Source organism: Thalassophryne amazonica, chromosome 6 (genome assembly GCF_902500255.1).
Source record: "Thalassophryne amazonica chromosome 6, fThaAma1.1, whole genome shotgun sequence".
NCBI classification, from domain to species: domain Eukaryota; kingdom Metazoa; phylum Chordata; class Actinopteri; order Batrachoidiformes; family Batrachoididae; genus Thalassophryne; species Thalassophryne amazonica.
The window spans coordinates 52,048,390-52,181,726 of NC_047108.1; the positions used below are offsets into that span (position 1 = coordinate 52,048,390).

At 41.3% G+C, this 133,337-nt stretch overlaps 4 protein-coding genes and 1 long non-coding RNA gene across 6 annotated transcripts; 4 read left to right on the plus strand and 1 right to left on the minus strand.

The window, feature by feature from the left end:
- Nucleotides 1-346: 346 nt before the first annotated feature.
- fam50a (family with sequence similarity 50 member A) lies at nt 347-29,089 on the plus strand. Its single transcript, XM_034172175.1, has 13 exons — nt 347-585; nt 4,297-4,381; nt 9,297-9,396; nt 10,018-10,142; nt 14,818-14,894; nt 21,371-21,437; nt 21,565-21,626; nt 21,752-21,828; nt 22,170-22,224; nt 24,964-25,012; nt 25,152-25,222; nt 27,220-27,330; nt 28,889-29,089. Exons 1-13 carry the CDS (start codon nt 475-477, stop codon nt 28,895-28,897), a joined length of 999 nt encoding a protein of 332 aa, XP_034028066.1. The 5' UTR covers nt 347-474; the 3' UTR covers nt 28,898-29,089.
- A 127-nt stretch (nt 29,090-29,216) lies between these two features.
- si:ch211-207e14.4 (interleukin-17 receptor D) lies at nt 29,217-82,070 on the plus strand. Of its 2 annotated transcripts, XM_034172173.1 has the most exons (12): nt 29,217-29,578; nt 39,118-39,202; nt 44,828-44,986; nt 51,707-51,825; nt 57,545-57,668; nt 63,711-63,749; nt 63,952-64,097; nt 64,185-64,259; nt 67,233-67,299; nt 68,183-68,329; nt 68,430-68,602; nt 81,225-82,070. In XM_034172173.1, the coding sequence occupies exons 1-12, from the start codon at nt 29,459-29,461 to the stop codon at nt 81,765-81,767; spliced, it is 1,797 nt and encodes a 598-aa protein (XP_034028064.1). In that variant the 5' UTR covers nt 29,217-29,458; the 3' UTR covers nt 81,768-82,070. The 2 variants fall into 2 exon arrangements, with proteins under 2 accessions (XP_034028064.1, XP_034028065.1); XM_034172174.1 differs by lacking the exon at nt 44,828-44,986.
- LOC117512188 lies at nt 32,133-44,638 on the minus strand. Its single transcript, XR_004561235.1, has 4 exons — nt 44,558-44,638; nt 40,904-40,906; nt 37,302-37,306; nt 32,133-32,144 (listed from the first exon to the last, which is right to left on the minus strand). It is a non-coding gene; the product is annotated as an uncharacterized LOC117512188 (long non-coding RNA).
- Nucleotides 82,071-94,738: 12,668 nt separating the features above from the next.
- Nucleotides 94,739-119,332, plus strand: sars1 (seryl-tRNA synthetase 1). The gene is made up of 11 exons (XM_034172176.1): nt 94,739-94,874; nt 96,481-96,551; nt 99,158-99,235; nt 101,541-101,699; nt 102,853-102,996; nt 103,214-103,369; nt 105,341-105,562; nt 111,130-111,259; nt 114,615-114,772; nt 117,000-117,129; nt 118,705-119,332. Exons 1-11 carry the CDS (start codon nt 94,739-94,741, stop codon nt 118,866-118,868), a joined length of 1,548 nt encoding a protein of 515 aa, XP_034028067.1. The 3' UTR covers nt 118,869-119,332.
- A 6,151-nt stretch (nt 119,333-125,483) lies between these two features.
- LOC117511623 (PTB domain-containing engulfment adapter protein 1-like) lies at nt 125,484-133,124 on the plus strand. The gene is made up of 7 exons (XM_034171580.1): nt 125,484-125,570; nt 125,640-125,720; nt 129,918-129,989; nt 131,199-131,297; nt 131,957-132,094; nt 132,734-132,838; nt 132,994-133,124. Exons 2-7 carry the CDS (start codon nt 125,673-125,675, stop codon nt 133,054-133,056), a joined length of 525 nt encoding a protein of 174 aa, XP_034027471.1. The 5' UTR covers nt 125,484-125,570; nt 125,640-125,672; the 3' UTR covers nt 133,057-133,124.
- The last annotated feature ends 213 nt before the right edge of the window (nt 133,125-133,337 follow it).

Genomic DNA, 133,337 nt, shown 5'->3' on the forward strand with positions numbered 1-133,337 from the left:
GTAGGCTTGGTAATGTGGAGTTGCATCACGAAGGGCATCCGGCATAAAACCTGTGCCAAAATCACCATGCAGATCCACCCTGAGTCAAAACAAGGTAGCAGTCAAAGGGTCTTACTTTACTCAAGATTTTACTATATATCAATTAATTTTCTAAATTCAAATTTAATTCGCTTTACACAGCACAATAACATAAACATGTCAAGTTTCGTATTAAAACTTATTTTTATTTGCGCAAATACTGGGCCAAAGTTTAATTTTCAATGGCAATACTCACAGCTCATAATTCCGACGTTTTCTCTAGGCACTGAAGGCATCATGTATATATTTCCACTACCCAGGATGCACTTCGGCTTCGCCATTTTTCTTGTTGTGATGTGCTGAGAGGTCTTCTGAACCTCAGAGTTTATTTTTCGTCTCTTTTGGTTATTTATTTCTTTTCCTTAAGCTTTTAGTGAGCGTCGGAAGCAAAGCAACATGGCGCAATATAAAGGAGCAGCCAGTGAGGCAGGAAGAGCCATGCAGCTCATGAAAAAACGAGAAAAGGAAAGAGAGCAGCTTGAACAGCTCAAACAGAAGATCGCAGAGGTACAAAGTTTGTGTCTTACAACATGTTAGTAACTTGTTAGGCCTAATTTAACAGTCTGGCGGGTCTTTGGCGCTCTGTGTGCTAAAAATTCTGTTTACTCGGTCTATGCAGTGATAAGTAGTTTTGTGACGTTGCACTGGTGTTGAAAAGCTTCGGAGCGATCAATAGTGCCATCTGGTGGTTTTGCGAAAGTGGCAGCCACAGTCTCCCACCGAGATGAAGGGAAATGACACTTAGAAATTATGATAAAATGATGAGTGCATTAATTATAGTTATATGGGTATATAATTATATGGGTTTAGGGTATATCTACAAAAAGTTAAATTTCAGCTCCAGTTTTCCATTAAGCACATGGGCGATTTTTGAGCCCAGTTTGGGGGGTTTCTATATGAAAATCCTTCTTTGTTCCATTCCATCGTGAAGCTGTGGTTGGTGACGCAACAGACAAAAGTTGTACTATCCAGTTTCTCCAGTCACAACCACAGATGCTTATATCTCCTTCAGTTGGTGTTACTGGTGCTGTTATTGCGTGGTCATTCAGTTTTGAAAACCATCTACTCAGGTGCATATTTATTGTACATTAGCGTACAGTTTGTATTTATTAATGATTGATGTAAATGAAGACTGATACGGGGGAAAAAGTCAACCTGTAAGGTTAAAAAAGATCCTGAAGTTTGCAACTCAGTTGGATGATTTTCCAGTTTTTGATAGAGGTTTAAATTTTTTGCCAATTTTCAAATTTTTGTGCCCTTCTTTGTTGAGACCTAACAACGCACAACAACTGGACTAACCAGAGAATACACAGTAAATAGTAATCAGGCTTAAATGGCATGTTTTGTTGTTAGAATCTCCTTGCAAACATGGATCGTGTTGAATGACAAACTTATTTTAGGCATCACGGCTTCTTTAATACACTTTTTACACTTATTCTGATTGTAAACGTGAAACCTGCATACTCAAATTCATCTGTATAGTAAGCTTCAAAGGTGTACTGTCAATAATAATGTTTTTATGGGGTTCTGAACATGGCATTTCATCTCACATGCACAAAAAAAAAAACAATGGCAACAATTTAAACCTCAAGTAAAAAGTGAAAAATTGTCCGACTGAGCTAAAATTTTCAGGATACAGTGGTCCCTCGCTATAACACGGTTCACTTTTTGCGGCCTCGCTGTTTCGCGGATTTTATTTAGTCCAATTTTGCATGCTTTTTTTTACCTTGCATTGTGTTCCGTGGCCTCATCAAGCAGCCGGTCGCGACACCGCGAAGGGAGAGCACGCGCGTTGTGTTCTGCGTGTCTGTTTATAAGAATCTTCTCGCCCAGAAGAAAAAAAGAGCACCAACAACTACCCATAACTGTGTTCTACACTCGGAAAAAGACACCTGCAGCGAGGTGTGAGTCAGTGGAAAAAGACATGACAGCGCAGCAGCGTCAGGACGAAGAGGCGCGATCAGAGGAACTGTGAAATACTGGTCAGTCACTATTAATAATTTCTTATGTGTCCACCCTCGTACGTTGATCGTTAAAATTAAATTCGTTAGTTCTAAAAGCCATCATAATTATTTATAGGAAAACGTTCTATTTTTATTTCTCAAACAAATGTTTTGGCCTGAAAACAGGTTGGTCTTATTTTTCTACTCAGGTTTGAACTTTGAGAGTGTTTACACACGAGAGAAAAGTGAGAAAATGTTCATGCCTGATTGAGAAAAGTGTATAAAGTGTGTAGTGAGGGGTTTTACAGGTTTAAAATGTTATAATTTAAAAAATAACGCTGGCCACTTTGCGGATTTCGCATATCGCGGGCTATTTTTAGAACGTAACTCCCGCGATAAATGAGGGACCACTGTATACTTTTTTAACCTGATAGATTGACTTATATTTTCTTCAAAGTAATCTGAGACGGAGTTGTGGAAAGTTGCCAGAAAATTTGATGATTTGACTTGGAAAGACCCAAGATAGGTAGATAGATAGATAAATGGACTGCATTTATATAGCGCTTTTCCATCTGCATCAGACACTCAAACCGCTTTACAAGTAATGCCTCACATTCACCCCGATGTGAGGGTGCTGCCATACAAGGTACTCACTACACACCAAGGGCCCTTAGTGATTTTCCGGTCAGGCTGAGATTTGAACCGAGGATCCTCTGGTCTCATGCCCAATGCTTTAACCACTAGACCATCACCTCCTGAATTAAAAAAGAATGTCTACATTGCAAGCACATCTTGTTTCATTTCAAGGCAACTCTCTTACCTGCTCAGTCCTGCCCCCACTCTACATCTGCACGCAGGAACACAGGTCTCTTCCTCACGCAGCTTTCCAGCAACATGGAGGAGGACATATTGTGGAAGAAGGGGGGGTTGGGGGTTCTCTAATTTGGCGATATTTCACATGTAGGAATTCAGATAAGGAGCAAAGTGATGTTATCTGCCAAAAATGCCAGAACTAATTTGTATCAAAAGGCAGAAGAATTTTCAATCTAATCTGTAATCTACAGCAGCATCAGAATCTATTTTACAAAGAGAGTGTGAAGCTTTGTGCTTCTGCAATGTCCAAGTCTTTGCAGGTGGTAAGGTCCACCATGAAATGAAGTTTGTTTCAAGCTTCATTTAGTAGTGCTGTGGCTTATATGACCAAAAAAGCCTCAATTTGTGCATTATAATGAAGGCAGTGACCTTCCACATTGATAACAATATGGTCCCAAAGGCTTCAAAAAGCTCCTTAAGACAATCGACCACCTCTTTGGTGTTTTACAATTTTGTTGTTTGCACTGCTGTGCTTTTTTAAGCAGGAAAGGAAAACCTGGAAGTTTTTTTTTTTTTTTTTTATCATTTTGATTATTATCCAAACAAAAGTGCTTCTTGTGACATCATACATGCGGCACTGTGCTAATACTGAACATTTCGCCCATTATGTATGTCCGGTTGTTAAGCTCTGACATAACGCATCATGTGATAAATCTGTTTCCGGGTCCAAAGACCTGCAAGTTTACAATTAAAGTTACGTCTGTATGAGCCTTTTAAGGATCTACAGTTTAAGTTGAGTTTGTGTTTACAGTGTACGCAAACCTCCATCCCTCACTTCTCCGCCTCCACCTCCGTTAACCGCATTCGTCTGTTTCTAAGGTAAGAATACTTGATAAAACTTTTTTCTTTTACTTTATATATTTTATTATGCACAGGTAAAATATGCATGTCTGTTTGTTAATAAAAAAAAAGATTTATTACAATAAACAGAACGTTAAAACTTTACTTTCCCCCAGAACGACATGAATAGGAAGTGATCGCAGTTCACAGCAACTCCCATTGAAAATAACGGAGAAACGACCTGAGCTTCTGGCATTTTTACATAAAACAAACTCAATAACAACGTCTAAAAACCCAGTTAATATATCCAGGAGAGTTTTAGGCACAATATACAAAGAGTTTTATGCTGCAGTGTTAATGCTGTTGTCTGTGTGCAGTGGTTTAAGTGCAGCCTGATGAGAGCGTCTCAGTGCAGTTCTCAATGTTAATGACAGTGCGCCTTTTTTTGTTTGGACCCAGAAGTTGAAAATCGCATGATGCGTTACATCACACTTAACAACTGGATTATATGTTTCAGCCTCCCTCTTCTGTCAGTACTAATCACTGTCTCTAATTTGATTGCAGACCAGCCAAACTGACTTGTGCTCTTGCTCAATGTTGTCATATTCAATGTTTCCTGCAGGACAACATGGTCAAGTCCAACATTGATAAGAAATTCTCAGCTCACTATGATGCTGTCGAGGCAGAGCTCAAGTCCAGTACAGTTGGTAAGTATCAGATGTTGCACAGCATTTTTTTCTACCTTCGACCAGTCAGTCAGTGAGTCATTCCATACCAATACATGCTTATTCAGCTATGAAAATTGGGGTTCTGGTAAACAGAGTTCAGGCCCAGTGCAACTCTGATTTTGGGCCGTGTTGCCATCTTTGAACACAATATTTAGCAATTGTTCTGTTAAGCAGTGTTGCCAAAGTAACTTTGTTACTTTATACAGTTATATTTTACAGTTACTTTATAAAGTTACTTCATTAGCAGCTGTGGATAAGTTGTCGGCAGCTGCTGAATGTAACTAATAAAGTAACTAGTAATCTAACTTGGTTATTTTTATGATTGAGTACTCAGAAAAGTAACGTTTAGTTACTTTGCTGATTACTCAATCGTAAGAGTAACCAAGTTAGATTACTAGTTGCCTAGTTGCAAGTTTTTGGCAGCTTCTAATAAAGTAATTGCATAAAGCTACTAATGAAGTAACTGTATAAAGCAACTAAAAAAGTAACTAATAAAGTAACTTTTCAAAGTTACTTTGGCAACACTGCTATTAAGTTATGTCAAAGTGCTCACATCACACCTAACTTTAGCATGAGCTCACTGCCCCCATTATGAGCAACAGGATTTATAATGTGCTTGAAAAAAATAGCTACTTCTGTTGGCTGAAGGCCTGAGTGAGGGGAGCATCTTGAGGCAGTGATTCACTATGGATTTAATTGTTCACGTGCCTTATAAACTCACTAGCATCACATAACACAATGTTAATGGGTGTTATGCTATGCAATGCTAACATTATAGCAACTTGCTAGTGCTGCACACACTGAACTATACACTATGTGGAATGGGCCCGATCGATCACTGTACCTTGATTTGCCGCTGAGGCGTGAAGCCGGCAGAAGTACAGAAAATGCCATCTTGTGTCCCCCAGAACTTCGAACGCCGATATAAAAAAGATGCTCGTCGCACACGCACAATTTAGATTAATAAATTTAGCTTTGTTTGATTTGATTTAGCTTTGTTTGCACCGCAAAATGCCGTCTTGTGCTGCAATTAGTTGCACAAATCGTGATACTCGTGAAAATCGTGGGAGAGGACTTTCAGGATTTTCAGTTTTGCTTTATTATTATGAGTTTTCCATGAAGTTGACAGGCCAGATTCAGTAATATACATATAATACATATTTTATACAGTAAAACATATATATAATAATGTAATAATAATAACATAATATATAATATTGTACATTGACGTGTGAATGGTTTGACTGCTTACATCAACTGCGATTGTGATTTGTTGCAATGTTCCTACTTCTGCAAAACTAAAATACATTCTAATATTTACTTTAACTGATTGACGAATTACTTGTGTGCCTTTCTGTGTGTGTGCACCACATTAAAAAGTATTTGTGCATTTGATTGTGGTTGATGTGCACCATTTGGAGGGTGTTTTGAGTGTGTGTGTGTGTTTGTGTGTTGTGTCAAATGAACATTATGTGTGTGGGGGGGGGCTTTGTGCGTGTTCACAAGCGAATAATATGATAGAAAGTATTCAAATAGTGTTGCATTGCAAGAGCTTATAATGTCCATAGATTTAACAAGTTTTTGTTTCTATTTACTTTAGTATAATCTATCAAAAACTACACTGCATGTACAAGTCTTATAAATGGCCCTAACAGAGCTTAATAATAGCCTTGCCTTTAATTAAGAGGTTAAGGTGTGATTTTAAATTGCCTCACCAGATGGTTGAATGGTTGGCGGACTTTTTAACGAATAGGAGACAGAGAGTTTTGGTAAATGGACGCGTTTCAGACTCCTTAGTTTTGTCCACAGGATCACCACAGGGCTGTGGTCTTTCCCCCTTGCTTTTCATCTTATATACAGATGAATGCAGAAGTGTCAGGCGACGCAGCTATTTAGTTAAGTTCTCTGATGATACTGCTTTGCTGTCCCTTCTTCAGGGAGAGGAGTCAGGACATGGGGAGGCCCTTGCTGATTTTGTTTCATGGTGCAATACAAATCACTTGGAGTTGAATGTATCTAAAACGAAGGAGCTTATAATTGATTTTAGACGTAACAAAGGGTTTGCTATAGACAGCATTATTCATGGGAAAGCTGTAGAAAAAGTTCCTGCATATAAATATCTGGGCACTTTTTTTGATGAGAAGTTGAGATTCGACGTAAATACGGCAGACATTGTGAAGCGAGGGCAACAGAGAGTGTACCTCCTTCGCAAATTGAAGTCCTTCTCTGTCAGTTCTGTTATTATGGGTCGTTTTTATCAGTCCTTTATTGAAAGTCTTTTACGTTTTTCTTTCATCTGCTGGTTTCCTAGCCTGGCACTGAAAGATAAAAGTAGCTTGCATAGTATCACAAAGACATGTTCAAAGATCATTGGAGTGGAAACCAGAGACCTAGCTAGTTTTTGTGAACAGCAAATGGTGAGGAAGGCAAATTGTATTTTGTCTTCTCCCGGACATGTGCTGGCAGGTGAATTTTCTTTGTTGCCTTCGGGCCGTCGTTATGTTTCACCTGTCTGCAGGACGAATCAGTTGTTAAAATCTTTTATTCCTTCTGCTATCCGTCTTTTAAATTCCTTATAAGGTGTGGATGTATGTAGTATGTTGCACATTTTATGTGGATGTAGTATGTTTTTTTTTTGTTGTTTTTTTTGTGATGTGCCGGTATGCAGGCTGCTGAAATTAATTGCCCCTGGTGGGATGAATAAAGTTGTCTAAGTCTAATAATATTACATAACAACTCGATGAAGGGCTTCAGTCTGCAGAAATTGGTGAGTTTGACCCTATACTATCGACCTGATTCCACTGTGCGGCGTTTGTGCCTTTTGGGGTATGCAAGGTGGCCGTCAATGCAGCGGCTTGGCTTCACTCGCTCAGCCGTGACGCCCATTCCACGTAGTGTATGGTTCAGTGGCCGCACAGCAAGATGCTAACATTAGCATGAGAACTCGCTATTGCCACATAACGCAATGGTACCGGGAGTCACATAGTGCAAGATGCTAATGGACTGACATTAGCATGAGTTAAGTGTGGCCGTTGTGAGATTACTGATGTGCTTTAAAAAAACATACACTCAACAAAAATATAAACGCAACGCTTTTGGTTTTGCTCCCATTTTGTATGAGATGAACTCAAAGATCTAAAACTTTTCCACATACACAATATCACCATTTCCCTCAAATATTGTTTACAAACCAGTCTAAATCTGTGATAGTGAGCACTTCTCCTTTGCTGAGATAATCCATCCCACCTCACAGGTGTGCCATACCAAGATGCTGATTAGACACCATGATTAGTGCACAGGTGTGCCTTAGACTGTCCACAATAAAAGGCCACTCTGAAAGGTGCAGTTTTGTTTTATTGGGGGGGGGATACCAGTCAGTATCTGGTGTGACCACCATTTGCCTCATGCAGTGCAACACATCTCCTTCGCATAGAGTTGATCAGGTTGTCAATTGTGGCCTGTGGAATGTTGGTCCACTCCTCTTCAATGGCTGTGTGAAGTTGCTGGATATTGGCAGGAACTGGTACATACTGTCGTATACGCCGGTCCAGAGCATCCCAAACATGCTCAATGGGTGACATGTCCGGTGAGTATGCCGGCCTTGCAAGAACTGGGACATTTTCAGCTTCCAAGAATTGTGTACAGATCCTTGCAACATGGGGCGGTGCATTATCCTGCTGCAACATGGGGTGATGTTCTTGGATGTATGGCACAACAATGGGCCTCAGGATCTCGTCACGGTATCTCTGTGCATTCAAAATGCCATCAATAAAATGCACCTGTGTTCTTCGTCCATAACAGACGCCTGCCCATACCATAACCCCACTGCCACCATGAGCCACTCGATCCACAACATTGACATCAGAAATCCGCTCACCCACACGACGCCACACACGCTGTCTGCCATCTGCCCTGAACAGTGTGAACTGGGATTCATCCGTGAAGAGAACACCTCTCCAACGTGCCAAACGCCAGCGAATGTGAGCATTTGCCCACTCAAGTCGGTTACGACGACGAACTGGAGTCAGGTCGAGACTCCGATGAGGACGACGAGCATGCAGATGAGCTTCCCTGAGACGGTTTCTGACAGTTTGTGCAGAAATTCTTTGGTTATGCAAACCGATTGTTTCAGCAGCTGTCCGAGTGGCTGGTCTCAAACGATCTTGGAGGTGAACATGCTGGATGTGGAGGTCCTGGGCTGGTGTGGTTATACGTGGTCTGCGGTTGTGAGGCTGGTTGAATGTACTGCCAAATTCTCTGAAACGCCTTTGGAGACGGCTTATGGTAGAGAAATGAACATTCAATACACGAGCAACAACTCTGGTTGACATTCCTGCTGTCAGCATGCCAATTGCACGCTCCCTCAAATCTTGCGACATCTGTGGCATTGTGCTGTGTGATAAAACTGCACCTTTCAGAGTGGCCTTTTATTGTGGGCAGTCTAAGGCACACCTGTGCACTAATCATGGTGTCTAATCAGCATCTTGGTATGGCACACCTGTGAGGTGGGATGGATTATCTCAGCAAAGGAGAAGTGCTCACTATCACAGATTTAGACTGGTTTGTGAACAATATTTGAGGGAAATGGTGATATTGTGTATGTGGAAAAAGTTTTAGATCTTTGAGTTCATCTCATACAAAATGGGAGCAAAACCAAAAGTGTTGCGTTTATATTTTTGTTGAGTGTACTTAGTTACAATTTTGTTTAGAACCATCTTACTGCACATTTGGAAGTAATTTTACATGTTGCCTGAAAAAATGACAATCTAGCTATGGTTTTTGAGGACAGACTAACAAGCATACCTTAGAGAATTATGATATAGATTATTATTTTTAAAAGCAGCAAAAAAGAGATTGGTGGGATTTAGTTCTTTGAACTTTTTTCCTTGATCAGGTCTGGTGACTCTGAATGACATGAAAGCCAAACAAGAGGCCCTGGTAAAGGAGCGAGAGAAACAGTTGGCCAAGAAGGAGCAGTCCAAGGAGCTTCAACTGTGAGTCACTGTTGGATGAGTTTTTGAGAACACACACAGCTCCTGGGGTCCAGGTGGCTGGTTTACACCAGTGTACTCAAGACATGTGGCACGCAAGGATCAGAATTAATGAGATACTGTTGTAGCCAATATGATTATCCCTTTAACATTTGTTTTCACTAATAACTTCCTGCCCTTGAGGAATGTTAAACAGTGAAATGAGCTAGTGGAGTCTTCGGTTGCACATCACAGAAGTCATGTGGTCACTGCCATCGGCAGTTAGAATGCTTATTTTTATTGCATTTTGATTTTTTTCCCCCGCAATAGCAACACAAAAAGGGCAGTAACTTCAGCAATTTTAAAAAACAGCAATAGGAAAAAATGAGATCAGTGCATGATGGTTTGTGTCGTTACTGTGTCTGTCTCCCTTATTTGCACCTGAGGGGGTGTGTGTGTGTGTGTGTGTGTGTGTGTGTGTGTGTTGTGTGTGTGTGTGTGTGTGTGTGTGTGTGTGTGTGTGTGTGTGTGTGTGTGTGTGTGTGTGTGTGTTCATTCAGATGTGTACCAGCACCTTGGAGCATTGCTCTGTTCATCCTCTCTTGATGGTTGTTGTTTCTGACATTTTGATTTTGCTTTTTGTAGAAAGCTTGAGAAGCAGAAAGAGAAGAAAAGAAAAGAGGAACAGAAGAGGAAAATTGCCAGTTTATCGTTTAATCCTGAAGATGAAGAAGAAGAAGAGGAAAATGAAGAAGAAGAAGAACAGGATGGTGAGTATTTGTGTCAGAAATGTTGGGGTACGGAGCAGTATGCCCTTAACCGAACTCTTGTGCATTTGTCCCTTTGGTATCATTCACCTGGGAAGATGGAAACTATCATAGACTGTACATATACTGGAAAAGCCTGCATGACATCAGCCATAGGTCTCCTATAGAGACCCGGAACAGCTGATATGAAGCCCATATCTGGGTATTGCCATGTTGCCAACAGCAGCAACACTGATTCTGGCTATGTCACAATGAACTCATGAGTGCATACAGGGGTGGAGCGTGGGTAGCTCAGTGTGTGACCAAAGATACCTGAGCACGCCCCTCTCTTTGAGTCCGAACCAGCTAAGCTAACAGGCTAACCTCGGTTCGGGTGTTTTGGGGTATTGTGCAGTGGTTCTCATAACTGTTTACTTTGGTGTGGACACAAAAAGTTACGAGCCGCTTATTTTCTCAGTTATCGTGCATTAAAGGGAATGAACTGGTTACCGATAGCTGCTAAAAGTGCTAACACCGTTAGGATACAACATTAAATACAACTAGAGCTTCACTCGGGGTGACTATTGCTGACTATTGCAACGGGGATGTCTTAGATGATCCAATACGACATTTTGCCGCACAACAAGCCCTATTACTCCAGGTGTTTGCAGTGCAATACCCCAAACAAACAGACACAGCCCTCCACAACAGCTAGCGGCTGCATCAAGCAGACAATGAATTGCTGACACAATGAGAGTTGGGATTGGCTCAGCCGCTGTCACTCAAAGTGAAAGGAAATTGACAGAAATCTGTCTGGAGATGGAGATCTCCATCTCCAGACAGATATAAATATAAAAACTCATGTGAGAGATTTCCATTCACACATCTTATGTCTTACGAAACAAAATATGTTTTTTCAGATTCAAAATCAGATTTGTTTCTTTGCAAAATCCATTTTTTGTGGAAGAGTTTCGGCATCACATATAGGCCTGGCAGACTACACCATTTTCAGGTGTTGTCAGTGCATTCGCTGGACAGAGATATTTCTGGGAAAAACATCGCAGTGAGCAAAAAAAAAATGCAATGTCAATGTCAGTTTTTTTCCAATATTGTGCAGCCCTAGTACTGTATATACCAAGTCCAAACAAAACTGAAAATATGCTGATACTAGTTTTTCTACTGTCAGTAGTGCCATTGGTACTGAGGATGCAGTTTTACATTACTGTCTTTAAATTCCAAGCTTGGAAAAACAACTGCAGCAGAAACTGATTTGCAACCTGGTTTGACATATGTATTAGCTAAGTCTAACTCTTATGAAGCATTGCTTCATATCACGTCACTTACAGTGGAGTCAGAGAGAGCTGTCCATGATGGAACGTCATTATTGGTGAATAAAAATAAAACACTAGCCAAAGGGAAGGGTCACAGTGGTGTCAGATTGGTTTTGTTTGTTTCTGAGCCGTGAAGTCGTTGAATACTTCAGTAGAAATTGTCTGCTCTGTTTGGTCATGCTACAAATTCTGAGGATCATATTCCTGCTCATGCGGGGGCATCTTTAACGCATCATTTTCATGAAAAGGCTCGTTATATTCCAGTGCTGTCGGGCCTGTTGGTGTAGATGATATTTTAGAACATCGTCATGTCTTATCAGACCAGACTGAGAGCCATGATTTTGGCATTTGTTAGGTTGTTATCAGTGACATGTTTGCTTAGGGGGCAGTGTTCTATTATGTGGACCAGCGCCCGGGACTAAACTCACTTAGTTGACTCATCTTTTGACGTTAGTCATTGCACCACACACTTAGTCCAGTGGTGTATTCCAGAAAGGGTCAAGAGGGTGCAGGTTCTCTTCGCAGCGACTGACTCCTGCACGTGATTTCACTGAAGAACTCATCCCATCTGCTCAAAGTGATGTTAATCAGTGAAATCACCTGGTGGAGTCAGTGGCTGCAAAGAGAACCTGGACCCTCTTGGCCCTTTCTGGAATACTTTGGACACCACTGGCTTAGTCGGTTAAAGTTTCGCATTACCCGACTAAAGTTTTTAGCCTGGTACAGCAGAGGTTAATCTTATTTTAGTCGACAAAACTTTAGTGTCTTACCTCAAAAAAGCAGCTGTCATGTACCACCACTTGATGGAGGAGGAAGGAAGGAGAGACTTGCAGCAGGAGCCAGTGTTCTCGGACTGGAATAATCCAATGGATATTTTTATTACGGACGCCGAGGTTGGGAGCGTTTCTCCTCTGCTGCGACTGAGACAGCCATGTTTGTAGCAGATGGACCAGCCCGGAAGTAAACAAAACTGTCATGCATTGGAGGCATTTCTTGGCAATGGCACACGCGAGGCCGCTATGACCGTGAAAACTGACTTCCGTAAAATGGCTAATCTACAAGTTTAGCCATCAATGTGAAACAAAGATTAGACGGCTATTGTTGGGTGACTAACCTTAGTTGCCTAAATGAGCTTAGTGGACTAAAAGATTAAATTGCTTTATGAAGCTGGGCCCTGGTCTTGTTGGGGATCTCGTCAATTGCAGCTACTGTCCGTTTCCCTGTTTTACATACTCCAGTGCATGCCCTGTTTAGTCCACACCGGGCCCTGCTTAGTTTATTTCCTTTTGCTAGGTTTTCTTTGGGGTCTTGTATTGTAGTGATTGATTCTGATTGAGCTTTCCAGATATTTCTCCTGTGAGCTTTGACTGTGGTCCCTGTTGAGAGTGGATGGACTGTTGCAAAACTATTTTAGAACAAGAAATTAGCAGATAAACAATAAATGCTGCTGCTGCTGCTGATTCTGGGAACAGGGCTGAGACAGGAGGTACCGATAGGCAACCACAGCACGCCTTTATATCATGTGACACGTTTGGACCAATGGGCAACGAGAAATCTCCGGAGTGAAAAACAAGCTGCTGGGCAGCTCTGGGAACAGTTTTCAGAGATAAGAAATTTAAATAGCCCACCTGTGGGACGGAAAGAAACACTTTTTTTCTTATTGTTTTTTCAGATGCCTGTGGTTAGCCTATGTCAGGACATTCTAGAGGAATTGTCTGACACAGTTTAAAATTAAAAGAACAGACTACATGAAAACATTGTATAACTCATAAATTATGTGGCGAACACACCAGAAGAAAGGACCACCTGACAAAGTCTGATATAATGTGATACTTTGTTTAAATGATAAAATTATTAAAGTTGCTGTCGTATGAAAAGAATTGTCAAATTACTGATCAATATAACATCAAAGATTTATTTAAGATGAATTTATCTGTGTAGAATGTTATTAAACCAGATACATTATAGGCAATAGGTTCTTGCAGAGTACACCAGAGACCATTAAAATGAGAAAAAATTCCCATGGGAGGCCCTCCTATTAAACCTTCGCACGATTTTTACTATCACACAATTTTTACTCTCAGGCATTTGATGTGTACTTACGCTTTGCTGGGAAAATGTTCAGGCAAAAACATTTTTTTCTCCTCCACTCATGTTTATGCTGAAGACGGCTTGAACTGAGAAGTTAGAACCCACCCCCACCTTGTCTGTGGAGAGCAAAACATTTTTATTTATTTATTTTTTTTATGGAGTTGAATGGGAACTTGCTTGCTTTTGGAGTCAGCCTCAAATGGCAAATCAAGGAACTACAACAATATGGTATGAAACTGGAAAGAGTTTTTCTCCAGATTATTTTGTTGCATTTTTTTTAGAAGAACAGTGTGTCATTTTGTTTTCTTTTTGTTTGTTTTTGTTTTTTGTGTTTTGTTTTTTTATTGTGTTGTCAGTTTTGTGAGTATTTTTCATGTATTATGCGCTGTGGCTTAGTAGTTAGCACTGATGCCTCATAGCAAGAAGGTCGTGGGATCATTTCCCATCCATTCTGTGTGGAGTTTGTATGTTCTCTCTGTGTCTGCATGGGTTCCCTCCAGGTGCTCTGGCTTGCTCCCACATTGAGTCCAGCACCTCACCAACTACAAACCTGGCATCAGAGCGACTGAGGGTAACTCTTACCCCTTGGTCACATTGGTTATAAGAAAGGGATTCAAAGCAACCAGCTGCCATTCATTTGCAATCAGAGATAAGTCCCGCCTATGCCGCTGGCAAGGCAGCGCCAAAATAGAAGAAAAGTCTACTTTATGCAAGTGCTCAGCAATGAGACATGCTAACTGCCAATTCAAGTGAAGGCAGTGTGATATATGTTGATCAGTTGCTCAAACACAATAATCCAAGATGATGGAATACGCTCCAAGACAGCTGTATTTCTATGTAAGTCTGATATGTTTGGTATTCTTTCTTATATTTTGTGAAAGATAGTAATAAGATAGTAAATAAACACTTAACAACACTATTTTTATAACCAGATAATTCCTCTGGTGATTTGCAAGACATCTTACCGGATGTGAGCAATAAAGGAGAATCACTGTGAAGCATGTTTTATTGAAGCAAATTAACTGAACTTTGGTTCTGTCAAGCTGTCAAGAACAGGCAAAAACGTCATAGTGACGGTGTTGGGTTTCCTCGTCCTTTATAATATATTATTAATCATTGTGCACAGTAATGCCAGGTAACCATGAGGTGGCTGTGCCCTGGGAATGCCCATCCAAGCAACAAATACCAAAATGCTTGTCCCCCTCATTTGTCGCTAATCTGACTGTAGCATTACACAGTTTATCATTTCTAGAGCAAGTGTGTGATTTGTCTTGTAGATGTTCCAGTAAAGAAGAAGAAGCTGGGGAAGAACCCAGATGTGGATACAAGTTTCCTTCCTGATCGAGACAGAGAGGTGAGGTCTTTATATGTTTATCTACAGTGCATCCAGAAAGTATTCACAGTAGTACACTTTTTCAACATTTTATGTTACAGACTTATTCCAAAATGAATTAAATTCATTTTTTCCCTCAAAATTCTAGACACAATACCACATAATGACAATGTGAAAAAAGTTGTTTTTTTTTTGTTTTGTTTTGTTTTTTGCAAATATATATATATATATATATATATATATATATATATATATAGATAGATAGATAGATAGATAAAAAAAACTAACTAAGAAATCATATCTACATAAGAATTCACAGCCTTTGCCGTGAAGCTCAAAATTGAGCTCAGGTGCATCCTGTTTCCATTGATCATCCTTGAGATATTTCTACACCTGGTGTAATTTAAGTTGATTGAACATGATTTGGAAAGGGACACACCTGTCTACATATAAGGTCCCACAGTTGACAGTGCATGTCAGAGCACAAACCAAGCATGAAGTCAAAGGAATTGTCTGTAGACCTCCAAGACAGGAGTGTCTCGAGGCACAAATCTGGGGAAGGGCACAGAAACATTTATGCTGCTTTAAAGGTGCCAATGAGCACAGTGGCCTCCATCATCTGAAGGGGTGTGCCGGGGGGAGGCACTATAATTCCCCCTGGTTTAGACATAGCACCCCCAAGAAAATAATTCTTCATTTATTATTTTAATTTAATTTCATCCCGCGTTTTCAAGGCCTTGTCCACACTGAAACTGAACTTTCCCTTTGTGATCTTTTTTCTTGTGATATTTTCAAAAATTGTTCCATTAAAGAAATATCTCTGTTCTCACAGATCCTGTGAAACTGCTTGAAAATGCTGTAGTACATATTCCAGGCTTATATGTAGCGCTGTAACGCTTCTATAAAGAAATGGAGAAAACATGGAGATAATCAATGTAGCAACGGAAGCTAAAACTTTACAAGGCGGCACACAGATTAAATCAAGACTGTTAATCACTCTTCTTGCCTGGATTCATCATCACAGCTGAAAACTGTTCTCCACGTGACACCTTTGTTTTGAAAGATGACGCCTGGAAATGCATTTTTTTTCAATGGTTTTTTAAAGGGTTTTTAAAGAAGTCCCTCAGTGTTTATTTGTTCTGGGTGCATTTCTCAGCCTGAGCTGAAGGACGCCAGCACTTTGCCCACCACCAACAAGATGAAGAACAAAAAATAATATGCGAAACTATACTGTTAACAACATGATGTCCTTCATTATGAGCCGCTGAGGTTACAGAGGCAGAGCGATGACATCATCCTTTCCGAATAGTTTTCCACAGGAAGACACAAATCTAGTGTTTTCAGATTTATATGATTAGAATAGGGCTGCAGCTATCGATTATTTTAATAATCGAGTATTCTATTGATTATTCTGGCGATTAATCAAGTAATCGGATAAAAAGTACTTTTGTGTTTTTAAACAACATCGATAGTCCAGGGCTCTCCTTAAAGTAGACCTGCATTGAAATAAATGTGGTCATATTTCAGAAATAAATAGCTGATATGTATTTATAAGACCCTTGTGAATGCAGTAAAGTAAATCTGTAAGCCCAAATTTGTAATTCAGCGGAGAAATCTTCGTTTAAAAATGACAAATTTGCAGCTAAAATTTAGCCCTCTGTGAAAACAGTTTGTACAGCCGTATCATTTCCATGACGTCAGGGACAAGACGACGCGCTCCCGCCTTCAGTCTGATCCCGCATTGAAATTGATTTTATCTGTTAGTAATGTTATTTATACACGTCCTGGTTTCAACATCCAAAAGTAAGCTGCAATGAATGTGAGATACAGATCTGTGTGCTCAGATCAGCAACGACATCAACAGCGGGCGCCGTTCTTCCTCTCCCGCTCTCTGCCTCCGCTGCGCTCATTAAGTCTGCGGGCTCGTTAACGAGCTTGTTAACCGCCAACGCGGGCCACTCACACCGCCCGTGTCTGCTTTGCAGCCGGTGTTGTGCCAGATTCAGCGCACAACACTGGCATCACCTCTCTGTCTACTGAATGGAGCTGCAGCACACTTGGCACAAGTCCTGAGATTACGCTCGCTGTTTTAATGCGAAGCGGCCGGTACACCTGTTGCTGCAAGGACAGACTTCTTGTGGCACAATCCACAGCACCACACGTCTCGGCAATCGGAGCCCCAGAGCTCCATGGACGCTGAGAGAGGTTTCTATATTTTTAATGACTGGGATTCTTTGCGGGTCTCGCCTCCATATCCCAAGATGGTACCGGAGGCGAAAGACAGTAGATTTTCATTGCGACACCACTCAATCAAACGGGCGTATGAAAAAGTCCACAAAAATAATTTTCAAGCACAAATAAAAGAAATGTGTACTCACCAAACGTGCCGCAAGACAATATGAAGTTTTTAAAAAAGTAGATCCTTCCGTATAAGACAAGAAAAAGGTGCAGATGCAAACTGACGTAAATCCACAAATTACAGTTGGCGCGCAATGCATGCTGGGAGAGAGGGTCTTCTCTGTGACGTCTCGGCAGCGTCCATGATGAGAGGGTCAGTTTTGCGAAGGGCTAAATGTTAGCTGTAAATTTGTCATTTTTAAATGAAGATTTCTCCGTTGAATGACAGATCTGGGCTTGCAGATTTACTTTACTACATTCAGAAGGATCTTATGTGTAAATGTAAGTCATTTTTTGGTCCAAAGATCTGACTGCATTTATTTCAATGCAGGTCTACTTTAAGCAATGGCACAATGTCACTGTGCCAAAGTGTTGGCATTTTGCTGAAATGGCGATGGGATGTGGCTTTCTGTTTTGTTTTCTCCAACTTGTAAAATGTAACCATTTTTAAGTTTTTTTTTTTTTTTTTTTTAATTAAGGTTGATGGACTGGGTCCCTGTGTGATTCCCCCCCTTTCTCTGCAATTCAGCAGATGCATTTCAGCTGGAGGTTGAACATGCAGCCTCGCAGTCAGTTTTTTTTATTATTATTATTTTATTTAAGTCACCGTGTTTGTGAAGTGTGTGTTGTCCAAAAAATTAAAAAGTCAAACAGTGTGAGTCATCAAAGAGTAGACTTCTGCTATTTGTCAATGTAGCCGTGGCCAGAGCTGTGACTCGCCCGGTCTGAGAGCCCCTCACACCGTGCAGAGAGCAGCCGGCCACCGTCCCTCCCCACGTAGAGCAGACCGAACTGTGTTTTTTAAAAACTAGACAAACACACTGCTTCGCTTTAAATGCACAGTAAGTCTATTTCAGATGATCGGCGTGGACCATCTATCTCTTAAAAGCCTTTATTTTACTCTGTGTCACGCTGGAAAGCTGTACCTATCGTTGCTAATTTCATTAGCTGTTATGCTCCAGTCTTCTTCTGTTTTTTTCCCCTGTGGACGTTGCAGCGCCACACACAGGCCTGGCATATGTACTACAATGTTAAACGAAGCTTCGAGGCACAGAATTTGCCTCGAACATTTTTTGTAATCGAATTATTCGAGTTACTCGACTAATCGTTTCAGCCCTAGATTAGATAAATATTTCACTCATAAAAGAAAATAAACATCAACACGGCCCTGAACACGAACCAAATCATTGATGCATTTGCTCTCAACCACAACATTAGGTGCTTTGTGCTGTTATGAAGACATCAATAATAGGGGAAAGATTTTCTCTCTGTCTGCTGTTGGCATTTTCCCCCTGAGGCTGTAGGCTACATGTGTAGGTCTGTAGATAATTGTATTGAACAGTGGCCTAGGTTTGTGTGTGATTTTGTTCATTCTGCATGTCATTAGTGACTGTCACAGATCATAATGTGGCTACGTGTGTGTGTGCACCCATGAATGTGGCAGAGGTGGAGCAGAACACCGTCGCAACACACAAGCCCTTATTTCATAGCACCCTCATAAAAATACCAAGCTGCAGAAAAAAAAATCCCTGGAGCCACTGATAATCATCCATAAATGGCAGAAATTCACATCCACCAGGACTCCTCCTAGAGCTGGTAAATAAGTAAAATTTATGTACAGTTTCTTTTTTTTCTTTTTTTTATTGGTGGGTCCAGCTAAAATTTAGGTGCGCTCCATAGTCCCGAAATTACGGCACTTCAGATATGTTACCTGGTTTCAAAAACAGCATTTTTTTGTTTGAGAAGTGTTTATATCTTGCTAACCTTTACAAAATATATGAGAACCATATTAGATTTATACAGAAATAAGCAGTTTTGGAGCATTTTCCACCATCTTTATTTTGTTTGAGCGTCCTGCCAGCTGTCATCATGCAGCCTTTCTTTACTCCAATTACTGTCGCCATGAGCTTCCCAGCTTCCTTCACTTATAGTGGTGCCAGAGAAAATTCTTTTTTGTGACTTAAATTTAAAAAAATCAAGAGGCAGTACACCTTTAAGCTTCGCTATCCCTTCACAGAACAAGATTGCATCATTAGCCTCCAGATACTTTTGTTTCCAAGTGAGGCAGAGAACTTTTTGAAGTACCCTTGTATCGTGTATTAGTCTGTACAAACAAAATAAACTTGTTTTTTGGATTGATCTCTTGCATCAGAGTTCACTGAATTTTAATGAGTTTGTGTTCATAATATGTCCTTCCATTTGAAGATGTATGAGATAAGTGACTTCTTGTGTTAACAACTGGAGGGGATAGATCCATTTATCTGTATCTAGCTGACTCGTTAGCTAGCCTATCTATTTTTTTGTTTGTCTTTCCTTTCATTCACTCATGACAATTTGTAGGGTACATGCTGAGGTTGTTCCCAAGTCTAGAAGTGAACTGTTTCATGTCTGTGGACAGATGTTACACACTTAAAAGCAGGAGATGTTCAGAGTTCCAGACTTGTGAAAATGCACCTAAAGCTGCTTTGAATCAAGAATGTCCTCTTCCCCGAGTTAAGACATGCCATTATTGTAATATATGATGGAAAGCTGAAGTTCTTTCCTGATTATTTCAATAACTAGCAAGATGTTTGTGAGCTTGCGACCCCGAGATTTCAGCCACTCAGCCACGAGAGTTGGGGTAATTCACTTCCTGTCATCTGCCAGCAATAACACCAGATGCAATTTTAAAGCACAGTTTCTGCTTTTTTTTTTTTCTTTTTTTTTTGCGTTTTGCGTTTTCTGCCGTGGCATCAGCAAGTTATCCCCTCGAAGTATGTTCAAAGTGTAGCTTGAATGAAGTTCTTGTTGATTTTAAATTCTATTCAGGACAAAACTTGAAAATATTATTGATAAGAGCCTGCAGACTGTCGCCAACTGTGGCAGAAAATCCCGGTCAGTAATCTTTAATTTTTCATAAAACGTGTATAAAAATACGTACAATAAAAGCACACAACATTCATCATTTAAAGAAAGCATCATAGTAAAACTCAAATATAACCACATAAAACTTAAATAGCACAGTAAAAGCCATCAAACACCATAATAAAATCATCAATCAATAAAAATCAAACACCATAAAATAAACATAGTATTCCTTTAAAGTAATAACACTTGGAGTATTTACCACATGATGAGGGGGGGCTGTGCCACAAGTTACCATAAAATCTAAAATATTTTCTTGAGTCACATCTGCATATTTGTACCTCAAAAATGTGAGTGACCTCTCAAACATAAATAAACTCTATTTGGGGAAAAAAAATTACAGCCTGAAAAAAATTATATATATATGCACCTCTGCATCATCAGTGGAACCATGTTCCTTCAAGTGTTTTTTTTTTTTCAGGTTAGATAAAAAAACTGTCACAGGGTGCAAGATTGAGAGTGTATAGCGGTGGTGTAAGATTTGAGCCACTGCAATGCATCCTGCATTTGTCAACTCGTGTGGATGAGCATTGGGCAATTCTATGGTAACGGAATTATGACAGCAGCAGAATCTGGACATATGGCATCTAACCATGAAGGATTAGCTCAGATTGTAATTCCGTTGCCGTATAATTGCCCCATTGTCATGCTGAAGAATTGCACCTTTTCCGGCATGAACCCACTTCAAGCGTGGACGCAACTTTTGCAAAGTGTCCACATATCGGTCAAATCTTGTCCACCGATACTTGATGTTGTGCGCCTGTGACTGTTATGGGGCGCCTGCACAAGCCTGGTCATGCAGACATATCATGGCTGGATTTTTTGCCCTTCAAACTATTCAGTCCACTCCTGACCAGACTGACATCCACACAGAGATTGCCATAGACAACGCGCATTCATCGATGAATGTCCACAGGTGTGCAACGTTCCACCATGACAAATTCAGTCATGGCAGTGTTGTTTCAAACACACCTTCATGTACGTCACAAGTCACCAAGTAAAACATTCTTATACTAGTTGTACTTTGATATCTTGCTTGTTATTGAAATAATTGCGTTGGAAGCAGAACTTTGTAGCCGACCCTCGTAATTTGCCATTTATTTCATTCTTGTTAGCTTATGTTGCCTTGTTTAACTTTAGTGTTCGATGTTCTGTGACTTCTTACTTCATTGATCTCGGTGGCTTTGTGCACACAGGAGGAGGAGAATCGTCTCAGAGAGGAGCTCAGGCAGGAGTGGGAGCTCAAACAGGAGAAAATCAAGAGTGAGAGATGTTTTACACTCTGTGTACACACACACACACACACCTGCAGTAAACTCAACGCTGGCATGTTAAAAATGTGAGACCCCTGTCATTCATTACAGAATAAATAGATTCATCTTTTTCTCAGGTGAGGAGATTGAGATCACATTCAGCTACTGGGATGGATCTGGACATCGTAAAACTGTCAAGGTAAAGCATGATTAGCTTCAACATGGGCTAAAACTCAGGTTGCGTCCTCTTCCTCCATTTGTACCAACATTCAGCTCAGTGGTTGCAAATGTGTTTTGGTATCGCTTTCTGTGTTTCCCCTCCAGATGAAGAAAGGAAATACCATCCAGAACTTTCTACAGAGGGCACTAGAAGTCCTCAGGAAGGACTTCAGTGAACTGAGGTGAGACGTGAGGAAAGACATCAGAAATAAACCTACATCCTAGTCTTTGCACTGATTATGCCACAAGATGACCATGAAGAATGAGTGTTTTCATAATCTTGTCTGACCTTCCAATTAGGACTGCACATTAGTCTGCAGGAATTTTCATCAGCCTCAGGAATACTGATCTGTATGTTTTTCTGCTGAAAGCAGCATGTAAAGTTTTCACGACCACATTAGATCACAACTGAAAACTTAATACATGCTGGAATCAGCGGAAAAGTATTTTGTGTTCTTTGCTTCGCATTCCACAAGGATACAAACTTATGAGTGATCCCCTGAAATCCTTGTTCTGTTTTCAGGTCTGCTGGAGTTGAGCAGCTAATGTACATTAAAGAGGATCTGATCATCCCACATGTAAGTGTTTTGTAGGTTAAAGAAACACTAGCATGGTACACGTGGGGATCTACAGGCTCTAGATTGGGTAGTGTTTATAAAATACAGTGAGGAAAATAAGTATTTGAACACCCTGCGATTTTGCAAGTTCTCCCACTTAGAAATCATGGAGGGGTCTGAAATTTTCATCTTGGGTGCATGTCCACTGTGAGAGACATAATCTAAAAAAAAAAACAAATCCGGAAATCACAATGTGTGATTTTTTTTTTTAAATAATTTATTTGTATGTTACTGCTGCAAATAAATATTTGAACACATACCAGCAAGAATTCTGGCTCACACAGACCTGTTAATTTTTCTTTAAGAAGTTCTCTTATTCTGCACTCCTTACCTGTATTATTTGCACCTGTTTGAACTTGTTACCTGTATAAAAGACACCTGTTCACACACTCAATCAATCACACTCCAACCTGTCCACCATAGCCAAGACCAAAGACCTGTCTAAGGACAACAGGAACAAAACTGTAGACCTGCACAAGGCTGGGATGGACTACAGGACAACAGACAAGCAGCTTGGTAGAAGACAACAACTGTTATGATTATTTATTAGAAAGTGGAAGAAACACAAGATGACTGTCAATCTCCCTCGGTCTGGGATTCCATACAAGATCTCACTTTGTGGGGTAAGGATGATTCTGAGAAAGCTCAGAACTACACAGGAGGACCTGGTCAATGACCTGAAGAGCGCTGGGACCACAGTCACAAAGATTACATTAGTAACACATGATGCTATCATGGTTTAAAATCCTGCAGGGCAGCAAGGTCCCCCTGCTCAAGCCAGCACATGTCCAGGCCTGTTTGAAGTTCTCCAGTGACCATCTGGATGATCCAGAGGAGGCATAGGAGAAGGTCATGTTGTCAGATGAGACCAGAATAGAGCTTTTTGGAATCAACTCCACCTACCATGTTTAGAGGATGAGAACAACCCCATAAAAACCATCCCAACCGTGAAGCATGGGGGTGGAAACATCAAACTCTGGGGGTGCTCTTCTGCAAAGGGGACAGGACGACAGCACCGTATTGAAGGGAGGATGGATGGCATCATGTATTGCTAGATTTTGGCAAATAACCTCCTTCCCTCAGTAAGAGCATTGAAGATGGGTCATGGCTGGGTCTTCCAGCATGACAATAACCCCAAACACACAGCCAGGGCAACTAAGGAGGGGCTCCATAAGAAGCATTTCAAGGTCCTGGAGTGGCCTGGCCAGTCTTCAGACCTGAACTCAATAGAAAATCTTTGGAGGGAGCTGAAACTCCAAACCTGAAAGATCTAGAGAAGAAATGTATGGAGGAGTGGACCAAAATCCCTGCTGCAGTGTGTGCAAACCTGGTGAAGAACTACAGGAAACGTTTGACCTCTGTAATTGCAAACAAAGGCTACTGTACCAAATATTAACATTGATTTTCACAGGTGTTCAAATACTTATTTGCAGCATTAACATACAAATAAATTATTAAAAAATCATGCATTGTGATTTCCGGAATTTTTTTTTTTTTTTTTTTAGATTATATCTCTCACTGTGGACATGCACCTAAGATAAAAATTTCAGACCCCTCCATGATTTCTAAGTGGGAGAACTTGCAAAATCGCAGGGTGTTCAAATACTTATTTTCCTCACTGTAGGTAGCTGACATTTTTCAAGGGTCGTAATAAATTAAGCAAAGTTTCTATAATGAGTTGGAATGGCGTGTGAGTCCAGAATGTTTTTACAACCTTGGACCTCAACAATTTTACAAGAAGAACTCAACCCTTTTATTTCCTGTTAATTACGGATTTTTTAATGTTAATTTCCTGTCTTGTTGTATTTATATATTTAGGTTTTTGTTATCATATGCTCAATAGTGTGCTATGTTTTCACTTTCTTGTGTCATCCATGTATTTTTAACATATTTACAATTGAACTTATTAAATAAAATCCCACACAAACACTTTTAATATGTAGATGATTTTCTGCATTCTGCCGCAAGCAGGTCCTTTTATTTTTACACACACATAAACAGAGCCAGTGGCGGAAGACATCAAACACACTGTACTTTTCATTCACGATAAGAGCAACATGACACTTAACTTCCCCATGGTAACAGCAACATGACATTTAAATAACTGATTAAACCAATTGAACAGCAAAAACACAATAAATCAATAACACTAACAACAGTGTTAAACAAACATGAGCCACAATAATAACATTAAAAAAAAAACCAAACTCCCATGGTGCATTGCAGGACAACTTCCATTGTTCACTGTTGTTTGCTAATTTCCCCAAAAAATATTAGTCCTATTAACTTTACATTTTTGCAGCATTCATCCTTGACCCAAAATATATAAGCATACCAAACAGGGAATGTCAGCTCTTCCCAGTTTCTCCATGATTGAAGCCATACACACGCATACATGCACACAGAGTCCACTTGGCTATTATAATGTATGTAGCTGTGTGGAGCTATTGTTTTCAAATTAATTTTGTTTCATTAAATGTTAATTTTTAACACCATCCAACACCTCCAGTGTACCTTGATGAAACATTTTGAGGCTCACACTGTAGTTGCAATAAATGATCATGATAATTTCTTAATTACTATGTTTGTAAGAGTGTGTGCTGCCATGTGTATGCGTCACTTTGCTTTGTGGTTTTTATTATTTGTTTTCCTATGCTAGTCATTTAAGCTGAGTATGTTTAATCTGTTTGTCTCATTCAGCACCACAGTTTTTATGACTTCATTGTGACCAAAGCGAGAGGAAAATCTGGTAAGTCAATACAGCCAGCTTTCAACCGTATATTGTACTTTTTACTTATTTTTAGTTATAAATGTCATATAAGTATATTTGTTTCTGCACCCTAAGTTGGCTTTCTTGCTGTTCAATTGAGTTGTTTTTATGTCCACAGGACCTCTTTTCAGCTTTGATGTTCACGATGATATTCGACTCGTGAATGATGCCACCATAGAGAAAGATGAGGTCAGGATTTTATTTTACTGCAAAAAAGTTTATTTTTAAAATGTTGAATCAATGACTGTCAGAGTTGAAATCTGTAAAAAAGCAACTCAGTTAACTAACACAAAGAATGATCACGCTGGAGACTGAATTTCATTTCCTGATCAGGAGAGAACGAACGACCCTTCCTCAAACTTCATCCTCGTCCGCTCTGAAGGGCCCGCCCACTCTGCTCCTGAATTTATTTGCACACAGACATATTACAAAACAATATACAAGGCACAGCTGTGTTTCTTCAGTCAATTCATATTTGTATCACTTTGCACCTGGAAGGCGCCTTGTGGTCTTGCTCAGACAGATAGTAATTGTTCTTCAAACTGAAACATTACAGCGCCAGCCTTGAACTAGTGTACAGGCTGTGTTATTCTCTGCTCAAGGCCGAAATATACATCTGTGCTCAGCAAAAACATAGCTGTAGCAAAACAGTCTGCACATTCACTAAAGCCAAAAATCAAATGTTACATTCTCGTGGGAGCAGAATAATGGTGCATGAACTCTCACACATGCATATATGTATATATGGAAAATAGAGAACAGAATCAAAAACAAGAACAAAGGCAGTTCATCAAAGTAAAGGCATTAACAATCAAAGTAAAGACAAAGACATTAATATTTGATAATAATATTGATAATACACTCAACAAAAATATAAATGCAACACTTTTGGTTTTGCTCCCATTTTGTATGAGATGAACTCAAAGATCTAAAACTTTTTCCACATACACAATATCACCATTTCCCTCAAATATTGTTCACAAACCAGTCTAAATCTGTGATAGTGAGCACTTCTCCTTTGCTGAGATAATCCATCCCACCTCACAGGTGTGCCATACCAAGATGCTGATTAGACACCATGATTAGTGCACAGGTGTGCCTTAGACTGCCCACAATAAAAGGCCACTCTGAAAGGTGCAGTTTTATCACACAGCACAATGCCACAGATGTCGCAAGATTTGAGGGAGTGTGCAATTGGCATGCTGACAGCAAGAATGTCAACCAGAGCTGCTGCTCGTGTATTGAATGTTCATGTCTCTACCATAAGCCGTCTCCAAAGGCGTTTCAGAGAATTTGGCAGTACATCCAACCAGCCTCACAACCGCAGACCACGTGTAACCACACCAGCCCAGGACCTCCACATCCAGCATGTTCACCTCCAAGATTGTCTGAGACCAGCCACTCGGACAGCTGCTGGAACAATCGGTTTGCATAACCAAAGAATTTTTGCACAAACTGTCAGAAACCGTCTCAGGGAAGCTCATCTGCATGCTCGTCATCCTCATCGGGGTCTCGACCTGACTCCAGTTCGTCGTCGTAACCGACTTGAGTGGGCAAATGCTCACATTCGCTGGCGTTTGGCACGTTGGAGAGGTGTTCTCTTCACGGATGATGCGAAGGAGATGTGTTGCACTGCATGAGGCAAATGGTGGTCACACCAGATACTGACTGGTATCCCCCCCCAATAAAACAAAACTGCACCTTTCAGAGTGGCCTTTTATTGTGGACAGTCTAAGGCACACCTGTGCACTAATCATGGTGTCTAATCAGCATCTTGATATGGCACACCTGTGAGGTGGGATGGATTATCTCAGCAAAGGAGAAGTGCTCACTATCACAGATTTAGACTGGTTTGTAAACAATATTTGAGGGAAATGGTGATATTGTGTATGTGGAAAAAGTTTTAGATCTTTGAGTTCATCTCATACAAAATGGGAGCAAAACCAAAAGTGTTGCGTTTATATTTTTGTTGAGTATATTTTTAAAGCTAAATATAAAATTGATGTTTAGCTGCGATCAGAGGTTTATCCAGCACCAAAACGTGATTTGGCATGTAGGTTTCAGTACTGTTCAGAGCATTTGTGGGTGGGAGGTCTGTATTATTGTACACTGCATGGAAGTTAGTTTGAAACAAAGTGGAGTAAGTGGATGAGTAAATTACCTCAGCTGTATTCTTCTGCCTTCAGTCTCATGCAGGTAAAGTGGTGCTGAGGAGCTGGTATGAGAAGAACAAACACATCTTCCCCGCTAGTCGCTGGGAGCCATACGATCCTGAGAAGAAATGGGACAAATATACGGTGAGAGTCAGATTAAGTCTGGGCCTGTTTTTCTCTGAGTTGAAATTTATACATAACTGTGTTCTCAAGAGCCAAAATCCTGGAATTGCTCATCGGCACCAAAGGTTGAGTCTACAGGACTGTTTCCACTGCAGGACCTCGACCTATAACCCAGGTCTCGCTATGTTTACAGGAACGGCCCCTTCCTGCCTTCTGCATATATTTCTTACTGACTGACATCAAATTCAACAAAATCCTGTCTACATTATTGTATGAGTTCTGGGGCTGTCCCAAATGTCGTGTTTCTGGCTTTGACTGTTCGCAGGTAATCAGCAGCTGGTCCAGGTCTCAGCCACGCATTTTGTCTAAAAACATCACAGAGCAGTGATCCAACCAAGTTATTAATAACTTGTAGAAATATTGCCTTTATAATTTATTTAATTATTCAGATCTGTTGAAACTATTTTCTAAATAAGTGCATGTTTTATCATGTGTAATGTTACTGTGGGTAACGGCTTCGTCGTGACGACTAGACAACAGATTAGTTTGCTTGGTTACTTTTAAAAATGAAATAAACAGCATTCACCTGTCTTGTGATACTCGAGGTGCTACCATAGTAAGCCAGTTCTAAATCTGGCATGCTGCCTTTGTCTTATCCTCGCTTAATTTGAAGTATGTGAGATGAGATTATAGCTGTTTGTCCACATTTTATTTAGAAATTATCTGTTTGTTTTGTATTTAAGCAGATACCAACTTCTAAAATTTAAAAACCAACTACCAAAATTAACAACCACATTTCCAAGTTGTTGAATATTCAAGCCCAGCCCCAGTGATTTAAACTTTAAAAAATAGTTATTGTTGTTGATCAGTGAAAAGTTCCAGGGATGAACTGAAAACAAGAACTGAAACATAAGCATCATAAACTGATGTAGTGCATTAAACAAGGTTGTTAAATTACTGTATCTACATTATGTCGATTTGCATGTTTGCCTCGCTGCATGTAACTGTGACTCCATAACATTAAAGAATTTTGATGAATGGCTTTTAATGTGGCCGACGATTGCTCTGCTGAAATATCATTCAGAAGCTTTTCTGTGTCAGATTTTTAGGACAGCCTGTTTTTAATTGACTAATGTGCTGTTTGCTTCCAGCTTTGATCCATTAACACTGTGTCTTAATTGTCCAAACCAGCTATCATAGAAGCCATGAATGTGAACTTTCCTGGAACATTTAGAGAAAATCAAACAGTAATTATTTGTGTGGCTGATTGAGACTAAATTATCAGTGTGCCGTGGAGCTGCTGCCAGGCATTTCCTGCATGGGAACGCTCTTGGCGTCAGAATATCACCTCCAGGGGTTTGGAAAATAGACCCTTGTGCTTAGTTTAATAATAATAATAGTGTCACGCATCATTTGGCTTAGAACACTCCTACAGTGGCTTGAAAGAAGACACATGCACACAGTGAAATGCCATTTTTACACAGTTTATGCAGTAAGGTCAAATCTCAGTAATTCATGATTTTGAACTTATGTTTGATCTTTTGGTAAAGTTTTTTTTCTTCTGTTCTTTGTTTTTCAGATCCGGTGAAACAGTGGCTCCTCACCATATTTCAGCAGTACTTTACTGAGACATGATAAACTATTGATTTATGGTTTTACGTTTGTTGTTGTATATTTGATTTGCTGGTTCAGTGTTTCCCAACAGGAAAACCTTTCACATGTATATAGCTCAGAATCCTTGTGGCATTTCTGCTGTGGAAAATAAATACATGTTGGAATTGAGATTAAAAACCTTTGATGTTATTTTGGCACCAACACAGATGTTTCTGTGACTTGTTCAGTCGATGTTCACCGGTGTTCCCTGTATGTGATAAATGTCACTTTGGCTGCTTCAGAGAAGAACCCAAACGTGTTCCAGAGCTGATTTATCTTTATCAGCATATAACAATCCTGTCCAGCAACATAGCTGTTAAAATGTGCAGCAACAGGGCTAAACAAACACCTGTAGCCTCAAGACACCACTCCCCTCCATGCCTACCTCCTGACAGTCTAGCACACTATCTATGGTACTTCCACATCCAGTTTCTTTGTTTACAGCTTTGGTGAACATTTGAAGTCTTGTGCACACAGACATGTGGGCTGCAGCAGCATGTGGAAGGAAGCTGTAGTTTTGTACCAGATCCTGATACTTAGTCGACCACTGTGGGCTGTGGACGACCTCTCGGCTGAGATCACGCCTCAGAACTGCAGTCTGGAATGTGTTCAACAGGTGAGTTCGAGCCGTAAGTCTCTATGGAATTTTCTCACACACTATTAACATGTAAGGAGCACCTTCACCATCTGGAGGTGTACTGTCAGGAAGATAAATGTATGTGAAGACATAAACGCGATTGTTTTGGGATTTAGATCACACACTGTCTTTTCCACCGACTGTATCACGACACAAATTTTTTAACGCATTCGCATCCAGACATCCCTCCAGCATGTTCTGGGTGTTCCTCCACCCAGTTGGACGTGCTTGAAAGACCTTCCCAGGAAGATGACAAGGGGCATCCTCACCAGATACCCGAACCAACTCAGCTGGCTCCTTTTGATGCAAAGAAGCTGCGGCTCTACTCAGAGTCCCTCACAGATGTTTGGGCTTCTCACCCTGTCCCTGAGGCTAATCCCAGATACCCAACAGAGAACTCTAATTTTAATTTTTTCTTTCGGTCATTACCCTAAGCTCATGACCATAGGTGAGAATAGGAGCAGAAATCGTGAGTCTCGCTTTCTGGCTCAGGTCTCTCTTTACCACAGCAGTCCAGTACAGCTGCCACAAAACATCAGACACCGCCCCAGTCAGTATATTGATCTTATGCTCCACACTGGAGGGATTATATTTCCCAGATGGCTTTGGAGTGCCTCGATATAGATATATATATATATATATATATATATACAGTGAGGAAAATAAGTATTTTGCAAGTTCTCCCACGTAGAAATCATGGAGGGGTCTGAAATTTTCATTTTAGGTGCATGTCCACTGTGAGAGGCATAATCTAAAAAAAAAAAAAAAGAAATCGGAAATCACAATGTATGAATTTTTAATAATTTATTTGTATGTTACTGCTGCAAATAAGTATTTGAACACCTGTGAAAATCAATGTTAATATTTGGTACAGTAGCCTTTGTTTGCAATTACAGAGGTCAAATGTTTCCTGTAGTTTTTCACCAGGTTTGCGCACACTGCAGCAGGGATTTTGGTCCACTCCTCCATACAGATCTTCTCTAGATCTTTCAGGTTTGGAGTTTCAGCTCCCTCCAAAGATTGAGTTCAGGTCTGGAGACTGGCCAGGCCACTCCAGGACCTTAAAATGCTTCTTACGGAGCCCCTCCTTAGTTACCCTGGCTGTGTGTTTGGGGTCATTGTCATGCTGGAAGACCCAGCCATGACCCATCTTCAATGTTCTTACTGAAGAAAGGAGGTTGTTTGCCAAAATCTCACAATACATGACCCCATCCATCCTCCCTTCAATACGGTGCAGTCGTCCTGTCCCCTTTGCAGAAGAGCACCCCCAGAGTATGATGTTTCCACCCACATGCTTCACGGTTGGGATGGTTTTCTTGGGGTTGTTCTCGTCCTCTAAACATGTGGAGTTGATTCCAAAAAGCTCTATTCTGGTCTCATCTGACCACATGACCTTCTCCCATGCCTCCTCTGGATCATCCAGATGGTCACTGGTGAACTTCAAACGGGCCTGGACATGTACTGGCTTGAGCAGGGGGACCTTGCTGCCCTGCAGGATTTTAAACCATGACAGCATCATGTGTTACTAATGTAATCTTTGTGACTATGGTCCCAGCTCTCTTCAGGTCATTGACCAGGTCCTCCTGTGTAGTTCTGAGCTTTCTCAGAATCATCCTTACCCCACAAAGTGAGATCTTGCATGGAATCCCAGACCGAGGGAGATTGACAGTCATCTTGTGTTTCTTCCACTTTCTAATCAATAATCATAACATTTGTTGTCTTCTATCAAGCTGCTTGCCTGTTGTCCTGTAGTCCATCCCAGCCTTGTGCAGGTCTACAGTTTTGTCCCTGGTGTCCTTAGACAGCTCTTTGGTCTTGGCTATGGTGGACATGTTGGAGTGTGATTGACTGAGTGTATGAACAGGTGTCTTTTATACAGGTAACAAGTTCAAACAGGTGCAGTTAATACAGGTAAAGAGTGCAGAATAAGAGGGCTTCTTAAAGAAAAATTAACAGGTCTGTGTGAGCCAGAATTCTTGCTGGTTGTTAGGGGATCAAATACTTATTTGCAGCAGTAACATACAAATAAATTATTAAAAAAATCATACATTGTGATTTCCGGATTTTTTTTTTTTTTTTTTTTAGATTATGTCTCTCACAGTGGAGATGCACCTAAGATGAAAATTTCAGACCCCTCCATGATTTCTAAGTGGGAGAACTTGCAAAATCGCAGGGTGTTCAAATACTTATTTTCCTCACTGTATATATAGGGTGTCCCAAAAAAATATACAACATTTAAAACACTCGGTTTGACCCTTAAATGCTACAAACTTTTAATCACTTATGTTTCTTTTTTACTTGCAGAGACCCTGAAGTTTATGTTGATGCCAAGCAAGCCTCAGGAAAATGCCAAGATTAACCATACTACAACGAACAATAATTATTGAGTTTTGGTACCAGACCAAGAGTGTCAAACAGGTGCAGCGACTTTATGCTAGACTGACGAAATGCAGGGCCAATATTGACATTGGTATGAAAAACTTCAACCTTTCAGCTTTCTATCCAGCCATAAATTTTTTTCCTCAACATATGCTTTGACCATTTTCTTTGCTGATAAAATGTTGTATTTTTTTGGGGGGACACCCCTTTATTGACCGAGTTTCATTCATGAAGTCAGTGGTGTGTGTGTCGTCTGTGTCCTCGGAAACAGAAACAACAAGCGTTTCTGTTCCCCTTGAATCCCTTAATTGGGATAAGCGAGTATAGAAAATGGATGGATATTTAAAACACAAAATATCACTCAAATTCACATTAATAGAGACATTTTTTTTCTCCCCGTCTGTATATATATTAATGGTAAATGCCACACTGGCAGAAACATTTATGAACATTAATACACATATATGCAATTTATTCTTGCAAGATAGAACGTGGTGTGCATGTGTGACCCCCATCTGCCCTTCCCCATCAGCCTACAACTTCCTACTCAAAGCCAAACGACAACTTCTTTCAGGAAGGGCAGACCACCAAAACAACACAAAGACAGACAAGAACGAAAGTGGTGAAGGGAACAACTGTGACGTGAGACACTGAGGAGACGGGGCCCCAACCATACAACATACCAGGCCAAACAACCACACATGAACAAACAGTGACAGCAACAGTCTGTTGTCTAGTTAGTGAGCATCCATACCCTAATCTAGGACACCAGAGTCTTGATCCCCTTGAGAGCACCCAAAACCAAATTGTTGACGGCCACAAACACACCATCCACACAGAGACCCAGATCACAGCTAAATATCCGATCACTACTGTGGCTGGTGTTTTGGGCCAAGAGTACAGAACCTTACCGTGACATGGACCACTCCGGCACGTCAGAAGCCATATGGCCAACCACAAGCAATGACAGAAATGGGTCCAGGATGCAGGGCCCCAGGAGAAACCAGGAGAAAAATGGCAGTGGAAGGGCACAGTGACAGGAAGGCCAGCCACCAGAGCCACCAGGGCAGTATGACGAACCAACGGGAGCGGCCTGTAGTCTACATTGTTTGGGGGTCCCCCACAAAGCAACAGCACTATAAGCAATGTAGTAATCCAGTAATTCCAGTAATGTTCTCCTCTGGGTGTCCAATCAACCACCACTTTTTGCGATTAGAAGCATCACATGTACCTGTAAAAGAAAGATGATGGCATCAGAGTCTTCTCCCGTTAGGGTGGCATTGTCTTGCCAGCGAAGTGAGAGGAAAATGTGTCACTCTGGGGGACCTCTAAATCTTATCTGATTGAGTTCAAATTTTGTCTGCACCTATAAAACCCCAAGTGGAACAAAAACAACGTGTGGCCCAAAGTCTCTCACAACTTTTATTTTTTCACTATATAACGTGAACAGCCCTAATATTCAACAATGCCATTTTTGTGTCACATACATTTTGTCTGAATATTGCCCTGGAAGAACGGGTTTGCACTTTGAACACGACGGACATTTATTTACAAGCTTCGACAACCGACAGGTCTCTTCTCTGTATTTCTGCCTATATCTGCGCTCTGCCTACAGCAGTCACATCCTTTTATAGGGGCATTCAGCACCCCTGCAGGTAACCCCAAGTTACTGCACTCTCAGAACTTTCTAGATACCACAGTCCTCCCCTGTAGACTAACTGCATTTGTCTTTTTTCTTCCTTTCATATGCATGTGCAGTTTCCTTTACATAATGCAACTTACACATATTATTATTTCCATTTCTATGGCAACATTCCTTTTCAATTCCAGACGTTGTGAAGGACGCACATTTCTTCTTGGGTGCTCCACACGTTGTGTACCCACATCTTGGTCAGTTTCCACCAAAACCTGAGGAACTTTATTCTGAGGAAAAATGGTTATCTGTTCACCTGCAGTGTCCTTTGACTCATTTTCTGAATCGTTCAGTTCATTGTCAAAATCATAGCCATATAATCATCAACATCAGTGACAATGTTTTCTGGGTTTACATTGTTTTTCTTTTCCTTCAATAATTGATTCACATGTCTTTTGATACAGGTTCCATTTACAGACACCATGTATGTAACCGGACTCAAAACCTGGGTAATTTCACAATTCACCATCTCTCTCCTCCCCTGTAGTTTTGTACAAGCACTGTTTGTCCCACAGAGAAACTCCTGAGTCTGCCCTTCACATTTGACTGTTTCTGAACATGTCGATCCTGGATAGATTGAGAGAAATTTGGTTTTAGCAAAGATTACCTGGTGCAGATGTATCTTTTCAAAAAGAGTTCTGCTGGTGTTTTTCCAGTTGTCATGTATGGCATATTTTGTTAACCAAACAAAAAAATTGCAATACATTGTTGCAAAGACATACCACTAACTGCTCTACTTTTGGCTGAGGACCTTTTAAAGTTTTGTACCAGCCTCTCTGCCAATCCATTTGAAGCTGGGTGGTAGGACAGCGTTTTGATCTGCTTGACAGCATTCGGCTTCAGAAATGTCTCAAATTCACTTGCAGTGAATTGAGGTATTATCAGTTACCACTTCTGGTTTCTCAAGACTTTGATTGTTTTGCACGTGCATATGAATAATTTCAGGCATCTATCTCCACAAGGAACATTTGCTTCTTGGACTCTGCAAGATCAAGGTGTATTCTCTCCCATGGATCTGAAGCCCTTTTCCAAGTGTGTACTGGTGCTGTAGCAGGAATACTACACTGATATTTGCAGATGTCACAGTGATTTACCTCATTTTCCAATGTCAGCCACCACAATATGCTCCTAGTCAAGGACTTCATTTTTACCATGCCCCAGTGGCTGTCATGTAGCTCTGAAAGTAAGGTGTTTTTCTGACTCTCTGGAATGATTACTCTGAATCCCCAAAGAAAGCATTCATCTTCCACACACAGATCAAATTTTCAGCTGAATACTCTCATCAGACATCTGTTTTGGCCAACCTGACTTAACATATTGTTTCTCCTTCACCAGTGTGGGATCTCTCTCTGTTTCATGTGCAAACTACTGACCTGTGATAGTTGAACTGTTTAGGTAAGAAACTCAAAATACTGGATTTGACCATGGAAAAATTTTCATCTGCTATTGACAATCTGGGTAATGCATCTGCATTCCCATGTTGTTGTGACGGTTTGTACCTGATCTCATCGGTGCTAAAATCAAGGACCATCTCTGCATCCGAGCTGCTGCTAATGGTGGTACTCATGTTTTTGGACCTAAGATTCCAAATAAGTACTCAAAGTTCATTACTCAAAAGACTAAGCCTAATGCGGCTTTCTTTATGTGTGAGTACTTTTTCTCCACTTTTGTTGTAGAAGCAAAAGCTGTTGACTTTTGAATTCCATCTTGCATTTGGTGAGATCACTTGGCAACACCTACTGGTCAGGGGCGTAGGCAGAAATCATAAAATGGGTGGGCCCAGAAAAAATCAGACGGGCCCAACCTTTAGGGTTGTAGGTAAGGTGTAGGTATTATAATACACCTTTTGAAGAATATGCCTCGTTTGGACATCGCAAGCAACGTTATCACTTAACCTACAGCACTGGCAAAGTGAGCACACAGACGCAACACGTCAGACACAAGTACTCTTCATGGATAATGTAAGCTGCAGTGCAGCACCCCACACACACACCCACACGCCTAAACCCAAAACGTCAATAGGTATTTAAATAAGGCATTGTTTCAAAAATGAATTACAAGTGTAATGATGAACACGTCTCAGCCAACTGCACAGACGCTGTGTGCACAGTTACACAGACGCAAAGTGTCAGACACAAGCACCCCATGGACAATACAAACAGCAACGCAACGCTTAGTCATGTAAAGTCCTTTAAAAAAAAAATTCAAAATATATCCGCAACATGAAAACAGGTTGGCTCGGCGGCCAAATTATGAAACTGATAAACGATGGAAACCATGGCTCGGCGGCCAAATTAAAAACCATCAGAATGGACACCAACATGATTCGTGACAGTTGCAATATAATATTAACAATTAGGCCTATTTAGAAGAAAAAAGTAATTAATGGTCTCACACTTACATTTGCCGAATCCTTTTAATGCTACAGCAGGAGACGACGGGGTTTTTTGTTGAACTCTCTTATCACGTCATCATAGTCCAACGATTCGGTCAGTTCTCTTTCAAGGGAAAGCACGGAGAGTGTATTCAGTCTGTGAGTCAACATGGATGTTCTGGTGGATGTTTTTATCTGATTAACAGTAGAAAACAGCGAAATCCACGAAGTAGTCAGCGCTATTTTTTTGCAATTATTATAGTTGTTTTAAGGCTGTAAAACTCCACTACACACTTTATACACTTTTCTCAAACAGGCATTAAAATTTTCTCACTTTTCTCTCTTGTGTAAACACACTGTTTTTTCTTCTGGACGAGAAGATTATAAACAGACACACACAGAACACATTGCGCGTGCTCTCCCTTCGCTCACTGCCTCCGGAGGTACGGATGCGGGACCTGCAAAGAATCCAAGTCCTCTCTCGGTGGCCACGGAGCTCTGCGGCTGCGGTCAACATCCGCATCAAAACAGCGAGTGTAGTCTCTGGACCTGTTGCCAGATTTGCCGCAATTCCGCACAGCAGACAGGAGGGCGGTGTGAGTGGCCCACTGCTGCATTTACCGAGCCCGCAGAAAGCGCATCAGAGGCAGTGAGAGCAATCGCGGTGATGCCGACCGGTGCCACGACCGGTCCGCCTGATAAGGACGCAGAACACAATGCGCCGTTAAAAAAAAAAAGCATGCAAAATTGCTCTTAAAAAAAATACACAAAACTGCGAGGCCGCGAAAGGTGAACCGTGTTATAGTGAGGGACCACTATAACACTATATATAATCAGATGATTGGTTCATTTGGGCTGTCTTGCACCTTTCTTTTCCAGTCATGAGGGACCCACCTCTTCTGGTCATGAGCAACACCCTGGCAATGTGCCCTTTCTTCTTGCAGCTCCGGCACTCTGCCTCCTTAAAATGGCAGTCATCTTGCATCTGTCCTTTCCCTTTGCACCTGTAGCACAGTTTTCCACTTTCCTTGGGAACAGCTCTCTTGGAAAAGGCATTGGTTTTCAGGGACTTTTAGGACCACTGCTTTGCACTTTGTTCCGCTACTTCGTGTGCCAGGCCCATTTCATAATCTAAGCATAAGTCTTTTGTGTGGGTAACATTCAACATTCGGTCCCAAAGCTCATTACTGTTAACACCACAAACGAATCTGTCTCTTTATGCCTCATCCAAAAATGCTTTGAATTTGCACATTGACGCCAGCTTTCTGAGACTAGCCATAAATTCACTGATAGACTCATCTTCTCTTTGCGTTCAGGTGTTAAACTTATATCTTTCAGCAATAAAGTTCATTTTTGGCACAAAATGGGCGTGCAGTTATCAAGTCAGTCAACTTACATGTGGAAGATTTTAAGGGCGAGGACAATTCCATTAGCAGGGTGTGGTTCTTTTTTCCATTGACCGTCAAAAACACTGCTTTTGACTTTTCAACACCATACTTCAGTCCGTTTGCCACAAAGAATTGTTCTAGCCATTCTAGGTAGGCTATAAATTCTTCCTCTGTTTTGTCAAAGCGGAGGTCTTCTCCATGTCCTAACTTTGCCACCATTACACATGTGCTCCTCATCTCAACGGAGTGAAAAAAGTTGGCCCCACAGAAATGGTCAAAACCATTTCTGTCAAATAATTTGTGAAAATTAAGTTTGTATAAATATTTTATTATCAAAATATCATTTGGGCTAGTGACCTGGTCATGAAGATCTGTTGATCGGTTCATTAGTTACACTCCATTGTAGGTATTATCTGCTTATTTCAGCAAGACAATGCCAAGCCACATTCTGCATGTGTTACAACAGCGTGACTTCATAGTAAAAGAGTGCGTGTATTAGACTGGCCTGCCTACAGTCCAGACCTGTCGCCCTTTGAAAATGTGTGGCACATTATGAAGCACAAAATACGACAACGGAGACCCCAGACTGGTGAACAACTGAACTGACTGTTGAACAACTGAAGTTGTACATCAAGCAAGAATGGGAAAGAATTCTACCTAAAAAGCTTCAACAATTATTGTCATCAGTTCCCAAACACTTATTGAGTGTTTGTTAGAAGGAAAGGTGATGTAACACAGTGGTAAACATCCCACTGTCCCAGCCTTTTTGAAACGTGTTGCAGGCAACCATTTCAAATGAGCAAATATTTACACAAAAATAATAAGGTTTATAAAGTAAGTATAAGTTTGAACATTAAATATCTTGTCTTTGTGGTGTATTCAATTGAATATAATCAATTCAATCAATCAATTTTTTTATATAGCGCCAAATCACAACAAACAGTTGCCCCAAGGCGCTTTATATTGTAAGGCAAGGCCATACAATAATTATGTAAACCCCAACGGTCAAAACAACCCCCTGTGAGCAAGCACTTGGCTACAGTGGGAAGGAAAAACTCCCTTTTAACAGGAAGAAACCTCCAGCAGAACCAGGCTCAGGGAGGGGCAGTCTTCTGCTGGGACTGGTTGGGGCTGAGGGAGAGAACCAGGAAAAAGACATGCTGTGGAGGTGAGCAGAGATCAATCACTAATGATTAAATGCAGAGTGGTGCATACAGAGCAAAAAGAGAAAGAAACAGTGCATCATGGGAACCCCCCAGCAGTCTACGTCTATAGCAGCATAACTAAGGGATGGTTCAGGGTCACCTGATCCAGCCCTAACTATAAGCTTTAGCAAAAAGGAAAGTTTTAAGCCTAATCTTAAAAGTAGAGAGGGTGTCTGTCTCCCTGATCTGAATTGGGAGCTGGTTCCACAGGAGAGGAGCCTGAAAGCTGAAGGCTGAGAAGAGGTTGAAGAGGATTTGCAAATCATTGTATTCTGTTGTTATTTACATTTTACACGTCTCAACTTCATTGGAATTGGGGTTGTAATTTAACAGCCTTGTACCTGCATTGATCTGAATTGCCAAGGTATATGCACTTGTGAGACATATGCACTGACGTTCATAATCTGCGGAAGTATGAAGGTGCCAACATAGATTTTTTTTTTCTTTAACTAAAAAGAAAGTTGTTCTCTCTTCTGTAGGGAAGACCTGGATGTAAATACTGCAGAATAACCAGAGATGATGTGAAGAAGACTCTGGGTGTACAGTTATTTGAAGCATTTGGAAGTAAGTGTGACAAAACATGTTCCAATCCCTGTAAATGCTTGCACTATGCACACATCAATCTACTGTACACTTGAGTGCAGAGAAACTGGACAGTCATGATATTCAGTATTCTATTAAAAAAAAAATCAGCAAATTTTTGCTAAGTCCCACAGAGTAGTCCCATTCATTTATTTGGAATGCTTTACAAAAATCCACATAGGTTGAAATTCATGTTCGAGTTCGATGAGTACTGGTGGAACGATGATGGTTGATTTGATGGTGAAATTACTCTTCTGGCACTGAATTCTATTCACAAATACCTTACCTAGCAAAACCCCACTGAGATTTGCTGGCTGACAGCAAGCTGGAGGATCAGCCACAAGAACCATTATGTTATGTTCAACATTGTATATCCAAAAGATGTACCTTATAACAAAAGAAGCGTAAGGCTTCAATCTTGGAATAAATTTTGTTTTGCTCAAAGTACCTTGCCCACTCCAGTCATCTGTCAGGGTCAGGACATACTTTGTTTTAATTAGGCTGAGGATCACTAGACCACAGATGGTGTTTTGTCTTTTACATTCATTCATTTTTTGTATTTATTTGGGTCCTGTTCGCAGTGGCAGTTGACTATGCAGCTTATCCCACACTTCCTGATTCTCAGCCAAGTCCTCTAGCTCATCATGGGGCATTCTGAACCATGCTCAAGCTCACTGGGAAATATAATACCGCCAGCGTGTTATGAGTCTTGCCCAGGGCCTCTTCTCAGTTGGACGTGTCTGGAAGACCACCGTTCTGGAGACAACCGGGGGTTACCCTCACCAGATGCCCGAACCACCTCAGCTGACTCCTTTCAATGCAGAGAATTAGTGGCTGTACTCATGGTCTCTCCGGGATATTCAATCTTCTAACGCTGTCCCAGAGTGTAAGCCCAGATTTCCATCAGAGGAATAAGGAATCTGCGACCTTGTTCTTTCAGTCATTACCCAAAGTTCATGACCATAGGTGAGGACAGGAGCGTAAATCAACTGGTAAATCAAGAGTCTCACTTTGTGTCTCACCTCTTTCTTCACCACAATGGTCTGGTATGACATTCGCAAACCATCCGATGCTCCAAACCATCTATCGTTCTCACCCTCTAACTTATCCCCACTCGTGTACAAGACCCTGAGATACTTCATCTCCTTCACTTGGGGAAAAAAAGGCCCTGACCCAGAGGGGCAACTTACCCTTTTCTGACAGCAGACCATGGTCTCAGATTTAGAGGTTGTAATTCTCATGCCAATCACTCATCTCTGTCTCAAACCTGCCCACTGTGCATCAAGGTCACTTGACTCATGAAGCCAACAGAACCACATCATTACATCAAAAGCAGAGATGCAAATCTGAGGTCACCAAACTGTACACCCTCCGGTCCCCCACAGTGCCTTAGCATCACGTCCATCAATGTCATCAACAACAGTATTGGTGACAGCCAGCAGGCCTGGCAGAGTCCAATACCCACCGGGAACAGGTCTGATGTGATGCAGAGAATACGGACACAGCTCCTACTTTGGTCATATTCAGACCAGACCGTGCGTTTCACTGGTTACCGAGACCCCATAGTCCCTCCACAGCCCCCATGGGACACCTTGAGGGACCTGGTTATATGCCTTTTCCAAGTCCACAAAAAACACGTAGACTGGTTATTTTGTCATTGTAACTTTGAAACAACAAAAACACTTCCTTCGTTGAAATGTTAACTTACTTACGTATGTCCATACAGAATCAGAATCAAAGTCTGTTCATTCAGGATTTCAGCTCAGATCAAAGTTCAGGATCAAAGTCTCAGTTCTACACGACACACCCCAAAGGCATCTGTGGCAGACAGATGAAGTCCGATGACTGCTCCTAGTGCCAAGGCTCTGGACGTGCGCAGAGAGCACTGCAAACTGCAATACAGCCAAGTCAGAATTCTCTGGGTGGTTACACCCTGAGAGAGAACCACAGCTACATTCACTGAGAACTTCGGCAGCTACGTGTGGACCCACTCCAGACTGTTGGTAGATCTGATCACCTAAGACACAAAATAACTTAACAGTTCAGCCAGCGGAGATGCTAGAATACTGCGCACATCATTCCTGAACAGTGCAGATGCGTACGAACTCTGATAACTGAAAAACAGTTAATATAGCTGGACATCGCGGAGTAGAACAGACTTTGAAAATGGAATTACAGCTGGAATTGCTGAACAGCGCGGAGGTGAACGGACTCTGAAGATTAACACCAAATAATGCTAAATGCTGCGTGTGAAAGCACACTAGGCGGACAGCAGAATATGTCCATGTTGAAGTAAAAGGCATGAAGACGTGACCGTGGAAAAACATGAATGATCCACTTTAAATAACTGAAGTCATATTCAGAGCTGGAGCTCACACTGCGGAAAAAACATGATTGATAACGTTAACATTTCAAACCTAACAGCTCACTAAGGAATATACAGTTGGTTATGTCTGAACCAGAAAACTCGCAGAGGAAATAAAATACAGCAGATTAAGCCTGGAAGCTTGTAACAGGAAAAAAAAAACACAGCTGCTTACGTTCAGAGCATTGGAGCCCAACTCGACAGGTTACTTTCTAAACCTGGAATATCACTTTAGGAAAAACATGACAAGTTACATTCTGGGCCTGGAAGCTAGAGTGAGAAAAACACAATAAGTTACCGTCATGAGTGTGGTAGCTCACAGCAGAAAAATCACGACGGAATAACATTTGGAGCACGGAGGCTCCCTGCGGGAAGATCACAGTAGGTACGTACTGAGCATGGAGGCTCATTGCACTGTCCAACTCCATGTCATTTAGAAAAACCAAGAAATCACAGCTTTCCCCTGTTACTCTGTAAGTCCTGATTTGAATAAGGACTTGACCTGACAGGACTTGACAGTCTCCCTGAATCAAAGTATTGGCCATAATTTTTCAGGACACTCTGGAAAGCCTTCTCTGGAAACACTTCTCTCATGTCATCAAACGTCCCTGGATTGACTCATTCTAAGAAGCGCAAACTTTCCAAATTTGAAAAACGCAGAGGAATCTGCTCTATGAGACTATCAAAGATGGCCATGTACAGATTTCTGTAGCGCTCCTGGAGATCCTGGAATTGGTAGAGATGGCGCTTTCTCATGGATTCATCTTATGGGTCGATGTGAGACCACTTCACTTTGACAAAAGCAAGAAGAGACACAATTCTTTCTTGCAGTGGAGAACATATATGTCCCTCTGCTGGATGATATCAAATTCCACATCAGTCTCTGAGAAGATTTGTTCATATGTGTACTACAACAACACAAACTCAAAATCCTCCAGTTTCATGACAAAAGCTTTGGCACAATCCAGTGTGTCATCATCTAGTGTCTTATCTGCAGTGATGTTATAAAACATCTGGTCCTATTGTCGGTGGGGGTGGCGGTGGCGGGGGGGAGAGAGTTTGGCGGCCATCGTTTCTTTTCAGTTGGGTCTGTCTGCTCTACCGTTGGTGGGTTGGGGTCCGGTGCCTGGGCGGGGGGTGGTGCCTCTCCCGGGGGCTCGGGTGTGCATGGCCTCCCGTGCCCCAGCCTCTCCCTCCGGGTTTGTGGGGCCCACCTGTCTCCCCTTTGCTCCTCGGCTGCGCCTGCCACTCCGGGGTCTCATCCTGCACCTTCCATGATTTGGGGACCTCCGGGCAGGGTGGTGCATCCATCTGCGGCTCCCTGGCCCCCTGTCCCCCCTGTTGGTTTGCTCCTCCCTGGTCTCCGGTGCTCCTCTGGGGCTGCCCGCCTCCCCCCATCCCGTGGTTTCCCTGGCACCTCCGCCGGATCTGGGGTTGGGCTGGGGGCCCGGTGGGGCCGGTGTGGGTGGCCTCCTCCCCTTGCTGCGCCTCTCCCTCCGCCTGCTGCTTGGGGTTGGGCCTCACGTGTCACACCTTTTTAATGCACCAGGTTAGCACCTGCACGCACATCATATTGGGTTGTAAATAGCACATTGTAGGGTTCACATGATTTGCGGTAGGGTGTTGGGGATGGGTTTGCAGGGCAGTCTGTGGCGCAGCTGTGCACTGCAGCCTTCCACTGCGATCTCCATCCGCCACTCCTGCCTTGCAGTTTTAATGCACACACCTTACTTCTACACGTTTAGTAAATACCTTCACCAATTTAGAGTCGGGGTCACTAGGCGGTGGTGGGTTTGCAGGGCAGGCTGTGGAACAGCGGTGTGCCGTGGACATCCATGGCAGTCTGCCACCTGCCGTCTCTTGTGGTGGTCAGCCCTTCCTGATAGAAGCTGTCGGTTGGCTCTGAGTAGGATGTTGTAGGCTGATCGGAAACGGTGGATGGGGGTCACAGACATACCACATTTACTCATGCACTACATACCTTCTGTCTTGCAAGAATAAATTGCATATATGCATATTAATGTTCATAAATGGTTCTGCAAGTGTGGCACTTACCATTACTATATATGTAGACAGGGGGGAAAAATAAATAAATAAATAAAACATCTGCAGGAGGCCGTCATAGTTGTTAAGTAGGAGCATTTCCGGACAACCTTGAAGAGCCTGCAGACTCAAGAAAAGATGTCCTCTTTGTGGATTTAGAGAAAAATGTGGCAAACCCAGAGAGTGATGCAAAAAAAATTCTGCACTCAGGCAAGCATTTAGTCCCCTGTGACAGATTTGTCTGTGTGCACAGCAATGCACAAACATTGCACTGGGGGCAGTTGCCTTCACTTTGGCCTGTAGACCATTGAGGGCTGAAGCCATGACAGCAGCCCCATTGTTTGTTTATGCCACAAATTTACCCCTAAAATTCCAGCCCTGCATGTTTTCATTTAAAACTTCAAAAACAGAGTGAGCATCTCACTCCTCAGAAACATCAGAAAACCAATAAAGCCCTCTTGAGTTTTACCTGTGCGATCAAGTTGAGCATGACAAGCAATATGCTGACAAATAGGCCGTGTGTTCATCTTGCCACAAATACAATGGAATATCAAAAAGTTTTGAGCCTCAAACAGAAAGAGCAAGATATTTGGATTTATAATGTTTTATTTTTCAACATAGTCCCCTTCCAACTCCATACACTTGTTCCATGTAGTTTGTCAGTCATTGATTCCCAATTGGTAGAACTCAACATCTTTGCTCCCCTAACCAGCCCTCCGTTGCAGCAGTCAGCTCATCGCCATCCTCAAATCTCTGGCCCTGAAGGTATTTTTCAGCCTGGGAAAGAGGTGGAAGGCGCTAGGGGCTAGGTCTGGAGAATAGGCTGGGTGAGGAAGAAGTTCATAGCCGTACACGTGCACAGCATCCATGGCAACCCGGCTGGTGTGGACTGGTGCGTTGTCCTGGTGAAGCAGAATGCCACGACTGACACTGGAGGGTATGTCTCTTCCACACAGTGTTATGACTCAACAATTGAAGTGAGCAATGTGATCCTATATGAAATAAGTAGCTAAGGCATTGATGTAGGTCAGGTGTGATGCATTGTAATATCCGTCTGGGAAAAATGTGCGAGGCTCAAAACTTCTTGACATCCCTTTGTAATATGCTGTAAAATGTTCTGAAAATGTCTGAAACCATTAAACCACGAAGAAGTGTGAACAAATTAAACATTTTGTGAATCTTATGTAATTTCTTATCAGGTTGTATTCCGTGGCCATGCTTTGAGCTTATAGGTGGAGAAGATATTGACATATGTCAACATTATGTCCATGCTCCAAATGATGTGACGATTAAGTTTCTAGAGGATCCAAACCCAAATTCAGACACCATCGTTGTGTCCTGGAAGCCCAGTTACTACGGTATGTTAACAAAGGATGAAGCTCACACTTAAATCATTCAATAAATGCAACATGAATGAGCTGTGGTTTTTTTAAGACATAATGCAGTTTTGGAAGCTGTTGATGGGTTTGAAAGTTACATATTTGTGTCGGGCTGGGGGGTAGCGAGGCAATGGCTGAGGTTGGATGCAACATGCAGACTCACAGGCTGGCATATGATTAAAAGGCTGTATCTTTGATGCAGACAAAGGTATGGTACACAGACAAGCAGTCCACGGTGCGAGAGTACAGATAAGGGCGAGGCGATACGTTGAGATCCAAAACAAGCAGCATTCAGAAAACAAGCAAACAGGGCAATCAGAGCAGTGGCAAAATACAGGTTCCAAAAAACAGAGCTGGGGTCAAATACACAGCTAGGCAAACAACACTGTGACATGAGCACAAAGTTGACAAATGAGTGGGGAGGAAGTGAAGAGAAGCAGTTTAAATAAAGACAGGTGGTATGATGCATGTGGTGGGAGAAGGATCTGGAAAGGGGGTGTGGTCAGGTGAATCCAAGAGGGGAAAAGAGATGCAAGAAAAGACAGTGAGAAGTGGGCAAGGAAATGACAGACAAAATGGGATGTGGCCAACAGAGATGAGGAAGTGCAGGTGCAGGACAAGAGAGTGCGGTGATCAGAGGGAGACAGTGGGGCCCTAGCACTGCATAGTTTACTGACGGCAGGAACACTTTGCGCATGCCACGATCTCGGCACTCATTGGGCATGCCAACTTCATGCATTGTTCTCGCACCAATCAGCGACAACCGCGCACTTGGCAGTGCATATAGTGAGGCCATCACCAGTCCTGATACATTCATTCATTTCAACAATGAGGGAGCGACAACTTCAAGATGCCTGCCAGCAATAAAAAAAAAAGAATAGCAAGACCAGCAGTGGCTGGAACATTTGAAGAAGAAGAAACCAAGACAGAGGGAAGTCAGATGTTGCAGAGATGAAGAGGGCTATTCCTCTCCCCTCATCCTTCTCAAGTGTGGAATTTCCAGCATCTCCAGAAATAAATAGAACAATATGAGCCCTGCTATTTTATATAGCGTGGTATCAAGTAGGACAAAGCGGGATTAAATAATGCCATGACTGCTTAACAAGTGCGCAAAGTGGTTGTGGCAATGGATACCTTTGCACGAACAATGCGCATCATGCGTATCATGTCGTAAACTGTAGGTAAACAATGCGCTAACAATACTTAAATGGGCCATAAATCAGTCGTGCGATAGCGTGCAATAGCGTGCCATTGCATGTTGATGCGCATCATTTTTGGTAACACATTGTATGAAAAGTGCATAATTTATACATAAACATGACGTGAACAGTGCACAAACTAGGCTTCATGGTTTAGCCACCTTGACACTTGCACGAATTTGATCCCTGCACTAGCACACAATGTTGCATGCCAATGAGCAAACTTGTCATAAACTGTGTGAGGCCCTGCATGCAATGACATGCAGTGTTTGCAAATAGGTTGTGCAATGTTTATGATGATTTCACGCAAGTGCCAAGAAATTTGTGTGTGCCAGAAATTTGGAACATTTCAAAATTGTCTTTCACATTGGCATGTTTACAATAGTTTATGAAGAGTTTACTCATTGGCACGCAAGCTTGCATGCCAGTGCAGGAATCAAATTTGTGCAAGTGTCAAGGTGACTTTAGGGGAAGGAAGAGGGTTAGGTTAGGGTTAGGGGAAGAGTAGGGTTAGAAATAGCCAAATTTAAAAAATGCATCACGGAAATGTGACTAATTTCGTGACAGGAACACGAAAAAAAAAAGCATGAGACGGCACACACACAGGTGTGCGTGTGTGTGTGTGTGTGTGTGCACGCACGCAAACTACTTACATTTGCAAGAAGGATTAGTCCTGTGATGGTCTCTGACAAGAGAGCCATCGAGAGCTGACTGACAGAAAATGACAGCTCGACATCTTCACTCAGAGACAGAAGACTATTACTATGATCAGGAGGCCAGCGGAAACATCTGGTACATCTTTAATAACAGAGAAACATGCCAAAATCAGCCTGGATACAAAACAACAGTTTGATTCAAATTAGCCAAAAATGTAGAACACTCAATGGTTAATTAGGGAATAACCCTGTGGTGTCTGAAGATTTGTGGATGGTAATGCTGGATTTTTGCGACCGTAGTCCAGCATTAACATCCACAAATCATCAGACACAAGGGGGTTATTCCCGTTATAATCCAATTCCAACGGTTGCACGTATCCGTGTCCACCACTGAAGGCTATACTTAATCTGCATTCGCTAAAACTGTTACACAGACAAAGGGTGTGGTCGGCTCATTACAGCTTACCATAGCAACAGCGTCTTCATGCCAAACTGAAAATTCTGTGAGCAGAATCCACATCAATACTTTCGTATAGTAGCCTAAATTAATCTATTTTGGCATCGTTGTGGCTACACCACTTTCTGTCACTCTGGACTGGTGGTGCCATTATTGAGATCTGCGAAGCAGCGTACATGGTCAGGGCGCAGAGTAATACATCAAATGTGAAATGGTCGAATATTTTGCCACCTTTCACGTGATATTTTATGGTTTGAAATCTCACACAATTAAACAAACAGATTTGCGGAAAACTGTAATTGGGTTAGAATCTATTATACCCGCAGATTCTGCTCTGTTGCCTTTACTGCACTGACATGTCATCCAGGAGATTCATGTCAATCAGAGAAAAACAACCACATTTACACATATTTGAAGGGGCAGTAAATTACAGCAAAAAGAAAATATTCTCCACCACTTTATTTCTGATCCAGTGATTAGCTTGAAAATAACCTCCCCTTAAATTTTGAATCTGCACTGCTCAATTACCACCCAAAATAGCACACAGTGAAGTCTTAACTTTTAATGTTAACGCTGTCAAGACCATGTCCTTCATCGGCTATTGGCAAAATACATGCCCCCTGTTAACATAATGCTGCGTTTACGACGACAAGTCACGAATGCCACGAAGTACACATTCTTGGCCGCTGATCACGAATGTGATGATTCGGGGCAGAGGTGTCAGGTGTCCTCAGGAAGTGCTGCAACCTGTTACCACACGTTACGATTAATGGCACATGTTGCCGGAGAATTATCAGGAACCATTACGCACAGTCAAGAATAGTGTTCCGCGTTGTTCCGCGCTATCGCGCGCTATTGCGCGTAACAGCGCATCGTTAAGTTCTGTCACATTGTGAACGAGGTGAATTGTCTCCACACACACCCATATTCATCCAACTGAATTCAGATCGCTCCAGTTTTTCAGAAGAACTTTGTGACTGCATGCATAGTTGAGCTCTGTGCCATGGAGTGGTGCAGAGAGGAGGAGGAGGACAGAGCCAGATGTGTGGCTTCATGCGGCTCTCGTCTCGTGCATTTTCCCAAACATCAGGCACATGCAGCAGGTGGAACACCTGCAGGAGCGCGCTGAAGAGCACTGAAATTAGACTTTTAGCCGACTTGGTGTCAGCAATCAAACTGAATGTTGTGCAGCAGGGTTTAATTGTGTGCACGCTTCTTCCTCCGCCGGACTGGAGGAGGTGCAGAGATGTCTCGCTGCACGTGAGTCTCCTCTCGCTCCTCTGGTTCCTCTGGCTCAGATTCGTTCTCCCGCTCCATCGGTTACAACAGCAGGTGGAACACCTGCAGGAGCATCCTGAGGAGCTTCAGCAGGAACTGTGGACCAACATTTGGAGCCAAGTTTAATTGTGCGCACGTGACAGAAAACTGATTTGTCGTGGCGCGCAGTAAAATGTGACGCCACGTTACAAGTCATGTCAAAACTTGGTAGTTTCCGTGTCACTTCGTAATAACGCGTGACAGTTTGGGCTCCAAGAACCATCACAGGAACCACTACGAACGTTGTCACGTTCTATTAAGGATGAATACTCATCAAGATGGATCAGTACGCTCAGTTGCGGCATCCATGACGTGAGACGAAATGAGGATGGTGTGTGACATTCGTGGAAGATTTTTTGACAGGCAAAAACATGCTCCACGAATATCAAGAATATCACGCACCAACACGCACTATTAAGAAACATCTTCAGATGCGTTAAGTCACATTAAGAATGTCAGGAATGTGTCACGAATGACAGAAAAATGACATTCGTAACGTGTCTTTCTTATGTGTAAACGCACCTTAAGTTGCAGAAATGAATATGAGCTCCGTGGTTGTCTAATTAAGAGACATCCATCCATCCATTTTCCTCCGCTTTATCTGGAGTCGGGTCGCGGGGGCAGCAGCTCAAGCAAAGCCACCCAGACCTCCCGATCCACACACACACCTCCCCCAGTTCCTCCGGGGGAACCCGAGGCATTCCCAAGCTAGTCGAGAGACGTAGTCCCTCCAGTGTGTTCTGGGTCTTTCCCGGGGCCTCCTCCCGATGTGACATACCTGGAACACCTCTCCAGCGAGGCGTCCAGGGGGCATCCAGAAAAGATGCCCGAGCCACCTCAGTTGGCTCCTTTCGACGCGGAGCAGCAGAGGCTCAACTCAGAGCTCCTCACCCTATCTCTAAGGAAGTGCCCAGCCACCCTGCGAAGGAAACTCATCTCGGCCACTTGTACTCACAATCTCATTCTTTCGGTCATGAGCCAAATCTCATGAACATAGGTGAGGGTCGGAACGTAGATCGATCGGTAAATCGAAAGCTTTGCCCCCCTACTCAGCTCTCTCTTCACCACGACGGTCCAATACAACGACCGCATCACTGCAGATGCTGCACCGATCCGTCTGTCGATCTCACGCTCCATCCGTCCCTCGCTTGTGAACAAGTCCCTGAGATACTTAAACTCCTCCACTTGAGGCAAGGACATTCCACCGACCTGAAGAGGGCAAGGCACCTTTTTCCGGTTGAGAACCGTGGCCTCGGATTTGGAGGTGCTGATTTTCATCCCAGATGCTTCACACTCAGCTGCAAACCGCCCCAGTGCACGCTGAAGGTCCTGATTTGACGAAGCCAACAGAACCACATCGTCCGCAAACAGCAGAGATGAGATTCTGTGGTTCCCAAACCAGACCCCCTCCACACCCTGGCTGCACCGAGAAATTCTGTCCATAAAGATAATGAACAGAACCGGTGACAAAGGGCAGCCCTGGCGGAGGTCAACGTGCACTGGAAACAGGTTTGACTTACTACCGGCAATGCTAACCAAGCTCCTGCTGTGGTCGTACAGGGACCGGATAGCCCTTAGCAAAGGACCACGGACCCCGTACTCCAGGAGCACCCCCCACAGGGTGCCCCAAGGGACACGGTCGAACGCCTTTTCCCAATCCACAAATCACATGTGGACTGGTTGGGCGAACTCCCATGAACCCTCGAGCATCCAATGGAGTGTGTAGAGCTGGTCCAGTGTGCCACGACCAGGATGAAAACCACACTGCTCCTCCCAAAGCCAAGGTTCGATTATCGGTCGAATTCTCCTCTCCAGTACTCTGGAATAGACCTTACCGGGGAGGCTGAGGAATTTGATCCCCCTGTAGTTGGAACACACCCTCCGGTTCCCCTTCTTAAACAGAGGGACCACCACCCCAGTCTGCCAATCCAGAGGCACTGTCCCCGACCGCCACACGATGTTGCAGAGGCGTGTCAATCAAGACAGTCCCACAACATCCAGAAACTTAAGGTACTCAGGACGGATTTCATCCACCCCAGGAGCCTTGCCACCAAGGAGCTTTCTAACCACCTCGGTGTCTTCAGCCTGGGTGATGGATGAGTCCGCCTCTGAGTCCCCAGTCTCTGCTTCCTCTGCGGAAGATGTGACGATAGGATTGAGGAGATCCTCGAAGTATTCCTTCCACCGCCTGACAACATCCCCAGTCAGGGTCAACAGCTCCCCACCTGCACCATAGACAGTGCCGGTGGAGAGCTGCTTCCACCTCCTGAGGTGTCGGATGGTTTGCCAGAATTTCTTCAAGGCCGACCAATAGTCCTCCTCCATGGCCTCCCCGAACTCCTCCCAGATCTGAGTTTTTGCCTCTGTGACCGCACAGGCTGCAGCACGCTTGGCCTGCCGGTACCTGTCAGCTGCCTCCGGGGTCCCACTTACCAACAAAGATGATCCTCACAAACCTTCTGACTTTTTGGGTTTTAAGCAGGAGGTGTCAGAAAAGTTACCACAGGGATAACTGGCTTGTGGTGGCCAAGCGTTCATAGCAACGTCGCTTTTTGATCCTTCGATGTTGGCTCTTCCTATCATTGTGAATCAGAATTCACCAAGCGTTGGATTGTCCACCCACTAATTAAGAGATATTCGTTGCTAAAATTCTGGCAATAGCTGCTAAATTCTTCAATCATGATATGCATATTTTCAGTAATACAGGCAAACTGGAAACATCACTGATAGAGTTTGCAGTGATTTATGGATGAAATAAAACTGCTACTGACCAACAAATTCGTAAGATGGCAGATGCCCCTGTCCACTACCCTATCCTCGGGCAAGTCCAGGAAGAGTTGGAGGACTTGGCCGAGGATAGGGCCATGTGGAATGAGCTGCTTGGTCTTCTGCCAGACCTGGAAAAAGTGTCAGAAAATGAAAATTCAACAGTTTTTTACTGTTAGAGGTGGTTAGGACAGTGCTTTTCTTTCAAGTTGCACATGGTAAATACTAAACTGTTCTTATGTTGTTGCTGTGTTTTTAACATGATTTATGGGTTGGACTGTAGTATGTTTGTGTTTTCTTGCAGGGATCGCCTTCCTGAAAGGCTTTCAGGTGTCCCTTCAGGCTCTTGGAGGTTTCCTTGTTGGGTGTCAGCTCTTTCTCTTCCACCGTAACCTGTCGCTCTCCCCCTCAGATGCTCAAAAGGTAACCTGTGTTTGCTTCTCAACACTACAAGCTCTTGTTGCCAGTGTTGAGCTTTCATAGTTAGTACTCCCAATTTGTATAGTTTTAAGAAAAGCTAAATTTGCATTAGTATGCATTGCCTATTCTTGCCCACAACCACTCCTCAGGCAAGTATGAAGTAATACCACCACACCACAGGACCCTAAAGCAGACTATGTACACTTCTCATCTCATATTTCCTGCCTACTAAAGGCAGGAAATAAAGTTTTTCCTCCTGTGTTCCACATTGGGACAGTGAGCACCGGTGTCGCAGACCGAACGGTCCACCCCTAAAAATCGGTCTGCCTTTTGCATCTGCGCATGTGTCATTTTGGACCACAGCAGCACGTCTGAGATGGAGTCTCTTCACCCAAAGCGATCAAATGGATTATTTGGATTATTAACCATCAGATGATAAAGGTAAAACCTCTTAAATCATTCTAAAGTCAGTTTTAAGCAGAACCAAGGCCGTTTTAAGCAGAAACTCCACGAAATTCTGTGAAGCTTTGAAATGACCAACGCGCAGTGAACGCATTAGCTAGCAGCTCCTTTAGCCACGGTGCTCTGATTGCTTCTGCCAGTTTTTATGATGAAATGCTGAATTTATATGGAAATGATTGTTGTACAAAAGCTTCAGATATCTGTCACTGAGATAGATGATGACTGGAGTGCAGTTTGAAGCAGAAACAAGGTGATAATACGTGAACCACGTCATCGGGGGGACTGATGTTTAGTGGGACCATTTGGTCGGCAACACCAGGGCTATGAGTCCAGTCATGTCTCAGTGGAACTTAAGTTTGTAGTCTTATGGCGTTGTGTGGTTGTTATGACTAATTAATTTACAAATAATGAATGTTTATGAGTTCAATAGAAGGGATCGCTGTTGTTGTTTTCTTCCGACTTTCTCGTGCATGCGCACACAGACCGGTAGGCAGAAAATGCCAGACTCCAAGCAGATGTAATGAGAAAACGCACAGGAAGATGACTTCAGATTATGTGTCAACTCTTGATCCCGAAGGTTGAAAGCAATATTTATGAAATTAAATCTTGGAGACGATGACCATGAAGGATTTCAAGTTTTTGGAGACATACAATTATTTTATCAGTGGTCACGTGAGGGATTGCTGTTATCAGCCTGTTGCTGCAGACGCTGATGTCTGGCTGAGCTCTTTCTGCTGTCTGGTCCCGTCTCTGTGGGCTGAGTGCAGCAGCAGGATGTGCCTTGAAGTTGAGGAACTTTTTAAACGTGGTCCAAAAAAGACACTCCTGTACAGTCCGGCCGGTGTGCGCATCCGTGCGTCAGGCTGCGGGTCACCTGTGTAACAGAGTCATTTAATGCAGCAGTTCTGTGCATGTGTATAAGTCTGAAAAAATGATGAAGAAAAAAACAACGAGCCAAAGGTTTCAATGTGACTACAAAAAAAAGCCACCACAAGGAGGTGGCTGCTTTAATTATATACACCCGCACGTTGATTATATACACATATGTGGATCACACAACTTCCCAAAAATGAAATAAAAAACCACAAGATCCACAAACACAAAATCAACCCATCCATAATATATAATAATAATAATAATATAGGGAAAACCGGGGCACAGTGGATCAGAAATGTTGTTTTTGTGGCAGCATAAACACATTATGTATAGGTTTAGGTCATTCTATTGTGGATTTAATACAGCAAGTTATTGTTTATAAGGCTGTGTTATTTACTTCTCCCCAAGTGTAATTTACAGGTGTTTAAAATTGATTTTAAAATTTTTGATTCACTGTTCCCCGGACACTAATTCACGGGGCACAGTGAATCAGTGTCTGGGGCACAGTGAGTCAACTTAGAATATAATGAAAAAACACGATTATAAAGATTTCTTCAAAATTATTAAATATATGCTGATGCATATACAAACTATAATCCAGCAAACCAGCTATGTAATGTGTGAGTGTCTTATATAGTGACATAAGTCCTTTAGAAACTATTATAAATACAACTGTCATAATTTCTGTTCAAACGTGAAAACAGTTGTTTATTTACACAAATTATAGAAATAGTTCATGGAAAAATAAATGTATAAGCTTCAACAAGTAATATTTGTCATCCACTTGATACTGGGGCTTAGTAAATCTTTCTAGACTGATTCACTGTGCCCCGATTCACTGTGCCCCAGGTGCATGTGATACACATGAGTCATGTTATCAAATAGCTGATAGCCTGGAGAAGACATAACACATGCTCATCAGTTGGACGGGGCAGTCTTCTAACCAATAACTTTTTTTTGGGCCACCTTTCTTCTGTTGTGAGAAATAAATACAAAGACACTGACATCCACAAAATTTACTTTTGATAGGAAAAAACTGACTTCACTTGCCACTTAGTTTTACCCTTAATGTATCCAAAAACAAAACACTAATTTATAAGGGGGATGTTTTTATGCATAAAAATATGACATAACTGCTGCATATATATATATATATATATATATATATATATATATATATATATATATATATATATATATATATATATATATATATATATGTATGTATGTATGTACACTCAACAAAAATATAAACGCAACACTTTTGGTTTTGCTCCCATTTTGTATGAGATGAACTCAAAGATCTAAAACTTTTTCCACATACACAATATCACCATTTCTCTCAAATATTGTTCACAAACCAGTCTAAATCTGTGATAGTGAGCACTTCTCCTTTGCTGAGATAATCCATCCCACCTCACAGGTGTGCCATACCAAGATGCTGATTAGACACCATGATTAGTACACAGGTGTGCCTTAGACTGCCCACAATAAAAGGCCACTCTGAAAGGTGCAGTTTTATCACACAGCACAATGCCACAGATGTCGCAAGATTTGAGGGAGCGTGCAATTGGCATGCTGACAGCAGGAATGTCAACCAGAGCTATTGCTCGTGTATTGAATGTTCATGTCTCTACCATAAGCCGTCTCCAAAGTCGTTTCAGAGAATTTGGCAGTACATCCAACCAGCCTCACAACCGCAGACCACGTGTAACCACACCAGACCAGGACCTCCACATCCAGCATGTTCACCTCCAAGATTGTCTGAGACCAGCCACTCGGACAGCTGCTGGAACAATCGGTTTGCATAACTAAAGAATTTCTGCACAAACTGTTAGAAACCGTCTCTGGGAAGCTCATCTGCATGCTTGTCGTTCTCATCGGGGTCTTGACCTGACTCCAGTTCGTCGTTGTAACCAACTTGAGTGGGCAAATGCTCACATTCGCTGGCGTTTGGCACGTTGGAGAGGTGTTCTCTTCACGGATGATGCAAAGGAGATGTGTTGCACTGCATGAGGCAAATGGTGGTCACACCAGATACTGACTGGTATCCCCCCCCCAATAAAACAAAACTGCACCTTTCAGAGTGGCCTTTTATTGTGGGCAGTCTAAGGCACACCTGTGCACTAATCATGGTGTCTAATCAGCATCTTGGTATGGCACACCTGTGAGGTGGGATGGATTATCTTAGCAAAGGAGAAGTGCTCACTATCACAGATTTAGACTGGTTTGTGAACAATATTTGAGGGAAATGGTGATATTGTGTATGTGGAAAAAGTTTTAGATCTTTGAGTTCATCTCATACAAAATGGGAGCAAAACCAAAAGTGTTGCGTTTATATTTTTGTTGAGTATATGTATGTATGTATGTATGTAGTTTTGTAGATATAGCTACTGATTCACCGTGCCCCGGTTTTCCTCTACATACAGTAGTGTTCAGAATAATAGTAGTGCTATGTGACTAAAAAGATTAATCCAGGTTTTGAGTATATTTCTCATTGTTACATGGGAAACAAGGTACCAGTAGATTCAGGCACAATATTTTGTGGACTGATGAGAGTAAAATTGATCTTTTTGGGTCCAAGGGCCATAGACAGTTTGTGAGATGACCCAAACTCTGAATTCAAGCCACAGTTCACAGTGAAGACAGTGAAGCATGGTGGTGCAAGCATCATGATATGGGCATGTTTCTCCTACTATGGTGTTGGGCCTATATATCACATACCAGGTATCATGGATCAGTTTGGATATGTCAAAATACTTGAAGAGATCATGTTGCCTTATGCTGAAGAGGACATGCCCTTGAAATGGGTGTTTCAACAAGACAATGACCCCAAGCACACTACTAAACAAGCAAAATATTGGTTCCAAACCAACAAAATTAATTCCTCGCAGATGTGAAGAAATCATGAAAAACTGTGGTTATACAACTAAATACTAGTTTAGTGATTCACAGGATTGCTAAAAAAGCAGTTTGAACATAATAGCAGATGCTACTATTATTGTGAACACCCCATTTTCTACATTTTTTTTACTAATAGCCCAATTTCATAGCCTTAAGAGTGTGCATATCATGAATGCTTGGTCTTGTTGTATTTGTGAGAATCTACTGAATCTACTGGTACATTGTTTCCCATGTAACAATAAGAAATATACTCATAACCTAGATTAATCTTTTTAGTCACATAGCACTACTACAAGTATTATTCTGAACACTACTGTACATACATATATATGTGTGTGTGTGTGTGTGTGTGTGTGTGTGTGTGTGTGTGTGTGTGTGTGTGTGTGTGTGTGTGTGTGTGTGTGTGTGTGTGTGTGTGTGTGTGTGTGTGTATTGATACACTTACACATTTTAACAACCTGAAAGCCACCAGACCAGCTTGAACCAAACCATGGGTTCCTGGACAGTTGCCTCTGTGTTTCTTCTCGCTGGGTTCATTTCTTCCGTGGCTTACAGTCATTTTGACTGTAAGCATCAACAACGACATAACTGCTAACTGTTTGATTTCAAAAGAATGAACCAAAAATTAGATCATTGTTAATGTGCAGCCCTCATACTAACTTTAGTCACAGCTTATCGCCTAAATGTGGAGCTGCACAGAGAAGACCAAAAAAAAAATACTGAAGGGGAGGTTTGTTTTTAATGTTGATGAGTTTGAACACAGGGTGAGCTCATGTGATCCCATCTCCCACCTGTACTGGACACAATTTTGGGCCAAACTGCATATCCGATTCTTGAAACTAAATGCTTGAAAAGTGAAAATCTTTTAAACAGATTCTCATCCATCTGGATGTGATGTGTGTTTTATGCACAGTGCTGATCTACCAGTGTGTGAGGGATCACTGATTGCGCACAGACAGTGGCTGCATACGTTTTCTGCCTACCGGTATGAGTCCCACCCAGCGCGTGACGTCATCACAATTCCTTCTATTGTATCAATATTTCATGAGGTAAAAGATGGAATTATTAATTCAACAGGGAGAAGCCGAGTTGAATGGTACGTTCCAGTTTTCACCGAACTAAATGTTCGTTCCATTGAAAAAATGAAAAACATTCATTATTTGTTTTATATAATGGTAAAAATAGATCCTTGGTAAATGAAACACAGTGGCAAATGGTATGAATTATCCATGTCATGTGACATACAAGCCACCAATCAAATGACAAGGATCCACTCAGCCGTTATAGAATATTGAATAATGAATGTTTTTTTTACATTTACCGTCATATTTAGTGCAGGTTATATATTTTTGCTTTCATGTGATGTCTTTAATAAAGCACATGTCCAAAAACTTTCATCTCACCAGTAACTGTTGCTTCAGATAAACATGTTGACTGAGTTTAGAGAAGCCGGTGTCAACATTAGTGCTGTGTTCTGCAGGTGTACAAGTCGGACCCTTTCCCCGGCCTCCCCCTGGACTCCCAGTACGCTGTTACCGTCATGGCTCTGCCAGTGCCAGAACAGTGGCCAGATTTCTACCACAGCAAGACCTTCTCCACTCGCTGTAAGGATCCAGTGACCCACACCACATGTCCGATCAACAATTTTCATTTATTCCAATCAGGGTTTATGGGGGACCATCAGTCATAAGGCGAGAGGCGGGATACACTCTGGACAGGCTGCCAGTCCATCACAAGGCAACATATAGACAGAAAATCAAAAATGATCCGCACAGTCACGGCACTCTCAATCAGAAAAAAGTTTTATTAAACAGAAAAAAGGTAACGTTTCGGGCAAAAGCCCTTCGTCAGACTGTATATTCGGTGCAACGCACCTGTCTGAATATTGTCAGAAACAATGATTGCTCCCAGCTGAAGACAATCAAACCAATTAAAAACATCTGGTCTAATTATCTTTTTATTATTTTTTTTAATGGATCATTTTTGATTTTCTCATGGTGATGTGCTGTTGATCCTGCATACCTCTTCAGATGCTTGGGGTGTGCGTGTCTTCATTGCATTATCCTAACATATAGACAGAAAACACATTCACGCCTACAGCCAGTTTAGACTCAAAAATGTGCCTAACCTCCATGTCTTTGGAAACCCATTCAAACCCGGGGAGAACATGCAACCTGCACACAGGATCAGGTTTGGAACTGAACCTATGATATTCTTGCTGTGTTGAACAGTGTGAACCATTAAGCACCACACCATGTACTATCCTTAGAAACTACGCTCTCTAATCCTTTCAACCAAATGAACAGTTGCTTCAGAAAATGTCTTACTTTTTCATACTCTCTGTGCTTTAGTAAACATATTTGACTCTGTTTTTGTCTTTAATGTTTGAAACGCTAAATAAAGCAATTGCTTCAAAAATCATTCAATGTTTAGAAATGCTTGTACAACCCCAATAATGGTGGTATGTTTACCACTGTGTTCCATCACCTTTCCTTCTAACAACACTCAATAAGTTTGAACATTAAATATCTTGTCTTTGTGGTGTATTCAATTGAATATAGAAAGTGCTTTGAAATGCTTTAAACATTAAATTAAGCAGTTGTTGTGACATGTTTCAGAATGCTTGCCACATCAAATGCTTTGGGAAGCGATTCACTGATTCAGATTGCTTGAAATACAATAAATAAATAAATAAATCATTTAGAAAAGAACACTTTTTTATGTTTGTGAAAATCAGGTAGGGGTTCCACTTTTTATGTTATAATGGAAACTAATTTTCATTTTTTAAAAAACTAAATGAAACGATTCATTTGGAAAATTATTTACAGGTTCAAAATCTTAAGACAAAGAATATAAGACATATATGCTTCAAAAATGTTTCTGTTTCAAAACACTTGCAACACTAACAGTTGCTGGAAAAAATAATGTGTTTCAAAATATGTATAACATTAAAACAACTTGCTTTGGGGGAAAAAAAGATTATGATTTTGAGATGCTTTATTTTGAATGAATGAACGAGTTTATTCGGCACACAATTCAACAACAAAAATACAAAAACTCATAACAAAGCAACTTTACAAAAGTCCTGCGTGGCCGAAAGGGTGAGGGCAGAAGCAGAGCTTATAAATACCCACCCCATATACTAAAAAATAACAAACATATACACACAAACAAAATTTCATAAATACGAGGTCTATTAAAAAAGTATCCGACCTTATTATTTTTTTCAAAAACCATATGGATTTGAATCACGTGTGATTACATCAGACATGCTTGAACCCTCGTGGGCATGCGAGAGTTTTTTCACGCCTGTCGGTTACGTCATTCGCCTGTGGGCAGTCTTTGAGTGAGGAGTCGCCCACCCTCTCGTCGATTTTTTCATTGTTTAGGAATGGCTCAGAGACTGCTGCTTTGTTTGATTAAAATTTTTTCAAAACTGTAAGGCACAACTGAGTGGACACCATTCGATAAATTCAGCTGGTTTTCAGTAAAAATTTTAACGGCTGATGAGAGATTTTGGTCTGGTAGTGTCGCTGTAACGACGGCCCACGGCGCCTGATGGCGATCTGCGCTTCGAGGCGGCAGCGTCTCGCCGTTTCAAGTTGAAAACTTCCACATTTCAGGCTCTGTTGACCCAGTAAGTCGTCAGAGAACAGAGAACTTTCAGAAGAAGTCGGCATGAGGAGTTTATTCGGACATTCCATTGTTAACGGACATTTTGTAATGAAAGAATGTGCGGGCAGAGTCGCATGTCGGGCCGGACCCGACCGCGGGGGGTCACGACAGGAAAAACACCTCCGTTGGAAACCTTAACGGGCAAGTTGGAACATGCCCAAGCTGTTAAACAATTTCTCAGTTACTCACTTGTTGAAAGCCATCAAAAGCCGCCTGAATTTTACAAATGGTTTTCAACACGGAGGTGTTTTTCCTGTCGCGGCGCACAGAGATTCGCCGAGTCATCACGGAAACGACTCGGCGAATTTGCGCGCACGTCTTTCATTAAAAAATGTCCTTAAACAGTGGAATGTCCGCATAAAGTCCTCATACCAGCCTCTTCTGAATCTTCTCTGTTCTCTCATGAACGTCCTGGGTGAATTAAGCCTTAAATTAGGATGTTTTCAGGTCGAAACAGGCCGACGACGGCGCCTGGAAGCGCTGCAGGATGTCCCGCTCCGTGGGAAGTCCTTACACCGACAGAAACACCCCATAATCTCTCATCAGCCGTTAAACTTTTCACCGAAAACCATCTTAATTTCTCGAATAGTGTCCACTCGGATATTCCTCACAGGTCCAGAAAAAATTTTGATAAAGCAACGCGTGCCGTCTCGAGCAGCGTGTGAAACAAAGGAATTCAGCCGAGAGGGCGGGACCACATCTCACTCAAGGCCTGCCCACAAGGAAATGACGTCACCGACATGCGTGAAAAAACTCACGCATGCGCACGAGGGTTCAAGCATGATTGGTGTAATTGCATGTCATTCAAATCCATATAGTTAAAAAAATAATAAAAGGGTCGGTTTATTATATAATAGACCTCGTACATATCTACACAATCACACACACACACGCACACACACACACATATATATACATACATACATACACATGTATATACACATACGCAGATATATAAAGGTACACATACCTACATGTACATACATACATACGCACACACGATGACAATACCAAAAAGAAAAAGAAAAAACATGCATACTTAGTCAGTGAGCTCAAATTTACAAAATATAACCAGACAATACTGGCACACAACACACAAACCCGAAAGTCATAACAAGACATAAGTTTTCAACTATAGCATGCAATTTTGTTATTCTTGTAATGTCTTTTAAAGCCTACTAACGTACCAAGTACTTTAATGTTGTTGGGACAGTTGTTCCAGATGTTAACACCTTTGACAGATACACAATGACTTTTTGCAGTAGTTCGGATCCTTGATTTTTCAAACATTAAAATTCCTCTCAAATTATAACTGGAGTCCCTCAGTTTAAACAGATCCTGGACATGTTGTTGCAGCAGTTTATTTTTAACTTTATACATAATTTGTATTGTTAAGTAATCAACCAAGTCCCAGAATTTTAGAATATGCAAACAGGCAAACAATGGATTCGTTGGCTCACAATGTGATTTGTTACAAATAATTGTTACAGCTTTCTTTTGCAACAAAAATATTGGATTAGTATTAGTTTTATATGTATTTCCCCACACCTCAATACAGTAGGTCATGTATGGAACAAGCAATGAGTGATACAAAATAGTTAATGAGTTGAGAAATTAAATCTTGTGCTTTATGCAGAATTGCAATGGCTTCTGACATTTTGGATTTAACAAAATTAATATGCATTTTCCAGCTCAATTTATCATCAGTAACAACACCAAGAAATTTTGTATCAGTTACAATTTCAATTTCAATATAATTTAATAATAAATTTCTGCAGGAAATCCTGGACTTGTTTCCAAGTATAATACACTTTGTCTTACCAAAGTGGAGCGATAATTTGTTTGAATCAAACCATTGTTTAAACTTCTGTAGTTCGTTCTCCATCATGTCCAAGGTCTGTCCCAAGTGATCCCCACGACAAAACACAGTTGTATCATCAGCAAACAAAATACATCTGATGGACTTGGAAACCAAACACATGTCATTAATATACAGAAGAAACAACAACGGCCCCAGAAGTGAACCCTGGGGCACCCCACAAGTAATTTTCATGGGTTCAGATTTTGCCCCACCAATATGTACACACTGATATCTATTGTATAAATAGCTAACTATCCAATCATATGCCAATCCCCTGATACCATACCACTGCAGTTTGTCCAATAGCACAGTGTGGTGTATAGTATCAAATGCTTTCTGTAAATAAAAAAAACCCCAACAGTATATTGCTTATTTTCAATTGCATTTGTAATCTGTTCAACAAAATCAATTACAGCCAGTGAAGTAGTGCGATTTTTTTCTAAAACCATATTGCTGTTCACTAAGTATGTGATGTTTAGTTATGAAATCATATAACCTGTTTAAAAATACCTTTTCCAAAATTCTGGAAAATTGTGGCAGGAGTGAGATTGGTATATAATTTGAGAAGACATGTTTGTCTCCGGATTTAAACAGCGGTATCACTTTAGCCAATTTCATTCTGAAAGGAAATTTCCCAGTCATTAGTGACAGGTTACAAATATACGTAAAGGATCTAATAATACAATCAATAATATTTTTAATCAAAGACATATCACAACTATCACTATCAATTGATCTTTTCCTCTTGAAGTTATGAACAATATCAATTATTTCATATTCATCAGTTTCTTTAATGAACATTGAATCCTGAATTTTATTAATTGTTTTACAGTAATCGAAAGAACGCAGTCCAGAAGACACAATCGAATCAGCTAAATTTTTACCCCATTTACAAAGTAATCATTAAAATGATCTGCTATAGCTTTATTTTCCTTAACAACTGTACCAGTACTTGTGTAAAAAATGGCAGGATATTCTTTAACACCTTTTCTCTTACTTATGACTTCATTTAAAATCTTCCAAGTACCCTTAATGTTTGTTTTATTTTTTCCAATAAATCACTATAATACTGCCTTTTACAAGATCGCATAATATTAGTTAGCTTATTTTTATGTCTTATATCTTTTCTCAGCATCAAGTGTTCTTAGTTTTAAGAATTGCTTGTACAGAAATTTTGAAAATGATTCAGTCATTATGAAGGCTGTGGTACTAAATGAAACAATTCATTCAGAAAAGGTTTCACTATTTTGAAATGCTTGAACCAAGTGCTGGAGGAGGAGCCAATATAGCCTAATGAGTGTCAGAATCATAATAATTTGAGCAGTATGTTTCAATGCATTGCAGTTTGAGTGTGTGTTATTCTATAATGCAAAAATGCTATGATAATAAATAAGTAACCTCAGCATAGTGCACTGTGCACCACAGTGGCCTGCATCCAATTCATCACAATCTAAAAATCAATAAATGAATAATAATGTGATTTTCTTGTGAAAGACAGGGCCCACTGAAACAAATAACTATATAGTAACTGTACTGAAACAATCAAAGCGAAAATAAGAAAATACATTACTATTTTGAAATGTTGATACTATAACATCCCACCCACCTGGAACAAACCCTTCCATCTATATCCCCGGTAAGACCAAATATTTGCACAAAACAATAAAGTTTATTAGTTTGAACATTAAATATCTTGTCTTTGTGATGTATTCAATTGAATATAGGTTGAAGAGGATTTGCAAATCAGAGCATTAGATGCTCAAAGTGCTTTAGATATCAATGCCTCACATTCACCTCAATGTTTGGGTGCTGCCATGCAAGGCGCCCACTACACACCGGGAGCAACTAGGGGATTAAGTACCTTGCCCAAGGGCCCTTAGTTCTTTTCCAGTCAGGCTGGGATTTGAACCAAGGATCCTCTGGTCTCAAGCCCAATGCTTAATCACTAGACCTTCACCTCCCCTGATAGTGACGATGCTGCCATTGACATCATGACATGGCTGAAATTAATCTTTTTGTCTTTGATCATATTTTGCTTTTTGCCTTTTCTGATGTACTATGATACAATCAGTGGGGACGTTGTAGTAATGTGCACATTTTGTCATTGCAGCGTGCGCAGAGAAAAATGGTCTCGAGCAATGCAAACGAGGTGAGGAAAGCATTCATATTTTTAAAAAATTCCAAGTCTTTTTCAGCAGCACCTGTTCTAGTATATATAATAACACTCACAAACACAACAACTGCACAATGGTCAGTTTCCGTCATCTGTGATACACTTTGCAGTATATTATGATCAGATTGTATACAGCGTTCATATTTGATAGGTGTTAACCATGTTGGTCTGGCTATAGACTGGTACCCCAAACACATTGAGGTCCAGCAGAAAGGGACAACAGTCACTGTCACTTTTAATTTGGCTCCTCCACACCTCGGCATTACAAGTTACTTCTCACAGTGTTACACCAAAGGCATGAAGAAATACACAGATATCAGACCTGTGAGTCTTTTAATTTCCCTGAAATTTTAATGTTGTTTGAAAATGTCCAACTTAATAACTTTGGAAACATTACTTTATTTTTCTCAGAATTTTGCCAGAAACAAAACCCACTACACGTACCAGCTGCTCGGCCTTCAACAAGGAACCAATTACACCTGTCAGGTAAAATCCAACCAGAAATGCACCCATTACAGTGTACGAGGTCTGTCAATAAAGTAACGGTCCTTTTTATTTTTTTCAAAAACTATATGGATTTCATTCATATGTTTTTACGTCAGACACGCTTGAACCCTCGTGCGCATGCGTGAGTTTTTCCACGCCTGTCGGTGACGTCATTCGCCTGTGAGCACTCCTTGTGGGAGGAGTCGTCCAGCCCCTCGTCGGAATTCCTTTGTCTGAGAAGTTGCTGAGAGACTGGCGCGTTGTTTGATCAAAATTTTTTCTAAACCTGTGAGACACATCGAAGTGGACACGGTTCGAAAAATTAAGCTGGTTTTCAGTGAAAATTTTAACGGCTGATGAGAGATTTTGAGGTGATTCTGTCGCTTTAAGGACTTCCCACGGTGCGAGACGTCGTGCAGCGCTCTCAGCCGTCGTCGTCAGCCTGTTTCAAGCTGAAAACCTCCACATTTCAGGCTCTATTGATCCAGGACGTCGTGAGAGAACAGAGAAGTTTCAGAAGAAGTCGGTTTCAGCATTTTATCCGGATATTCCACTGTTAAAGGAGATTTTTTTAATGAAAGACGTGCGGACGGGTCCGCGCGTCGGGACGCAGCCGACGCGACGCTCCGCCACAGGAAAAACACCTCTGTTGAAAGCCTTAAGGACAAGTTGGAACATGTCCTGCTGTTAAACAATTTCTCATATACTCACTCCACTGAAAGCCATCAAAAGCCGCCTGGATTTTACAAATGGTTATCAACACGGAGGTGTTTTTCCTGTGCCGCCGCACCGCGTCGGCTGCATCCCGACGCGCGGACCCGTCCGCACGTCTTTCATTAAAAAAATCTCCTTTAACAGTGGAATATCCGGATAAAATGCTGAAACCGACTTCTTCTGAAACTTCTCTGTTCTCTCACGACGTCCTGGATCAATAGAGCCTGAAATGTGGAGGTTTTCAGCTTGAACAGGCTGACGACGGCGCCTGAGAGCGCTGAGCGACGTCTCGCACCATGGGAAGTCCTTAAAGCGAAACCTCGTATACCCAAAACTGCACAACACTAAGGGTTTTATTTTACGCCACAATGTAACACAGCATGTCCTTGGCAATGGGCAGTGTAGAGCCAGGGAATCTGTCTGAAAATGGAAATTTATTTTTTATATTTCATGGTCAACAATCATTTGGCCAAAACTTGTTTCTAACTAGAATTACGATGGGTGAAATGTAGATGACAAATTTGATTGTATGTATGCATGTATGTACAGACAATGACAATAAAGGCCTTTCTTCCAAAAGTGTTAATACAGTAGTGTTCAGAATAATAGTAGTACTATATGAATAACCAGAATGGCAAATGTCACCCATTGATCAGCTCCAGGATGATCAAAGACAGTCTGGAGTTACCTGTAAGTGCTGTGACAATTAGAAGACACCTGTGTGAAGCTAATTTATTTGCAAGAATCCCCCACAAACTCCCTCTGTTAAATAAAAGACATGTGCAGAAGAGGTTACAATTTGCCAAAGAACACCTCAACTGGCCTAAAGAAAAATGGAGGAATATTTTGTGGACTGATGAGAGTAAAATTGTTCTTTTTGGGTCCAAGGGCTGCAGACAGTTTGTGAGATGACCCCCAAACTCTGAATTCAAGCCACAGTTCACAGTGAAGACAGTGAAGCATGGTGGTGCAAGCATCATGATATGGGCATGTTTCTCCTACTATGGTGTTGGGCCTATATATCGCATACCAGGTATCATGGATCAGTTTGGATATGTCAAAATACTTGAAGAGGTCATGTTGCCTTATGCTGAAGAGGACATGCCCTTGAAATGGGTGTTTCAACAAGACATGACCCCAAGCACACTAGTAAATGAGCAAAATCTTGGTTCCAAACCAACAAAATTAATGCCTCGCAGATGTGAAGAAATCATGAAAAACTGTGGTTATACAACTAAATACTAGTTTAGTGATTCACAGGATTGCTAAAAAAGCAGTTTGAACATAATACTTTTGAGTTTGTAGCGTCAACAGCAGATGCTACTATTATTGTGAACACCCCCTTTTCTACTTTTTTCCTAATAGCCCAATTTCATAGCCTTAAGAGTGTGTATATCATGAATGCTTGGACTTGGATTTGTGAGAATCTACTGAATCTACTGGTATTAATTAATTAATCTTTTTAGTCAAATAGCACTACTATTATTCTGAACACTACTGTATCTTTACCTGAATCCACCTAAAAAATGTAATCATGGCTGTTAAAGAAGAGGTGTATTATTTTTAGCTGAGCTGTCAATTCTGTCAAGTCAGTTCTGTTAACTTGTCTTATCCTTGCCTTTAAAAAAACAAACAAAAAAAGGTGCAATAGTTGACTGAAAGTACCTTGTTGGCACACTTTGATGCTACCTGTCGGGCCATGTCCTTAGCAAATTGCAGTGTTGAGCGAGATAAATACTTTCATTTTTTCAACTGAACAGTCTTTGGGGATTTCTCTAATTGCATTTGAATAGGAACCAAATTTCTTGACATTTTGATAATCTATTGTATACATGTTTTTTATCTTCATATCACACTCATGCATTCAGCATAAGGAATGCTAAAGGTCATAAATCCTGGGAAAGTATGCCAAGGCCCTTGAGCAAGAAGAAGAGAGGAAAAAAACAGTGATATGGGCGGTGCTATATACGCCTTTAACTGTTTGATGTTTGTCTGACCAAAGTTCATACGTATGTTGGTCATTTTTGGTGTGACCTTTAAGGTCACAAATGGGAATTTTGTCCAAAAAAAAAAAAAAATGCAGTTTCTTTATTTGGTGACAGGTATTTCCAATGACCATCACACACCTGATGCAAACTATCTGATCCTTGAAAAGAAAAAATCTATTAAAATTTGATGATGATCTATGCATAATCTTTGAAGGTAAACACAAGTCAAACGTTCACATTCTTCGGCCTGACATAATTTTTTCTGCCACAGATTGCAGCTAATGAAGTGGATGCAGTGAGGAAGACATTCACTGTTCACGTCCTGCAAAATCCACATGGTACTTACAGTCCATTTTTCACCTGATCTATATATAATCATACTGTAGGTGCTATGAAATGTTGCTTCCTCTCAGAAAACCTACTTAATAGCAGTGGTGGGCACAGCTAACCAAACAGCTAGCTTTGATAACAGTTAATCCGCTAAATGAAAAGTTATCTTTTTTAAAGATAAATTGATAAACCCCTAAAAATTTAGTGGAAGTTACTAATTTTGAAGGATTTAGTGTTTGGACACACATGCTGCAGTGCATTAATGGTAAAGTTTCATGACTGGAGAAATGCATTGAGACGCTCTGATCAGGCTGCACTTTAACCGCTGCACACGGACAACAGCATTAAACTTCTTGTATATTGAGCCTAAAACTCTCGTGAATATATTCTCTGGGTTTAACGACGTTGCTGTTGTGTTTCTTTTATGCCAGAAGCGCAGGTTGTGTGAAATATGATTGCTTCCTGTTCATGTCATTCTGGGGGAAAGTGAAGTTTGCTCTTTAACGTCCTGCTTATTGTCCTTTAAACACTGTTTGTCCTCTTTGTTCCACAGTAATATATATAGGATGTCTGAAATTCGGTTTGCGTATATTGAATGCTTTTAACTGTTAAGCTTTATTCACTATGCCTGCAAAAATATGTTAGCGGTCTAAAAATTATTGGACCTAAATTTATCGGAAGCTAATTGGTCCGCTGGTGGTTTTCAAAGTTATCTGAAAAGGTAACCCGATAATGAAAACATTAGCTTTGATAATTAGCAGTTAGCAGATTAGCAGAACTGTGCCCACCACTGCTTAATAGTCACCATGGAAATTAAATCTGTCATGTACATTTATCATATTTAAAACATGTTTGATGTGTAGATTTGATAAAGGCTTGTCCGTTCCACAGAACCACCTTTGCCTCTCAGTGCCTCGGTCTCCATGTCTGTGATGCTTCCACTTGTCCTGGCTCTGGCTGCCATGTTTGGACTCCTCCTGGTCACTGTGATCAGGAGGAGGCACAAGGTGCAGGTGAAAAAAGTGGACATAAATGAAGGTGCACAGATGAATCGTTTTCATATGGCAAAAATAATCAGATCTGTGTTTGTTTTTATTACCAGCTGTGTGTAAACTGCCAGCTTTTGTCATCCATGCAGATATAATTCAGTACCACGAAGAGAGCAGGATACAGGAGGAGGTGGTGCCACTGCCCGGGAAGACATTTAGCCCTCCTCGTCTTCTGATTTGCTACAGTGGTCATGATGGCCTTGCCCACATCAAGGCTGTGATGCATTTAGGAGCTTTTATACAGCAGCACATGGCCACTCAGGTACAGCAGCCTTCAAGCTTCACGGCTCTGACACACCATTTCCACAGCACACATTTTAGATATGTTCATATTCAATGTGAGTTCTTCTATATCACCCAGAGTTTTCATTGTGATGGTTCACATTCAAGTGAACACATGGTCTCAATGGCAGAAGGACCATAACTGACCATGTATACTGACATTTACCCAAACTTTCATCTGCACACAGTGTGTGAGCAACAAAATTTGTTATCAAGTAATGAAAGGGAATCACAAAGTCAGTAGTGGGCACATTTCCAATAATCCAATAACCGATAATTATTGAAGATAATGTTTTCATTATCAGATTACCTTTTCAGATAATTTTAAAAATGATTATCGGACTAATTATCTTCCGATAAATTTTTGTGGTAAACAAAGCTGAACAGCTACAAACATTTTTAAAATTTAAAATCAGTTGAGCACCTACCTGTTAAATGTTTTGTAGCAGATGTGTAGTTCTACCCTCTGCAAACAGAGAGTCGCTTCTAGGAGAAACCGCTCTATCCTCTGCAGTCAAAGGAGAACTGGTCACACACACAACAAAAAATTAATTTCTTTTAACCCCATACTGATACATGGGCAATATCACCCAAGTCATCCAGAGGCACACATTTTTAACTTATGGTTCAAATTATTTAAAATTACCATCACGTCTGTAGTTTTATAAAGTGAAAATATCAGATATATGTTTTAGTTTTAAAGTAATGCGCTAATTTTTAAGGTTTTAGTGTGGACATGCTGTGCCCAGTGCATTATGGGTATGATAGGGTAATCTCAGTACGTTCACGACATGAGAAATGCATTTCAGACACTCTGATCAGGCTCCATGGACAACAGCATTAAACTCTAGTGCCTAAAACTCTTGTGAATATATTCTCTGAGTTTATAGACGTTGTTATTGTGTTTGCATTTATTAAATTCCACGCATCTTAAATGTAGCAGACACGGCTTATCTGGAATTTGGTTTTGGTAAGTTTTCACAGTCTCTACTGCCAACTACTGGCCAGTAGTGTTCATGGCAGTAATTAAACTGAAGCTGGGCTGATGTTTTCAATCACTGTACTCGGTTCCAGCTCAAACTGTACGACAGAACCGCATGGTGTAAAAGTTCAGAGCGCACGATTTATGTTCTCACACTCGTACGTTCAAAAACCACGTCAGACTCATGTTTTCAGAAGCAAAACGTAAACAGAAGCTTTTTTTCTAATTTAATTTACATTTCTTATTTTTTACAAAAACTCTCGATGGGAAACATCAAAGTTAAAAAAAAAAACATTACAAGACAGGTCTGCGGTGTTTGCACAGGCACAGTGCGGGAGGTTGGATGCTTGTAGCATTTCAGCAGCGGGATACCCTCACGCCGGCTGACCAGAATATCAAAAGGTCTGATTTTCATCTGACCATACGATCGCCGATCAGGAGGTGGTCGTGAGATGTTAAACACAGCTCGTTACTCCATGTATACTAAAAGATGCAGGACGCACGATTAACCTGAAATTCGGCACGATCCAAAAAATTCTCGCACAAATGAAAAATCAGCTGAAAAAGGGCCAAAACTCGCACAGTGTAAACCCAGCTTAAGTACTGAACGTCTGGCACCAGTAGATCATGGCAGTGTTCTATTTATTTTTGACACCGGTTATATCACACAGTTATCTAATTACAACTTGGATTTTTTTTTTTTTTTTTTTTTTTTTTTTACAAATAAAAAAAATTGAATATTTTACAAAAGCACATTTATCTGTAAACACCAACACGTGACACACCTCACATTAACGTGTTGGTTTACATAATGAATGAGTCAACCAATCAGTGTTAGTGGAGGCACATTTTATCCAGAATCCTTTGCAGTCTGTCTGTGTTTGTTACAAAACTTCAGAATTAGTGCATTATTCAACATTAAAAGATATATGTTATATTTTAACTTTGTACAAATGACAGAATTGACATTAATGGAGTTATTCTATCTGTATTAATTTTATTTATACACCAAACGATAACTCAGCATTGCTTTATTTTCCAAGACCTCCGCCTGACGCAGCGTTGTGATTGAGTAGAGAGTTGAGCTCAGTGGCTTCTCTCAACTTGTTTCTGTGCTGAAGCCATGTAGTAAACAGGAGCTTTCAGCAGGGGGCAGGATTCTCAAAAACAAAAGTGCTGACTCATTGTTTGGAACTGTCGTCCTTTTTGATGCTTCCAGAAGTGTGGTATCAAAACTCAAAATCAGCTTGTTAGTAGTTGCAAGTGTACTGGAAACAGTACAGGAATTTATCGGTTATTGGTTATCTGTAACTTCCGATACATTCTTGGGTGGTTTATCGGTTTATCTTTATCAAAGATAACTTTTCAGTTATCTGATTATCTGTTATCGAAGATAATTTTTTTATTATCTGTGCCCACCACTGCACAAAGTTACGGGCGCATACGTGTTGAGGTTTATTTGACACTTCAAATGCTGATAAGAATGAGTTCATTAGGAAATAATCTATACAAGAGGTGATTGGAACTTTTGAGTCTGACCCAGAAAAAGTAGGCCGTGGTTCTCCATCTTTTGTGTTCTGAGAAACTGCTTCAGAATGTGTGACATTTTGACTCACTAGGTGCAATCTTGCAAACACAATACACCAGTGAAGTGCGTAGGGGTGTGTCAGATTGGCAAAATGGACAAAGCTGGTGGACGTGCTATGATTCAGTGTCTCAAGAAGAAGGGAATTACTCTGAAGGAGATCCAGGAGAACACAGGAATGACATTTGGGGAGGATGCCCCATCCTATGCCACAGTTAAACGCGGGTCAGCCAAATTCAAGAGGGGCAGAACAAGCGTTGAAGATGGAGAAAGATCAGGAAGACCCAGAACCGCCACCTTGGCCAATGTTATCCAGAAGATCCATGACATGGTCCTCCCTGACTAGACAAGACCTGGGTCCATCACTTTGAACCGGAGTTCAAAGAACAGTCGAAGTAATGGAAACTTGGGTGGGTTCTTCCATGCTGAAGAAAGTCAAAGCTGTCTCATCTGATGGAAAGATCATGGCAAATGGTAAATGGACTGCATTTATATAGTGCTTTTCCATCTGCATCAGACACTCAAAGCGCTTTACCTGCCTCACATTCACCCATTCACACAAACACACTCGCACACCGATGTCAGGGTCCTGCCATGCGAGGCGCTCACTACACACCGGGAGCAACTTGGGGATTAAGGACCCTTCGTGATTTTCCGGTCTGGCTGGGTCTTGAACCGAGGATCCTCTGGTCTGAAGCCCAACACTTAACCAGTAGACCATCACCTCCCGTGGCCTCTGTTTTCTGGGATGTTGAGGGCATCTTAATGGTGGACTATTTCGAGAAGCGACAGACCATCAATGGGGTCTTTTATTCTTCCCTTTTGGGACAATGTGGGAGAAAATAAAGCAGAAATGGCATAGAATGCTCTGTTTAACTAGGACAATGCTCCAGTACACACATCGGTCATCGCAATGGCTGGCATTTATGTGGCTTGAACTTGTTTGGCACCCACCTTATTCCCCTGATTTGGCTGCTTCTGACTTACATCTTTTTCCAAACATGAAAAGGTATCTTGCTGGATGATTTCCTTGAGCAGTGGATGATTTCCTTGAGCTCCAGGATAAGACCTTCTTTGAGAACGGTATCAAGGCAATGCAGTGACGCTGGGAAAAGTGCATGACTTTACATGGGCATTATGTTGAAAAGTAAAGCATTACATCAAGTTGTGGTTTCTACCTTTTGCCATAATTCTCTTACGTCCAAATCTGTGTGTCTATTATATGTTCATATGTTCAGTGAAAAACTCAAAAACTGCACATAGTTAGATAGTCTTTTTTCAGGCAAGGTGTAAAATTATCTGATAATGTGCAGTTGTTTCTAAGCAATGGAGCATGAGCTTGGCTGGAGAATTGGTGCAGCAGGGGTGGTATTACATTCGCACGGTACTGTTGTGACAAAAAGGGAGCTGAGCCAAAAGGCGGAGCTCTTGCTTCAATCTTCATTCCTACCCTCATCTATGGTCATGAGGGTTGAGTCATGAACGAAACAACTAGATCGCGGGTACAAGCAGCCGAAATGGGCTTCCTTAGGAAGGTGGCTGGTGTCTCCCTTAGAGATAGGGTGAGAAGCTCGGTCATCCTTGGGGAGCTCGGAGTAGAGCCGCTGCTCCTTCGTGTTGAAAGGAGCCAGCTGAGGTGATTTGGGCATCTGGCAAGGATGCTCCCAGGGCGCCTCTCTCGGGAGGTGTTCCTGGCACGTCCATATGGGATAAGACCCCAGGGAAGACCAAGGACTAAGTGGAGAGATTATATCTGCACACTGACATGGGAACGCCTCAGGATCCCCCAGTCAGAGTTGGTCAGTGTGGCCCAGCAAACGGAGGTCTGTCTTAATGTATTTAAAAATTGTTTAGGTTCATGTTATCATATAAACACTATTATTATTACTATCATTATTATTATTATTATTATCAGTATTATTACACTTGTCAAAAAAATTCTTGCATGGAGTTTGAGAACTGATTTAGGGTCATTTTTAGGTGCTGAATCCAAATCTGAGCTCAGATTATCTCCATCACATCACATTTTATTGCAATCTGCATGTTCCTTGCCCATGGGGCCCGGCCGGGCTCAGCCCGAAAGAGTGACGTGGGCCCGCCCTCCTGGGGGTTCACCACCTGTAGAGGGGGCCATGGGGGTCGGGTGCAGAGAGGATTGGGTGGCGGTCGAGGGCAGGTGGCCTGGCGGCCCGGTCCATGCTCACGGCCCCTGGCAGTTGGGACGTGGAATGTCACCTCGCTAGGGAGGAAGGAGCCTGAGCTTGTGCGGGAGGTTGAGAGATACCGACTAGAGATAGTCGGGCTCACCTCCACGCACAGCTTGGGCTCTGGTACCCAACTCCTGGAGAGGGGCTGGACACTTCATTTTTCTGGCGTCGCCCACGGGGAGAGGCGGAGAGCTGGGGTCGCATTGCTTATTGCTCCCCAGCTCAGTCGCCAAGTGTTGGAGTTCACTCCAGTGAATGAGAGGGTCGCGTCCCTACGCCTTCGGGTCGGGGACAGGTCTCTCACCGTTGTCTCGGCCTACGGGCCGAGCAGCAGTGCAGAGTACCCGACCTTCCTGGAGTCCCTGGGAGGGGTACTAGATAGCGCTCCGACTGGGGACTCCATTGTTCTCCTGGGGGATTTCAACGCCCACGTGGGCGGCAACAGTGAGACCTGGAGGGGGGTGATCGGGAAGCACGGCCTCCCTGATATGAACCCGAGTGGTGTTCAGTTGTTGGACTTCTGTGCTAGTCACAGTTTGTCCATCACGAACACCATGTTCGAGCACAAGGGTGTCCATAAGTGCACGTGGCACCAGGACACCCTGAGCCGGAGGTCCATGATCGACTTTGTAGTCGTATCATCTGACCTTCGGCCACGTGTCTCGGACACTCGAGTGAAGAGAGGGCCAGAGCTGTCGACTGATCACCACCTGGTGGTGATTTGGATCCGCTGGGAGGGTAGGAAGCCGGTCAGACCTGGCAGGCCCAAACGTATCATGAGGGTCTGCTGGGAATGACTGGCGGAACCCTCTGTCAGCGAGGTCTTCAACTCCCACCTCCGGGAGAGCTTCTCCCAGATCCCGGGGGAGGTTGGAGACATGGAGTCCGAGTGGACCATGTTCTCCACCTCCATTGTCGATGCGGCTGCTCGTAGCTGTGGTCGCAAGGTCTCTGGTGCCTGTCGTGGCGGCAATCCCCGAACCTGGTGGTGGACACCGGAAGTAAGGGATGCCGTCAAGCTGAAGAAGGAGTCCTACTTATCTTTGTTGGTAGGTGGGACCCCAGAGGCAGCTGACAGGTACTGGCAGGCCAAGCGTGCCACAGCCCGTGCGGTCGCAGAGGCAAAAACTCGGGTCTGGGAGTAGTTCGGGGAGGCTATGGAGGAGGACTATCGGTCGGCCTCAAAGAGATTCTGGCAAACCGTCCGACGCCTCAAGAGGCGGAAGCAGCTCTCCACCAGCACTGTTTACGGTGCGGGTGGGGAGCTGTTGACCCTGACTGGGGATGTTGTCGGGCGGTGGAAGGAGTACTTCGAGGATCTCCTCAATCCCATCGTCACGTCTTCCGAAGAGGAAGCAGAGACTGGGGACTCAGAGGCGGACTCATCCATTACCCAGGCCGAAGTCACTGAGGTGGTTAGAAAGCTCCTCAGTGGCAAGGCTCCTGGGGTGGATGAAATCCGTCCTGAGTACCTTAAGTCTCTGGATGTTGTGGGGCTGTCTTGGCTGACACGCCTCTGCAACATCGCGTGGCGATCGGGGACAGTGCCTCTGGATTGGCAGACCGGGGTGGTGGTCCATCTGTTTAAGAAGGGGGACCGGAGGGTGTGTTCCAACTATAGGGGATCACACTCCTCAGCCTCCCCGGTAAGGTCTATTTCAGAGTACTGGAGAGGAGAATTCGCACGATGGTCGAACCTCGGATTCAGGAGGAGCAGTGTGGTTTTCGTCCTGGTCGCGGCACACTGGACCAGCTCTACACGCTCCATCGGGTGCTCGAGGGTTCATGGGAGTTCGCCCAACCAGTCCACATGTGTTTTGTGGATCTGGAGAAGGCGTTCGACCATGTCCCTCGGGGCACCCTGTGGGGAGTGCTCCGGGAGTACGGGGTCCGGGGTCCTTTGCTAAGGGCTATCCGGTCCCTGTATGACCGCAGCAGGAGCTTGGTTCGCATTGCCGGTAGTAAGTCAAACCTGTTTCCAGTGCACGTTGGCCTCCGCCAGGGCTGCCCTTTGTCACCGGTTCTGTTCATTATTTTTATGGACAGAATTTCTAAGCACAGCCAGGGTGTAGAGGGGGTCTGGTTTGGGAACCACAAAATCTTGTCTCTGCTGTTTGCAGACAATGTGGTTCTGTTGGCTTCGTCAAATCAGGACCTTCAGCGTGCACTGGGGCGGTTTGCAGCCGAGTGTGAAGCGTCCGGGATGAAAATCAACACCTCCAAATCCGAGGCCATGGTTCTCGACCGGAAAAAGGTGCTTTGCCCTCTTCAGGTCAGTGGAGTGTCTTTGCCTCAAGTGGAGGAGTTTAAGTATCTCGGGGTCTTGTTCACGAGTGAGGGACGAATGGAGCGTGAGATCGATAGATGGATCGGTGCAGCATCTGCAGTGATGCGGTCGCTGTATCGGACTGTCTTGGTGAAGAGAGAGCTGAGTAGGGGGGCAAAGCTCTCGATTTACCAATCGATCTACGTTCCGATCCTCACCTATGGTCATGAGATTTGGCTCATGACCAAAAGAACGAGATCGCGAGTACAAGTGGCTGAGTTTCCTCCGCGGGGTGGCTGGGCGCTCCCTTAGAGATAGGTTTGTCAGGGCCTGACATTTTATTTGGTCAGTTGTGGGGTTTTCTGGTTTGTTTTTATTTCCATCTTGCTTTTATTGTTTTTTTTTGTGCTTGTGATTTTGGCGTTGGGGTCTGTCTGTGGTTCTCTCTCTCTCTCTCTCTCTCTCTCTCCCTCTCTCTCTCTCTCTCTAGCCACGCCCCTCTTCTGGATCTCACCGAGCACACCTGTCTGTAATTTGCTGATTGGCACCTGCGGCTTTATTAGCTCACAGGTGGTGTTGTTTGTTTGTCAGTTTGTTGCGCCTTGTGCCATCATCCCAGCTCTTGTTCTCGTGTTTCCTAGATCTGCCTGCTTCAGTGTGTTTTCCACCTCCTGCCCGTTTTTTCCGACCATGACTCGCCTGATGATCTTGGTACTGCTGCTGTGTGTTTTAGACTGCCTTTCCATGTACTGACCATTGCTTGCCTGCACATTAAAACCTTTTTCTAAACAGAGCTGTGACCTTGAGCCTTGCATTTGTCTCCAACCTAATCCTCCTGTCAAGGGTGAGGAGCTCAGTCACTCGGGAGGAGCTCGGAGTCGAGCCGCTGCTCCTCCACGTCAAAAGGAGTCAGTTGAGGTGGCTCGGGCATCTTTTCCGGATGCCCCCTGGACGCCTCGCTGGAGAGGTGTTCCGGGCACGTCCCACTGGGAGGAGGCCCCGGGGAAGACCCAGGACACGCTGGAGGGACTACATCTCTCGGCTGGCTTGGGAACGCCTTGGGGTTCCCCCGGAGGAGCTGGGGGAGGTGTGTGTGGATCGGGAGGTCTGGGCAGCTTTGCTTGAGCTGCTGCCCCCGCGACCCGACTTCGGATAAAGCGGAAGAAAATGGATGGATGGATGGATGCATGTTCCTTGTTGATGGACTATGCAAAAGTTGCTCATTCACTGACAAGTTTGACGCCACTAATCATGCACAAAACCAGCTTCTAAAGTGTAGTTTTTAAACCAGATTCACAAAATGTGAACAAGAGCCATAATATCATTTATGGCGCTGAAGAGGTGTGCGAGACTGCAGCTTTTGCTTCAGTGCTTGATATAAGAAATATGTTTTCATTCTCAAAAACATGATGTGATTGGCAAAAACTAACACCAGATTTGGATTCAGTGCCCCCAAATTACCCAAAATCCACTGGAAAAACTCCATGCAAGAAAAACTGTGTTGACCAGTGTCATAATTATTCTTATTGTTGTTATTTTTATTTTTACTTTTATATCTGGCTGTATCGGCTGTATCCGCTGTATCGACCCCATGACGGGAGCAGCCGAAATGACAACACACACACACACACACACACACACACACACACACACACACACACACACACACACACACACACACACACACACACACACACACTGTCATTTGATTTTTAAATGGACCACAAAGGGAATAAGTGTTTTCACTTTCTTGTGTCATCCATGTATTTTTAATGTATTATATTATGTACTTACATTGAACATCCCTAAGCAGAAGCATTTACACGCACTCACACTTTTAAAGATGATTTACCACCCCCTGCTGGATTGGCGTGTGAGTCCATTATGTAAATATCAGTGTGCATTGTTCAGTGTTGTTAGCTCATACAAGGTCTGTGAGAAAAGTATCGTACCTTTTTTTTTTTTCCAAAAACTATATGGATTTGATTCATATGTTTTTATGTCAGCCAAGCTTGAACCTTTGTGCGCATGCGTGAGTTTTTCCACGCCTGTCACTGGGACATGCCTATCTCAGCTTTCAATGCTTACCAGCCCAGTGAGTATAAGAGAAATTGTGGACAGCTGGGCATGTCCCAACTTGTCCCCTGGCACTCCAAAACGGAGGTGTTCCTTTGTCTCGCTCGATCAGCGAATCGGTCGTGACGCGCGAAGCCTCTGCGCGGCTTTCCATGACAAAATCTCTTGTTAAAAGTGAAATCTGCCGGAAAATGGCTGATGTCCAGCTCTTGTGATAACCAGAGAAATTGCACACGATGGTCCCAGCTCCACACAGCGATCCGTTTAGAAATGATGTGGTGTTTTCTGCCTCTCGATGGTGGCTTGGAGCGCGGCGTGCCGTGCGCCATTGTGGGGCGTCCTTAAAGCTGTAGTAACAGTCCTTATTCTCTGTGAAGCCCGTAAAATTTTCACCGAAAGCCAGATAAATTTTTCGAATGGTTTCCAGCTTCCTGTCTCTAACAGTTTCTGAAAAAATTCTGATGGAAAAAAAGCCCAAATCATTCTGCCATTTCCTCGCAATGAAACGATGACGAGAGGGGTGGACCACTCCTCCCACAAGGCGTGCTCACAGGCGAATGACGCAACTGACAGGTGTGGAAAAACTCACGCATGCTCACGAAGGTTCAAGCTTGGCTGACGTAAAAATATATGAATCAAATCCATATAGTTTTTGAAAAAAATAAAAAGGTACGATACTTTTCTCACAGACCTCGTATATGTAGCTTATCTAAAAATATTAGTCCTAATTGGCACCATTCATCCTTAACCCGAAATACATAAACATACCAAACGGTAAATGTCAGCTCTCCACAGTTTGGCCATGATGAAAATTGCATGCACGCTTGCAAAGCTTTTTGTCTTTTCTGCATTCTGCTATAAGCAGGTGCTTTTAATTTGACACACAAACAGAGATGGTGGTGGAAGACATTAAAGGCACTACACTTTTACTTATGGTACCGGGAGCATGACACTAAGTCACTCATGATCAATCAATCAATCAATCAACTTTTTTTCTTATATAGCGCCAAATCACAACAAACAGTTGCCCCAAGGCGCTCCACATTGCAAGGCAAGGCCATACAATAATTATGAAAAACCCCAACGGTCAAAACGACCCCCTATGAGCAAGCACTTGGCCTAAGATAAGATGGGACCTGATTATTCAAAACCTTATAAGTAAGAAGAAGAATTTTAAATTCTATTCTAGCATTAACAGGAAGCCAATGAAGGGAGGCCAACACGGGTGAGATATGCTCTCTCCTGCTAGTCCCCGTCAGTACTCTAGACTCTAAACTCACTAAACCAATTGAACTACAAAAACACCTAAATCAATAACACTAACAACACTGTTAAACTAACATGAACCACAATAACAACATTTAAAACACTAAAACCCTGAACTCCCATGGTGCATTGCAGCACAATATCCATTGTTTGCTGGTTAGCTAAAATCGCTAATTCCTCAAACAGTATTTGTCCTATCAACTTTCTGTTTTCACAGCATTCATCCTTGACCCAAAATACAAAAGCATACCAAACAGCAAAGCTCTGCTCTCCCATTTGGTGCATTTGGTGGTACAAGCACCAAATTTTGCCTGGTGATTCTCGTGATGTTATTTTGAATACAGCAGGTAAAATAAATATTGAATGCATCACCATTTTTTCATTAAATATATCTCTAAAGGTGCTATTGATATGAAGTTTTCACCAGATGTTGGTAACAACCCAAATTACACACACATATAAAGAAATCAAACCATAAATTAAGTTATGTGTAAAAATGTGAAATGACACAGGGGAAAGTGTTGAACACTTCAAGAAAGGGGGGTGCAAAAAGGCCAACATTGCTTCTAATCAGTAATTAGAAGCAATATTGCCCTTTGTCAGTGCAAATTAATATCAGCTGATTCAGTCCCACTTGGTGGGCTATAAAAAGGTGTCTCATTACCAAGGTGTCACACACAAAACATCTCATGATGGTTTGAAGCAAAGAGCTCTATCAAGATATTCACCTTATTCTTGCAAAGCATAGACAGACAGACAGGCATTGGTTACAGAAGGATTTCTAAACTTCTGAATGTTCCACTAAGCACTGTTGGGGCCATAATCTAGAAGTGGAAACAACATAATTTCACCATAAACCAGTCATGACCAGGTGCTCCTCGTAAAATTTCTGACAGAGGAATGAAAAGAATTGTCAGAAGAATTGTCCAACAGCCAAGGGCCACCTGTGGAGAGCTTCAGAAAGACATGGAATTAGCAAGTACAACGGTTTCAAAGAAAACAACAAGTCATGCACCAACAGCCACGGTGTGTATGCATGTTCACCACACAAGGCTCCATTGCTGAAGAAAAAGCATGTTGAAGCCCCTTTAAAGTTTGCTGCACAACATTTAGACAAGCCTGTGAAGTACTAGGAGAATATAGTCTGGTCAGATGAGACTAAAAATTGAACTCATTGGATGCCATAACACACACCATGTTTGGAGGTTAAGTGGCACAGTACATCTCCCCAAAAACACCATACCAACAGTGAGGTTTGGAGGTGGGAGCATCATGCTGTAGGGCTGTTTTTCAGCATATGTTACCGGCAAACTTCAAGTAATTGAATGAAGGATGACTGGAAAAATGTACAGAGACATTCTTGAAAAAAAAAAACTGCTGCCATCTACCAGGTTAATGAAGATGAAACCAGGGTGGACATTTCAGCAAGACAATGATCCCAAACACATGAAAATAAAGCTGCTAGAATGGCCCAGCCAATCACCTGACTTGAATCCAATAAAAAATCTCCAGAAAGACCTAAAGATCAGAGTTCATAGAAGAGGTCCAAGGAACCTTGAAGATTTGAAGACTGCTTGTGTGAAAGACTGGGCCAAAATCACACCTGAGCAATGCATGTGACTACTTTCTCCATACAGGAGGTGTCTTGAAGCTGTTATTACCAACAAAGGCTTTTGTACGAAGTATAACTTAAGTTCTGTACTTGTTTGTTTTGATTTCTTTGTATATGTGGATTACTTGGATTGTTACTTACTTCTAATGAAAATTTAATGTCAGTAACACCTTTAGAAATGCTTGTATTGGGAAAAATGGTGACATGTTTAATACTTATTTTACCTGCTGTAGCTGGTTGATTGACCACTTGAAAATTCAAGATGATATCTTTTTTTTTTTTTTTTTTTTTTTTTTTTTTTAAATGGGCAAAGCATCGGCTCCAATGGGCCTCAAGACCAGTGTGTGACATGTTTTTTACGTCACATACTGATATGAATCTTGTATTTAAAAAAAAGATGGATCATAGACTATCTCAAAATGGTTTCAAGCATCAAAAGGATTATTTTTGAAGGTCTACCAGAATGTCATGCACCCAAATGGAAGGAAAACATATTTTGAAGTTTCCTGTTCAATTTGCATCAAATCATTAAATCTATGCTGAATGAACTGTGTTAATAGAGAAGTTTGCTGGATTATTTATTTTTGTTATTTATTTTTCCCGCCAAGGTCTTCCTGGATTTGTGGGACTCTCTCGCTGTTTCAGAAGAAGGCAGCATGGCCTGGTACTGCCGGCACATTCAGCAGAGCAATTTTGTCTTGGTCATCTGTTCTCAGGGTCTCACCTGCAGATCTTGTCCTCGACCTCCAGACGATTATGAACAAATACAAGAAGCTGACAGACGACAGGGCTGTGAGTCCGCCATCTGCAGCTCTAATGCTGATGTGGCCATCCACCTGATAAGAGAGGAGGTAGGCCGAGCTAAAGCCAGGGGTCAGGACCTGTCAAAGTACATGACAGCTGTTTTTGAATATTCTGATGCAACTGTCATCCCCACTGAGCTGAGACTGGTGCCTAACTACACACTGATGAGTGATTTACCCCTGCTCTTCTCTCACCTCCATGGAGTGGCTCTGCACAGACCTGGGAGCTACCTGAAGATAAATCAAATCTCAGAGGACGCTTTTAAGAAGTTACCAGCTGGAGAAGCTCTGCAGCTGGCTATCTATGAGGCTGGGATGACCCTGTCCAGAAGAACCATACCACTCTGAGGACAGGGAGGGCTCCACTCACTCATTCACACTGCTAATACAAACACATGGAACAACAATTTGGCCTGAAGGTAGAATTTCAAGATGAGCAGCATATTTGATGGTTTGGTTCCCAGCACACTCACTGTTGCCTGACAAGTAAAAAGTGTTCCGTCTTTGCTGATGTGGCCTTAAACAACTAACTGAAACCACACCCACTGCTACCCCAGTGGCTGAAACAGTGCACTTTGACCTCCGAATTATGTTAACATTCAGTACAGATAAACATCTTTCAAATGTATTTTGTTAACTACATCATGTGTGACCATGTAATACACGAGTCTTCAAAAAAGTTGTTAACCATTTGTCAATAAAGCAGTTTTCACCTCACAATGACTGGGAAGTTATGTTTTTGAGAATGTATTTATCAAAGTACATCTTGAATGTAATGTGTATTCATCATTCTTATGTCATACAAATAAGAGTATGTGACTGGCTCAGGTGTATTTATGCATTCTGTGTTACACATAGTTGGATGCAAAGCTTTGGAATCAATAAAACCAAATTTTTGATTTTTTTAAAGACCTAAAATCTACCACCAAATCTCTCTCTCTCTCTCTCTCTCTCTCTCTCTCTCTCTCTCTCTCTCTCTCTCTCTCTCTATATATATATATACGAGGTCTGTGAGAAAAGTATCCGACCTTTTTATTTTATGCAAAAAATATATGGATTTGATTCATATGTTTTTACGTCAGCCAAGCTTGAACCTTCGTGCGCATGCGTGAGTTTTTCCACGCCTGTCGGTTGTGTCATTCGCACGTGGGCAGGCTTTGAGTGAGCACTGGTCCACCCCTCTCATCGTTGTTTCATTGCAAGGAAATGGCGGAATGATTTGGGCTTTTTTTCCATCAGAATTTTTCCAGAAACTGTTAGAGACAGGCAGCTGGAAACCATTCGAAAAATTTATCTGGCTTTCGGTGAAAATTTTACGGGCTTCACAGAGAATAAGGAGTGTTACTACAGCTTTAAGGACGGCCCATAATGGCGCATGGTGCGCTGCGCTCCGAGCCGCCAGCGAAAGGCAGAAACCACATCATTTCTAAATGGATGGCTGTGTGGAGCCGGGACTGTCGTGTGCAATTTCTCTGGTTATCACAAGAGCTGGACATCAGCCATTTACCGGCAGATTTCACTTTTAACAAGAGATTTTGTCATGGAAAGCCGCGCGGAGGCTTCGCGCGTCACGACCGATTCGCTGATGAAGCGAGACAAAGGAACACCTCCGTTTCGGAGTGTTAAAGGACAAGTTTCGACATGCCCAGCTCTCCACAATTTCTCTTATACTCACTCGACTGGTAAGCACTGAAAGCCGAGATAGGCATGTCCCAAGTACATCCAACCAGCTTAACAACCGCAGACCACATGTAAGTTAACCACAACAGCCCAGGACCTCCACATCAGGCATGTTCACCTCCAAGATCATTTGAAACCAGCCACCCGGACAGCTGCTGCAACAATCGGTTTGCAGAACCAAAGAATTTCTGCACAAACTGACAGAAACCCCCTCAGGGAATCTCATCTGTATGCTCGTCATCCTCATTGGCGTCTTGACCTGACTGCACTTCGTTGTCATAACTGACTTGAGTGGGCAAATGTTCACATTCGATGGCGGCTGGCATGTTGGAGAGGTGTTCTCTTCACCGATGAGTCCCAATTTTCACTGTTCAGGACAGATGGCAGACAGCATGCGTGGCGCCATGTGGATGAGTGGTTTGCTGATGTCAACGTTGTGGGTTGAGTGGCCCATGGTGGCGGTGGGGTAATGGTATGGGCATATGTTATGGACAATGAACACAGGTGCATAATATTGATAGCCTTTTGAATGTACATAGATACCATGATGAGATCCTGAGGCCCATTGTTGTGACATTCATCCACGACCATCATCTCATTTTGCTGCATGATAATGCATGGCTCCATGTTGCACAGATCTGTACACAATCCCTGGAAGCTGAAAACATCCCAGTTCTTGCATGGCCAGCATATTCACCAGACATAGCATGCATTGAGCATGTTTGGGATGCTCTGGATCGGTGTGTACGACAGGGTGTTCCAGTTGCTGCCAACATCCAGCAACTTTGCACAGCCATTGAAGAGGAGTGGTCCAACATTCCACAGGCCACAATCAACAGCCTGATCAACTCTATGCGAAGGAGATGTGTTGTGCTACGTGAGGCAAATGGCAGTTACAGCAGATACTGAGTGGTTTTCAGACCTCCCGAATAAAGCAAAACTGCACAATTCAGAGTGGCCTTGTATTATGTCTGGCCTAAGGCACACCTGTGCAATAATCATGCTGTCTAATCAGCATCTAGATATGCCACACCTGTGAGGTGGGATGTATTATCTTTCAATGAAACTCACAATAGCAGCTACAGAACAAGAGCAATCAGATTTCTTATGTCTGCCAGTCTGGATCTGGATCACCTCCAAAATGCAGTGGAGTCTTCCATGGCCTACTATCTATATGTGGTGCAAATTTGGTGAGAATCCGTGAAGTAGTTTTCACATAACCCTTCAAAGCCTATATAAAGTGAAACTTGATCCAGAACCTGGATCCAGATCACCTCCAAAATCTAATGGATTCTTCCATGGCCTGAAATGTATACAGTAGTGTTCAGAATAATAGTTGTGCTATGTGACTAAAAAAATGAATCCAGGTTTTGAGTATATTTCTTATTGTTACATAGGAAACAAGGTACCAGTAGATTCAGTCAATTCTCACAAATCCAACAAGACCAAGCATTCATGATATGCACACTCTTAAGGCTATGAAATTGGGCTATTAGTAAAAAAAAAGAATAATAGTAGCATCTGCTGTTGATGCTACAAACTCAAAACTATTATGTTTCAAACTGCTTTTTTAGCAATCCTGTGAATCATTAAACTAATATTTAGTTGTATAACAACAGTTTCTCATGATTTCTTCACATCTGCGAGGCATTAATTTTGTTGGTTTGGAACCAAGATTTTGCTCGTTTACTAGTGTGCTTGGGGTCATTGTCTTGTTGAAACACCCATTTCAAGGGCATGTCCTCTTCAGCATAAGGCAACATGACCTCTTCAAGTATTTTGACATATCCAAACTGATCCATGATACCTGGTATGCGATATATAGGCCCAACACCATAGTAGGAGAAACATGCCCATATCATGATGCTTGCACCACCATGCTTCACTGTCTTCACTGTGAACTGTGGCTTGAATTCAGAGTTTGGGGGTCGTCTCACAAACTGTCTGCAGTCCTTGGACCCAAAAAGAACAATTTTACTCTCATCAGTCCACAAAATATTCCTCCATTTCTCTTTAGGCCAGTTGATGTGTTCTTTGGCAAATTGTAACCTCTTCTGCACATGTCTTTTATTTAACAGAGGGACTTTGCGGGGGAATCTTGCAAATAAATTAGCTTCACACAGGTGTCTTCTAACTGTCACAGCACTTACAGGTAACTCCAGACTGTCTTTGATCATCCTGGAGCTGATCAATGGGTGAGCCTTTGCCATTCTGGTTATTCTTCTATCCATTTTGATGGTTGTTTTCTGTTTTCTTCCACGCGTCTCTGGTTTTTTTGTCCATTTTAAAGCATTGGAGATCATTGTAGATGAACACCCTATAATTTTTAGCACCTGCGTATAAGTTTTGCCCTCTCCAATCAACTTTTTAATCAAACTACGCTGTTCTTCTGAACAATGTCTTGAACGTCCCATTTTCCTCAGGCTTTCAAAGAGAAAAGCATGTTCAACAGGTGCTGGCTTCATCCTTAAATAGGGGACACCTGATTCACACCTGTTTGTTCCACAAAACTGACGAACTCACTGACTGAATGCCACACTAACATTATTGTGAACACCCCGTTTTCTACTTTTTTTACTAATAGCCCAATTTCATAGCCTTACGAGTGTGCATATCATGAATGCTTGGTCTTGTTGGATTTGTGAGAATCTACTGAATCTACTGGTACCTTGTTTCCCATTTAACAATAAGAAATATACTCAAAACCTGGATTAATCTTTTTAGTCACATAGCACTACTATTATTCTGAACACTACTGTATGTGTTGAAAATTTATCAAAATCTGTACAGTAGTTTTGACGTAATCCTGCTAACAATAATCCTTCAAAGCCTATATAAAGTGAAACTTGATGCAGAATCCAGATCCAGATCACCTGCAAAATTTAATGGAGTCGTCCTTGGTCTAACATCTATCCATGGTGAAAATTTTGTCAAAATCTGTGCAGTAGTTTTGACATAATCTTGCTAAAAGACAGACAGACAGATAAGTAAATGCCAATGATTTTATTACATCCTTGGCGGACGTAATGATAAATATTCCATATATCAAAAGCCAAATGCTTTCAAACTGGATAATGTGATCTAGTGCAATGTTTTATACTAATAAATGTTGCACTGTTTCACCATTTTCATTTTCAGTGAGAAGTTATAGTTTCCTATAATTTTGTTGTTGTTGTTTCTTGCGGTTTTATCAGATACCTTTTATATGTGTTAAGTATATATTTTTTTCTGTTGTGGATAGAAACACAATTTAAACTTCAAAATCATTCTTAGAATCTCAGCTTTCTATTCATACCAAATGTGGGTGTATTATTGCTCTTGGATTCTATTAGGATTGTGTACATTTGTTAGTTGCAGATTTCAGAAAAATGTATATGTGAAGCACTAAATGGGCAATACTGTTCCGGAACAGCAAATTATTAAGTCCCAGTCACATGTTCATGCACAACGTATACCAAAATTATATCTGTACATTATAGATATAATTTTAAGATCAAAATACACAATATAAGAGTATATAACAATCATGTACCATAGTCTTGAAGAGTCTCAAGTCATGTAACATAACAGTCATTTCTTGAAAAGCCTGCAGAACAACCACATCTGGTGAGTGCAATTAATACAGCAGGTGTAGCTGGGGGTGGTCATTAGGAGGGGGTGAGGATGCCATTTTCTTCTTCCCATCCATTTCCACATACTTCCAGATGTATGTCTGGTAGTTAGCTGTCCTCATATCCTCTTGCTTGCCTCTACTGGTGGTTGGCTCTCACTGCGGTATTGTATCACTTCCTGTTCCGGAGCACAGCAGTGTTTTTCTGTATCTGTTAGCTGTTTAATCTGCGCAGTTAGATTGATCTAGTTATCTAGATTACGATTTGTTTCCCAGTGTAATCTTTACGTGCCTTAACTAAAGCACTCCTTCTGCTGAATCACCTCTAAATTATTTACACATTATTCACTTTGCGTGTTTTTAGGAATCCGCTAGGTTAGCGTAGCTACTAGCTCTTAGCCGATTTAGCATGGCGGCTTCTCCTGTCTCTCCCGCACTTTTCTGCTCTGGGTGTGAAATGTTTAGTTATTCCTCGGCCTCCTTTAGCAGTAACGGTACTTGTAATAAGTGTAGCTTATTCGTAGCTTTGGAGGCCAGGCTGGGCGAATTGGAGACTCGGCTCCGCACCGTAGAAAATTCTACAGCTAGCCAGGCCCCTGTAGTCGGTGCAGACCAAGGTAGCTTAGCCGCCGTTAGTTACCCCCTGGCAGATCCCGAGCAGCCGGGAAAGCAGGCTGACTGGGTGACTGTGAGGAGGAAGCGTAGCCCTAAACAGAAGCCCCGTGTACACCGCCAACCCGTTCACATCTCTAACCGTTTTTCCCCACTCGACGACACACCCGCCGAGGATCAAACTCTGGTTATTGGCGACTCTGTTTTGAGAAATGTGAAGTTAGCGACACCAGCAACCATAGTCAATTGTCTTCCGGGGGCCAGAGCAGGCGACATTGAAGGAAATTTGAAACTGCTGGCTAAGGCTAAGCGTAAATTTGGTAAGATTGTAATTCACGTCGGCAGTAATGACACCCAGTTACGCCAATCGGAGGTCACTAAAATTAACATTAAATCGGTGTGTAACTTTGCAAAAACAATGTCGGACTCTGTAGTTTTCTCTGGGCCCCTCCCCAATCGGACCGGGAGTGACATGTTTAGCCGCATGTTCTTCTTGAATTGCTGGCTGTCTGAGTGGTGTCCAAAAAATGAGGTGGGCTTCATAGATAATTGGCAAAGCTTCTGGGGAAAACCTGGTCTTGTTAGGAGAGACGGCATCCATCCCACTTTGGATGGAGCAGCTCTCATTTCTAGAAATCTGGCCAATTTTCTTAAATCCTCCAAACTGTGACTAGGAAGAAGAGTTGTAGTCTTACACACCTCTCTGCAGCTTCTCTCCCCCTGCCATCCCCTCATTACCCCATCCCCGTAGAGACGGTGCCTGCTCCCAGACCACCAATAACCAGCAAAAATCTATTTAAGCATAAAAATTCAAAAAGAAAAAATAATATAGCACCTTCAACTGCACCACAGACTAAAACAGTTAAATGTGGTCTATTAAACATTAGGTCTCTCTCTTCTAAGTCCCTGTTGGTAAATGATATAATAATTGATCAACATATTGATTTATTCTGCCTAACAGAAACCTGGTTACAGCAGGATGAATATGTTAGTTTAAATGAGTCAACACCGCCGAGTCACACTAACTGTCAGAATGCTCGTAGCACGGGCCGGGGCGGAGGATTAGCAGCAATCTTCCATTCCAGCTTATTAATTAATCAAAAACCCAGACAGAGCTTTAATTCATTTGAAAGCTTGTCTCTTAGTCTTGTCCATCCAAATTGGAAGTCCCAAAAACTAGTTTTATTTGTTATTATCTATCGTCCACCTGGTCGTTACTGTGAGTTTCTCTGTGAATTTTCAGACCTTTTGTCTGACTTAGTGCTTAGCTCAGATAAGATAATTATAGTGGGCGATTTTAACATCCACACAGATGCTGAGAATGACAGCCTCAACACTGCATTTAATCTATTATTAGACTCTATTGGCTTTGCTCAAAAAGTAAATGAGTCCACCCACCACTTTAATCATATCTTAGATCTTGTTCTGACTTATGGTATGGAAATAGAAGACTTAACAGTATTCCCTGAAAACTCCCTTCTGTCTGATCATTTCTTAATAACATTTACATTTACTCTGATGGACTACCCAGCAGTGGGGAATAAGTTTCATTACACTAGAAGTCTTTCAGAAAGCGCTGTAACTAGGTTTAAGGATATGATTCCTTCTTTATGTTCTCTAATGCCATATACCAACACAGTGCAGAGTAGCTACCTAAACTCTGTAAGGGAGATAGAGTATCTCGTCAATAGTTTTACATCCTCATTGAAGACAACTTTGGATGCTGTAGCTCCTCTGAAAAAGAGAGCTTTAAATCAGAAGTGTCTGACTCCGTGGTATAACTCACAAACTCGTAGCTTAAAGCAGATAACCCGTAAGTTGGAGAGGAAATGGCGTCTCACTAATTTAGAAGATCTTCACTTAGCCTGGAAAAAGAGTCTGTTGCTCTATAAAAAAAGCCCTCCGTAAAGCTAGGACATCTTTCTACTCATCACTAATTGAAGAAAATAAGAACAACCCCAGGTTTCTTTTCAGCACTGTAGCCAGGCTGACAAAGAGTCAGAGCTCTATTGAGCTGAGTATTCCATTAACTTTAACTAGTAATGACTTCATGACTTTCTTTGCTAACAAAATTTTAACTATTAGAGAACCATCCCAAAGACGTATCGTTATCTTTGGCTGCTTTTAGTGATGCCGGTATTTGGTTAGACTCTTTCTCTCCGATTGTTCTGTCTGAGTTATTTTCATTAGTTACTTCATCCAAACCATCAACATGTTTATTAGACCCCATTCCTACCAGGCTGCTCAAGGAAGCCCTACCATTATTTAATGCTTCGATCTTAAATATGATCAATCTATCTTTGTTAGTTGGCTATGTACCACAGGCTTTTAAGGTGGCAGTAATTAAACCATTACTTAAAAAGCCATCACTTGACCCAGCTATCTTAGCTAATTATAGGCCAATCTCCAACCTTCCTTTTCTCTCAAAAATTCTTGAAAGGGTAGTTGTAAAACAGCTAACTGATCATCTGCAGAGGAATGGTCTATTTGAAGAGTTTCAGTCAGGTTTTAGAATTCATCATAGTACAGAAACAGCATTAGTGAAGGTTACAAATGATCTTCTTATGGCCTCGGACAGTGGACTCATCTCTGTGCTTGTTCTGTTAGACCTCAGTGCTGCTTTTGATACTGTTGACCATAAAATTTTATTAAAGAGATTAGAGCATGCCATAGATATTAAAGGCACTGCGCTGCGGTGGTTTGAATCATATTTGTCTAATAGATTACAATTTGTTCATGTAAATGGGGAATCTTCTTCACAGACTGAAGTTAATTATGGAGTTCCACAAGGTTCTGTGCTAGGACCAATTTTATTCACTTTATACATGCTTCCCTTAGGCAGTATTATTAGACGGTATTGCTTAAATTTTCATTGTTACGCAGATGATACCCAGCTTTATCTATCCATGAAGCCAGAGGACACACACCAATTAGCTAAACTGCAGGATTGTCTTACAGACATAAAGACATGGATGACCTCTAATTTCCTGCTTTTAAACTCAGATAAAACTGAAGTAATTGTACTTGGCCCCACAAATCTTAGAAACATGGTGTCTAACCAGATCCTTACTCTGGATGGCATTACCCTGACCTCTAGTAATACTGTGAGAAATCTTGGAGTCATTTTTGATCAGGATATGTCATTCAAAGCGCATATTAAACAAATATGTAGGACTGCTTTTTTGCATTTACGCAATATCTCTAAAATCAGAAAGGTCTTGTCTCAGAGTGATGCTGAAAAACTAATTCATGCATTTATTTCCTCTAGGCTGGACTATTGTAATTCATTATTATCAGGTTGTCCTAAAAGTTCCCTAAAAAGCCTTCAGTTAATTCAAAATGCTGCAGCTAGAGTACTGACGGGGACTAGAAGGAGAGAGCATATCTCACCCATATTGGCCTCTCTTCATTGGCTTCCTGTTAATTCTAGAATAGAATTTAAAATTCTTCTTCTTACTTATAAGGTTTTGAATAATCAGGTCCCATCTTATCTTAGGGACCTCGTAGTACCATATCACCCCAATAGAGCGCTTCGCTCTCAGACTGCAGGCTTACTTGTAGTTCCTAGGGTTTGTAAGAGTAGAATGGGAGGCAGAGCCTTCAGCTTTCAGGCTCCTCTCCTGTGGAACCAGCTCCCAATTCAGATCAGGGAGACAGACACCCTCTCTACTTTTAAGATTAGGCTTAAAACTTTCCTTTTTGCTAAAGCTTATAGTTAGGGCTGGATCAGGTGACCCTGAACCATCCCTTAGTTATGCTGCTATAGACGTAGACTGCTGGGGGGTTCCCATGATGCACTGTTTCTTTCTCTTTTTGCTCTGTATGCACCACTCTGCATTTAATCATTAGTGATCGATCTCTGCTCCCCTCCACAGCATGTCTTTTTCCTGGTTCTCTCCCTCAGCCCCAACCAGTCCCAGCAGAAGACTGCCCCTCCCTGAGCCTGGTTCTGCTGGAGGTTTCTTCCTGTTAAAAGGGAGTTTTTCCTTCCCACTGTAGCCAAGTGCTTGCTCACAGGGGGTCGTTTTGACCGTTGGGGTTTTACATAATTATTGTATGGCCTTGCCTTACAATATAAAGTGCCTTGGGGCAACTGTTTGTTGTGATTTGGCGCTATATAAAAAAATTGATTGATTGATATGTTGGTCAATGCTGTCCCCTTGTGGTTGAAACAGTCAATTAAAAGATTTTGGGAGCTTTATACCAGTGTGCGGATTTTCCCTCTTTTTTCTGTCAGAGCTTCATTTCTTGCCTGCTTCTGGCAGAACAACTTGTACCTCGAGGTATTCATGTCGGTTGTGGCAGCTTTGGCATCATACAGTGCTCCAGGAAATGCTTCTGCAGACTCAAACAAGGCTGGACTTGTGCTTGTGTTTTCCCCGAGACATTCAAGGCCACTGTGTTTCTCAAGATCAGCACTGATCATTTTCCATGGCTTAAACTTTCCTTTGCTGCCGAAGCTGCTGACACTGTCATAGCCTGTTAGAGAATGGACAGGCAGAAGCAGACGTGAAACAGTGTCACCTAGCTTTTGAGAGATCACACTTATGTTGATGAAGCAAGTTTCATTCCTCACTCCTGTTCTAAAGCAGAACTCTGACTTGATGATGTGGCTGAAGTGCACCATGAGGACTGCAACATCAACGTCTGCCGACCATATAACAATCTTCTCAGAGGTTCTTGAAGCATGGGCAGCATGCAAGAGGACACAAGTATCAGATTTTACATGGTTTGACTGGAGATCCACAATCTCAGGTGTTCCCTGCAGCTGAACCATCTTGCATTGTCTTGCATCACTGAACCAACCACTAGTTACAAACACTTGACCAGGACCAAGTCTTGTTGAAGTCAATGTCACCCAACTTTCACTCAGGAAGTTACAGAGGATCTTCTTGTTGGTTGGGTTTGCAAAATATTTCTCCCATTGTTTGGGAAGTGGGGAGTTCTGATTTCCAAATATTTTCCAAAACACACAAAAATGTCAATACACTGACATTGTCTCATTAAATGGTACATAACTAAAAATGGATACAAGTGAGATTTGAATGATTATAACCACCAAAAAGCAGATAATATTATAATAATTTTGCAGCTCAAATTGTTCTACCATTACTGGAAAGACAGTTATAAGGAAACGTAAAACAATTAAAGCAAAATATAGTAATAACTACTCAGAAAATGAAAATCACAAAACAATGTAACATTAATTTGTATAAAACATTGCAGTAGGTCACTATATCCACTATGAAAGCATTTGGGTTTTGATATATGCAATATTAATCATTCTGTAGCTGCTATTGTGAGTTTCCATAATAATTTGCTGACTCTGCACAAATTACCCCATTGTGGGGTTATGCACCTGCACAGACAAGTAAACTAGTGCAGCAGATAACTGAAACAATCATGCAAATGGTGATACAAGCACCAAAGTTGGCACAGATACTCCTTAGACATTACTCTTTTGAAAAAACCTCTGGCCACTTGAATTTTCAATAGGTGGCAAGGTAGGGGTCAATTGAAGAATTATACAGGGGTCAAAATTAAAAAATACTCAAATCATTTTGAAAACTACACCACATTATTTGTCTGATCATAAAGATTCCAAAAAGGTATAGTTTGGACAATCTATATGACTGAATGATCAGGAGTTATGGGGTAAAAACAGCAAAAATGGTGACAAAGGTCAGTTTCAGTTTGTACAGGGGATTAATTTGTACATAGGATTAATAAATGGAATAGTTTTGATTGTGTTGAATGTTTGGTCTCCAAAGTAAAGGTCAAACAAGGTCAACGTCCTTTGGATTTTATGACATGTGACATATGTTACCCCGTAACATGATAACTAAGCATGATACATGGTCCAAACTATTCCTTTTAAAAACCCTGTTACCTTAACTAATAATTTGCATCTTTTTTGACCAAAATTGGAGCAACTTTAACTTTTGACCCCTGTACAAACTGACAATGACCTTTGTCACCATTTTTGCTGTTTTTACCTCATAACTGCTGATCATTCAGTCATAGATAGTACAAACTATACCTTTTTGGAATCTTTACGATCAGACAAATAATGTGGTGTAGTTTTCAAAATGATTTGAGCATTTTTAATTTTGACCCCTGTGTAATTCTTCAATGGACCCCTACCTGGCCACCTATTGGAAATTCAAGTGGCCATTCAGTTTGTTCAAAAAGAGTAATGTCTAAGGAGTATTTGTGCCAACTTTGGTGCTTGTATCACCATTTGCACAATTTTGCTCTAAATATTCTCTTAGCCGCTGCACTAAACCCACATTTTCCAGGTACAGGATTGGGTACCCTATCACCCCAAAAGGTCAAACTTAATCTACTCAAAATTGTTTTTAAAACTTAATTCTAAGCCTCTTTTGAGAATTGGCCCTTCAACTAACAACTTATTTGTATTTCAGTCTGGAGATGCACTGTCCATGCAGTTTTCTGCCTTCCATGCTCTTCCTGTATGGATCTTGATACCAGCATTCCTGACCATTTGATCACTAGACTACCTTGGTTCCAGCACCAGTGTGGGATTCTCCAGCTTGTACCCAAGTGAGATTTTTTTCCAGTGGCAGTTGCAGTGCTTTTCTTCCAAAAAGAGCAGCACTGGAAAGGCACCTAGGAAGTCCAAGCCACTTTCTTTGGTATCTTTCAGCTGACTGGTGACAGTAGCTACCATATGCTTGTCATCTGTAAAACATTGCACTAGGACACATTATCCAGTTTGAAAGCATTTGGATTTTTGATATATGGAATAGTTATCATTCTGTAGCTGCGGCGGCACGGTCCTTTAGTGGTTAGCACTGGTGCCTCACAGCAAGAAGGTCGTGGGATCGATTCCTGGTAGGTCTGTGTGGAGTTTGGATGTTCTCCCCGTGTCTGCGTGGGTTTCAAAACATTAGGGTCTACTCCTTTCTCTGCCCCTGATCAAGGCAGCGTCTACATCTGGAGTTGGGACCTGGGCCCAGAAGTGCACCTGCGTAGACAAGTAATCCCACCTTTCCAGGTACAGGATTGGGTACCCTATCACCTCAAAAGGTCAAACTAAATCTATCTACTCAAAAATGTTTTTAAAAATCACATTTGAGGAATTGACCCTTCAGTTATTGTTCCAACAGCCCACAAAGTCAGCCTTATGTGAACTGTCAAATATGCCATGGCATAGTAGCCCTTTGAGGTTGCAGTTGCAGGTTGGCAACCTTAAGAAAACCAATAATAAAACATGTTGTTTCTCAAATATTTTGATGTCAATAATCGTTTTATGTTTGAACAAAACTGCTTTCATTGAATTAATAATTGTTGTTCGGCCAGAAGGGCAGGGTTTGATGCCTTTGGTGAGTGAGGAGTCATCTCTGTGACGTCATCCTCAGTCAGGACTTCTTTCACTGTCAGACAGCGTGGAACGATGGTGCTCGATTTGGACCTGTTTCGGACTGACAAAGGCGGCGATCCAGAAATCGTCCGTGAGACTCAAAGGAAGAGATTTAAAGATGTTAGTCTGGTTGATAAGCTGGTCGCCGCAGATACAGAGTGGCGAAAAAGTAAGCCTTCATTCAATTTTTTCCACCTCTGCCATAGAAGCTAACGCTAGCGTCTTGGCTAATGGAGCTTACGCCAAACTCCATTAAATATCTGAGCATTTGTATCATTGACTTGTAAGTGAAACATGTTGCATCCCAATTGGATAGTTACAGCACTTTTACGATTTCTACAAGCTTACATTTTATTCGGTTTTATTACTTGCAAAAGAAATTGTACTTAGTTACCTTTTTAACACTTACTTCAGCTCGAGTGCCACTTATCATTTGTGTTAGCATTCTACAAATAAAACTACTAAAGGTAAGTTGACGCTCTTTGTGTCGCATTTAAAGAAGCCGAATTAGCACCGGGTAGTGTGTCAGCAATGGAAAGTAAATTACATGTTGCCACGCTATGCGGTTTTACAAATACAATGCAAAAAAATATTGCACTGTGTAATTTGAAAGGAGTTTGGTTGGGATGCTGGATCAAACTGAAAGTAGCACGGTGCGAATGTTGGCGCTGTTCCAAATGGATATAGTCATATTTTATTATATTTTATCAGTATTCGCGTTGTGGCGGATGATGTCAGTTACAAATTTTACCGTCTTATTTTGTGGTTTTACAGTTAGCTAGGTTAGCTTAGCATCGACACAGGAACACCGGCAATCTGATGCAATCCAGACGAGCAGCATGTCAGGTTAACCTCTCCCTGCAGTGCATCTGGCACTTTACTCCTGACTGAGTCATCTTATTGACTTTTCACGGCACATTATTGTCCTAATGTCAGGTGACAATAAATGCAATAAATTTTTACTTGCTGGTTTTTGTTTTTTTTTGTTGTTGTTGTTTTTTGTTTTGTTTTTGGTTTTTTAAGTTGCACGAACATCAGTGGTCATAACATTAGAAACGTCATGCTGTGACTTTAATATTGACTACTTTACATGCAGCCAATAACCCTTTCGTAACCGGAATATTAGCAATAACCCGCAACGGCCATGTAAACACCCGCAAAAACCCGGTTTTTAAAAACCCGAATATGACCCCTGGGTTACTCCTTTTCTAACCTGAATATCAGGTCGTATAAATGCACATCGGAATATCTCCATAGAAAGGAACATTATTTTGTGTTCTGCGCATGTCCTATCCGCAAGGAATCTTGGTCTTTTGAGTATGGCAATTACTTGTATGCGGCAGGCGCAACCCACCGGACACCACAGAAGCAGAGATAAACAAGCTTGGGGAAATCCAGACGCGGCAGCACAGCACCACACGTTTGGAGCGAGGAGGAAACCGAGTACGTACTTCATTAGTATCGTGAAAGACATGAATATAATGTATTTTATTGATGGTTGAAAGTACAGAGATAGCGACATTTACAAGAAGGTGGCTGAAAATTTACGTGAAGCAGGATTTGCACGAACGCCAGTCCAAATCAAGCACCGGTGGAAGACGTGCATCGCTGTTTAACTGGGGATATTCCAAATTATACCAATGACCATGTATACAGGAGTAACTCTGTCTGCTTAAGCATGTAAACGGGTTATTCCTAATGATTCAGAAACCAGAATATTGACCGTATCCCGAATATTAACAGCATGTAAACGTAGCCATTGTTTCTGTCTGCAGGCCGCTTCACTGCAGACAACCTCAACAAGGCAAAGAATCTCTGCAGCAAGAGCATTGGGGAGAAGATGAAGGTAAGGAAGAATCACTCTGGACAGAAATGTACTGTTGGATTGGCATGATGTGAGACAAATCCAAGCCTGCAGGTGAATGAAAAGGGTCAACTTGCATTAAGCAGCTTTCCTTTATAGCCTTACAGAACTTGGGTCTTATTGCACGGTTTACTGACCGTGATTTTACCGATCACCAATGAAGCTGTGATCTTTGCAGAATTGATAGATGATCTCACTCACTCACTCATTCATCTTCAACGGCTTACTCCAAATATGGGTCACGGGGAGCCAGAGCCTATCCCAGCAGGCATAGGGCGTGAGCCGGTGTACACCCTGGACAGGACGCCAGTCTTCTGTCGCAGGGCCACATGTAGACAGACAAACACATTCACACCCACATGCACACCTACAGACTATTGAAAGTTTCCAATCCACCTAACCTGCATGTGTTTGAATGTGGGAGGAAGCCGGAGCACCCAGAGGGAACCCACACAAACACGGGGAGAACATGCAAACTCCATTCAGAAAGGCCACAGGTGGGAATCGACATCATAACTTTTTTGCTGTGAGGCAACAGTGCTAAACACTAAGCCACAGTGCTTCAATAGTTTATCTGATTGTAGTAATTGAGAAGCTGAGTGAGAGGTCTGAAGTCAAATTGACACTTGCATAGAGATGGGTATTGTTAAGATTTTATTGATATTGATGCCATTATTGATTCCACTTATCAATCCGTTTCTTTATCGATTCTCTTACATTTACAACGTAACATGCATGGGAGTGAGGTTTACGGAGGAAAGTCTGACAATGAGCAGCGGGTGCCGTCTAGTTTGTAAACTTGACTCCCCGACACCAAAAGACATCCTCACAAGAGACAGTAGAGCCCTTTGATTCTAGCATCCTAGTTAGAACAGCGACCTTCAGCGACCAAGGTCTTGAATTCCCATCCATTGCGGAGAGACAGTGCAGTCATTACGCATGGGTAGGGTTTTTTTTTTTTTTTAAACACTTGCGCCCACTCGACCTGTCATGAGAGCTGATCAGCAACCATATGCACAGGTTACAAATGTTTGAATTTCACTTCACATTATTAAGATGCCCCCCCCGCCCCCGGTACATTCTCAGTGTTCACAATGTATAATAGTCTTCATGTCTCCCGATTGACATGAAGAACAGACACTGAATATTATGAAAAGTGTTTAATTTAATTACAGATATTTTAATTGGCATGAATGGACAAGACATGCTACTCCTCCCCAAATTTGAAGGAAGAAAGGAATACTGTGATATAATATCATCACTGTCCAAAAAGTGAAAAACACAACATTAAATATTAAATTTAGGTCATATCACCCACTCAGTTTTTATGACCAACAGTCCTTATTTTTGTTTTGTTGCATTTACTTATGGCCTTTGAAAGTAAAGGGACTATGAATAAAAATGTGTAATTTGTAAATGATTACTTGGATATTGTTGTTAACCCTCTGGGGCTGACGCCGTCATATACGACAGCTAAGACCAAGCTTTACTAAATTATAAATAACTTTTTAATGATATGAGATAGAAACTTACTTTTTTTTTTTTTTTTTTGCTGAAAAGTTAACTCCGCGGACTGTTGAGCCAGCCATTGGCCATCTTTGTACTCCTCATAGAAGCTGTGTGATGATGTGCGCAATGTGAGTGTCCAATCGGAATTTGTTCACCGTCACGTTTTCCAAAATCCAATCGTAGGGCAGATTTACCTAATGTGAAAAGCCAAAGGTCATTTTCAGGAGTAATATGTTACTAGTTGGCCCGTTTGAATAGCCCCCTGGGTGCTCTAATGAGTACATACTATTCCAGTGTTACCCACACCATTACGCACAGCAAAAGTGAAAGCAGGAGCAGACGGAGAGTCTCTGATGACAATCTCACGTGCTCAAACAAAGAGTGTGTAACTATCAGGATTGCTCCACTAGTTTGCATGTGAATGTTACTGGATAACTTGGTTGCTTTCTCGGCGTAAAGCACTGATTACCATATCAATGGACAGCAAAGCGCATAGACCATTTTGTATATATTGTTCAAAATGTGCATTTGTGTTTGTTTGAACCTTTTTGTTGTACAGTCTTTCACACAAGACCTCAAATTACCTTTATAAAGTGTCAAAACAGTTGTTTATTGTAGTTTGCTGTGTGTTTTGAATAAATGTGTGTGGAAAATTATTTTTCACTTTATTTTTTCCTTGCCTATTTTTGATTGTAAACCTTTATTACACTTATAAAACACAACAAAAACATATATATTCTGAAAGCATAGGTTGTCCTGGAAAAAAAAGAGACATAAAACTTGATTGTGGGATGCAAGGAGAGCTGTAAACAGCAATAATAAAACATTTATGGCAGGCGAATGAACTGTCCAAAAAATGCCCTCGGACCCCAGAGGGTTAAAGTCCTTTAATTAAAGCTAACAGTCTCAGTCAAGAACATCTTGATTGTTTCAACTCCACTGTGGTGTTGTACTAAAGCAAAATTGCATCACTATGTAAATGCTTATTGATCCGACTGTAAATATCTGGACAGAAAGATGCGCTGACGGCATACCTGTCTTTCAGTTTGAGCATTGTTTTGTTGTTGTTTTGAATGCAGAGGAAGGAACCTGTTGGAGAAGACGAGTCTGTTCCTGATGATGTAAATGTGGAATCACTAACAGCTGACGTGCTGTCGGTATGACGTACACACCTACTCACACCTCTCATTAACTTGAATGCCAATTTTTATTTATATATATATATATACACACTGTATTTATATAGCTCTTTTCCATCTGCATCAGAAGTTCAAGGCGCTTTACAATTATGGCTCAATTTCATACAGGCACACACCGATGTCAGGGTGCTGCCATGCAAGATGCTCACTACACGCCAGTTCTTAATCCTGTAGTTGCTCCCGGTGTGTGTGTGTGTGTGTATATATATATATATATATATATATATATATATATAGTTTTGGTTTTGTTTTGTTTTTTTCAAAAACCTGATGGATTTGAATCACGTGTGCTTGCATGAGCCAACCTTGAACCTTTGTGCGCATGCGTGATTTTTTTCACGCCTGTCGGTTGCGTCATTTGCTTGTAAGCAGCCTTTGTGTGAGGATGGGTGGAGTCGCTCGTCGGATTTTCTTTGCAAGGAAATGGCAGAACGACTGGAGCAGCGCGACTGCATCAAATTTTGCCACAAACTGGGCGACAGCCAGGTGGAAACCATTCGGATTATTCAGACGGCTTTTGGTGACGATCCTCTGGGCATCACACAGATTAAGGAGCGGTACAACCGGTTTAAAGACGTCCGCACAACGGTGGAGGGCACGCCGCGCTCCGATCGGCATCAACACGCTGAAACGACCGGATCATTTCCAAAGTGAACGCTGTGGAGATGTGGGACCGTCGTATGATTATCCGAGAAATTGCGGAAGAGGTGGACATCAGCACTTTTTCAGCACATTCCACTGTGAAAGAAGATTTTGCCATGAAAAGAGTGGCGGCGAAATTCATCGGCATAATTTTTTCCTCAGAATTGAGTGAGTCCATGTTTTTTCCCTCTGCTTGGTCTAAAAAAGTAACCGTTACTGACTGCCACAATTTTTTTTCCTGATTTCTTATAGTGTTTCTTAAAGCCAGATAGTTGCCATTTGAAATTACTTTAGTTTTGTGTCATGTCTGTGATCTGCTTTTTTTCTACAAAATTAAACAACTGAATGAACATCCTCCGAGGCTGGTGATTCCATAGTTTTTGCCAGGGGTTGTATCCGAGAAATTGTGGACGAGGTGAGCATGTCACAACATGTCCTGTGAGGCTTCATCACGGAGGCGCTGTTGCTGCGCCATCAGCTTTGTGCCGATGAATTTCGCTGCCACTCTTTTCATGGCAAAATCTTCTTTCACAGTGGAATGTGCCGAAAAAGTGCTGATGTCCACCTCTTCCGCAATTTCTCAGATAATCACATGACGGTCCCACATCACCACAGCGTTCACTTTGGAAATGTGAACGCTGACGATAATTGTTCTCTTACTGGAAGAGGTCATGTTGCCTTATGCTGAAGAGGACATGCCCTTGAAATGGATGTTTCAACAAGACAATGACCCCAAGCACACTAGTAAACGAGCAAAATCTTGGTTCCAAACCAACAAAATTAATGCCTCGCAGATGTGAAGAAATTATGAAAAACTGTGGTTTTACAACTAAATACTAGTTTAGTGATTCACAGGATTGCTAAAAAAGCAGTTTGAACATAATAGTTTTGAGTTTGTAGCGTCAACAGCAGATGCTACTGTTATTGTGAACACCCGCTTTTCCACTTTTTTTTACTAATAGCCCAATTTCATAGCCTTAAGAGTGCATATCATGAATGCTTGGTCTTGTTGGATTTCTGAGAATCTACGGAATCTACGGATACCTTGTTTCCCATGTAACAATAAGAAATATACTCAAAACCTGGATTAATCTTTTTTGTCACATAGCACTACTATTATTCTGAACACTACTGTGTGTGTGTGTGTCCATCCCATTTTCAGACTATGAACATAGCTGACAGGACATAATGTCCTCCTGCTTGTGTCTGTGTGGACACATTCTTGTAAACACAACTCTGTACATAGCAGTTGGACAGTATGTTTAAAGGTAAATGGTAAATGGACTGCATTTATATAGCGCTTTTCCATCTGCATCAGATGCTCAAAGCGCTTTACAAATAATGCCTCACATTCATCCCAATGCAAGGGTGCTGCCATGCAAGGTGCCCACTACACACTGATTGCAACTTGGAGATTATGGACCTTGCCTAAGGGCCCTTATTGATTTTCTGGTTAGGCTGGGATTTGAACCAAGGATCCTCTGGTCTCAAGTCCAATAGTTTATCTTGCAGTCATGTAAAGGTTTTGCACAGTAATTTGTATTAGACACACAGGCATTACTGTCTACATCAAATTTCCTCTGGTTGCATATTATTCAATGTAATTTTTCCCCTTTTTCAGGCCCTGACAGTAACTCAGATAAAGGCGGTGCGTTTGTCAATCGATGAGGCCGTGGAAAAAATTGACAGAGAGAGGATAAGACTGGAGGAAGAGCGCTTTGAATACTTGAGAGAGATCGGCAACCTTCTGCATCCTTCTGTACCCATCAGCAATGATGAGGTAAGAGATGATTGAAGCATGCAGATCTGTTTAATGTGAAACCAGTTCATATTAATGGAATGTACATACACATGAATGTATCTACATAACATGCTGCTGCATGAACAGTGACAAAAACCATAACCATAAAACCATGCATGCTTACTAAGATTTTGAAATTATTCAAACTGTGATCATTTTCTTAATATACATGAGGCTTGTCACAATACTAAAATTTCAACCTCTGTTGTGATACCCTGGAAAACAATGACAAATAATGATGCGTAGTTGATCAAGCAAACGTACAGTTTTCGGAACTCAGAAGTTTCCAACTTGGGTTTTTTGAGCCATCTTGAATGCAGCATGAGAATGACACTTCAAGTATGAAGCCTTTAGCGGACCCGGGAGTAAGGTTTGACACCAAACCATACTTTAAATGAGACAGTGCAATGTCAGAATGCCTAACACTGCCCTGTGATTTTATTCTCCATTTCTTTGCAAGGTGCTGCCATGCACTGGTTCGTCTGTTTCAAACCAAAAAGGTGTAGTCACACCGTGACAGATTAAGTAAAATGATTAGAACGGCTATCATTGGTCTCCATTGGATTTAAGGCTCTGATGGAATGAGTGGACAACCACCAAATGCAACACTTTCGGATGTGAGCAGAAAACAAAAAGATAACACACAGATAACGCTAATGTCTACCCTTCATCCACTGGCAAGCTAAGATCAAGTACAGGACAAAGCTGTAAACGAATATGCAGCCATCGGGAAAGTTGTCCAGCTGATGTCTACTCAGTGTTTTTAGAATGCACAAAACTTTCCGACTGAATCATGTGACATCAGCTGACAAGGAACTCATTTAATGAATGAGAAAAAGATTTGTACAGGACAAAAATGGCATTGTGTTTCTGTTACTTACATGTTTCTTCAATCTGTTACAGTGTGACAACTGCTGAAAGGAGAGCAGTGGGGGCATTTTATTTGTGTGTGAGGGTGCACTTGGATTTTAAAGGCAATTAAACCAAAACATTTTGTTGACTATTGTGGAATTCTGGAATCATATGAGTATAAGGTTGTGAACTTTTGTGCATTTATTAGGTATAGTACTGTCACGTTTCATGTGTACCTCTAGTATGTTTGCTATATGGAAACCCTTTTTTGTTTTGGCAGGATGAAGATAATAAGGTTGAGCGTACCTGGGGGGACTGCACTGTGCAAAAGAAGTACTCTCACGTTGACTTGGTGGTCATGATCGATGGCTATGATGGGGAAAGAGGAGCAATTGTGGCTGGAAGCAGAGGATACTTTTTGAAGGCAAGTATGAATATAGACTCCAGTTCTCACATGGCACAAAAATGAGTCAAGTTCTGCAAGATTTCTGGGACTCTGGAAATTGGGACAGTTATTGTACTTTTTTATATTTGGTTAAGCTCCTCTCCCTTTGTAACATTTTAACTGTGCATGTACATACTTGATGTGATGCCCAATTTTTGGCTTGTAACATGGAGGGTCTATGTTTGGTTTGTTTCAGGGTCCTCTGGTGTTCCTGGAGCAGGCTCTGATCAATTATGCCTTAAGGATCCTCCACAGCAAGAACTACACCATGCTCTATACACCATTCTTCATGAGGAAAGAGGTTATGCAAGAAGTCGCCCAGCTGAGCCAGTTTGATGAAGAGCTCTACAAGGTACTGATGTGTTTAGGTTGTTGTATCCCAGTTCATCAAAATCAAGAACAACGTCCCACCTGCTAAAATTACTGGCAGAATATGCATTTCTTAAAGGAGAGTGCAATCATTTTTCAACATAGGCTGTTTTTAGATGTTTTGATGGTCTTTGATTTGAATTTATTCGGCAATAAAATTACATTAAAAAATGCGTAAAAAGTACAGCAGAGGATAACACAAGAAAGCTTTGGATATGGATGCTTATTTACATTGTGTTCATCTTTTAACCCAGAAAAAATGACTGACATTAACGGTTAAGAGGAATGTCTCAAAATTTTCTGTCACATAATTTTAAGTTCACTTGCATAGAGCCCTGAAAGTATTAACTTTCTAAATAGAAAATGTGTTTTAAAACAATTCAGTAAAACTCTCATATAATGGATTCAGGTGGACCAGCGAATTTTGTCTGTTATAATTGAAAACTATTGTACTCATAAAATGGACAAAATCTGTTATATGAGATATACTTTATTGATCTCACAGTGGAGACATTATGTTTACACTCCAGTTACCTCAGACAGCAATTAGTCCACAATTATTACTTGTTTACCATAATAATGGCACACATCAGAATTAAAGACAGCACATACACATTTGATATTGTTTATGTGCACTAAGTTTGAAGAAGTCCGTTATCCGAATTGAGGCAAGTGGGTGAAGGCCATATGTATGTAATGCATTAGTTACAGCCAGGAGACATTGAACAATTTACAGGGAATCCCCAGCTCCAATTAGGCTTACGTATCTCCTTGATTAAAAGCCTGACCTTGAATTGGGACCTGCCTCGTTTAATAACCGGGTCAAAACTTAGTCTAAAAAAAAATAAGCGCTTGCTTTAAATAAGCGCTGGACATTATGTGCATTTAAAAGATTACATTTTGGTTGAGTCCGCTGCAGAGTGGTACCTTAAAATCCTGAAGCCTGATTTATGCTTCTGCGACTCTGGTCATGCAATGACGTCAACATGCGCGTTACCCTTTTAAAGTTCTCTGTTGCATCTTTATGCAATTCTCCACAGGAACAGTGGCTTTTACTGGATTAATTTGTCCCTCAGTGAGCTTCACTTCTTTATACAATCATCAGCCTCTAAACCAATGGTATGGTACGTATAATTTCTCTCCATGAATTGTGGGTCATTAGAGCATCTTTTTCCGACTCTGTGTTGTAAAGTTGGTCATATTTGTGGACTTTTCTGCCAAACGTATTTGATTGATGATTGAAATGTAATTGGCTTGTGGACTGCAAATACTTTTAAATATGACGGGAGAGGAAGGAGTGAAATCGTAAAAGTGACCAATCACATCCCTTTGCGGTGTCCGTCATTTAGTAGGTGCGCATTGGGCTCCAGAGAGCCATACACAGGGGTCTGATCTAAAGCGGTTTGTTTCGTCACTCCCAGGGATATGTGTGACACATAACACCATTTTACAGTGCAGGCAGGAAACGGCATTTTGTTAATAATCGCTGGCCCTGAATTACGCCCTGCCACATTTAGGTCCTGTGTCTGAGCACGGTTTGAAAAAATAATGCCCAGGCTTTTAATTACGGAAATATGGTGCCCGCTTTCTTTGAATATGAGAGTGTAAGTGCTGAGCTTCATTTCATACCTCTGTTACTGGGCACATCCAGACTGCTCTGTCCAGTATGTGCAAGGTTTTTTTAATGGAATACATTACGATGTGAGCAGAAGTCTGTTATACAAAATCATTTCTATACGGTGTTTATTACATGGAAACCCATACAAAAGCATTGGGACTTTTGCTTTTGTCTAGTGAGTACGAATGTCCGGTTTGTGCAATGACTGTTTAGGCAAGTTTCTGTACTGAGAACCTTCTAATTGCATTTGATGGCAAATACTGATTCTTGCATTTAGCTCAGTGTTTGGCTTCTTTTTGTGTATTATTGTGGTCACAGTTCCTGTGTGTTTCTCAGGTTATTGGTAAGAGCAGTGAGAAGTCAGACGATAGCTCCATTGACGAGAAGTACCTAATCGCCACCTCTGAACAACCAATCGCAGCATTCCTTCGGGAGGAGTGGCTCAATCCTGAGGACCTGCCGATTCGCTATGCTGGCATCTCCACCTGCTTTAGACAAGAAGTTGGTTCCCATGGCCGAGATACGCGTGGAATCTTCAGGGTGCACCAGTTTGAGAAGGTCAGTTGACCAGCTCAGAGTAGACTACGTTCACAGATCATTGTTAATCTGTAATATTTTGTTCTCCAGTAAAAGATATAGACAAATTGTTTTCATTATTAGTAGAAAACAGTACTTGACATGGTGTATACAGCCATTGCCTTCTGAGTGTCCACCCCAAACCCAGGCAGATGATGAGGGCAGAGGCAGGAAGGATGTACACTAAATTTGGTTCAATTTCAGCCAAATTGGGTGCGCAAGCCAGTGCATTCAGCACATCGTTTCAAGCTTGGATAAATGAGTGGGGTCACATCTATCTGCAGTTTTTATTTGCATTTGGGAAAACGAGATGATGTGGTTATCTTTTAGATACAGTTTCAGGTTATCTGTATTGCTGGTTTCATTACCACTGTTTTGAAACAAAGTTGACTTACCGGCTCGTTCATGCTACTGGATTCTCCTCACTCGTTCTGCTTCAATCCAAAGTGTTCCCACACAGGAGCTGTGGAATTCTGCTTTGGAACCAATTCCATTTATTCTTCCAAACCTTATGACATACCAGTGGAGCCATGGCAATGTTTAGAAGAAATGGTAGTGGAGGCTTTATCCAGATTGCTTAATCCAATCTTGGGAAGTGAAATAATGTCTGAGGAGTGGAGAAGTGTACTGGTCCTAATTTTTAAGAATAAGTCTGATGTGCAGAGCTGCGGTACCAGGGTTCTCAGCAGGATTTTTTTCTCAGCGTAATGGGATGCTTAGGCTTCACCCCCGCCCAAAGCTTTTGCATTATGGGCTTATAAAGGGCCTTCTTTGTTAGTCTAAATATACCAAAATCTGAAGTCCAGATAGAAGAAGACAACATCTCTGTGCTTCAAAATGTGAGGAAAGTGTCTCCACAAACTCCATCAATTCAAGGTTGAAGCTGCAGAGGAGACCTTCATCTGGTTAAATGTCCCGAGGGTCCAGCTCACCTGTCGTCTCTGCAAACTCACATCATTTGCCTCATTAACCCGTTAATGAGGCAAAAAGCCTTCCTAAAATCTTTATCCTGAATAGCAGAGATATAGAGGAACATAATAAAACAAGTTTCACTGAAATCCATGGGGGGGCGTACCGAGATATGGCCAAATGAAAATCACCAAATATCGCATTCGTAAGTAAGTAAATTTTATTTATATAGCACCTTTCACAGACAAGAGCCACAAGGTGCTTCACAACATAAAAGCACAGTACACTACACAAAACATCAGACAATGGCCGAGACATAAAACATAACATAGGATAGCAGAGCATCCCAAAAGCTAAGCAAACGCTTGAGTAAAAAAAGAAAGTCTTAAGTTGGCTTTTAAAAGTATCGACATAGTCCAGTGCGCGCAGAGAGAGCGGGAGACCATTCCAAAGCCTGGGAGCAACAGCCTGGAAGGATCGCTCTCCTCTGGTTGCAAAATGGGTGCGAGGAACCATCAACAGATTTTGGTCCACAGACCTCAAAGCCCTGGCAGGGGCATAAGGCTGGATAAGGTCACAGATATAGGGAGGCGCCTGGCCATGTAGAGCTCTAAAAGTTAAAACCAAAATTTTAAAATTGATCCTGAAGGACACTGGCAGCCAATGAAGCTCCTTTAAAATTGGGGAAATATGAGTCCTTCTGTTAGCTTGTGTCAGAATTCTTGCTGCAGAGTTCTGTACCAACTGCAGTCGACGCAACTCCTTCTTGTTTAGACATGAAAACAAACTGTTACAATAGTCTAAATGTGTTGACACAAAAGCATGAATAATAAGCTCTAAATCATTTCGAGACACCATTTTCCTGAGCTTAGAGATGTTTCTTAAATGAAAGAAGCAATTCCTCGTCAGCTGTTTACAATGCTGTACCAACGACATGTCTTTGTCACAAATGACACCCGGGTTTCGAAGACATGATTTAGCAGACTGGCCCAGGTCTCCCAAGTACTGCTGAATACCTGGAATATAGGCATCAGGGGCAATAACCAATGTCTCTGTTTTGTCTGCGTTAAGCTGAAGAAAGTTATTCGTTAGCCATTGTTTAATTTCCGCCACACAATGGAGGAGGGAATCAAGCCTCTTAATCTCAGATGGCTTAAAGGAGCAGTAAAGCTGGATGTCATCCGCAAATAACTGGTAAGAGACATCAGTAAATTTTTGAATGATCCTACCTAAAGGGATCAAGTACAATAAAAACAAAATGGGGCCCAATACAGAACCCTGAGGGACTCCACATAACAGGTCCGCAGACTCTGACCTTATCTGGTTAGCAAAAACGCTAAAGCTACGCCCAGACAGATATGAAAAAACCACCGAAGAACTGACCCCGACAGTCCGACATGATCCCTCAATCGATTCAGCAGGACCTGGTGGTCAACAGTATCAAAGGCAGAGGACAAATCCAAAAGAACCAACACGGTGGATTTCCCAGCATCAGCAGACAACATAATGTCGCTGGACACTTTCAAAAGAGCCGTTTCCGTAGAGTGTTGTCTACGAAAACCGGACTGATACCTGTCATGAATGTTATTCTGATCCAGGAAGAGTGTCAGTTGGTCTGAAACCACCCTCTCGAGGATCTTAGACAGGAATGGGAGCTTAGAAATAGGTCTAAAACTACTTAGCTCCATTTGATTTAAACCTGGTTTTTTTCAGTAGAGGCAACACTATGGCATGCTTAAAAGCACTGGGAAACACACCGGTGGACAAAGAAAGATTTACCATTCTAGTAATGCACAGACCAATTATCTCAAATACTTTAATAAAGAGCCTGTAGGGAAGGATGTCCAATGAGCAAGAGGAAGGTTTCATCTTGCTCACCAATGCCGAAATATCAGCAAGTGTCACAGCCCTAAATGAAGAGCAAATGCTGGGAACAGGCTCAATAACAGTAGAAGTACCACACAGGGAGGGTGGAATTTTATCCTTAATCAACTTGATTTTGTCAGTGAAAAAACTCAAAAAAGCATTGCTGTCAGCTTCAGAAAACACAGGAGTAACTGAAGCAGCAGGACATACAAGAGAGTTGATTGTATCAAACAACACTCTGGGATTCTTCTTATTCACAGACACCAGCTGATGTATATAGACAGAACGGGCACTTTGTCATTTTGTTATATGATAAAACCAGCTCCCTGAGATGAAGCCTGTGAACCTCAAGTTTAGAGGATTTCCACAGGCGTTCAGTCCTTCGACACAGTCTCTTAAGACTTAAGAGCTCTTCATTTATCCAAGGGCACTCATTTTTCTGTAGACACGTATTTAACAGGAGCCAACTGATCAAGAATAGTATCACAGTGATGGTTAAAACACTGGATAAAATTGTCCACATCAAGAAAATCAGTGAACAAACAAGGATTAAACATAGAAAAAAAAATCTTTCTGCAGTATCAGCAGTGATGATACGCCTCCAAGACTTAGCTTCTAAGGGCTTCTGATCAGAGCTGAAATGCAGGTCAAACGAAACAAGACTATGGTCGCTCAAGTGGACATGTTTTATAGACATATTTAAAATGTCTAGGCCAAGTGTAAAAACTAAATCTAAAATGTGACCCTTTTGGTGAGTGGGCTCAGAAACATGTTGCACAAAATTAAAAGCTTCAGTCAACGATAAAAGCTCCATAGCAGAGCAAGATAACTTGTCATTAACATGAAGATTAAAATCTCTAAGAATTAAAACAGATTCCAACGTTATAATAGAGGATAAAAAGTCACTAAAATCCTTAAGAAAGGCAGTAGCAGGGCCTGGAGGGGCGATAAACCAACACAGAAAAATGGGTTTGAGAAACCCACCTTGACCAACTGTGATTCAAAGGAGGGAAAATCCTGTGACTGTACCCCTTTACACACACAATCCTCTTTATAAACGATGGCAAGGCCCCCACCATGGTGACAGGGGCGGGGCTTCCCAAGGACACAGAACTCAGCAGGGCAGAGCTCATTTAAATGAAGAAATTCCTCTTCTCTCTGCCAAGTCTCCGAAAGGCAGATTAAGTCCAACATTTCCATTGATATAAGATCATTCAGGGAAAATGATTTATTGGCGATTGAACGCACATTCAATAAACCAAGGCGCAAGGTGGACGACGTCACGTAGGCGCTGTGTGAGGCTCGCAATGGGATAGGACGAAGACAGCGGTCACGTGGACTCCAGCTGATCCGTGCAGGCGGAGGCGTAAACACGGAAGTGCACAGTAGCGATGGAACTACGCCACCAGGATACCAGCACTGCGAAAAGTCTAGAACACCCGTACCTAACCGAACAGGTGTCGATGCAGATGTGCCATCGCACACATCAAAGAGAGGAATGTGGTAGAGGAAGCGAGCCCGTCCTCGGCCACCGGCACTGGCGCCCAAACGCGCCGCTGCACGCGTTCTCTTCACCTGGACACCAGCCCGCGAGTCTCTTCTCCTCTTATCCAAAAAGCCTCAGTCTCCTGCGGATCTTACACGGCGCCCTCAACAGCAGCGGATAATCAGGTGAGTCGGAGCCGATAGTTAGGGGCGGAGGAAACGCCTGGTTGTACCTGTCTCGTGTAGCAAATAGGCTCTCCATCGTCTCCTTGATATGAAACAAAGAGTCCCGATCGTAAGTCCGTAAAGCCAAGACACATCCATCTGCTAGTCGGGCTGCTAAAATAACATATGTTGTAAAAGTGGCCATTAGTAACCAACACAACAGGAGCCGAGCGACGGCCACGACAGTCACAGGTGCCATCTTGAAAATATGATAATAATGTCAAGAAGGAAAAAAAGGGGCACAATAGGGTTCATAACATAAAGAGCGCCACCTGTGCAAAAGCAACTTAACTAAGCCACCGCCATTTATGCAAATTTGGAGAGAACTTGTCCTAGTGTATCCAAATATGCGTAAATGAGCGAGGCTTATTCAGGGCGCAGGCCCTGGGAGGGTCCCAAATGTAGCCAAAAATGCCAAAAGTTGTGACTTGAAGCGTCACCTACAGGTGGCGCCCTCAGTTAGCCTTGAAAAATATAACGCTAAATGGGAGAACTCCATCCATACATTCATATAGCATAAGATTAATGAGGCTTACTGAGGGCACACAAAGATATTCAAAGGTCAAAATCCACATTTTGACTATGTCACTGTTTTGGCCCCTTTAACCCCTAGCCTAAAAAGGGCCGTAATTTTCCTCCAGAAGGGATTTATCGATTTAAAAAAAAAAAAAAAAAAATTTGTCTGTTTGGACAATACATCTTCCGCTAAAAAAAACTTCAGTGGCCTACTGAAACATGATATATCACCACCCATTTGAAAGTTACAGATTTCGGCTCTTAATGTAAGAAAGTTTTTTTTTTGTTTTTTTTTTAACTTCAGAATGTACAGTAATCATAAATTAATTTTTAATTTAAGAATACATAAGGATTTTCTTTAATAAACTGCTGTGTATAAATTTGCAGTTCTGATGTTCCTGACACACATCTACACTGTTCTGTTTTGGCCTGATGCCTGTTTCTTTTGTGGTGACCCCAGTTCATCATTTATGGTCATTTATGTGGTGATCGCAGCCTGTTTGAAAAATAATCCGAGTTGTCTCTTTTTCTTACTCCCCCTCTTTCAGATTGAGCAGTTTGTTTATTCTTCTCCCCATGACAACAAATCGTGGGAAATGTTTGACGAGATGATTGGCACAGCAGAAGACTTCTACCAGTCACTAGGAATTCCATATCGCATTGTCAACATAGTCTCGGGTAAGACTCCTCATGTTGTATATGCTACACAGCTGGAATGGTGTTTTGTCAAGTTGTTTTAAAATAACTAATTAAGAAACCTATGACTAGGTCGAAAAATATGCTTTATGGAATCATGTTTTATTGTGACCAAAATTCCATACTAATATTGTGGAAATAATTATCGACAGAGGAATAACACGATGGGAAGCAAATTGAACCCCTACACTATGTTTGGGCACAGCAGCACATTTACAAATAATGAAGCCGTCAGCAAGCGGCGATGCACAACATTGAACCCGTTTTCTTTAGAGCAAACAGTCCGTTATAAAGCTGTCTTCTCCTCATGCCAGTAGTTTCCCAGGAAGTTGCTGCAGCTTTCTGTGATCGATTGTAAACACAGTGCCAGACAATGTGGCCTTTCTGATTGTTGATTAACAACCCTGCTGATATCATGATAGATGATGTGAAATTGTGAAACGTGTGAATGTTAAGATGGCAGATAAGATCCTGTTACACTCTTCCTACAGTCATTGCACCTGCTTAGTTTCTTTGAGCTTACACCAAAGTTATTGTGGATTTTTTTTTTTTTTTTTTTTTTTTTTTAGGCACCAACCCCCGGGCTTTAACAAAATTTGAACTTGGAATTTGGCACGCAGCTCTATTTCAGTGTTGACCAGTGCGGATCTTAATTTTAATATTCAGTGACCCAGAACCATGACAGATACTGGAGTTTAAAAAGAAACACTTTGGCCATACTGGACAGACATTCAGATTTAGCACACTGCTTCACCTCAGCATTACCGGAGCCTAATTAAAATTGTAGAGACCAAAAATTATTTTGGTGTCTGCGCTCCATAAAGAGAATAATTTAGTCAAAGTGTTACGTTACCTTATACATAGAAGAATATTCTCAGTTTGGCCCACACCGTATATAGGTTGTAACTTTTACATTTTCACCATGTGATTGTTATCAATGTTCCTCTAATATTATTGAATTTATTTTCATAAAACTTAACTTAATACAGATTGGATGGTTTAGTTAGGTCCTTGGATTGGTTGAGGCGATCGTAGTTTCACCAAACTGAGGAGCAGGGTCTCCCCTGGGCCGGGAGGCTGCTCTGGAGGTTCCACTCTCAACCTGTGCCGAACTTCTACGTACATGCCTTTGGGTACCCAACTTTCCTCCTTGCCTCACAGGAAGGCAGAGGGATTTAACATCTGTGGCACCAGTCTGACATACCCTCCCCCTGCGAGAGGTTGTTGGCTTACCCGTGTGGAGTGTCGGGAGGGAGCCCTTGTGAAGGGCAGCATGGTAACTTAAACCCCCCTTACACATAGACAAAGTCCCTTCTGTGTCCCTTGTGTGACCAGAAAATCAGGGAGGATGCCACAGGATGCTAAAAGAATGTACAGCGCATACCAAGGTCATACAAGGAAGATTCACTGGAAGCACACAGGATTCCATGGTTGGTGTGAAGCATGAAATATGTTTCCTAACAAACTCAGAAGGGACACCAAGACTGGAGGACGCTCAAAGGATGTACAGACGATGCTCAAAGAATGCACAGATGATGCACAAACAATGCACAGATGACGCCATTGTTGGCCAACCGACACTGAATGAATGCACAGTGCTCAGGGCAGTGTGTTATGATTTTGTGAATAATGTTCTTTTTATAAACTGCCATTATAAAGTGCAAAATTGTTTTCATGTTAACTGATGTCCGCTGAGTTCAGCGGAAAGATTTGTGCATGCTCAGAACTTTGAGTGTAGATATGGCGAAAGCTTTGTCTTCTTTTCCTGTTGTGGATGGTTCATTCTGGGCTTGTGAAAGCTTCGTGTCAATTCAGCACAAGCAAACATGGGCCACAGACAGCATGCTCTGTCTCTCTCTTTTTCCCTCAGCGAGGACGTGCGACAGAGTTGTTTGTTGTCCTGCCGCACAATCAGTCAAGAAATATGACATGCTTTTTGACCACGGAAAACTCAGCTCAAATCCAGCATGTATCTCAGAAGATCCTTCTGCTCACTGCAGATTTCTGTGGAAATGTGGCATCATCTGTAGCACCCCAACTCCACTTAGGATGGCACAAGTGTTTTTGCGTCTCTTCTGCATCCTGACAAATTTTTAGGATGCACAACAGACTCCCAAAGGACACCGTCCTATTTAAAGGCCAGTTAGCATTATTGCCTCACAGTGCGTGATTCCCAAGTTTGCTTCCAACCTGGTCCTTTCTGGGGAGAATCTGCATGTTCTCCGCCTTTCTCCCACTTCCACATAAATATTGGTTAGGTGAATTGATGACTCGAAATTGACTGCAGGTGTGAGTATGTCTGAATGATTTTGTCCATCTGTATATGGCCCTGCAACAGACTTGGCAGCCTGTCCAGGGTCCACCACTTCACCCAACAATCACTAGGATAGGCTCCAGCAACCCGCCCCAAATCTTAAATGGAATAGAAAAAAAAGTTTAGAAAATGCATAGATTTGTAATGCAGCATTAATTACACATGGGAGCAAGTACAAGGTTATTGTTTTCAGCCCTGTGTGTCCTGTGTGAATAAAAATAACTGGAAGTCTTGAGTGTCAGTGAAGGACAAAGTGATTTGATTGTGAGGAACATCTGTTGTAAAGTCAAACTCACTGGGCAAGGTCACTTGAATTTAAAGCTTATAGACATATTTATAATGAAAAGGAGGATTTGATTATATGTATGCACGTGGTTACTACAAATATGAACCTGCCTTCTGGTCACGTGAACACTGACCAGCTCAAACTTAAGGTCATAATTGCTGAACTGAAACAGTTTGGTGCCAGTATGGTTTAAGCTCTGTGGAAATGTCTGTAAATCGTGGGTAAAGTGGTTTGATTGTTGACAGACTTGATCAAATTTCAAGACCACAGTGAAGCACATATTATGTTGTCACTGAATCACAAAGAATTAATTTGCTTCACTCTGTCAAACATGTAAAATGTGGGTGTTGCATTCTCCGGCTGCTCCTCTTTGTTTTAGAAGGAATTTAGTATTAGTATCGTAAATGGTAAATGGACTATATAGCGCTTTTCTATCTGCATCAGATATTCAAAGCGCTTTACAATTATGCTTCACATTCACCCCGATGTCAGGGTGCTACCATACAAGGTGCTCACTACACGGGAGCAACTAGGGGATTAAAGACCTTGTCCAAGAGCCCTTAGTGATTTTCCAGTCAGGCGGGGATTTGAACCCAAGATCTTCTGGACTCAAGCCCAACACCTTAACCACTAGACCATCACCTCCCCTTTTGTACTGAGCTACTGTTTGCTGTGAAAGCAGTGAAAGCAGTGAATGTGGTTGTAACAATATCAGGCCGCTCTGTCTGTTATTTTAGGTGCCTTAAATCATGCAGCCAGTAAGAAGCTGGATCTGGAGGCCTGGTTTCCTGGGTCTCTTGCTTTCAGGGAGCTGGTTTCCTGCTCAAACTGCACTGATTACCAGGCCAGACGCCTACGCATTCGTTATGGACAAACCAAAAAGATGATGGACAAGGTGAGTTTTCAACCACTGCAGTTGTCCAAAAAGACAAAGATGAGCTTCCTCTACTGAGCCTTTAATGAAACCTGGTTGAATATCGAATAAGGTGATGTTATGTATTCGGTGCCAGCGAAAGGAGCTTCTTTTTTTCTCTTTGCGTGACAGATCACCGAGCAAACCTGCTGCCATAGTGAAAGAATGGAAAGTCCATAATTTAAGATCATTAGGTAATAGTAGATATGTGCATGATGACAGTTAGGGCTGTTGCGTTCTGAAAGTTGGCCCCAATGATCTTGACCCTTACCAAAATACCTGACCTTTGGCTGACCTCGCCAGAGCAATTCTGGAATCTATCTAATAATTGTGTGCCACATTTTGTCAAAGTCAGGTTGAAATTCAAATTCCTTGACCTAATTCTTTAAGTGCAATTTTGGGGCCAACCTTCACTGACATACAAGTTTGGTAGAAATTAGGAGGAAGTTAACAAACTGACATGACATTGGGCCTAGTGATTTGGGCTTTGGCAAATTCAGTTTTGCCTGGGCATTTTGCCTTACTGCATACAGGTATTTACGTACTCCCATAGGGGACGCAGTATTTGTTTTTGCCTGTATTTTCCGAGGTTTGCCGACAAACATATTCTGGCTTTGGCTCTTTTGTAACCCATGGTGTATTCAGAAAAGCAGTAAAAGTACACACACACACAAATCAAATAGGTCGAAATAAGATTTTATAAGCTCAAAGTAATAATAAATACATACCCTGAAACACCAGTGAGTGTGTACCAATTACAGGGGCATCATACTCATCAGCCTCCCTGGTATTAGTGACGGGACAGTGGAACGTGAGATTGGCTGAGAATCGGCGTAGCAGGGGTGTTATTGCATTCGCTCCACCGCGTTGTTGTGCCGAAAAGGTAGCTGAGCCAAAAGATGACACTCTAGATCTACTGGTCAGTCTTCATTGCTACTCTCACCTATGGTCATGAGGGTTGAGTCATAACAGAAAGCACTAGATTGTGGGTACAAGTAGCCAAAATGGGCTTCCTTAGGAGGGTGGCAATGCAGTTTATTGGGTTGTGGCCATTGCCATGCACAAGGAACTACTTGACCCATAGGCAAGAGTTAAGCAGCGAAGACTGGTGTTCATCCAAAGGACATGGCTGACTCCATAAGCAAAAATACTACCTCTGCTACTAAGCCCTTACACTCCAAACACTATCGAATGTCCTGCAGAGTACGCATTCTAAAGCATGCATGTACATTTATTAAAAACGTATATAATCCATCTAAAAAGCATGAATATATTACCTGAACGTAATTTAAATTTCCCCTAGTCCACAGTACAATATTTAACAGATACTACATTGAAATAAACCTAGATTGTGCAAATACGTGATGAAAATACATATTTCTGGGTGCCATCTTGAAAAAATGGCTGCCATCTTGAACATTGAAATGGCTCGCAGAAGGTAGACCAAGAAGTACCATTATGCCAGATTTGATGCTTGTATCACAAAATGAAAGATTCTTATAATGAATGCATTTATCTACTGCACTGTAAACAAACACTAAAAATTACAATGCTTCTGGCTCTATTTTATACCCCCATATGCAGTAGGGAGTATTCCAAAGTGATATATGTGTGCTGACTTTTGATATCGGCGTTAACAACCTCAACTTTGACCTTGCACCCCCAGTGACTTTGACTTTTTCCAAAACAAACCCTTTAAGGGCAATTCTGGGGTAACCTTAATGTAAATACCACATTTGATGGAAATCGGCCAAAGGACCTGGGAGGAAAGGGGGAACAGCCAGCCAGGTCAAAATTTTCACCTTTGATCCCAATGACCTTAATCCTCTTCAGCCCAGGCAAAATTCTAATCTTTTTTTTATACATTTTACAAACTTCATTTCTTGACAGTAGCAAGACTTCCATTTTGACTTAAATGGGAATTGGTTGGTAATTCATGCAGATTCAGTTTGTCCACAGTAGGTTCTGTGATGAATATGTGCACAAGAAGAGTTGGGAGGGAGAGGATTTTAACTTTTACACACACCCTTTTACTTTAAAAACCCCCTTTTACTCTCAGTTCCGGCCTCAACCTTAGTTTGTTGGGAATCTGCCAAAGGACCTGGGAGGAGTAGTGGAGCAAATGCAGTTATAGTACATTGTTGCAGCTCAATAATTCAATGACTGTATTGTACCGTCTGCTTTAATGGCTATTTTGTATGCATTATAGGCAGAGTTTGTACACATGTTGAATGCAACCATGTGCGCCACCACACGTGTAATGTGCGCCATCCTGGAAAATTATCAAACCGAAGAAGGCATCATTATTCCAGAGAAGCTCAGGCAATTCATGCCTCCAGGTAAGAGGTTTGTGTGGAAATGAGGTTTCACCCATAACATACATGTTCCTAATCCATCATCAGTCCACCATTCACTAACCATCCAGCAGGTGGCAGACCCATCTATTTAGATGTTGTATAGGGAAAATAAAGCTGATTTTTGGATTGATCTGGTGCATCAAACTTCACCTGATTTTAAAGGGTTTGTTCTTTAATACCATTTTTTTGGGGGGGTGGGGGTGCAGTTTTGCCTTTGTATGCCAAAATGCAGTTGAAATTATACAATCAAGATTTGATATCTTAAATTTAATTCATTAAAAAAAGTCACATAAGCAGTTTAGGAGTTAAAGCTATTTTTAGACCCACTTCCTCTATTTTCAGATGCCATAAGTAATTCTATTCTGAATGTAAGGATTAAATCATCACTTTTACAGTCAGGCTTCTTTAGACAATGGATGGGCACGTGAACATTTCTAAATGTTGTGGACTTCATTTACATCAATCCTGTTGAGAAGACAGTATGTGTTTGATTACCCATAACACTGGTCAACACGATTTTTCTTGTATGGAGTTTTTCCAGCAGATTTTGGGTAATTTGGAGGTGCTGAATGTGAATCTGGTGTTTGTTTTTGCCAACCACATCACCTTTTTGAGATATGAAAACAAAATCTTTTTTAAAAATCTTCTGCCAAAAGCTAAAAAAAAAATTACATTTAAGCACCCATATATTGAATAAAGTTTGCAGTGGAAGGCAGCTACTCCCTTAAGAATGCATTTCCAAAACTACTTTTATGCTTGCACCCTTTTTGAGCATTATTGACCACAGTATACAAATACTAAATAAGTGAAATATAATGGGAAAAAATACAATCTGGAGCATTATGCTCATCACAGGTAAGGCACCACTGAAAAGCTCATTCTTAGTCTTGTGTCTTTCTCATAGAATTAAATTTAGAGCTTTAAACCAAAAGCATGCAAAAAAATACAAGAAAAGGTAACACTCACTTAAATGATCAGTAGTAGGACTGGCTATACAGAGAAACTCGATCTGTGTCCCTTGCCTCATGCGCTACATCCACTTCTTCATCTTCATCAGTGGATGAAGATTTGGTGGACTTTGGTGAAAATGGATAATGGGTAATTCACTGTGGGGAACCAGTCATATAGCAGATGGTGCGCTGGGGTGTTGAAAGTGTTTGTTTTTCTTATTAAATCCCTTGATGTTTATAAGGCAGACGTAGCAGTCATCTGTCTCCCCCCCACCCCCGGTTCTCTGTAAACCACTGGCACACCAAATTTGAGCTTAGCATTCTTTTCTTGAGACCAGGATCTCAGTGTTTCGACACAAGCTGTGAAAACTTGGTGAGGGGCCCAATTTTTTGTCCTGGTCACCAAGTGGTACTCTGAAATAAGCAAGGTACACTCCTTTGATAAAAGTATTGTTACGTCTTTGAGGTGGTCAAGTCTCAAAGCCCATGCAAGAAAAAAAAAAAGAAGTTTTTTGTTAACCAGTGTAATTACCCATCATTTATACATTTTAAAACTAAACAAGGTTCCTGTTGAATCTGTCCCCGCTCCCCTTTGTCAATCTTCCAGGTTTGACGGAGATCATCAAGTTTGTCAAACCCGCTCCGATTGACCAGGAGATGACCAAAAAGTCTAAGAAACAGCAAGATGGAGGAAAGAAGAAGAAGAAGCAGGGAGGAGGAGATGACAACCTGCCTAACACCATGGAGAACATGTCCATCAGTGACTCGTAGACTTCATTACATCTCAGTCACCTCTGTGTCTCAAAGGACGGTGTGCGGCTCACCTTTGCTCGTTTCTCTAAAGCACGTTTAAACGAAGAGTTGCTCTCTCTCATACTTCCACAGCCCAACTCTGAGACCGATCACCTGTCAGTCTGATCTGTACATCATCCACACAGTCTCTTCGGGCTCAGCACATGGAACACAACACCAAGACGTAAAGCTTCACTTCCACACCAGATCGTTTCTGGGACAAGATTATTCTCTGTGTGCTAATTTAATTCCATCTTCTGGGGATCTGTAGTTGTCTGTCAGAATGCGTTTATGAATGTCAGTTAAGGGAATATTTTGTGAAATGAAATACTGCTTGAAATCTGAATTCATTGTGGAATAACACAAACACATGCATCTGTTAAAGAATTGGTGCAGCACTTATATCTGAAATACAGTTCATGAGAATAAATGATCAGGAATTTTCAAGTCTTGCTTGTTAAATTTCCATCACATTCCTGGTTATGTTATTGTCATCACTTTAGGCCATTGTTGCTTGTTGTCAGTATTAGACATAATACTAGTGATTCAAACTTTGGCATTATAGAAATAATGATCGAGCTTAACTAGCACTCACAGTAAACATAAAATACAGTTGACATTGATCTTTGTTTCCTTTTCTTTGAACGTGTGTCTGGAGATTAAAAATTCTCTAAATGAATTAAGTACGTACCATTACCAAGGCCATGTTTGGTAGGGTTAATTTATTGCCTCGAACAGGAGCTGCACAATTTTAATATGAAACCATCATATTTTACGGAGTATAAGTTGCTTTTTTGTGTGTGTGTGTGTGTGTGTGTGTGTGTGTGTGTGTGTGTGTGTGTGTGTGTGTGTGTGTGTGTGTGTGTACGTACTATACTAGTTTAGGAGGCCTTGAGACTTATACTTCGGTACAACTTATACCACGATGGGGGGAACAATCACAGTAATAGGATTAGTAAGACTTTCTAAGAATTGAAGCATGAAATAAAACAATAAATGCCAACAATAAAAAGTGTCGTATAATAATACACAATAATCCCAAATTAAAGAGCTGATAACACAAAAAAAGGTATGACTTGTATTCCAATGCGTTTTATACTCTGGTGCAGCTTACAGTGCCTTGCAAAAGTATTTGGCCCCTTGGTATTTCACACATTTTAATTTGTTTATGCCATTTCAAATACTAAAAGTAAATCAGGCTTCTCTATATAAAAATTTCTAAAATTATCTTCCTTAAACTCAAACTCAAAGCAAATCTCTACAACTTGATCAAAATTAAAAAATATAAAGGCCAAGATGATGGGTTGCCCAAGTAATGGGTACCTTTGGTATAATAGCTGTAAATCAGTTTTATTGCCAGTTTTCTTCAGGCAAGTTAGGGGATGGATACATGAACATTCCAAGTAAAGGGATTTGTCTTGGACTTTATTTACATAAGATATGAAGAAATGCAAACAGTATGGGACTCTGGCAAATCTGTGAGGAGTAAACAGTTCTCAAAAACCGAGTCTGTTCAAGAAGAGTGAGGAAAGACACCCAGACAACCCAGAAGAAATTATAGGCTTCAGTGGTTGTGATTGGAGAAATTGTGCAGAGTGCGTGTTTTGCATTTTGTATCACCAGTTATACAGCTTCATGATGTGGTATAGAGGAGGATTTTCTTAAAAAGACCTGAAAGTTCAACTACAGTTTGCCAGAAGGTATATCTGAGATTGTAGATTTGATACTTTGGTGAAAGAAAATCCTGACCATTTTATCTCCAGAGGGAGATATTCCACAAAACAGGTGTACGATAAGAGAAGGCTCTGTACTCCGCTGACTTTTTATTCACCCTAGGGACACAAAGTAGCTAGTGCCCTGAGAATGCAGACCCAGGGCCGGTATGTAGTGCTTGGCTAGGTCAAATAAGTAAGGTCTTAGTCCATGAATAATTGTATAGGTTAATAGCAGAACCTTAAAATCCAATTTCACAGAGGCAGGAAGCCAGTGAAGAGACTCCAAATTGGGTGTAATGTGGTCAAACTTTCTGCTTCCTGTCAACTGGCAGCAGTATTTTGAACCAATTGGAGACCCTTAATGCTGGACTGCGGTAAACCAGAAAATACAACCCCTGGCAAAAATTATGGAATCACTGGCCTCGGAGGATGTTCATTCAGTTGTTTAATTTTGTAGAAAAAAGCAGATCAGACATTGACACAAAACTAAAGTCATTTCAAATGGCAACTTTCTGGCTTTAAGAAACACTATAAGAAATCAGGAAAAAAAATAAATTGTGGCAGTCAGTAACGGTTACTTTTTGTTAGACCAAGCAGAGGGAAAAAATTATGGAATCATGAAAAACGAACGCGCCAACACATCACTAGTATTTTGTTGCACCACCTCTGGCTTTTATAACAGCTTGCAGTCTCTGAGGCATGGACTTAATGAGTGATAAACAGTGCTCTTCATCAATCTGGCTCCAACTTTCTCTGATTGCTGTTGCCAGATCAGCTTTGCAGGTTGGAACCTTGTCATGGACCATTTTCTTCAACTTCCACCAAAGATTTTCAATTGGATTAAGATCCGGACTATTTGCAGGTCATGACATTGATCCTATATGTGTCTTTTTGCAAGGAATGTTTTCAGTTTTTACTCTATGGCAAGATGCATTATCATCTTGAGAAATGATTTCATCATCCCCAAACATCCTTCCAATTGATGGGATAAGAAAAGTGTCCAAAATATCAACGTAAACTTGTGCATTTATTGATGTAATGACAGCCATCTCCCCAGTGTCTTTACCTGACATGCAGCCCCATATCATCAATGACTGTGGAAATTTACATGTTCTCTCCAGGCAGTCATCTTTATAAATTTCATTGGAACGGAACCAAACAAAAGTTCCAGCATCATCACCTTGCCCAATGCAGATTCGAGATTCATCACTGAATATGACTTTCATCCAGTCATCCACAGTCCACGATTGCTTTTCCTTAGCCCATTGTAACCTTGTTTTTTTCTGTTTAGGTGTTAATGATGGCTTTCGTTTAGCTTTTCTGTATGTAAATCCCATTTCCTTTAGGCAGTTTCTTACATTTCGGTCACAGACGTTGACTCCAGTTTCCTCCCATTCGTTCCTCGTTTGTTTTGTTGTGCATTTTCGATTTTTGAGACATATTGTTTTAAGTTTTCTGTCTTGATGCTTTGATGTCTTCCTTGGTCTACCAGTATGTTTGCCTTTAACAACCTTCCCATGTTGTTTGTATTTGGTCCAGAGTTTAGACACAACTGACTGTGAACAACCAACATCTTTTGCAACATTGCGTGATGATTTACCCTCTTTTAAGAGTTTGATGATCCTCTCCTTTGTTTCAATTGACATCTCTCGTGTTGGAGCCATGATTCATGTCAGTCCACTTGGTGCAACAGCTCTCCAAGGTGTGATCACTCCTTTTTAGATGCAGACTAACGAGCAGATCTGATTTGATGCAGGTGTTAGTTTTGGGGATGAAAATTTACAGGGTGATTCCATAATTTATTCCTCAGAATTGAGTGATTCCATATTTTTTTCCCTCTGCTTGGTCAAAAAAAGTAACCGTTACTGACTGCCACAATTTTTTTTTTCTGATTTCTTATAGTGTTTCTTAAATCCAGATAGTTGCCATTTGAAATGACTTTAGTTTTGTGTCATGTCTGTGATCTGCTTTTTTTTCTACAAAATTAAACAACTGAATGAACATCCTCCGAGGCCGGTGATTCCATAATTTTTGCTAGGAGTTGTAGAATATTGCAGTAGTCCAGTCTAGAAGAAACAAATGCATTGATCGGGGTCTCTGCATCAGCTATAGACAGAATGGGATGAATCTTCATTATATTTCACAGGTAGAAGAAAGCAGTCCTTGTAATATCTCAAAGGACAACGTGGGGTCAAAAATCACCCAAGGTTCCTCACTTTGTCAGAGTCATGTATGATACACAAACCTAGGCTAAGCGTTAGCTGGTTAAGTTGATGCCAATGTCTCACTGGACCAAGAACCATCATTTTGGTCTTGTCCGAGTTTAAAAGTAAAAAATTGCTAGGCGTCCAGCTTTTCACTGATGCAAGGCAATCTTCTAAGGATTTTATCTGTAGAGATTACCAGCAGTAATAGGCATGTACAACTGAGTATCATCAGTATAGCAATGAAAGGGGATCCCAAAACACCACAGTTTGCGCCCAAGGGGTGCTATATAAAGGGAGACAAGCAGGGGGCCTAAGACGGACCCCTGTGGAACCCCAAATTTCATGTCACCGAAGTTAGAGGTTGTGTTGTAGAAGACACAGTGACAACAACTGATTAGGTAGTGTCAATCATGCAAAGACATTCCCTGTAATTCTAAACTGATTCTCCATCCTATCGAGTAGAATACGGTGACCCACCGTATCAAGTGCAGCATTAAGATCTAACAGCTCCAGAACCGTTGTGATGTCCGAATCCTTTGCAAGGAGAAGATCACTTACCACTTTAGTGAGAGCCGTCTCTGTGAAATATGTTCTAAATGCAAACTGCACCGGCTCAGAGTTTATTCTCAGTAAGATAGTTCATGAGCTGCTGTGAAACCACTTTTTCCAGAATTTTAGAGCAAAATGATGGATTTGATATTGGCCTATAATTTTTCAATACACTAGGATCAAGATTAGATTTCTTAAGTGATGGTTAAATCACTGCAGATTTGAAAACTCCACGCAGATTTACCAGAGTGTCATACTTCATATTTCTTCATAGCTGATGTAAATAAAGTTCAAGACATATTCAGTGACTTCGAATTGTTCATGTATCCATCCCCTGACTTGCCTGAAGAAAACTGGCAATAAAACTGATTATTTTCAGTTATTATACCAAAGGTACCCATTACTTAAGCAACCTATCATCTTGGCTTTTATATTTTTTAATTTTTATCAAGTTGTAGAGATTTGCTTTGAGTTTAAGGAAGATAATTCTAGAAATGTTTATATTGGGAAACCTGATTTACTTTTTGCATTTGAAATGGCACAAACAAATTCAAGTATGTAAAATACCAAGAGGTCGAATACTTTTGCAAGGCACTGTACATGTGGGATTTTCCTCTGCAAGAATCATTTTTAAAGTTTATTTGTATAGCACCTTTCAATATAAAATCACAAACTGCTTTACAGTGAAAAAATAAGGCAAACACAGAAATTAAAAACCATAACATAAAACTAGTTAAAAGCAACCTGTACAAGTGGGTCTTGAGCTTCTCTTTAAAAGTTCCAACAGAGTCCACAGAATGTAGATGCAGTGGCAGTGCATTCCACAGTTTGGGAGCCACAACCTCAAACGCACAATATCCTTTGGTCTTAAACCTTGACCTAGGTACAACCAACAGGTTCTGGTCCGAGGACCTCAGAGAACTACTTGTTCCATGAGAGTGCAAGAGTTCTCTGATGTGGGTGTGAGTTATACTCAGGAAAATATGGTTTGATCTGAGACATGCCCACTTAGTTTGGGCTAAACAGTCTGTGTGAGACATGTTACTTCTGGTCCCCTGACTTTGGAAATGGGGCGTGGGTAGTATTCATTTGTTTTACCTACTTACTCCAGTCCAGGGTCACGGAGGAACGAGAGGCAGGGTACATACTGTATAGACAAACAAACAAACACATTCACATGCACACCTACCGTCAACTTAGAGTAACCACTTCAGTTAACTTGTCCATGTCTTTGGAAGTGGAAACCAGAACACCTGTAGAGAACCCATGTAGTGCAACAGATAACTGAAACAATCCTTCAAATGGTGAAACAAGCACCTAATTTGGCACAAATACTCCTTAGGCATTACTCTTTTGAAAAACTGATTGGCAACATCAATTTTCAGTAGGCAGCTGGGTAGGGGTCAATTGAAGATTTGCACAGGGCTCAAATTTTAAAAACACTCCAATCATATTGAAAACTATACCACATTATTTGTCTGATCATAAAGATTCCAAAAAGGTTTGGATTATCTATTGACTAAATGTTATGGGATAAAAACAGCAAGAATGGTGACAAAGGTCAGTTTCAGTTTGCACAGGGGTCAAAAGTAAAGTTGCTCCAATTTGGTATGGAGGTGTCAATAATCTTGACCAGGACTGTGACAGAAAAAAAACACTTTATGTCTTTGCTGATCTTTAAGCACTATAACTTTCTGAAGAGTCGCAGCATTTTAAGACCAACTTGCCTGTGGGTGCACAGATGAGTGCAGGTTTACTCACTACTTGCAGTGTGCTTGGCGTGACGATGACCACTGTGTTGGATGGAAATGACCAATGACACGTGACCTCCACTGGTCGCTGCTTTGCGTTGGGTGTAACACTGTTACTGAAAAGATATTGTGGTATGTTGGTGATTTTCCAGCCAAATTATTCCTGGCGACAAATGTTACCAAAAAAGTGTTGCATAATATGACTATATAGAATTTTAATACTGCATTTGAAAATATTTTGAGGTGGCACTGTTCATTCACCTTGACCTCTTGTTTTCACATTGATACCTGCAGCAAACCTGGGCTTAGGGATTTCAATAGCTTTTCTTTTGTTGACATTGTCAATACCCTAGTGATCTGATAAATGGCAATAAGGAAGAGATAGACGTTACTTATTAACACAGAACACTTTACACTCATCCATTTGTAAGGTGCCTAAAGCAACTGAGTGGTGAAAAGGTAAGAACGGTCACTTTCCTGATTGATTCTACACATTTAATATCTCATTAGTTAATACCGGTGGGACAGGTTGCAGGCTTTAATTTGAGACGACCGACTGAGATGAGTGACACATCAGAAGACGACAATGAGATCTCCTTTCCAGTAAAGGTAACAGTTTTGGTTGCTTAACATTCTCTAGGAGTTGGGCACAATCAATAGAAAAACTATTTTGGTAATTGTGATTTTGTTGGATTTGAGATAAACTGGTTATAACTAGTCTAAATCAAGGGTACACTTTCTTTTTAGAACATGATTAAACGTGGATTAAACCAGAACATGGCCCATTTCAGATTTGTTTTAAACAACCCCAAATAATTAGTGGAATGCCAGCCCAGGACTGACTCCTGGGTTCTTCAACAGTGTTGGAGATCTCAAGTCTGATGTTTTTGATGCCTCGGTCACTGCCTCACTATGGGATGACTTGGCCTCGGCATCATCCAGCCTTGTTGAAGAAGCTGAGGCGGCTTTGAGGCAGCTAGTGTTTAACCTCTTTTTTGCACTGTTTACTTCACACCAAACAAAAAAGCACCTCTAACAGTTGCTTTATGCATATGATGTTCGATGCGTGCAGTGCTTGTGAGTGTATTGTCACGACGGTACTACTATATGCACACATAGACGCATGCTACGCTATGCTACATCTACAAGTATTAATGTGTAAAAATGTGCTGAAACAGCCTTGTCACTACCCTGGCATTATTATATTCCTTGCCCAGGTAACGTACAGTAGTGTTGAGAATAATACAACCCCTGGCAATAATTATGGAATCACCGGCCTCAGAGGATGTTCATTCAGTTGTTTAATTTTGTAGAAAAAAAGCAGATCACAGACATGACGCAAAACTAAAGTCATTTCAAATGGCAACTTTCTGGCTTTAAGAAACACTATAAGAAATCAAGAAAAAAGATTGTGGCAGTCAGTAACGGTTACTTTTTTAGACCAAGCAGAGGAAAAAAATATGGAATCACTCAATTCTGAGGAAAAAATTATGGAATCACCCTGTAAATTTTCATCCCCCAAATTAACACCTGCATCATATCAGATCTGCTCGTTAGTCTGCATCTAAAAAGGAGTGAACACACCTTGGAGAGCTGTTGCACCAAGTGGACTGACATGAATCATGGCTCCAACACGAGAGATGTCAATTGAAACAAAGGAGAGGATTATCAAACTCTTAAAAGAGAGTAAATCATCACGCAATGTTACAAAAGATGTTGGTTGTTCACAGTCAGCTGTGTCTAAACTCTGGACCAAATACAAACAACATGGGAAGGTTGTTAAAGGCAAACATACTGGTAGACCAAGGAAAACATCAAAGCGTCAAGACAGAAAACTTAAAGCAATATGTCTCAAAAATAGAAAAATGTACAACAAAACAAATGAGGAACGAATGAGAGGAGACTGGAGTCAACGTCTGTGACCGAACTGTAAGAAACCGCCTAAAGGAAATGGGATTTACATACAGAAAAGCTAAACGAAAGGCATCATTAACACCTAAACAGAAAAAAACAAGGTTACAATGGGCTAAGGAAAAGCAATTGTGGACTGTGGATGACTGGATGAAAGTCATATTCAGTGATGAATCTCGAATCTGCATTGGGCAAGGTGATGATGCTGGAACTTTTGTTTGGTGCCTTTCCAATGAGATTTATAAAGATGACTGCCTGAAGAGAACATGTAAATTTCCACAGTCATTGATGATATGGGGCTGCATGTCAGGTAAAGGCACTGGGGAGATGGCTGTCATTACATCATCAATAAATGCACAAGTTTATGTTGATATTTTGGACAATTGAAAGGATGTTTGGGGATGATGAAATCATTTTTCAAGATGATAATGCATCTTGCCATAGAGCAAAAACTGCTAAAACATTCCTTGCAAAAAGACACATAGGGTCAATGTCAATGAGCAGATGTGATTTGATGCAGGTGTTAATTTGGGGGATGAAAATTTACAGGGTGATTCCATAATTTTTTCCTCAGAATTGAGTGATTCCATATTTTTTTCCTCTGCTTGGTCTAAAAAAGTAACCGTTACTGACTGTCACAATCTTTTTTTCTTGATTTCTTATAGTGTTTCTTAAAGCCAGAAAGTTGCCATTTGAAATGACTTTAGTTTTGTGTCATGTCTGTGATCTGCTTTTTTTCTACAAAATTAAACAACTGAATGACCATCCTCTGAGGCCGGTGATTCCATAATTTTTGCCAGGGGTTGTAGTAGTGCTATGTGACTAAAAAGATTAATCCAGGTTTTGAGTATATTTCTTATTGTTACATGGGAAACAAGGTACCAGTAGATTCTCTGAAATCCAACAAGACCAAGCATTCATGATATTCACACTCTTAAGGCTATGAAATTGGGCTATTAGTAAAAAAAAAAAGTAGAAAATGGGGTGTTCACAATAATAGTAGTGATTCACACCTGTTTGTTCCACAAAATTGATGAACTCACTGATTGAATGCCACACTACTATTATTGTGAACACCCCCTTTTGTACTTTTTTTTTTTACTAAAAGCCCAATTTCATAGCCTTAAGAGTGTCCATATCATGAATGCTTGGTCTTGTTGGATTTGTGAGAATCTACTGGTATCTTGTTTCCCATGTAACAATAAGAAATATACTCAAAACCTGGATTAATCTTTTAGTCATATAGCACTACTATTATTCTGAACACTACTGTATTAATGTCTATGATCCCAACACATTGCATCACGAAAGTACGCTAAAGATTATATAAGGCCGTGTCCGACTCACTTAGCTGTAGTTTAGAAATTAAACATGAATCTATGGCAACTATTATAGACTTTGTGTAATACTTTGCATTGGCCTTGTGTTGCTGTGACTCTGCCTTTAATTTAATCAGGTTAGTCCCATTGAGATCAAGAGTTCTTTTGTACGACAGACTTTTAGGGCCACACTGAATTTGCTTTTGTTTGTTTTTTTGGACTTCGAGAATGAAGTTGTAATATTACGAGAAAAAGTCGTAATATTATGAGAATAAAGTCGTAATTTTACGAGAAAAAAGTCTTAATATTACAAGAAAAAAGTTGAAATATTATATTATGACTTTATTCTCATAATATTATGACTTTATTCTCATAAAATTACAAATTTATTGTCGTAATATTACAACTTTATTCTCATAAAATTACGACTTTATTCTCATAATATTACAACTTTATTCTCATAAAATTACGACTTTATTCTCATAATATTATGACTTTTTCTCGTAAAATTACGACTTTATTCTTGTAATATTATGACTTTATTCTCGAAGTCTTAAAATTACGACTTTATTAATGTAATATTATGACTTTATTCTCGTAATATTACGAGTTTATTCTCGAAGTCTAAAAAAAAAAAAAATTCTATGTGGCCCTAAAACGCCGTCGCACTTTTGCAAGCAAGACCTGGGCAACGATAAAGTTTCCAATTCACCTAACCGGCATGTCTTTAAATGTGGGAGGAAACAGGAGCACAGAGGTACCGCGATGATATTCTGAGGCCTGAAGTTATGTCATTCATCCACCACAGTCATTTCATGTTGCAGAAAAATGCATGACCCTATGTTGCGAGGATCTGTACACAATTCCTGGAAGCTGAAAGCATCACAGTTCTTGCATGGCCGACATACTCACCAGACAGTTCACCTGTTGTGCTAAACCTAGGTTCAATGTCTAATAAAGGTGTATTTTTTTCCAAGATCAATGGCACATTGTACAGTTGACTTTTATTATGACCAGTCCAAGGAACACCTGTGCATTAATCATGCTGTTTAATCAGCATCTTGATATGCCACACCTCCCCAGGTGCATGGATTATCATGGCAAAGGTGAAGTGCTCACAAACACAGATTAATTTGTGAACAAAACGATGCAGAATAAGACTTTTGTCTGCATGCAAGAAAACTTCAATCGTATTTATACTTATGAAAAGGGAGTGCATGAAAGCCATCATCTGTTTTTCACATTCAAATATGCAAACGCCAGATGGATCCAGCACATTTATATTTCAATGGAGTGTTTTGGTACCCCAAAATGGTACCAAATTTCCAGTTGGCCTAAGAACTACACGTTACACTTTGTTTTCAATTTGGCCAGATTAAGGCTGGAATGATTTAAACTTATTTTGACTACAAATTGATTTGAAGTCACAAACTGGTTTAAACAGAATCCAGACAATTAAATTGCATCACACATAAGAGCTTTTCCTAATATGATTATGTGTTAGTTCAGTGGTATTTTTTCACTAAAGTTTAACACAGGTTTTTGATTTAGCTCTGTGGTTTTCTCTGAGCTGTAGTTTCTTGGACGAGTGGAGGTGCTTCGTCCTGGTGGATTACAGATTCTGTCTGAAGCAGTTCAGAGCCTCCAGGTCAGAAAGTAACTCATTCTGTTTGAAGACAAATTACTCAACACTTTAAAACAGTCACTGTATTTTACTGGATTTGGAAAGCAATCTGTTGGTCATGACACCCCTCTAATGCTCTTGTCAATTTTTGTTTGTTTTTGGAGCTCAGTTTAACATACATAGTTTACTTCAGACTGGGTGGGTCTGGCTTTATCGCAAAAATCCAAAACGTTTTTTTTTAGTCCACTGAATGTGGGTGAATATTAATAAATCACAGTAAAAATGAACCTGTCTCTAACCCCTGTGTTGTACTGTATTATGACCCATCAAAACCAGTGTATGATTCTTTATCAACTCTGTAGGTTTTCTCTTGTCCTACAAATTAGAGACAATTCTGTGGTCCACACCACTGTGAAACTGTGACTGCTGATGTAACAGACAAATGTTACCCTGTGCACATCAGTTCTTTAATAAATATATATAAAAATAAATTTATGTCATTAAAAAATTACATGTAAAATCCAAGAGATACCCAAACTTTTGCATATTGTGTCTGTGTTTCAATGGACGTAAAACCTTAAAAAACAAAGGAAAACTGCTACAAACTGTTATATACAAATGGATCCATTTATTACTGAGTAATCATTGGCAGCTGTTGTTGTTTTGCCACATAACAGGCAATACATCTATAACAAAATAGTAACAACAACAATAATAATAACAATAATAATCTAATATATAAAGCTGGCCGTGTGTGTGTTCACTATGCACAGCCACAGTAATTAAGCAATCAACACCAAACTTGGTATGGTGACTGGGGACACCAAGGAGGAGGTCACTGGGGCCCTCAGGTTGAAAGCATATGTGCGCAAACACACACACACAGACATTCTTATATTAAATCATGACTCGCTCACTGGAGCCCTTATTTTCTCAGTTCACCTGGTACTCAGGTCAGGTAGCAAGCATCACACTTTACTTACTACATAGTAGCAGCTGGTTAGCGTGCACTTTAATTAAAATCCGTAATCACAAATTGCTCTTTGAAAATGAATGAAGACAACATACACACAATGCAATGCAACTTTACTATACCTTAACTAAAGTGACATGAAATATACAATGACATGGCTAAAATTCTTCTCTATTACCGGTGTGTAGAACGTGTAACACAGCTAGTTATTATTATATAATGCAATGCCAATATCTCTTTTTCACATTCAAATATTGCAGACACCAGATGGATCCAGCACAGAAAAGGCCGCAAAGAAAAGCAAAGTTTCTCTCTTCGTGTCCCGCAGTGGGATAGACATTTTGGAACACAAAAGCAAGGTACACAGTATGTTATACTTATGTACACTTGTGCCAAAAATGATAAATGGCCAGTGTTGCCACAGTTACTTTGAAAGGTTACGTTACTTTTTAGTTACTTTATTAGCAGCTGCTGACAACTTATAACTAATAACTAATGTAACTAATAAGGTAACTAGTAATCTAACTTGGTTACTCTTAAGATTGAGTAATCATCAGTAAAGTAACTATTAGTTACTTTCTTAAATCTTAAAAATAACCAAGTTAGAATACTAGTTACTTTATTTGTTACATTCATCAGCTGCCGACAAGTTGTTTGCAGCTGCTAATGAAGTAACTGTAAAATGTAACTGTAAAAAGTAATAAAGTTACCAGTGTTAGCACAGCTAACCAAAAAGTTAGCTCCGATAACAGCTAATCGGGTTATCTTTTATAAAGTTATCTTTTATAAAGCTAAACCGATAAACCACCCAAAAATTTATCGGAAGATAATGATCCGATAATGGTTTTCAAATCTGAAAAGCTAATCCGATAATGAAAACATTAGCTTCGATAATTAGCGGTTAGCGGATTAGCGGAACTGTGCCAACCACTGAAAGTAACTTTTCAAAGTAACTGTGACAACACTGTTAGTGATTTCCCGTTTCTCATGATTTTTTCCCCCTGTTTCTCATCTTCAGTTCATGTTGTACACGTGTCCTGTCACCATGATTTCCTTTTGTGGTGTCCTACCATCTGCACCCAAAGTCTTTGGCTTTGTGGCCAAACACCCAGTAGCAGACACGCACCACTGTTATCTGTTCCAGAGCAAGACATTTGTGAGTATCAGGGCAGCAATCAGACAGACAGCACCAACACATGACCATCCACTCATCTGATTAAGGAACATGGAGTTACCGTCCTTAGGGTTCGAGTGAGCTGCTTCTAGTGGAGGTGGGCGGATCGATCCTAATATCGATAATATCGATACCAACGTTGGTATTGATATTGAATGATCCTCATGTAAAAAGATCGATACTCAAGCTTTTTTTCTCTCCTGCACACACTGACTGCTGACTGCAACACGGAGCAGCGCACCCTTGTATTGTGGTTTGTCAGCCCACTACCTCAGGAGATTTTAAGTTGTGTTGAGTGATTTTTTTTAAACAAAAATGTTGATTGTGATAATAAAGTATTTTGTTGTCACTTACAATGTTTGGCAAAATTCTATCCTAGGTCTTTTGGATCCTTTGGATCTATGAAGCTTAAATATGAAAAAGTATCGGTATTGGTATCGATATCGGCGATACTGGGCTTGTATTTACTTGGTATCGGATCAATACCAAAATTCCCAGTATCGCCCACCTCTAGCTTCTAGGAGCAACAGCTTCCCCTTTTTGACACATTTACTGAGGCAGACCAGAAAGAAATGGATCAAATGGGATCCTTCAGATGTTACTTTCCACTTGTGTCTGCAGTCACATGTGCTGGTTTCAATTATTGGTGATGTTTTCCGGGCTTCCAAAAATGAGAGGAGCGTCAGAGGGGGGCAAGATCTAATCGTGGAGGCACTGAGACATAAGGTGAGTGCAGAGATTTCATTTATTTATTTATTTGTGAACAAGTTAGAACTGGATCTGAATTGTTGATCCCTCCTGTTAATGAATCCAAACAGTGAATTTATGAAATGTTTCCAGTGTTGTGTTTCAGATAATTGTTTAATTGTGTTCGCTTTCAGAATAAAGTGCTGCAGAGAGAGAACGCTGAGCTGAAGAAGAGGCTTGCACAGTACATTGCATAACAAATGTGTCACGCTGCTTGTGGCACTTGAATCAGCAATGTTTGTGACACAGTAAAATATTTCAGATATGTCAGTATTGTTTTGTGGATTTTATTGGTGTTTTCAGCTGAAAAAAAAAAAGATCATACATGATAAACAATTAAAGCAGAAATACGAATAAATATATATTGACGGAATATTAAAGCCACCTTACACTTGATCCCCGCATTGCACAAACTGTGGATAAACTCTGTGTGGCTGCAAAGAAAATTTTGAAATGTTCAAAGTTTCCTGCAGGCATA

What these genes read in the sequence shown, in the direction of transcription:
- sars1 (XM_034172176.1), top strand. Translation starts at nt 94,739, where the DNA reads ATGGTGCTCGATTTGGACCTGTTTCGGACTGACAAAGGCGGCGATCCA. An exon ending in TACCCATCAGCAATGATGAG is followed by an intron (nt 101,700 to 102,852) that starts GTAAGAGATGAT and finishes TTGTTTTGGCAG; the next exon opens with GATGAAGATAATAAGGTTGA. An exon ending in TTGATGAAGAGCTCTACAAG is followed by an intron (nt 103,370 to 105,340) that starts GTACTGATGTGT and finishes TGTGTTTCTCAG; the next exon opens with GTTATTGGTAAGAGCAGTGA.
- LOC117511623 (XM_034171580.1), top strand. Translation starts at nt 125,673, where the DNA reads ATGAGTGACACATCAGAAGACGACAATGAGATCTCCTTTCCAGTAAAG. An exon ending in AGATCTCCTTTCCAGTAAAG is followed by an intron (nt 125,721 to 129,917) that starts GTAACAGTTTTG and finishes TCTGAGCTGTAG; the next exon opens with TTTCTTGGACGAGTGGAGGT. An exon ending in AAGCAGTTCAGAGCCTCCAG is followed by an intron (nt 129,990 to 131,198) that starts GTCAGAAAGTAA and finishes CAAATATTGCAG; the next exon opens with ACACCAGATGGATCCAGCAC.
- fam50a (XM_034172175.1), top strand. Translation starts at nt 475, where the DNA reads ATGGCGCAATATAAAGGAGCAGCCAGTGAGGCAGGAAGAGCCATGCAG. An exon ending in CAGTCCAAGGAGCTTCAACT is followed by an intron (nt 9,397 to 10,017) that starts GTGAGTCACTGT and finishes TGCTTTTTGTAG; the next exon opens with AAAGCTTGAGAAGCAGAAAG. An exon ending in CAAACAGGAGAAAATCAAGA is followed by an intron (nt 21,438 to 21,564) that starts GTGAGAGATGTT and finishes TCTTTTTCTCAG; the next exon opens with GTGAGGAGATTGAGATCACA.
- si:ch211-207e14.4 (XM_034172173.1), top strand. Translation starts at nt 29,459, where the DNA reads ATGTGGAAGGAAGCTGTAGTTTTGTACCAGATCCTGATACTTAGTCGA. An exon ending in CCCCCTCAGATGCTCAAAAG is followed by an intron (nt 51,826 to 57,544) that starts GTAACCTGTGTT and finishes TGTGTTCTGCAG; the next exon opens with GTGTACAAGTCGGACCCTTT. An exon ending in AAAAGTGGACATAAATGAAG is followed by an intron (nt 68,330 to 68,429) that starts GTGCACAGATGA and finishes TCATCCATGCAG; the next exon opens with ATATAATTCAGTACCACGAA.